The sequence below is a fragment of the Halichondria panicea genome, chromosome 1, assembly GCF_963675165.1.
Source record: "Halichondria panicea chromosome 1, odHalPani1.1, whole genome shotgun sequence".
NCBI lineage: Eukaryota > Metazoa > Porifera > Demospongiae > Suberitida > Halichondriidae > Halichondria > Halichondria panicea.
In genome coordinates, this window is record NC_087377.1 from 12,449,611 (window position 1) to 12,586,184 (window position 136,574).

Below are 136,574 nucleotides of genomic sequence, written 5' to 3' on the forward strand. Positions count from 1 at the left end.
GGGTACAAAATTAGTAAAACTGCCTCAATTTACATCACACAACACATTCACAACCCTTGGATCCACCACATTTATACCACATGCACATGTACAAAGTACCTTATCAAACACATCTTTGTACATGATCAGTACACCTAATCTACATAACATCAACATACCTTTATCCCATACCCCACTACACCCTCAATCACATAGCATATCCACACATATCACACACCCTCACTCTTCTCCCACAGCTCTCCCGGCTTGTGATAGTGTGAGTCCATACATCCTCCCCTCCTCATTTTGGGGGCCAATGAACCACACCGGTACATCTGCTGGTCTGGGTTGTCATGAATACGATGCACCACGCCAAATACAGCCGGTCCATGATCAATATCAGAGGAGCTGAGGAATGGGGAGGAAGAACAGTAATTGAATTGCTTCTAATCCCAAAACGTATACTGCATGACTATAATTATACACATACTCAAAATCACCAGCCTCAGGAGTTCCTTTGCCATGCAGTTGATCCTATCTTACATAGTCTGCCAGCTCCTCTAGGTTAATTAATTGGTCTTCCAGAGTAATTAACTCTTCATCATCCATTAATAGTCAATCAAGCAAGCAAGCAACTGCAATGAGACAAAACAGAGGATAAAGATCCACTACACAATAAACATCAAGTGAGACAGGGATTTAGCTCTGATAAAGGGTCATGCAATCTATAACCATTATTTGATGGACATAAATGATAAAGGGTCATGCAATGTACATAACATTACTGGTTGGCTGGTCTCTGGGAGGAACTCCCTCATAACCACGGAGGCTGACATACACAAAAAAATGGTAGTGGGCTCATGTAAAGTGTATCTAGAAAGTGAAAGCACTAAGAGAATGCAGTGATGTCATTGTAATGATGTAATAAAACGTCTCATGTTTCACATGGAGACTAGGTATCACTGGTCAACTATGGACATGGTTCAAACACACTAATATATCGACAACACTTCATGGCAATTGGTAGAAGAGCTTCCTCCCCTCTACGAGTTTTGCATGTATCTGGCGTTCCTCAAGTTAAGGAAGCATCTTGGGGCCTATATATGCTTTTCTTAGTCTATATCAATGATCTACCAGAAAAATTAACTTTGAAACTTGTGCAGATGATGCCAAACTAGTTGCCCCCAATAACGTCTTGCAGTGATCATACAATTATACTATTTTCGTTTATCTATGGTCCGTCCAACGAAGGGAAACCAAGTTTATCCTAGGAGGCTACACCAGAACAACAGACTACAAAACTCGCCTCACTAAACTCAATATGCTCCATGGTTTGAGCTCCAAGACATTAGTGAAGTGTCTTAAATATACCCGCCAGATAATGTAGAGCTGAGTACACATCTATGTACTCACCTCCAATCTAGCTCGTAGCTGGTCAAGACCAATTGCTCCTCTCCGAGATGATCAGTCAGCTCCTTCCATGTTGAGCAACTCTTCATCCATTGGTAAATCACTCCCATTAAGCATCCAGCATTGTCATTGCAACACGTATCTTCAATCTATAGTGGTCCAGGAGAAAATGAGATTAAAGTGGGTAGTATGATTAAATTAACTAATAACGTATTTATTACTAGCACTTATACTTTGCAAGTATAAAACTTAAGGTGTGACAAAACAATGGTTAATCACATCAGCACAATGTAACAGGATTGCAAAATAAAACCACAGCCAGCTAGGTTCATAATACAGTCAAAGGTTTCTTACTGGGTATGTGTAGTGTAAATTGTTTTCGCGTTAGAATAATGAGCACGTCTTTTCTCCACATACAAAAACAAACAAGTAACAATCTTGACAACATCAACAAATATATAGTAAATTATCAGTACAGGCACTAATCATGTGCAGTGCTGTTAGTCAGGAGACTCTATGATGAGGAATTGGTCAGTTTAGAGGATACACCACTCTTTGACCAGCCAAGTCCATGAGCTACTGAAGGCACACGTAATGAAACCACTCAAAGTAGGCAATGAAATAGCAAATCTAAGATCCACTCACCACTTTTGGTACAGACTTTAAGAGTGGACAAGTAATAACAAAAAACAGATGGTAAAGATCTGCTAGAGACGATAAACATTAACAATGACGACGCATGTCCAGCCTCCTCTGTATTTCAGTGAAGCACTGGTGTCTAAGAAATTTCAAACCATACACTAGCTAGCTATCAATCACTAAAGCAACTGGAGAGCTACTTTCATATCTTGCCTCAATTTACACATTCACAAGCTGTACTCAACACTTAGACACTTGGATCCTTGTGTATACCACATGCACATCTACAAAAGTAAGTGACCCCTTATCACACACATGATCAGTACACCTAATCTACAACATCAACATACCTTTATCCCATACCCCACTACACCCTCAATCACATAGCATATCCACACACACCACACACCCTCATCTAGTAGAGCCTTGCAGTTCTCTTCTCACTCTTGCAGCTACCAATAGCTAGCGTTCTAGTGCAGAGCTAACTACTTAGTAGAGTGGCAACACTCCATGGACAAGTTTTGCTACACACTCTTCTGAAAAGGCTGCAATGGCATTCCAAGCAAAAGTAGGCATAACTCGAGAACGAAGCATTATATTGCAATCCACTAATTAAAATCCAAGTAAACATGACTAGAAGCCTATAGAAACTCATACTTACAGTTCATTGATCCTTGAGCAGCTATATAGCAGTCTACACACACAAACACACTACCATATACCTCGCTTGCACATGCGCACCGATGCATAATTATTATACTCCGCCTCAATTTACATGACACAACACATTCACAAGCTGTACTCAACAATTGGACACTGTGTTACCCATATCAAACACATCTTTGTACATGATCAGTACACCTAATCTACACAACATCAACATACCTTTATCCCATACCCCACTACACCCTCAATCACATAGCATACCCACACATATCACACACCCTCACCCCTCACTCTTCTCCCACGGCTCTCCTGGCTTGTGATGGTGTGAGTCCATACATCCTCCCCTCAGGATCAATACCAGAGGATCTAAGGAAGGAGCAGTAGAATATACTTCATCTGATTTGCTTCTTACGACGCAACATCAAAGAATATTACACAATCTTTCAAACAACTGTTCAGGTAGTAACATGGTCAAAAGAGCTTTAAGTGCTCAATGTACAACAATATTGATTGCTAAGCAGCAGCTCACAAGGTTAGAGAAAGAGATAGAGAAACTTTGAGTGCTGTCAGGAGTGCATGAATATTCATGCACTCCTAGACTGGTACAGTGCAACAACCAAAGAGAGTAGAACTTTTGATTTTTTACGTTTTTGTGAATATCTTCTAAACTAAATGTGATTGGAACAATTTGAGTGCAGGTACTGAAAGTTCAACTCTTGGCGCTTCCATTGGACCACCACCTGTTACATCATAATACATCATCACTCCAAGATGGCTGCTGCAATATGTGTACATTGAAAATATGTTAGGCATGAAACTATCTTATATGTTTGAGTTAAGATCTGAAATTTGTTATGCAAGTACTTCATTACCTTGCGCATCTTTTGAGCTCTTACAGAAGTGCAGGCTACTAGTAAGTTCTGAGATATACAAAGTTTTGTAAATTTCTCTTTGTATTATCACTAAATTAACATGGCAATTCTTCATAATTATATAATACTGATTATGCTCTCTCTCTTTTGCACTCTGTACTACTATAAATTATATGCATAAAGGCCGTTCTCAAATTGTAGCCTCCTCTGCCAGCAAAATGAGAGCCGCGACTCCTAATCAAGCATATACGGTATAGATAGAGTCAAGTGGCCATTATTTGATGTTACTTGTGCATCTATGGGTTCTATGTTGGCTTTAGAGGTATAAATGTGGGAATAATAAAATAATAATAGGTTTTAATTAACTAATTAGCATGCATAATAGGCTACCAACCCCTACCGATATGAGAATACACACCCTTGTATGTTAACAAGTGAACATGTACATACTTAAGACAATATTGACTTCGAAGCTGATTATAGGTAAAGAATGTTAACTAAATACATATAAAGTAAGCCGTCTTACAATCTGGACAAGGGTGTCCACATTTAAACATCACACATAATTACATTGCTTAAACTAGTGATTCTTACCACAGGCAAATATAGGTCAACAGCCATGAGCAGGTAATGTGTTCAAGGGAACTTAATGCACAATGCATTATTGCTTCTTAGACTACATTACATCATCTGTAATTGATCTGATTGGCTAAAAACAGTAGATTACATGGAAGCATAATCTACTGGAAGAACTTATTCTACAGGAAATGGGCGCATATTCTACAGGAAATGGACGCATATTCTACAGGAAATGGACGCATATTCTACAGGAAGTGACAATAATTTGCAGGAAGTTCTCAAAAGTTGAAATGAAATTTTTAGTGAAAGTGACAAGAAGATGACAAAAACATTATAAAAAACACAGAATGCAATAGTTTGTTCAGTCAATATCCATTCTTTCCATGTCCACTGTTGCTTTGTATTGCTTTTTCCAGTTGGGCATGGGCAAGGGGGCCAGGAAGCATCAAAAACACTTTAGCAGTTGCTTGACACTTTCTATTGAGGTTCCATGCCGGTCCAGTCTGCTCTATACCCCCTCCACTCCACCACAGTGCTTCATTCTTCTTGTAGTGTTGCAGAGTCAGTTCTAGCATAGTTCTATGTTCTTTTTACTTGTCTGTTCTTTCCAGTATCTTCAGGAAGCGTTTCACAAGCTTTACTAAGTTTTACTGTAGTTTTTCGTTGTTTTGAAGCCGTCTTCTTGTCTTTTTCTGTCAACTGGTGTCTCTCACAGCTCGTCCAGCTCGTCCAGCTCGCACAAATTCAATTTCTGTTGCTACGCACCAAACCTGGCTTTTTATAACCACGCCTCGCGCATGCGCAATGAAGTCCAAGTTAGATAGACCACACCCACTCGTAGAATATGCGTCTTAGTAACCGCCTTGGTTACGGTTAGATTCCCTCGGCTTTGCGCCTCGGGCTAACCGCAACCGCGGAGGTTACATAGACGCATATTCTACTCTTAGGTGTAGTCTATCCTATACATAGTGACGTGCATGGTAGTACCACTGACCAATCCAAGTGATGTACCAACTACTGTACAAACATATTCCTGTAATAACCATCCCAGAAAATGGACAAGAACTGTTACAAAGAATTAACATTTCAGTGCACTAGCCACATGCGTGTGTGAACATACAGTATCTATCTATGTACTATACCGGTAGTATGTGCACAAAATAATTAGCTGTTAGGGGTTATAATAGTACAAAGTATTATATAATCCAATAATGATGCATTAAGGGAACATTACAGTACGCCATGAAGCTACCCAAGCTGTTTAAAGTCCGAGTACAAATTTCCATTCAGATACACAAAGGATATTTATGATCTGATGATGTCAAGTTTTGCTATGGAAACACCAATCAGTGAGTAGCTCCTTGCTACAAGGATTCCTAGGTGAATTCCAGACACACCCAAACATTCAACAATAAATCCAGAGAACACTTCCTATAGAGCTATAATAAAACATATTCACCTCAATGACATGTGCGTGGTGGCGTATACCCGCTATATAGAGTACAACATGCAATCTTAGTCTTGATGATGCACTGCTTGCATGCCTTCATAGCTATACGAACACATTCCAAGCTCAATAATAAATTAGTCTAGCTAACCAAGAAATAATAATATTATGGGTACAGTATTATGGGTACAGGGTATTTTCCTAGGCCTACAGTTTGAGGTATTGTAACAGAACAGTTAATTGAGTAAGCTTATTAAAACACAGACTGTGACAGTCTCACAATGGGCGTATCGCTTAAAAAGGGCGTGGAGGTGCTGTAGAGACACTAGCTTCAGTAAATATAATTATGGCTGCAGACTATATTCCACAACCATACAATTGTAATAGTACACGTGCATGTACGTAATTACAGGGGGGCATGCTTTGTGAGAGAGTTTGTGCCAATCAACGCACGGTTTAGGACAGTGTCTTTGATTGTCCTGGGATGTCGTCTGTTATATGGCGGGAGATCGAGAGGGGAAGGGGCTCTGTTTTACTTGTGCACAGTATTTGTTTGGTTCATGTTCAACTCCACAGGGAAACGACCTGTGAGTGTGTGTGTGTGTGTGTGTGTGTGAAGAGGGGGTGAGTGTTGGGTCATAAAACACTGTACATGGTGATCCAAATCACTAAGCCCAAAATAATACTCCAAAAAAGATCGTACTATACCTGTTCAATCAATGTCTCTGGCAGCCTCACAGTCTCAGCCAGCTCCCTTCACTTGTGCTTCATTGACCTGATCTGCATCAAGACCTGGTAGGAGCTTTTCCACATCAGCCAGGCTGAGGCTGTGTGTGTGTGTGTGTGTGTGTGTGTGTGTGTGTGAAAGTGAAAGTGAAACCAAAACCAGTGAGTTGGACAAACATAAACTGGACAAACATATAGCACTCACTATAGTGCAAACTACAAACTAGAACACTGAAGTGCAAACCTTTGTGTTAATTTGAGGTTTAGTGAGTCTATACAGCCTCTAGGCCAACGTGCAGGTTTGAACTTTTTAGCTTCTTTCGCCTTCATTCGACAACAAAGTTTTAACATCAAAATCTGCCAAATTTAAACTACTACCTTGTTGTGTTGAGGCTATCCATGGTACAAATGCAGTGCTATCACATCCAGGTGAGTAGACTCAGAATACACATACAGACTGACAGACAGACAGACAGACAGACAGACTAACCGACTACTATAACCCGCGTCACGCCTCGGGTTAACAATCCTTTATTTAGATTCAGGGCAGCACTACAAGCCTCCTGTCACTAGAAGAAGCAATAAATGCTATGCACACTTTTAGTTAAGCCATGAATAATCCTACAGTCTCTATAGAGTGACTCCACATAACAAGGTACCAGTATGGCTCAATTACCCACAGCCTTAAAAGGTAATGGTAAAATCGGAAGACATACAGCTGACAGCTTATCAAAGAACACTTTGTGTTTTCCCACTGTCTCCTAATCAGCGGTTCAACATAACCAAATTGGTATTCTCACTAACTTCAGTAAACAGATAAAATATGACCTTGGTGAAAGAGCTAATTCTAATTATATTCAACTTAATCGGACAGCAAAAAAATGCAGTGCCACAATTCAAGCAATATACATACCATGTAATATTGTTGACTGCATATTCAGATAATCACGGTCGAGTTCCTTTGACAGTTGCTTGCTCTTCTACTGAGATGAGTATGATCGGCCAGTTTCCTCCAGGTTGGTCGTCCAGAGCAACTCTTCATCAAGCATCTAGCACTGAATGTCTATTGCAATATGAATCCTCAATCTAGAATATAATATACTTGCGAGCAGCGTAATTACTTTGCCAGTGGAAACAAAATGCAGTGCAAGCTTACAATGTTCTGAGCAGCTGTGATTACATCGTTAACTATCGTGAAAGTTAGATTGTGCAATTCCCTGGCAGTTATCCTACAAAGTGGTAAATTTAAAGCACAACTCTATTACACCGGTTGGACCCATGCAACTTCCTGTATAGCTCTGTTGTTGAATCACATGTCAATTTGCCGAAAATTTTGTGTATACAGTATACAATTATGAATATACACGACTGTACATAAGTCTACTATTTCCTAAGTATGCATGTGCATAACACTAACTCATCCTATATATACCGCGTACAGCGTGAATTTTTGCTGTTTTCGTGGGTTAGCAATCCTACACAAAAATTAATTCCATGAAAATTGTTTCTTTCATCTGCAAAGATTGAAGGCGTGGCCAGGGAGTGCTTCCGGTAAGCAGTAGGGGTGCGGCGATTATGCGAGCATAATTTTGGGAATAATAGGTAGCTTAGAGAATTAAGAATTATGCGGGAATAAACGGTAGGTGGGTACGTGGGAATAATTATGCCACGTGGCTAGCATTCTAAATGAAGCACAATTACCATTGTTATTGTACTCTGGCAGGACAAACTATGATACAGCTAGCTACTAGTATATATATGGAATCTGAAGAAAATCAAGAGATAGCACATCCAGTAATATCTCTAGTGCCTATCCCAACACAAGTTACACTGAAACCAGTTCTATTTCCAAGTAGATTGAGTTATATCGATACTGGCACTTCGTTCGGTGATCAGCAAGACAAGGCTCTTTAGGACTATGTAAAGACTTCACCCATGTTGCAATTTAATAAAATATGATTTTTATTGTGATTTTAATGAAGAATACTAAATTTAGTTTTTTGGGGCTCAAACACTGACAAAATTTCGCGCTATAATTATACGGTTGTCACAAAAAAGGTTATGTGTAGTGTTAAGGCTGTTCAAGTTCCAGTTCTCCCAGTTCAAGAGTTTTACTCCCCACACCAACAACAAACCGTGCAGAGTATTCTTCCATCTTGATAACAACATCATTTGAAGGAGGCGATGAAGAAATATCTGAATTACAAAGGTAACCAGGGTCTGCAAAGTAAGAAATGTAGTTGAATTTTTTGAGTTACTGACTCAAGACAAGCAGACTTACTGTATTTGGAAGAAATCTTCTTAGCCATAGCTCCAAAGAACTGCCTCGTCTGTACATGTACATCATTATCAGAAGACTCTGATATATTCTCCAAAGCTATGACAAGTTTGGCCACTGCACTGTTCTTGTTCTTCGGATGCTGATTAAAATGATATTCAACAAGATGCTTAAGATTTGCCTCTTCGTTTTGTTTTAAGTTGAGTTTTTTTTCAAGTCCAAGAAAATTTAAAAGAATTTTCCAATAGCACGACAGAGGAGTAAGAAGTAGCAGCAGATCGTCTTGAACTTCATCTGACTTAAGCTCTACATACGAGGAAGAAACAGCAAATCTTTTATTATAAGTGCAAGCACCAATTAATTATATGCCATTAATACATTAATACATGCAGTTCAAGTTTGTTCACGTTTATATCTCCTAATCCCATCGCAGCACAAGAATTCTGTACTATACAATGGTTCTGGTGTGGTACTCTAGTTTTGCATTGCTGTTAGATAATCCTCAGTACCTGTATACGTGCATATATTGATCTCTAGTCGCTATGTATGTACAGTATGGCTACAGCAGCATTAAATAGAAACTTAGGTAGTTGAACTATCAAGTAGCTAAGGTAGGTGAACTATCAAGTAGCTAAGGTGAACTACTATAGTAGCTCTCAGGGCCACCGTAATTCTGTGTTCAAATGACTGGTTTTTGAGCCCCAAGCAGTTGCAAACATCCAAAAAGGTCATAAAAGCAGTCTTTACTACGCAGAGCCAGGTCAATCAAATCCCCCAGTATGGCATGGGGCAAAAATGTCAGGTCAAATTCCCCCATACGTCCCGGGGGGGGGGGGGGGGGGGTAGTTGGGCAACACATTGATAGGTGCATTACTGCATGTTTTTGTGATGTCACTATGAAAATACTTGTGGTATGTATTTCCTGTATTGATACTGGAGGTCTTAGGGCAGCTGGGACATTATTTACAAATTCACTAAAATTCGATAAAATTAGTACCCGTTTATCGTAACATTATGTACTTACAATTAAATACTATACACTCACCTTTAGAATCCACACTAGAGCGAGACTGTAACTTTGTTGAGATTTCTAGGTCCTAGAATTATATATATATATGTATTATGTATAAATTATAGTGATTAATTATATATACATCGATCATTTTGAATTCCAAGCCATCTTATCCCAGCCAAATTATACCCACCCAAATGTATTAGCATGTACGGTTTAATGAAGAGTTACAATCACTCAATCACTCCAGATATAATGAAAGCACCGCAGGTGCTGATGCCTCGGTGGAGATGCTAAAGCTACATAACATAAAGCTACTATACACGTGATAAACAATTTAATTTTGCTGCATGCAAAAACTCACAGAGTGGGTAATGATCGACTATGATTGTTGTTAAAAAATGATCGATGCCAAAAGTTAAAGTCTAAAATTAATGGCTGCATTAGCAGAGCCTTGCAGCTCTCTTCTCACTCTTGCAGCTACCAATAGCTAGCGTTCTAGTGCAGAGCTAACTACTAAGTAGAGTAGCAACACTCGGTAAACAAGTTTGGCTACGTGCTCTTCTGAAAAGGCTGCAATGGCATTCCAAGTAAGCAAAACTAGGCATAACTTGAGAACGAAGCATTATTTTGCAAATCCACGAATTAAAATCCAAGTAAACATGACTAGAAGCCTATAGAAACTCTTACTTGCACTTGATTCATCCTTGAGCAGCTGTAGCAGTCTACATGCACACACACACAAACACACTACCATATACCTCGCTTGCGCATGCGCACCGAGGCATAATTATTATATATAGACTGTAATACCTTTTATACGCACTAGCTCTTACACAAATGCACATACCTCAGGACCAGCGTTTGAAGATTGAATTTCTCGGTTTTTCCTCGACCTTGGTCCATCTGAACAGTTATACGTACAACAATGACGATAAATTTATTATAAAATCTACTCTTTACCTTTAGGATTCGGTATAGATTGTTGTGATATAATAACATCAGTGCTACCAGCATCATCAACAACGTGTTGAGGCGTTGAGAAGCAGCTTTTAATATCATCATTGGTTTCCTCTTCTTCTGCTTCTTCTAAATAGTATGATATAATTATGGTGCGCACGACGCACACATATATACACACACATGCAGTCAGCTTTACCGTTAGAATCTGGATTGTCTGTCGGGATTTCTTTGTCCTAGAAACATTTATATGCATCATATAGACATACTTAAATTCCAAGCAATTTAGCATAGCCGAATAGTATAATAAATTTTTTCAAGCAGCAATATCATAAAGCTGACCCTATAGAGGTATAGTGACCATGCACACATGTACGTGCATATTCTGTTAGGGACATATTTTGAAAGTTGTGATCTCACTAGCTGTTTAGCACATAATTATGCTGGATGGTATTAAGTTGTTGGTTATTAATTTAAGGTTTGTAAATAACTTGCGTAGTTTTCCAAAAACACACGCGAAAAGTAATCTAAGGTATATAATTATGTGGAGAAACACCCAAGACTATAATTATACCACAATACATAATAGCTCTCACACAAATTTAAGTGACATAATTATGCAACATACCTCTAAAGAAGCTGAAGTCGTCACGCCTACAAGTATACCATAAAGCAGATTAATGTTACAGCAATGAAAATTATACACATCGCTCCTTACTTGTAGGTAGTTGCGTAGCAACTTCCACTCTGTCAGGCATATTGCTCTGTTCTGCCTTTTTCTTGCATATTTTAGCCAATATTAGTCCCACTACTAATGGTGGTATGAGCAACAAGAAATACAAGTTGCCTGGGGTATTCAGTTTAGTAGTATCATCGGCTGCATGAAGAAAATGGTTATATAATAAGGTTATATAAAGATCAACCACCATTTAGGGAACACATAATTCAGTTACACTCACAAATATTAGCTATACAGTCAGAAGTAAGCATCGGAACCCAGTGAGAAGACAAATGTGTGTGATTAGTCTCGATGTTAGTATCCAGCTGTAGTTTACAAAAAGGTCTCGAACATCCAGGACATATAAACCCATCAATGCACTTGGAGGTCACAGTTGAATTCGTAGCAACGTTTCTGCTATTCAGAAGTGGGTCACACTCATCCGAGAACACGGTAATATTGAAGCTAATCGGATCAGAAAATTCACTATAACACGTAAAAGAGCCAGCAAATACCATGGAAACAGGAAAAAAACAGGAAATTTCAGTACCGTAAACGCCTGGCTCAATATACAGAACATCGCTATGGCAGTGCTTATCAAAGCCATTCACACGGAGTACTTTGAAGCCAGATGAGTTAGAAAACTGGCAGGCAACCTTCACAGTAGATATCTCGTTGAGGAGGCGGCATGTGTGGCTGACTGTTCAGGATCAAGAGGATCACATTAATTTGCAGTTAATGTCACAAACAGAAATTGTATGTGCAGCTATATATAGCTAGATCATGCAGACACATTTACTTATAATTTAACTTATCTTTATAGCAATCTGACACACACGATATAGTAGTTAGTTACAAATCTACAGTTGAGACTTACATGATATCTCACTGTTGTTTGAACTACCACCACCCTCGCAGTACAGATCTCCTAAAACTGGAAGGGCCAGCCACGCTAAAAGCAGAAATTTCATTTTTCAGTCTGGCCAATATCTTTTGTTCTCGACTAAACAAAAGAGACAACTGTACGGTGGCCCTGAAGGTCACTCACAAGTTGTGTTCTCAACTTGGTGTTCTACAGTTGAGCTTCGCTAGTTGAGCTTCGCTCTCACCAGAGGGCCTGGTAAACACTGTTTGCGCGTGGGTGGATTCAATAGTAAATTTGTTAGTAAAACTCTTTGTAATTTATCAATTAACCTTTTGTACTATTTTTTTTTTTTTTTTTTTTAAAAAAAAAAAAAAAAAAAAAAAATAGTAAATTTGTTAGTAAAACTCTTTGTAATTTATCAATTAACCTTTTGTACTATGGTCACCCACGTGGTTGATTAAACTATTTAGAGAGAAATCGCCATCACAACTCTAGGCTCATACGAGGAGCACTGATCTTACTGAGATGGCATCAAACAAGTGTCTGGAAGCAAGTAGATTTGCCAGAGCCGGTCGGTACTGACAGAAAAACGCCTACCACTCTACCACAGTACAAAAGAAGACAAAATCTGACTTTTCAACACTGGAGAGAGCTTGAGCAAGAACAGAAGTAGAAGCCATCACAACAAAACTAGTCACTAGTCTAGGTCGTAAATGTTGTAAGTAGCTGTGTTATTTTATTAAAACTGCTGTGATTTGTGCAATGACATCATTGTAAAATATACAATATACTGACTAATTTACTAAGATATCTCGATCCGGCAACTGACGCATGCGCAGACAATGTATAGGTCTTTCTCAATTGAGAGCGGCCTGGAATCGAGGCTATAAACAGACTAAACAAGGAAGTTGTCTAGTCAGCAATCACATTGACTTCTAACTGTCAAGAAATAATTTGAGATGACAGTTCTTCTGATATGCTTTCTGGCTGGCTCCTCCAGCACTGGTAAGACTGACTAGATTCCTTATAAGCTTACATTGCTGCATGCTTTGTAAAGCCCAATATTCAGTGAGTGTGGAGAAACCATGTCCAATGGAAACAGTCACTTTCACTTGTATCCTTTCCTCCTTGAGTCTCAATGTACCACTAATGCAGCCAGATTGCAGTTGATAACACTACTTTAACATCTACTCTGTCTAGAACAGCAGAGAATGGAATCACTGTGTCCTGTATGGGGTTTGTGCCTGTAAGCACTATAGGGTCTTCAACAGTTCAATTGATTGGTGAGTTGCAATTAGTATCTTGTCTATTGTCTGTATATACACTAAGTTACATAGATCCACCAGGACCACCATCCACCATAAGACACTCCACTCCGAGTAGCTTAGCCAATGAAGTCAGTGTATCTGTACAATGGGACCCTCCTACTGAGACTGGTGGTAGAGATGACCTCACCTACACAGTGACCATCTCACCTCCGGCCCAGCTCTCTGCTACTGTCCTCACATCTACCTCTGTCACTGTGACTGCTCAATACAATGTGGACTACACTGTCAGTGTTGTGGCTACCAACTGTGCTGGGAGCAGTACAACTGTTGTGTACAACTTTAGGATTGGTGCGTCGACATCGTTTAAACAGCACATGCACTACACTGACTCCCTCTTGTGCAGGTGGCTGTCCTGTGTTGACTAACCCCCATAAATGGAGCATTTGGACCAACCACCAGCAGATTATCAGGATCCACGGTAACTATCCAGTGTGACGCTGGATATGTATCTGCTGTTACAATGGTGATATGTGAGGGTACACTGATGTGGAGTACACACCCTGAGGCTATTGAGTATACATCACTAACCACACCTACTCCCACAACTCGTGAGTTAAGTTCTTGATTGTAGGAATTAAATACAAAATATCTATGTTAATCATTACACAACTCCTCCAATAAACTGCACAGCTTCACTATCCCCACCACCACGGAATGGCACCATCACTATTCCCGGCACACAAGTTACCCTCCATTGTGACGATGAACTGTTCCCTGAGGGAATAATGGCTGCTACCTGTCTAGCTACAGGAAAGTGGGACGAGGAGATTGTCTGCAGAGGCAAGCGTATTCGAATACACTTGTAATCATGTTCTCTCTTGAACCACCTACAGCTGCTCCTTGTAATTGTGCCAGCCTATCTGATGGGAGTCGATTTGATGCAGCTGTCTCCATCAGCGTTGTTGTCACGGCAGTTGCGTTCACAATCATTGGATTGTTGATGGGACTCTTGATCATGTATTTGCTCATACATAAGAAGGCAGTGTACTCCCCAGCAGCTAAAGGACAAGCTAACGTAGGACCCACTCCACCAGCTGGTCCTGTTTATGAGGAGGTGTCACCCAAAGAGGAGATTGAACTGAATACTAACCAGGCATATGGACCAGTAGGAGTGTGAAACATGCGTTAATGTGCATGCTCATGACGATTTTAACAACTGTAAACAGCAACATCTGTTCATTAAAAGCCACTACATCTTTTGAAAAAGCTATATTAAACGAGTGGTGCGCTGTGCTATAATGCCTCTCGCCATGTTTAGCTTCGCTAAAAAAGTAGAGTGTTATAATAATAAGCAAACTAATACTTCTTCTTTATAATAGTTAGACAGTGTCTAAAATCATATAATACGATTGTATTAGTTTGCTTTGTATACTGTTATGTTATTACTATGCCTCGGTGAAGCAAGGTATACGGTAGTGTGCATGTGTGTGTGTGTGTCTTGTGTAGACTGCTACAGCTGCTTAAGGATAAATGGAGTGCAAGTAAGAGTCTATAGGCTTCTGGTAACATTTTCTTGGATTTTGATTCGTGGATTTTCGTTCTCAAGTTATGCCTGGTTTTGCTTACTGGGAATGCCATTGCAGCCTTTTCAGAAGAGTGCGTAGCAAAACTTGTCCGTGGAGTGTTGCTACTCTACTTAGTAGTTAGCTCTGCGCTAGAACGCTAGCTATTGGTAGCTGCAAGAGTAAGAAGAGAGCTGCAATTAAGGCTCTACATGCAGCAGCCATTAATTTAGACTTTGTACTTTTGACATTTTTTCTAGCAACAATCATGATTTCCCACTCCCTGAGTTTCCCTGTGTATAGCCAGATGCAAAAATGTTTATCATGATAATCATATCATGTGTGTACGTATTAGCAATATTAGCTACCCTATTATAAACGGGTACTAATTATATTTTTAGCGAATTTTAGCGAATTTGTAATTAACGCTAAATTAAGTACACGCTAATAATAAAACGCAATTAAAAAATTATGAACTCATTAACTTTTTTTTTTCTAATGTACTTTTATATTATAATGTAATGTACTTTTGAGAGTACGCTATAAGCAAGCTAGCCCTTTTTTCATCTGTATCTGACTCCAAACTTTCCATTCAACCTTAAAACTCATACTTGTATATCTTTTGAGATATATTGTGGTAATGAATTTGCTACAAATCCGCCAAAATTAGTACCCTAAAAACAGAGAAAAATCTGAAAATGCTAAAATTACTACCCGTCTATAATAGTAACATTAAGGTATAGTAGCTATTAAGGTAGTAGCTTTATATTGACACAGCATCAGCACCCGCGGTACTGTTGTAATTGTTGACAATGAACTACACTGTCATTATAGAAGAAGGAAACAGAAGTCTATGTGATGGCTTGGTGAACTAGAGCACTGAAGTGCTAACCCTCGGCTACTGACATGAATCTATACAAACCTGAGGAGTGTTACACAATACATGCATAATTATTATGTATATTATGTATAAGCATAAAAGCTGGCTAGTAAGCAGCAAGTAACAGGAGCAATAAAATTAAAGGCATGCTGAAACTTTTGAGAACTGCGTTTTAGTGGTGCATGAGACTTGCACTGTGGACTAGGATCATATCAAAGTCAACACAAAGAAGCCTGGAGTCTTAGAAGTTCTGGGGCTAAAGAACAAACTATTCTAGCTTTCTACTTTAGGGACCCTGTTCCATTGCTCCTGGTAAAAGATCACTTCAGCTGAAAATACGCACTCAATTAAAGGCTGTTCATAATTAATACATGTACACGTGAAAGTGACATCAGGGCTGCATCCAGGATTTTGGGTCAGGGGGGCATATAAAAAGACGCAAAGTCAGTGCATGCCAAACTAGGAGGGTCCGGGGGCATGCTCTCCGTAAAAAATTTGATATTTGGGAGCTTATAGATCACTTCTGGCGCAATTTCAGCTCATAATTACGTAGCTATCATAAAAATTATAGTACATATATACAGAATATTCCAGATATCATCATTACATGATTGTTGTAAATTATAGTGTTAGGTGCGCAGAATAGCTGTTTAAAACTAAACTGACTACCCACCTCAGCTTATATATTATGTCTGTGTCTGGTCCGGCCTATTCCGATTAGCGAGGGTCTACTGTATTAACTTAAAAACAGCCTGTGCGCCTCCCCATGCACTCTCTATATGCAGTAAACGATATTACCACCTCTGAGGTACTTCTCACACGTAGATCATACAAACTAATTTCTAATATAGGGCTATAATTATGCATACATGTATATACAAAGGAATCCTGAATGACACAATATACGACTTACATGCAGTCATCCTATAGGCTCTGAGTTGGTAGCCTAAGTCATGCATAGCTACGTAGATATTATTCAAAGACTGACATTGGATTGTGTTGTTTTATTCTCCCTCTGAGGATCATTCTTCCCAGCAGTTGACAGAGTGAGGTGAGACAGTCCACTCTAGCAGACTGCATCAGGCATTGTCACTGCTCTGTGAGGGGGGGGGGGGAGTACAAGTATAAATAACTGGAGTACATTATCAATGTTGAAAATTAATTGAAGCAAAGTACACAAACAGAAAGCGTTTTGGAACAAACTTGTATCGATATTGTAAAAAAATGGCTTCTACATGCAGTCATAATAACTCACCAGTCCATAAAATATGGGGAGTTCAGGAACAGCTCGAGGTGTCTCTTGAACACTCCAGCAACTTGGCAAACACTGGCAACTGTGGACACAGAGAGAGAGAAGTGTTAGGGCAACATTGAATACATGCACTCAAGATACCGTAGTCACAGTACAACACAAAATATTTTGTAATGGTCTATGGAATCCACTTTGAAAGTTTCTTACAGTGTCAGCTTTTGAGGACATTAGTCTGTTTCAGTGAAGCACCTGTGTCTAAGAAATGTCAACCCATACACTATCACTAAAGCAACTGGAGAGCTACTTTCATGTCATCACCCACACTTGGATTAATTGGTCAGTGTGCATGAAAGATACAGGAAGTAGTCACGTTACTCTCCGTATATATCTGATGCACAGTATGCCTACGTTCGATACTCTCTCTCTCTATATATACTTTAATTGCCTCAATTTACATCACACAACACATTCACAAGCTGTACTCAACACTTGGACACTTGGATCCTTGTGTGTCACTAGTGACCACCACATTTATACCACATGCACATCTACGAAAGTATACACACATCTATGTACTGCCCTTTGCAGCTCACTTGGAAGTTTAGGGCAAATAGTAAATTTCAAAAAACCACTTGAGATAAGTGTAACAGTTTACATAAGTAAACCACAATACTATAGAGCAAGGGACCAAGTTTAAATTTTGGCAGATCTTTATGTTTTGTTGTTGTAGTTTTTCACGCTATTTGTTGTAGCTCACGTCAACTCACTTGAAGTTTTGGCAAATAGTATTACTGTAAAATGCAAAAAACCACTTGAGGTAAGTGTAACAGTTTACAGCTAAACCACAACTTGGCCAGATCTCTATCTATATAAGTACTAAGTTTGGGCTGTAGGAGTAGCTTGATTACGACATAAACTGCCTGTTCGTCTAATTGTTGACTGAGAAACAGCCTGCTGCTGAACCATGCAGTCTCCAATTCTCTGCCACAATGACATATGTAGTACGCCACTTAACTCCTCTTGATAAGGATTAGTTGTTCATGGTTACCCAACTAGTAGTTTATGCTGAATACTGTACTAGATCTATATGTTATAGTTGTGACACATGCACGAGTGCCACATGGGATATATTGGTGACTTAGGCCCGAGGGCCGCAGGCCTCGAGGGCCAAGGCACTATACTGAGCCAATATATCCAATGTGCGCACGAGTGAGCTGTGTAACAACTGCATTCCTTGTTGCATTCCTTTCGTGTACACATCACTCCTTTTATAGGACAACTACTAGTTTGCAACTACTTGTGGTCGGCTGTGGAATGCCCCCTACTGTCCATCATCATTACTTCGGCCCTATAGAAACCATAACCGAGGTCCTCTTTCATGCTAATGCAATCAGGCAATAGCCTGCCTTGAACACTCTAAGTAAACGTCCCGAACTACCCGACCTGACCAGTACTCACCTTGCCGTGGACCAGGCAGGCCACCCTGAAATCCAACTACAAGTTTTTTAACTGCATGCAACAACTTTAATATCCGTCATACCCAAGACCCAAATGACCTTCCTTCTACAATCACAGCTCCCTGAGGAACTCCTATGCTCAGAGGAAGTGGTGCTTTTCGATCGACCTTTACCCAATGGTGACTGAGAGACTGATAACTGGCTGACTGACTGACTAACCTAGAGAAAACTGTGCTAACTGAGGACTGCACTAAGGCTGAAGACTGAAAACTAAAGACTAAAGACTGACTATGTAAACAATTCTTCCTGTGCAATTGGGAAAATCCGATACCGAGACACAGGACGAAACCGAACCATCCATGCACCGATACGTATGTCTGGTCGTATTCGAAATCCGCCAGATCTTTATAGCGTCTAAACCTAGAATGTAAGGACTAAAACTCTGAACTCTGAACTATAATTATTATGTATTATTGTTATGACCTGTATGGCATGCATTATGTCATGTTCCTTTGTTTAGAATGTACGCCGCTCGTTATTTTGAGATATACCCCACTTGGAGTCTGTATCATAGCAACTGGGTGGGGTTTAACTACCATAAACTCCTCATTCCTCATAAACTACCTTGCCTTGATGAGGTCAAACTGATTTTATACCAGCCAAAGAGAAGCTATAATTATATAGACACTTGTTGGCAATGGCAGAACGGGCTCGCAGGAAGGTTGAAGAAAGGCTGGGGCTCACTGCTTGGACATGCGTAGAGCTAGAAGCTTACCACAACTGGCTACAAGCTATACGCACAAGCTTTTCGTTAGTTTTTGAGACTGTTAGCTAGTTGTATCAAGGTGAGGTACTTTAGGTAGCAAGCATTTTTCATTCCAGTAGGTATGATTATAACACTTACCGTCCACTTAGCTACATTCGAATTTATGGCAACGTAAACCAATCCTTGGCCTCGTGGCTTCGCTCTCATCCTCGAAGGTTTACTGCTATAAATTCTGATGTAATGGTATAACTTGCCACATTCTCTTTTAAAGTAGAGCTATAAATATATAAAGCTATTACAAGCATGCAAGTTCGCATTTCCCATAACCAAACTACTATAGCTATATATACAGTAACACATTGCCATCACTGGAAGCACTGACAACGCTGGACTGGTAACACTGCATGCGTGCATGCCATCACAGTGGAATACTACCCAAAAACTGCTATCACAGGTAATACTGGGAAACACTGAACACAATAACACTGATAAGCGATGCTTTCAGTATGATTTATATTTTAACTTTGTATATAGAAATTCTCATGCAGGTTAGACTATAGATTTAGAATCTAGCCATGCAATTAGCAATTTGAGAACGGCGTCACAATTACAGATCTAGATCTATAAACTCATAATTATCTTTATAAGCAAATGAGCTCCTGACTATAGTTATAGACTGTATACAGCCTGGATCTATAATGAATGTACTCATAATGCAGCTGAAAGTGAATTTACTGTTGATATTCTGCACCAGTGCATACGGAGAGTTGGCGAGTAAGCTCAAATAAAGTATTAAGGACAAATACATGCACGCAAAAATCTAAACTATAATTATATGTAATATAGATTGTATACTATAACTGATTAATGCACACAATAGAAATTGAGGCTCCATTTGTCTACAATGCCTACTTAAACCAGCCGGATAATGGAGTGTTTGTATGTTTGGTAAGAAATGGTGGATCAGCTCGCTGGATAGTAGATGGACAGCAGGCAGACAGTGTTCCAATACTATCCAGAGAAATTACTGTTACGTATGATCTGAATCAAGTGCCTGGGTACATTACAGCAACCATTACAATTCCTGCTACTGTTGTTAATTCAAATGGTGTCACCTGCAAATGCAGACGATACACATCTATTGGCTTTGTTGAAGCCTATGAAACAGCTAAGTTTTATGTTCAAGGTAAATCAGATATATATTCCCGTGCATGATATAGATATTGGTATATAGCTACTAGCTAATACTTCATGAGCTATTCCTCCTATAATATATCACAGGAATTCTCCAGATGTCATCAAACTACACAGTAGCACGTTACAATAAATCTCATAACAGAGTGTCTTGGACAGAACCCTTTTCACTAAATATTACTGCTGTCCAGCAAGATATCTTTGGTTACACAATTTGTACTGACGGTCTGACAGCAATTGAGCAACTACAGTGTATGAACACAACAACAGCAGAGATTATTCTTCCCAAGTACTGTGTTGACGTCAATTACTTAACAGTTGGTGCCTGGAATATTGTGGGAGAAAGTAACACAGTTTTATTTGCAGTTGAGCGTGAGACCACAGGTGAAAATACTTCACTCTCAGGTAAGTATAAACAGTGCAATGTTTTACACACGCCTGCATGACATGTAAGTTTCACACAATCTACATTCAGAAGCGATTGCTGAAATATCGTTCAGCGGCAACGAAACTGAAATCAACATAATCTTTAATGACTCTGAGGTAAACATATAAATCCTTCATGCATGGTGTCCATAAGATCTCCAAAAAAATATTTTACAGCTTGAATTGTGTCTTTGTGTATTTCAAGTCACCATTTTTCAACTTACAAGCAACTCAATTGTCTTCAAAGGATTTATATATAGTATCTATGAATACTTGACGATAGTGTGTAACCTTCCACACAACGAGACGTTTTTGGCCAATGTTAGCTGTTCTGATAATAAAATTGAGCACTCAAACATTCCTTTTAGTAAGTTTTCAGATGATGTTGTGCTGCCATAACATAATGACATAATTATAAAAAAAATACTATTTTCAGGTACATACGATATTCAAAACGTAGAAATCATTGTGAGAGGAAATAATGTCACTGTCACTTGCTGGTTTGCTAGAGGGACAACTGCTCGTGGCTTTAAGATTGACATTCTGGGCGTTGAAAATCGTTTAGTGATTTCTATGTTTGTCAGCATAAATGAAACTTGTGTAAAAGGTTGTTCATACAGTGTAGATGTGGAGGTTGGTAATTTCACCACTACTGTTTATAATTGGGAACAAGATGGTGGTATACGCAGAGTGTACAGTAGAGAGATTGTTATCATAACCCTCAAGTCCAACTCAACAACAGAGAGTACAGTTATTAGAAACATTACTGACTTGGACCCCATTACAACAGTACACTGGGGTAATTATACTGTAACTTCAACCATAATCGGTGCAGGTGTTATTGGAGGTTGTTCTGGTGGAGCAGTTTGCTGCATTATATTCATTACTGTAACATTAGCAGTGTTGTTCAAGAAAAGAAGGAGAAAATCAAAGAAAAGTGAGTAGATTTCCCAAGATAATTACTTTAATAAGCCATTGCACCATTGCACCACATATACAGCGTTCGAAGTCAGCAACTGTGAAGCATACTCTATTGTATTGAATATGAGAAAAAATGAAGCGTATAATGAAATTTGTATTGCCAACCATTCACAAATAATTGCTACGGAGCCACATCTGTATGATGTCATAGAAAATGCTCAAGGATCACCTACACTACCTACAGAACCTTTGTATGCAGAAATACGTGTATAGGTAGACAGTTTTATACTGAGAATTTGAATGCATGCACTATAGCTTGTTGACATTTACTTTATTCACTCATGGCTGCATGACTAACGATAATAGTAGAATACTGAATTTTGTTGAATGCTAAACAAGCTTGTTTTCATATAACTGTAGGATGGTAACCTGATGTATAGGGACAATACAAAGACAGCTGGCATCGTGTCATGTGCTTGAAAGCTTGTCACGTACGTGTACACATAAGCCGTTTAAAGATAACTATATATAGCATTCCTATTGTTAAATTTCGATGCTGATGCATTATGGCATAACAATTGGTGTAACAATTAATCCCATATGCATGCAGGACAATGATGAGCTATAAACTAATACCCACAGTGTACACAATTTAATGCAGTAGAGCTAGCAATTAAGATGCACTAGCTGCTTCATAATTATATAGCTACAAGTTAGGTACACAGTGAGAGTCGCGACTAACAAACAATAGATCATGTTGGCATTTAATTTATCATAATTATGCCTATAATTATATCAAACTCTGGTGACACAAGGGTGCTTGATGCATCTGATAATTGTATGGAGTCCATGCAGTACTCTTTTTGATCCATCCCAACATACAGATACAAACAACTTTTCGTTGGCTTATAATTATGTAGACTCTCGCTATTCCAGCTCTCTGAAGTACGGCCACCTCGATACATCGGTCATTTGGTTTGGCACGGATTGCTAGCTTGATCTTTACTGCACAAAACTTGACCTGAAATGCTATTCTGTATACTGGCCAGTACTGGCTGCCTCAAACTTTGATGGTTTTTTACGTTTATTACGGCCGGATATGATATTTTGGGTATGGTTTGGCAGATAATATTGAATTTACACATAGAAAGCAAAATGAGAGCAAAATGATCTGACAGAACTGCAAAATTAGTTATTAGATTCGAGGTAAGGACCGCTTTTTAGCCGCAGCTATATTCTGAAATGCGGCCATCTCGCCAAGGGTGGCCAGATTTAATAAGAGTTTACTGTACATGAAAACTTTGTAAGCTATATGGACAACAAACGTAATACATATAATTATACAGTCGTAGCGGTAATATCCACGGGTGGCACTCAGCTTACAGTTCAGAAGGGCATGAGGGAGGCAGTGCTTTTAGTAGTCCGTGGCTGTCCCCTTTTCAACGTAGGTGAGAGAGAGAGGTGGGAGGGGGCGAGGCTTCGTCATACTAGCTTGTACGTGGTCTTCAGTACAGCATTCATATTCAACTCTACTGGCAGTGTGAGTGAGTGGATGGAGAGATTGGTTATTGGAATGTTCTATATACCCATTATTTCTTTGTGCCACATCCGTAGTGTACTATATATACTTCATGCTTTTGTCGCGTTGCATTAGTGACCTTAGAGTACAGTGTATACACACATGCAGCCATTGTGCTTGTGATATAGTCCCTATATTGTGTTCAGCATGTGAACTATTATTGCCTGCAAATACGAGGTATTGTACCATATACAGAAAGCTTGTGTCAGCAGTGGACAGGTGCACACTAGCCATTGTTCTCAAACTATAAATCACGTGCAGCTATTGTACTGTGGTTTCTTTGTTTTGAACTGGCTTAGCGGTTTTTTCTGAATTTTGGCGTTTCAGGCGCGTCACAGCGATGATGTTATGGAACATTTGATTTGGCGATCTTCAGTAAAATCGACCAAATTGCCAGATTTTCCAGTTATACTGTAGCTATTTTGAATATTGGCTGCAAAAAATTATTACTAATAACTGATTATTATAGCTATAGCCCAAAATGGACATGCAAATAAACAATAGCCATAATTATCAGCAGTATTGCCTAATAATATTGTTGATGTGTACAGTTAGATACACACTTACCTCTACTTGAACATCAATTGACATTGGCTACTGTGAAAGTAGAAGATCAAAGTGTGCAAGATGACAGCAACATGTACAGTAAGTTTATACTCTGAGTCACGACAATTAATAATTGCTGGATCTATAGTATGCATGAAGCTAATAAGAAACTAGACTATTTTGTCTATATTAAAGCTATATATAATTATACAGCAGATCTATCATAGAGAAGTTGATACTGGATTATGTATTAGTTTTATTGCCCAGCACGAGTAAAACATGCCATATATTGCACTGGAGCAGCATAAATGCAGGCCCTCGGGCATTATGTCATCCAGTGCAATATATGGCATGTTGCACGAGGGCGCCTTCAATAACTAACTTGTTGCCCAATGACGTCAAACTCTTCTGATTGGTTAAGTTTTTTCCCTATAAATTGTCATGTGTTTTTGAGTGAATTTTAGTGGATTCATGAATTCCATAATAGGTTTTGTTCCCACAACTAATGAAAAGGTACACCCCGCCAACCCATGTAGTGGGAAATGTTATTAATATTATTCACATGCAGCTCCCCGCTGGGACTCTTAATTAGTCCTGTGCTGAGCTCCATTCCTAGCTAGTGTGTGCATCTAGTGTATGTCACCAAGAGCTTGGAAGCTTTCAAAGGCAGTTTTTTTTGATAGCCTCGAGACCAGGCCGTTCGTTGTCTGAAAGAACGCCTGGTCAAGTTCCAATGTAGAACTTGTCTAATTGTTCCAGGAATTTTTTGGACCGATAATTGCCCGCAACAACCATATACTTATCCGTGAATATCATTACGATGTATGCAGCTAGCTAGTATTGTTGTGTTTACAGTTTCCGATAATCATGTTCACAACCTACTCAAGCCTAACCACTCACTGACTCAGGTAGACGAGTTCTACATTGGAACTTGACCAGGCGTTCTTTCAGACAACGAACGGCCTGGTCTCGAGGCTAGTTTTTTAAGTGTTGTATTATCGTTTCGGCTCTATATCTAGTGGCTTTGTGTACGTTCTACAAGGAGAGGCTGTGACTACAGTACAACATATTTAAAGCTGGGCATTGTATGTAGGTAAAATCAAAGCCACTTGGCTTTAGGTTGGTAAGTAATAATTATTCATTTTTGCCTTAATTAGTAGTAAGCTGGTTTTGAAGCAGCCCATGCATTTAGAAGTCATATCAAGGATTAAAATTAATGTATAGGTATACATGTCTCTTTGTATTCATTGATAGTTAGTTCATTGTATCGGCACAGTAATTTACGACAGAACTTTGCTACATTTCCCTATCATGTTTGTGACTGTACTGGAAGTACTCAACGGTACAGCCAGAACTCCTCTCAAGAATTTACTGTCGAAGCTGCTTTTTGCTGCTTGGAGGGTCTCACTAACTATTGCTACTACCTTGCTGTGACTGTTCCATAGCCATTGGTTAATACATGGAGCTCAGTAGCCAGTTTATAGCAGTACTAGCTAGAAGTATGGGACAGAGGAAATAAAAGAAAATGTTGACCGAAACACGGATCGTCAATGCTATTTACATTGCGTTTCCCACCCTAATAGATATATATATAAGAAGGGAGAGGGATGGGAAACGACTATGGTTTAGGCTAGCATCTATACACTTCAAGCAGCAAATTTTATCAATGTACTTCATTGTTTTAGGTGGTGGTATTATTTGTTGCTACAGTTACAGGACTAGTGCTTGGTATAGGTATGTACAATTAATTATCATAGTTGTCCTTAATTTACTTGTTACGTATGATGTTTTTTATAGGTCAGGTGGTTGAAATTGCTTCAGATTTAGACGCAGCCGGTCGTAACTTTTCCTGCACTGGTGAAGTTGTCACATACACTTGTAGCGCTCAAGGAACCACCCTGTTTGTACAGTTTCCACCATTACTAAATCAGCAAGCATTCATTAGCAGTGATCCTGTTCCTGATGTTCAGACATTCCCTACTGCTCTGAATGTTATTCTGACCCTGACAAGTGGAATGCCCAATTTTACTTCAAACCTGCAAATCAGAGTGTCAAGTGATCTGCAGCAGATGAATTTTTCCTGTTCTACGGACATTTCTGGCCCTCAGAACGATTTTGTACTAACACTAATTCATGAAGGTAAGTTGTCATGCCGTATATATAGCGGGTAACTTTCGTTGGTGAAAATTTCGTATGAGTGAAATATTTCGTATAGGCTAAATATTTGTACAGCTCAGAATAGTGACATAGAACCTACGAAAATGTCCACCATACGAAAATATCCCGCTATAATTATATGATTATCCTTTTATATACAGCACAAATCGAGCCACCTTCCACTGTGACATTCTCTGGAGACACGACAGTATCATGGACCCCACCTTTGAACCCCCAGTTTGACATTGATTATTATATTGTGAGAATTTACGTGGATGGAGTGCTGTACACAACTAGGAGCTCTCGTGATAATGGTCTGGACGTTACGTTGCCTTCTGGAGAAATCACTGCTGATGTTCGTACTGTTAGCACTTGTGGTAGCATTAGCGCTGCACAACAGTCAGTGGGATCAATCTCAGGAGGATGTGCAAATGAATCAGTCTCTGCTGCAGGTTTGTTTGCTTCTGAAAAAAAATTATGTTTATGCCCAGCTCACAAAATTGTACGTAATAGTTAGCGCTGAATCAATGCACTCATTTCTTGTACGATAAAATCTATGCTCTCTCTGTAGCATTTTATGCCGGCTGGATTTTTTGGTTTTTACACTAATTGTTGTTTTCATCATCAAATATACGAACATTTCCACCATACGAAAATAACCTGCTATAATTATATATACAGTATATCCTTTCATGTACAGCAAAAATTGAACCACTGTGACATTTTCCGGAGACATGACAGTATCATGGATCCCTCCTTTGAATCCCCAGTTTGACATTAATTATTATATTGTGAGAATGTACGTGGATGGAGTGTTGTACACGACTAGGAGCTCTCGTGATAATGGTCTGGACGTTAAGTTACCATCTGGAGAAATCACTGCTGATGTTCGTACTGTTAGCACTTGTGGCAGCATTAGCGCTGCACAAAAGTCAGTGGGATCAATCTCAGGAGGATGTGTAAATGAATCAGTCTCTGCTGCAGGTTTTGTTTGCTTCTAAAAAAAAATTATGTCTATGCCCAGCTCACAAACTTGTACGTAATAGTTAGCGCTGAATCAATGCACTTATTTCTTGTACGATAAAATCTATGCTCTCTCTGTAGCATTTTATGCCGGCTGGTTTTTACACTAATTAAATTTTTTGTTTTCATCATCAAAAATACAAACATTTCCACCATACGAAAATAACCTGCTATAATTATATATACAGTATATCCTTTCATGTACAGCAAAAATTGAACCACCTCTCACTATGACATTTTCCGGAGACACGACAGTATCATGGATCCCTCCTTTGAATCCCCAGTTTGACATTAATTATTATATTGTGAGAATTTACGTGGATGGAGTGTTGTACACAACTAGGAGCTCTCGTGACAATGGTCTGGACGTTAAGTTACCATCTGGAGAAATCACTGCTGATGTTCGTACTGTTAGCACTTGTGGCAGCATTAGCGCTGCACAACAGTCAGTGGGATCAGTCTCAGGAGGATGTGCAAATGGATCAGTCTCTGTTGCAGGTTTGTTTGCTTTTGATATATCTATGCCTAGCTCACAAAATTGTACGTAATAGTTAGCACTGAATCAATGCACTCATTTCTTGTACGATAAGAGTATAAAAAATTATGCTCTCTCTGTAGCTGGCTTTTTGGTTAGCACACTAATTGTTGTTTTCATCACCATCGCTGTTATCGTATAGCACTGGCTAATGATCAATTGGAAGACAAAAAAGGTATCGGTCCTAATGGATTTGTAAATGGAGTTTGTTTTGGGGTGATAGTTTTTAGGTTGCTGTGTTTTTCTCACTGTAGATTTGAGATTTGAGATTTGAGGAGACTCTAAAATACAGTGTGTGTGTGTGTGTACATTTTAGTTAACATGTATACATTATATACGTACTACAATTTGTATTTATTTATTAAAATTGGTCGTTTAGTGTCTATAATTATGATACTGTCGTTTAAACTAGAGTAATTAATAATTTAACGTATCATTGATTCGGGGTAGGAGCACCAGAAGAGGTACGCCATAACCTTCTTGTTTTGCGTTCTTGACCTTTGCACCGTACTTTTTCATACTAGGAAGGTTGGTCACACTGCATGACCAGGTGAGTACAGCTAAGCTTATTATTAGTGAAACATCAAACAGGACCTCAGAGAAAGGGGACACTTAATTAATATGGACAAATGTTTCCGTCTCAAAATGTCCTGTGCAAAGTATAAAATCTCTAAGGATAACCTCGATCTGTAGATCTGCCATAAATATTATTACCTCATGACTGGGCAGTGTGGGTAGATGTGGTTGCCTGTCCTCTGGGGGTGGGGGGTGGACCAGAAATTCCCTCGTAGCCTCCTAGGAGAGATCAAGGAGTTAAGTAAAGAGTGGACAAAATTTAATGTCTCAATGCTTGATACAGTGACTCTATAATAAACAGATTGTTGCATGATTGAAGGTTATTTGCATGGGCTGGTCAACCTGCATGGCTGTATGAAAGTGTGTGAGTTAGCATGCATGTGGGATAACAGAGAGACACTGTTTTACTGTTTGCACCTTCGTTGAAGCAAAAAAATGCGTTCAGTCCTCCAAGTTGTCACTTACATGACTGTATGTGCTACAACTAAGAGCTATTTTATGTGACGTCAATCACGTGAAAAATGCCCAAACAACCATATATTAGGGTACAAAATGTCCGATGGTCACGAAGGTGTAGCTGTTCGAAGCGCTCTGGGAACGATGAAGATAATCGAATCCATGCAGCAATCAGAGGCAGAAGTGATCACCAAAATAATCCATGTAATTTATGCAAAAGAAAAAAAGTGAGTTTCTGGAAGCTATTTCAAGAGAAGGTGTCACTGATACGAACTTGGCTCAACACTGTTTGCGAATGAAAACACAACCTTGCATGGCCAGCGGTATATTCCTCGAGGTCATGAGAAGGGCAGACAAGAAGGAAAACTGCTATTTTAATTAAGGTATAGGAGATATAGCCAAAAAAAAGCTTCTTGTCTAGTAAAGAAGCTGCACAATGAACACTACTAGATTTTAAAGATCATGAATGTTATATACTTGTTGATCGATGAACGTATAGTGAGTGCATGCATGTGTATCAAATGCATGTGGATAGGATACTGTATTCGTTCTATTTTTGAGAGACTATAATAATAATAATTATGACGAAAAAAATTTTAAAGTACATGTGTATAATTATGGTAGCGAAATAATTATTCAGAGTGGTGCTGTAATTATAGAACCAACACGGTATAGGCAATAAAAGGATCACCTCAGAGAAATTGTATGCATGTATTAGTTATTGCCCAGCCAGAGTGCAACATGCCATATACATTGCACTGGATGACATAATGCTCCAGTTCAATATATGGCATGTTGCACGAGGGCGCCTGCAATAACTAACGTGTTACTCAATGACGTTAAACTCGTCTGACTGGTCTAATAAAAGACATGTGTTTTGAAGGAATTTAGTGTATTCATTAGTTTTGCTGAATTCCATAGTACATTTTTAGGTTTTCTTCCCACTAATAGGGCTGAAAGTAGTAGCCTATAAAAGGGACCAAATGAGTTATTGGGTGGGATTGTGGGGCATAAGTCCCAAATGGAGAAATCTACTGCATTTACACACAGTGCAAGTGCATATAATGCAGTGCAATATTTTTACGGTAGCCATGGGAGTGGTGCAACATGCCATATACTGAGCACTGGATTGCTTTGATCTGGGCAACAAAGCCAATTGCCGCAGTATATACACTGGCATTTCGTAGTTGGAAAAAGAAAATTTCCGCATTTAGTTAGAGTTTCTATAATTATAGGCTTCTATAGTCATGTTTACTTGGATTTCAATTCGTGGATTTGCAAAATAATGCTTCGTTCTCGAGTAATGCCTAGTTTTGCTTACTTGGAATGCCGTTGCAGCCTTTTCAGAAGAGCACGTAGCCAAACTTGTTTACCGAGTGTTGCTACTCTACTTAGTAGTTAGCTCTACTATTGCACTAGAACGCTAGCTATTGGTAGCTGCAAGAGTGAGAAGAGAGCTGCAAGGCTCTGCTGATGCAGCCATTAATTTTAGACTTGGTTATCGATCGTTTTTAACAACAATCTGGTGGATCATTACCTACTCTTAGAGTTTGCATGCAAAAAATGTTCATCATAATGTCAGAGTGTATATAGTAGCTTTATGTTATGTAGCTTTGGCATCTCTACCGAGGCATCAGCATGCATGCACCTGCGGTGCTTTCATTGTATACATGCTGTGTACAAGATAGCTGGCTGCTTGCATGCATGTGATGAGATAGCTGCATGCAGCACATTATTGAACTGTATACCTCTAAGATGGCCGATTAGTAGGCGGCTGTGCTAAGTCGTGATGAAATGCCTCTTAGTGTAACAATCTCAGAGGTACGTACGGCCGATCAACGATAATTATGATAAGTAAAAGACTGCCTTGGCACCACAAAAATACGCCTTTTTCATAAAATTAATGGCAAAAAATTGCCGCTTTTTATTTTTAGGATGACCGAGGTGACACTTAACTTATAGTGGCGGCGTAATTAGATACATCAACCTACGACAGCTTGTTTTTACGTAAGTTTTATATGCAATATCTATATACTCACCACAGTGCCTAGCCTCGATCCCAGGCCGAGTTTTCGCTTTTATAACGGTTAGGCAACAACTGGGCCTGGTACTAGTTGTCTGCGCATGTGTCAAATTTTCATTGTATATTTGTGGTCGGCAAAAATATTTAATAAATCAATAATGGAAATTTGTACACAGAAAATGCACAGAGTGAGTACACAAAAGATGCACATAGGGAGCTGCTTCACAAAGGCCTGGGGAGTTGCCAGTTGTGCTGCAGCACAATTACAGTGACCCAGGGCAACTTCAGGATGATTGAATGCCTTCAAATTACGTTTCAAAAAGATTTAGCAGGCTGCTGGACTTCTCTGATTCTAGGCCCCAACTCGTAACTCATTGCTTGAGAAAACGTAGATTCTCTTGATGTCTCTGAGCTACCCAGCAACGCTCGAATGAGCAGGTCATACTCCAGTCCTGTGTCTGTGAGTATAGGACAATATTAAAAGAAACCAAAGACGGTTAAACCCTTACCTCAAACTGTCCAGTCTCGTCCGTTAGTATAGCCAAGAGGAGCACTGTTGGGATAGCTGGATATTAGCCATTGCTCCTGTACAGAGAAGTAGACATTTTAAATACGTGTAGATCTATACATATTAAATTTCTCGGTTATAGTGTCATTGTCGACGAGCTGATGATGGCAGCACCAAGTTCTCTAGCTCACACTCTTCACTTGATCCACCATATTAATGATGAAACTATAGTCTACCTACATTCTTGCCAAACATGAACAAGACTTGATAGCATAGCCGGCCATAGGGCCCACACAAAAATATCTGACCTTAACAAGCTTGACAAAGCTTTATACCTCTTCCCTTGTTGTTCAGTCTTCAGAATAAGCTTCAGAGAAGAGAGAAGCTTCAGCTAAGAGCCATTCCAATCGATTCCAATAATGATAAAACGGGAACTGACTTCTAGTACACGATAGTACACGAATATAAATGTCACGAAAGTGAACGAGAATATCCATTTGTCAGAATCTGACAAACGATTGACGCATGCGCAGACAACTAGTACCAGGCCCAGTTGTTCGCCTAACCGTTATAAAAGCGAAAACTCGGCCTGGGATCGAGGCTACACAGTGCCAGACATATGTAATCTATCTCAGAACCTTCCTTTTTCTTGCATGTGTCACAGCCATGCAGCCATAGTCCAGTGTATTACCAAGAGTTCATGGTATACTGTATACTCTGCACTTTGTCTGCATAGTCTATGCAGACAATGAAAGTGCAGAGTATATACAGTACCATGAACTGTTTTGCCATAGACTAAAAACATTTTAGTAGCTTTATGTTATGTAGCTTTACGCTTTATTGCCCTGGTGAGGTTCGTTCATGGTTGAACTGTTGCCTTGTTTAGTATGCACTTTTTTGTAACTACTTTTACAACACTCTCTAGTTTTAAGACATAATTTATAGAGATTGTTGGATTATATAAATGTCTGGTTTAGCGCTCTAGTTCTGGACTGTCTATAATAGTAGTCGACTAGATATTGAATGTGTCTAGACTATAAATTATGTTGTTATAATGATCTTTAACAGGGGCGTAGCTTAATGGTTTCCTAGTTGCCCAGAAACCCCCTTGCTTGCTGAAAAATGGGTGGGGCTGATCATGTGCTGAAGTTAATATTGACCACAAGTAGATTAATATCCAGTCTGTATTTATTGTGCCTATTAGTTACCTTCTGCAATCCAAGATAAGAGACCAAGATCATCCCAGTTCCTCTACTACTGCTCAGAGTCAGACTCCAGACTGTATTTTACAGTGTATACTGCTAATGGCTGGAGACTAGCAAGAGTATGGATTGATATCTAGCCTGGATTTATTTCAATGCCTATTATTAATACTAGTTTAGCTTCTGCAATCCAAGATAAGAGACCTGATTGTTAGCCCAGTTCCTCTACTGCATGCTCAGTCTCACCACAATCTGATTCTCAGCTACCAACCTCAGAGCTCATGCTCACTGTCAATGCCAATGGTACTGATCCTGGTAGTACATTTGTACTTACAACTATAAAGTTTAGGAGATGAGGCCGAGGAAAACTGAAGTTATCAAAAAATGCAGCCATAAGGGGTGTAACCGGCATAATTAAGGGGCGTGGCACTGGAAGTGGGCGTGACCTAAAAATGTTCGCGGCGCTATCGCGCCGCCTTATTCCTTCAGAAACCCCTTTAGTAAATGTCTAGCTACGCCCTGAATCTTTATCATTGTTCTAGTTTAATCTGCACAGTTTAGCATTATTTATTAGATGCAGCAATTGCAATGCAGCTACAAACAGTTATTATTTACAGCACCCAGTTGTTCGTACTGGCTGCAGGTGAGTGTTGCATGTGTGCATGTGGCATATAGCTATATAAAACTTGATTTAGCTATACATTTATATTTTTGCAGCCACTCTGACATCCACTCCCACTGTGTCCTGTCCTGGTGACACTGTCACCTTTACCTGCACTCTACCTGGTAGTCTCATACGATGGAAAGTCACTCCTCCAACGGTTCAAGGAGCTTCGTTTAGATTGACTTTAATATTCACCGGCAGTGTAAATGTCGCTGTGACTGAGGGTAATCCAGCATTCCGTGGTGTTCTCACTGATTCCAGTGGAGGAATGCTCACTGCCACTCTAACCTCACTGTCTGAGGCCTCAACTGTGGAGGGATTTATGGTGGAGTGTGAGGGAGCAAGCTCACAAGAGGGTCCCCTCACTATCACTATGGCTGGTGAGTGGCTGGTGGAGTGCATACATGCCATGTACACGTGCATTCTCAGTTTATCAATACACTCATGCACAGATTCACCCTCCCCTCCACTTAATCCAAGGGTGTCCTCCTCAGCCCAAAACCAACTCAGCTCCTCTATTATCACTCTGGAGTGGGACCCTCCCTCCTCTACTGGTGGTGTGTCTGTCAGCTATGTCCTCATCATCTCCCTAAAACCTCTCTCCAAGTCACCAGTCACCGTGGAGACCACCTCAGCACAGATAACTGTCTCCTACAACACTCCCTACAATGTGACAATCAGAGCTGTCAACTGTGCTGGAATGAGTGACGATGATGTGATGATGATGATTCTTCCTATTGGTTAGTTTCTATTAGCTGATCTCTTAGTGTATAATATTGTTTGCTACAGTTACCTGCCCCTCCAACCCAACACCTGCAAATAGAGTGACCATCAATGGTGCTCCACCACTGCCTGCACTAGTAGGATCAACACTGAGCTTCACTTGCAATGGAGAGACAGTACCAGCAACCTGTGAGAATGATGGGCGGTGGTTACCTGATCCTACCAGTTACCTCTGTCCCTCGGGTAAAATTATTGGTGAATCACTGTCATGATTGTTACTATATAGCCCCTCCTCTCAGATGTCACCTGTGGCTTTCCTGTCGCACCTTCCAGAGGCAGTGTGGACGTTAAGGGTCGGACATTGCCCTTTTCGATAGACTCAGTGGTAAACTTATATTGTGACAAAGGACTATTCCCAGCTGGTGATATGTCCAGTACGTGTGAAAATGTGGGTGGAGTAGGAACTTGGAAGCCGGACACGAACATCACATGCAGAGATATGCCTGGTGAGAATGCCATTGGCTAAACTTGTTGCGTGTATTATTAACATCTAATTTACGTTTCACCGCAGTCAACTGCTCTCTACCCAAAAAGCCATCCAACGGAACAATAGTGAACTATGAGAGTTTGAATGAGACAGTATCGGAGGGAACAGTGCTGACTTACCAGTGTGACAATGGACTCTCACTGACTGGACCCAACACCATCACTTGCACTAATGCTGGTGTCTGGAGTACTGAGCCTGAGGCAATCGTGTGTGTACTTGAATGTGAGTAGCGCTTTGTTAACGGTTGATTTCCTTGTTTACCTTCTCCATGCATAGATGATATTTCCGCCACCTTATCCACTGGTGCTGCTATCGTTATAAGTGTGATCATCACTTTCATTGTGACTCTAGTCACTGGATTCCTCACTGGACTCTTAGTGATGCACCTTTGCTCCCGTAAGAAGGCAGCTGAAGGACAAGCTAACGTAGGACCCACTGTACCAGCTGGTCCTGTTTATGAGGAGGTGTCACCCAAAATGGAAATTAAACTGAACAGTAACCAAGCATATGAACGGTCAACCAGTGTATACGTAGGACTGTGAAAGTTTAGCATTAATCCAGTGTCTGCATAATAATTTATAGCTTATCAGTTGTACGCGATGTATATGTGTTATAGAGCCAAGGTTTTATACATCAACTTATGTTTATTCATCGCGTCTGTTGTTTGTAATATTAACACTTGAGAACTGAATGTAAACAATTAGCACAAATCAATGTGTACATCTCTGTGCATCAACGATCATGATTTGTGTCAGCAATTAACATAATTCTATGCAATATTTTTTATCGTTATTGTTCTGTTAAAATTTGTATTATAGTTTGTATAATTCAGCACATGCAGCAAATTAAATACTGAAAAAGCATGATTTGTTGTATTTGTTAATTGTCTCCATGCACACGACACTTGCTTATAAATCTTGATTGCAGCAAGGATAGAACACACACATGCACAGAGCACAGTACAGAACCTTTTTCTACTGATACAAAGCTAAGTAACTTCTAGGTAGATTGTTCTGTTACAGTTCCAGTGGATACTCCACCCTTAGATTGAAGATTCATCTGCATGGGAATTGAATATCCGTACGTTCCAGTTAATTGTCTATATGACAAGTTACTCTTTCTGGTTTTGTGATTCTTCTGGCTGAGCTGGAGATGAGGGTATGTCTATCTCATCGGCATATCTTCTTCAGTTTGCGGCGAAGACGAGACTTGGAATATGATCCGCATGCATGTCTCCTGACTTAGTCGTTCGTCTTTCTATAATTTATAGTCTCACTTCGTAAGTTAGATTTCCTTGTTTCGATACAATCACTCCAGGCGTCCATGCATGTGACCGTGAACTTCTCTCTACAGGTACTATAGGAATACAAGTATGAAGAAGCGCTTTATTATACCAGTCCTATTATTATATCAGGGGGCATATGATTCAGTATAATTATACAGATGGTCCCAGAGCCACTTTGTAGACTTCAATGTAAAATATCACGTGAATCGCTTCCATTTCCAATCCTTCTTTCTCTTCTATCTATACTGGTAGTGTATATATAGATCTATAATTTTATGCATGACCACCACATTACCACCATAATTATTATTATTTATCTACCACACATGCCATTAAGATTATTATGTTACCTTTTGTTACCTTTATCCCATACCCCACTGCACCATAAACTTCTAGTATACACGTACATCACACACCATATTTAAGTTGCAAAATTAATGTTCATCAGTTACAATCTTTACTTTTGACATGCAGGAAAACTCCAGATTGGAACTTTAGAACAACTCTATACACGGTAAACACAACAAGCACAACGTTATAATGTAATACCCACACACAATAAACCCACTGTCTCATGACTGGAGAAAAAGTATCATAGCAATAGGTAAAGATGTTACAATTTGCTTTTGGCACTTTACTTGTCTATGTCCTGTTAAAATAATGATGGTGAACTTGTTAGTGATCAACTTCAAGTATCTTCTGTTAGTAGTATTGATTAGCTCTCAGATGGGAGGTATGAATAACAAGCTAGGTGTATTTTGATGTTTGAATGAACCTGTTCCATTTCAACACAGAGGCCTCTCAGACTCTAGTGTCCAATACGAGTGTGGTGTGTCCTGGAGAGAGTATCCACTCTCATCAACCTCAGTGAAGTATCTGTACTGGATGGTAGCAATGTCACCTGTTCTATTTTCGATTCAAATGGTACTGATGTTGAACTACAGACAATAATGGTTGCTGGTGAGTAGCTGTTATTATCTTTATTATCAATCTAGCACTGCTTATGTTTACACACAGGTAATTCAACCTCTCCATTAAACCCAAGAATATCCTCCTCTCTAAATCAACCCAGCTCATCCATTGTCATTCTGGACTGGGACACTCCCTCCTATACTGGTGGTGTGTCCGCCAGGTATGTCCTCATCATCACCCCAACACCTCTCTCTGGGTCACCAGTCACCGTGGAGACCACCTCAGTACAGATAACCATCTCCTACAACACACCCTACAATGTGACCATCAGAGCTGTCAACTGTGTTGGAATGAGTGAAACTAGAATTGTGAATCTGGGTAAGTTAATAAGAATTTATACATTGTTTATATTCCTTCTCTGTAATACAGTGGTGTGCTCCACACCGTCTATACTTCTGCTGGTGTGACCATCACCAACACACCTCCTGTCACTATTGGTGGATCCATGCTCATTTTCACTTGTAGTGGAGACAATGAAGTGAGAACCTCAACCTGTGGCAGTAGCGGGTGGTCTCCTGACCCTGGGACCTTTGACTGTGGCATCCCACAGCCAGTTACAGGTATCACACATGCATGGGCAATTAACTCTCTAAAAGGAATGTTGATCTCATGCATTAGATCCCCAAGTCAGCTGTGGTTCTCCTGCTGCACTGTCTAGAGGTAGTGTGGATATCAGTGGTGGGACATCACCCTTCTCACTGGGTTCACTGGTTAGCTATCGTTGTGACAAGGGACTATTCCCCCCTGATGTGAGGACCAGCACATGCACTGATGTGGGGGGTAGGGGAGAGTGGGTGGACAATCCTGGGAGCTTGAGGTGTAGGGAGAGGCCAGGTAAAACGTAGCTGTTTAGAGGCAATTTTTTGATTTCCTTCGAAAAAGTTCATTCTATAGACGTGCAATTGTATTAGTTTACGTACACCGCCTTTGTTCCACATTTCTAAGTATTCAATGGCAGGCTATTGAGTGCTCGTAATACAAACATATCATTTTCTGACCGTCCATATAGTCAACTGCTCTCTTCCTGCTGAGCCCTGCAACGGTGCTATAGTGGACTATGAGAGATTGAACAACACAGTGTTGGAGGGAACAGTGCTGACTTACCAGTGTGACAATGGACTCTCACTGACTGGACTCAACACCATCACTTGCACTAATACTAGAGTCTGGAGCACTGAGCCTGAAACAATCATGTGTGTGCCTAGGACTGAAGGTCAGTAATTGTTTGCTATTCCAAAAATACATGCAGTCATACTATCCCCTCTCACAGTTTCTACTGTCGCTATCAGTGTGGTCATCACTTTCATTGTCACTCTAGTCATTGGATTCCTCACTGGACTCCTAGTGATGCATGTTTTCTCTCGTAAGAAGGCAGTATACTTCCCGGCAACTGCATGAAGGACAAGCTAACGTAGGACCCACTGCACTAGTTGGTCCTGTTTATGAGGAGGTACCAGTATCACCCAAAGAGGAGATTGAACTCAACACAAACCAGGCGTATGGACCGTTAGGACTGTAAAACTCATTCACTATAATATTCAATAGCATTATTCAACAAGTTAATTGTGATCATTCTGCCATTTCATAGGCCTATATAATTATAGACTCGCTATAGTTCGTATATATAACCTGGAGATTGTCTCAATTGCATTCCCTATAATTATAATACATCAGAGGAGGTTATTTTTTGCTGTAAAACTTGCCATTGTTATAACGTGGTGATCAAACTCGACAGTTATTATAATTATGGTTCAGTGTGTGGTAGTATGTGCATTACACCCTAACTTTCAGCTATTGTTTTCCTTGCAACTTTCATTATTCAGCATCAGATATAAATGTATATGTATATGTAATATGAGAACAATGTAGCACTGCATCTGTTCACACATATTTAAACTGATGTACACATGTATGCTAATTTGCTTTGTACAATAATAAGAGAATATTAATTATACAACTGTCCACAAATGTACCTGGAACTGCCCTTGAGCTTGAGACAGTGTGCACTGTTCTGTCCAACTTGCCCAGATTCCTGCAGCAAATATAAATCACAGTACATAAAGAAAAACTCAGTGCTAATGCCTCTCACCATTTGCTTCACTCAAGGTATTAAGAGGGTTATATAATTATATATGTTATTATTGTTGTTTGCAATTGCTGTTGTTGGCTGTTGTGGAGGTGTTGTTGGCGGTCTGTTTGCATGGGGGTACTGATTGTTGTAATGCTCATAGTTTTTTGTTATTATCACCAAGAACTTGAAAAGTGGAGCTTATAGAAGGATGTTTACGATTGTACAAAATCAATTGTTATTAATTTTGTTTAAGACAAATGAGACAATGGAGATTTTGTAATGACTAATTTGCTCTAGAGGCCACATTGCGTTGCAGTCGAATCAGGCATATAGAGAAATCAAATATATGCAGAGTATAGCTTGCTACTTGATCTTGATTGTGAACCGTTTGTTTACTTATCAATAATGGTCATGATTGCATTCATCTTTATTGTTAACAGAACAGTATCCTTTATGATCACAACAGCTGGCTAAACAAACACTAACAGGTTACTCAGCCTGCAGCTATTTACTGAAGTCAGCAATTTAGCAAATGTTTCATTAACGATCTTTACTTTTGGAAAACTTCTTCAGGACAACTCTACAGATATAGCAGATATAGGGCTCTGGATATAGGGTATGGTAAACACAAGGTTAATATTAGATCTCTTTTTTCGTACCCACACTGACACAATAAATTACCCACTGTCTCATGACTGGAGAAGTATGATCTAGTAAAGATGTCACATTTTGCTTTTATATTTGCCCTGTTAAATAATGGTGAACTTGTTGATCAAGCATCTTCTGTTAGCAGTGATGATTGGCTCTCAGATAGGAGGTATGAATGCAAAACAAGATATATTGTGTTTCATGTGTGATTGAAGCTGTTCTACTACAGAGGCCTCATTAGCGTCCAACACGAGTGTGGCGTGTCCTGCATGGAGATGCAGTTCTGCTCACATGCTCTAAGCCTGCCCTGCATTGATATGGCAAGTGGATCCTCCAGCGATGTCTGGGTTGATGTCAGTTCAAAGTACATTCTTTATTGGTTCTCAAGTTGGTCGAAGGAGGGACACATTAGGATCAGGAGTGATCATGCTTGAGGCTGTTCTTGTAAGCAATGATGGTGGAACTCTGACGTCCACCCTAATCAACCTCAGTGAAGTGTCTGTACTGGAAGGAACCAATAATTTTATTACCTGTACTATACATTTATATAGATCTAGTTGTGTATAAAATTATGGTTGACTTCTTCAACATTCTGATGTGGTTTTTCTGACTTCCTCAATAGAGGGTGTGTTAATTCAATCATAGGTGATCAATAAACTTAATTGTTGTTGTTGTACCAGCTAGTTATATATATATATATAGCTCCTGTAATGCAAGTACAGGCAGTTATTATCAGCATCCAGCTGTTTAGTCTTGCTGCAGGTAAGTTATATACATAGATCATCATCTATGTGTTCACTGGAACACACAATTTGTTTCAGCCACACTGATATCCACTCCCCCTGTGGCCTGTCCTGATGACACTGTCACCTTCACCTGCACTCTGCCTGGTAGTCTCATACGATGGACAGTGACTCCTCCACAAGGCCAAATGTTCCTTGTCACTTTGAGTACCAGTAACACTGAGGACACACAAGGTAATCCAGCATTCCGTGGTGTTCTCACTGACTCCAGTGGAGGAATGCTCACTGCCACTCTCACCTCACTGTCTGAGGCCTCCATTGTAGAAGGAACTATGGTGTTGTGTGAGGGAGCAAGCTCACAAGAGGGTCCTCTTACTATCACTGTGGCTGGTGAATGGATGATGGAATGTATGTAGAGTTATATCTATAGTCAATACACCTACAGATCCACCCAGCCCTCCACTGAACCCAAGAGTGTCCTCCACTCAAAACCAACCCAGCTCCTCCATTATCACTCTGGAGTGGGACCCTCCCTCCTCTACTGGTGGTGTGTCCGTCATGTATGTCCTCACCATCTCCACAACACCTCTCTCCGAGTCACCAGTCACCGTGGAGACAACCTCTGCACAGATCACTGTCCTATATAACATTCCTTACAATGTAACCATCAGAGCTGTCAACTGTGCTGGAATGAGTCAAGAAAGTCTAATTGTGGATCTTAGTAAGCCATTCCATGGTCGTAATTATTATAACACATGTATGTATATTGTACTCTTTCTTAGTTTTGTGCCCCACACCGTCTACTGCTGCTGGTGTGACCATGACCAACACACCTCCTGTCACTATTGGTGGATCCATACTCACCTTCACTTGCGGTGGACCCAATGAAGTGATAACCTCAACCTGTGGCAATAACGGGTGGTCTCCTGACCCTGGGACCTTCGACTGTGGCACCCCAGTTACAGGTATCATATACACGGGCAATTAACTCTCCAAAAGGAATGTTGATCTCATGCATTAGATCCCCCATCAGTCACCTGTGGCTCTCCAGCTGCACCGTCTAGAGCCAGTGTGGACATCAGTGGAGGGACACCACCCTTCTCACTGGGTTCAGAGGTCACCTTCCACTGTGATGAGGGACTGTTCCCCCCTAATTTGAGGACCAGCACATGCACTGATGTGGGGGGTAGGGGAGAGTGGGTGGAGAATCCCGGGAGCTTGGTGTGCAGGGAGAGGCCAGGTGAAATGTAGTTGTTTAGAAGCTTGATTTTGCCGTCAAAAAAAGTTTATGTGACTGCATGATATGTGTACAATTGTACCGCCTTTGTTCCACATTTCTTAGTATTCTGCAATTATGGCAGGTCATTGGGTGCTCATGTTGAGCTGATGAGATACAAAGATGTATATTCACAGTTATTTTCTGACCGTCCCTATATAATTATAGCCAACTGCACTGTACCTGCTGAGCCGTGCAACAGTGCTATAGTGGACTATGAGAGGTTGAACGAGACAGTGTCGGAGGGAACAGTGCTGACTTACCAGTGTGACAATGGATTCTCACTGACTAGACCCAACACCATCACTTGTACTAATGCTAGAGTCTGGAGCACTGAGCCTGAGGCAATCATGTGTGTAGGTCAGTAATTGTTTGCTATCCCAAAATTAATACAGTCATATCTCACAGTTTCTACTGTCGCTCCCTTGTTCTCCACTTCTGCAACTGTCGCTATCAGTGTGGTCATCACTTTCATTGTCACTCTAGTCATTGGATTCCTCACTGGACTGCTAGTGATGTATCTTTTCTTTCGAAAGAAAGCAGTGTACTTCCCAGCAACTGAAGGACAAACTAACACAGCGTCCACTGCACCAGCTGGTCCTGTTTATGAGGAGGTGTCACCCAAAGAGGAGATTGAACTCAACACAAACCAGGCGTATGGACCATTAGGACTGTGAAACTTTGTGCACTCTTTATGAATAGCATTCAACAAGTTACATTGCAATAATTATCGTTCTGTTGGTATTTTGTTTGTTATAGACATAGACTCAGTGTTTTTGATAGCATATAATTATAACCAGGAGCCCATATTAAATAAGAATTCTAGATCGATCTCTTATTTATATGGGCTCCTAGTATAACTTATACACAATTATATATGTAAAACCTATGTATTAGTTAATGTACAGTTATAATTATAGAGGGGTTTATAACAGTAAACCTTCCGACCACGAGGGCGTAGCCCAAGTTATAGATCTATGTGGTTTTTCTCTCAATCAGAAAATTGAGTTCACGTGTTTTTTCTTCACGAACCAAGTGATCGATCAAGCTCAGCATGCGGTTATTAATTATGCTTCGATGTGCGGTAATAATATTATGTGCATTATACCCTAGCTTTCAGTATACCGTATAGCGCGAAATTTTCGAGGGGCTTAATTTTCGTGGATTTCGTGGGTTAGCAATCCTACACGAAAATTAAGTCCACGAAAATCGTTCTTTACCTGCTATAACGTGCAAGATTTAAAGGCGTGGCTTCCGGTAAGCAGTCATTCCGCGAACATTGTGCAACGAAATGGCTTTTAGAGGCCAATCCACGAAATATAAGTGCCTCGAAAATTTCGCGCTATACGGTAATTATAAATTGTTATTTGCAACTTTCATAAAATAATAATGGCATTGTTTATATTCAGCATCGGATATGTATAATTGAGAACAATGCAAACAATAGCTGCATCTGTTCACATATTTAAACTGATGAACAAAGAGTAAACGTACACATAATTATATTGCTTCAAATGTAAGAAAAACAACAAGCTATATAATTGTACATTGTATACTGTTCTGTCAGACTTGTCCAGATTCCTGCAGCAAATATGGAACATCAGCATATAAAGATCTGGCATGAAGTTAGGATATTAATTAAGCAATAATAATGCCATTACGGGGTGGGATTATGGAGGTAGAAAGGAGGAGAGAGTGGCTGAAGGGATCGAATGTACATAGGTAAAGCCGTCCTAAGCCTAATTAAGCTTAATGAGCAGGGCTTTGAGTTACACGATTGTAATGTTCATATATATAGTAAACGATAGACATTACGCAAAGACTCACATTGGATTAGTTGTTCTATTCTCCCTCTAAGGATCATTCTCCCCAGCAGCTGATAGAGACAGTCCACTCCAGCAGACTGTACCAGGGCATTGCCACTGCTCTGTGAGGGGCGGGGGGGTACACGTAAATAACTGTATGTAGATCTACATAATCAATATTGAAATAGCTAGGAAACAAGGACACAAAGTGTTTCTATGCTATTGAAAGTAATGGCTCCTACACAGTCCTAACAACTCACCAGTCCATATAGAAGATGCAGCTCTAAACACTCCCTCACCCAGCGACTTGGGCAGGCAACTGTGGACAGAGAAAGGGAGAGAAAAACATTGAACATACTCGAAAAGAAGTGAGAGAAAGAATTTCAAGCTGGAGAAGGAAACTGAAGGGGGAGGGGGGAGGGGTATTAATATAATTATTATACTCTGGCCTAAACTTACATCACACAACACATTCACAAGCTGTACTCAACACTTGGATCCTTGTGTATCACTAGTGACCACCGGGTACACTAACACATGCAACTCTACAAAAGTACTATCACACACATCTTTTGTAAATGATCAGTACACCTGTAATCTACATAACATCAACATACCTTTATCCCATACCTCATTACACCCTCAATCACACAGCATATCCACACACATCACACACCCTCACTCTTCTCCACGGCTCTCTGTGATAGTGTGAGTCCACACATCCTCCTCTCCTCATGCTGGGGACCAGTGAACCACACGAGTACTGTAACATCTGCTGGTCTGTGTGAGCTGGGTTGTCCATGGATACAATGAATCTCCCTAAATACAGCCGTTCCAGGATCAATACCAGAGGAGTTGAGGTAGGGAGAGGATGAACAATAAAATGATTCATCTTTGCATCTTAAAACACAATCATCTACTATATTACGTTAAACACAATCTTTCAGACAGCTATTGAGGAAGCTTTAAGCACTCAATGCATGTACAACAATATTGATTGCCTAGCAGCAGCTTACAATTAAGGTTAGAGAAAGAGATGGAGAAACTTTGAGTGAAGTACAAAGTGGAGATAAGACAAGGAATGTAGTGGTCACCCACAACTTGGTATCTGTTACAGAACACAAAGGATTCAAAAGGTGATACACTCCATACTAGTAACTAGCTACCGTATAGCGGGTAAGTTTCGTGGGGTAAAAAATTCGTTCAACTCGAGAAAAGGTGGTTTCCGTGAATAAAAATTTCGTTTAGTATTGTGGCTGCACGGCATTCCTACGTTCCAATAAGCCGCACCTACGTTAAAATTTCGTGGAGGTCAGCCTGCCCACAAAAATAACGAATATTTTACCCCACGAAAATTATCCGCTATACGGTATAACAGGATTGCAAAATACAACCGCAGCCAGTTAGGTCCCTTAATACAGTACAGCTATCTTCAAAGGTTTTTAATGTTTCTTAAAGGGGCTTTCATACTTGTAGTGTTGTTTTCACACGATCAGCTGGTGTACCTCAAATTAAAGCCGTGTGTAGTTAGCTAGCTGCAACATACAATCAAGCTTAGCTTTTGCTCGCTTTTATTCGACAACAAAGCTTTAACATAAAATCACCAGTCGTCCCACGTAGGGTTTCAGACAATCCTTCACCTCTGTGTGTGTGTGTGTGTGTGTGTGTGTGTGTGTGTGTGTGTGTGTGTGTGTGTGTGTGTGTGTGTGCGTGCGTGATAACTTTGGATTCTAAGCACACCGTCCATGAGGCACTCAAAGTAATCGCACACCCAATCAAAAAATACACTTTAATGGCCAAAGACTTTTCCCTGCATGCAAAAATCCCATCACCCACTCACCACTTTGTGGATGTACTGCTCAACCAGCTGCACTACCCTGGTCTGTGTGACCACCCTCCAGGTCTCCTGAGAGTAGAGCCTTACACCCTCAGCCACATATTACCTGAGAGGAAGGGAGAGATAGTGAAATACAGTGGAACAATGAACAAATAACCTTCAAAGAAAAGGGACACTGTAATAATAAGGAAAATGCTTTCGTGTCGTAAATATCAATAAACAATAGACGTACGAAATCAGTCAACCAATATGCACATTTTGTACTTTGTAGTGTTGTTTTCACACGATCAGCTGGTGTAACTCAAATTAAAAGCCATGTGTAGTTAGCTAGCTGCAACATACAATCAAATATAAGGTGAGTAGATTTGGTTATAATATAATAATAGGTGCCTTACATGTGTAATAAATATATAGGTGTCGTACTAAGAGAGAGGATGAACAATATGAGAAGGCTATTTATTATGCTAACATAATTATTATGGAAAAAATATATAGGTTCTATAATAACAGGTCTATATATAAGTTGCATTTAGCGTGTACACTGTATGGTGATGTCGGTATGTACACTGTAGTGATGTCGGTGTGTACGATGTTGGTGTATATACACTGTATAGTGATGTTGGTGTGTACACTGTATAGTGATGTTAGTGGGTACACTGTATGGTGATGTTAGTGTGTACACTGTATATGGTGATGTTAGTGTGTACACTGTGTGGTGATGTTGGTGTGTGTACACTGTGTGGTGATGTTAGTGGGTACACTGTATGGTGATGTTAGTGTGTACACTGTATGGTGATGTTAGTGTGTACACTGTATGGTGATGTTAGTGTGTACACTGTATATGGTGATGTTAGTGTGTACACTGTATGGTGATGTTAGTGTGTACACTGTATGGTGATGTTAGTGTGTGTACACTGTATGGTGATGTTTGGTGTGTGTACACTGTATATGGTGATGTTAGTGTGTACACTGTATATGGTGATGTTAGTGTGTACACTGTATGGTGATGTTAGTGTGTGTACACTGTATATGGTGATGTTAGTGTGTACACTGTATATGGTGATGTTAGTGTGTACATGCACTGTATGGTGATGTTTGGTGTGTGTACACTGTATGGTGATGTTTGGTGTGTGTACACTGTATGGTGATGTTTGGTGTGTGTACACTGTATGGTGATGTTTGGTGTGTGTACACTGTATGGTGATGTTTGGTGTGTGTACACTGTATGGTGATGTTTGGTGTGTGTACACTGTATGGTGATGTTTGGTGTGTGTACACTGTATGGTGATGTTTGGTGTGTGTATACTGTATTTGTGATGTTTGGTGTGTGTACACTGTATGGTGATGTTGGTGTGCGTACACAACGAGGTGTTTAAGCAAACTAGATACTTTCATGGACTGTTTTAACTGCTTGAGACAGTGGTTGAGGTTGAAATTTGTAGGCGATCTTCAAAGGCGATAAAAAACACTGATATAATCTTATATAGATTCACAGTCATTCCCCATAATGATGTTATAATTAAGTCAAAAAGTTATTGTATCTGTTTTTACAGCTGTGTGCGTGCAATGAAGCTCAAAGCACGGGATAAATGCTCTATGAGCATCTTGTTATGATTATATTGTCTACGAAAACTGGAAGCGTAATTAAAAGAAGCTATGAATAAATTATCATAAAGGAAGTAAACAAGGCGGTTGTGTAGTAACAATCACATTGAAACCTTATCACTGTCAAGAAATAATTAGAGATGACACTAATAGAGATAGAGCTCATTAGAGTTCTTCTGATTTGCTTTCTGGCTGGCTTCAGCACTGGTAAGACTGACTATTCAATTTCCTTACATTGCTGCATGTCGATTATAGATTTCCTTACATTGCTGCATGTTTCATAAAGCACAATATTCAGTGAGTGTGGAGAGACCATGTCCAATGGAAACAGTCACTTTCACCTGCACTGCTGCTGGAGATTCCTTGGTATGGGTACTGTCAGATGTAACTCACACAATCACTATCCGCTCCACCTCTGGTCTCAATGTACCCAATGTTGTATCAGGTTACACTGTGACACTGATTGCATTCAACGACACTACATTAACATCTACTCTGTCAAGAACAGCAGAGAATGGGATCACTGTGTCTTTAACAACTATAGGATCTTCAACGATCCTATTGGTGGGTGAGTTATTGCAGTTAGTGTCTCGTCTATTGTCTGTATACAATAAGTTACATAGATCCACCAGGACCCCTGTCCACCATCAGACACTCCATTCTGAGTAGCTCAGCCTTTGGAGTTAGTGTATCTGTACAGTGGGACTCTCCTATTGAGACTGGTGGTAGAGATGACCTCACCTACATAGTGACCATATCACCTCTGGCCCAGCTCTCTGCTACTGTCCTCACATCCACCTCTGCCACTGTGACTGCTCAATACAATGTGGACTACACTGTCAGTGTTGTGGCTACCAACTGTGCTGGAAACAGTACAACTGCTGACTACAACTTCAGAGTAGGTGAGTATATATATTTTTTGCACACAGTATCAATTGATCCTCTTAGGCAGCTGTCCTGTGCTGACCAACCCCATAAATGTAGCCTTTGGACCAACCACCAGCAGATTACCAGGATCAACAGTAATCATCCAGTGTGATGCTGGGTATGTGTCTGCTGTTACAATGGTGACATGTGAGGGCAGTACACTGATGTGGAGTCCAGACCCTGACACTATTGAGTGTACATTACTAACCACACCTACTCTCACAACTCGTGAGTTAAGCTCTTGGCTGTATATAGTTATATAGATATTAATTCTATTACACAGCTCCTCCAATAAACTGCACGGCTCCACTATCCCCACCACTTGAACCACCTACAGCTGCTCCATGTAATTGTGATTGTAATTGCGCCAGCCTATCTGATGGCAGTCGATTTGATGCAGCTGTCTCCATCAGTGTGGTTGTCACGGCAATTGTATTCACGATAATAGGATTATTTGTGGGACTCTTGATAATGAATTTGTTCGTGCATAAAAAGAATGTGTACTCCCCGTCACCTAAAGAGCAAGCTAATGTAGGACCCACTGCACCAGCTGGTCCTGTTTATGAGGAGGTGTCACCTAAAGAGGAGATTGAACTGAACACTAACCAGGCGTACGGACCAGTGAGACTGTGAAACTTATGGTAATTTTCATCAACAGTTAATGTACATGTAAACAATTAATATATAGCACTACATCCGTTCAACTATACTTAAGTAAGCAATAACGTTGTTCATTAAAAAGCCACTAAACATGTTTTGTATGAAGTTATATAACTAGAGCACTAAAGTGCAAACCCTCGGCTGGTGACATGATTATAAAGAAACCAAATAAAAAGTATGCAGTGCATGTAGTGATGTACCATAATAATAGCGGGTAATTTTCGGGGGGCAAAATACTCGTGGTTCAGCAATATTGAGACTTTTCGTGGGTAATATTTTCGTGGTTGCTGCTTGGATTGTAGGTAAAGGTAGGCGAGGTCGCTTCATTCGTGGGTAAAATATTCGTGGTCAGACCTCCAACCACGAAAACCACAAATATTTTGCCCCACGAAAATTACCCGCTATACGGTATGACTGGGCTGTCTAGCACAGCAACTCAGGAGACTGGAGGCTTCTATAGAAACCGTGATAAAAGCAAGCATAAAGTAAAAGCTGTGAACGCTATGTCAAACCACCTTCAAAGACAATCTCAACTAAAACAGCCAATATGTAGTCTATAGCTAACGTCTTATATGCATACACGTACAAAGGAATCCTGAATGACACTATCTATGATTTTACAGTTGTCTTATAGGCTTTGAGTTGTTGGCCTAAGTCATGTAGCTACGTATATAGATATTATTTAAAGACTCACATTGGATTGTGTTCTATTCTCCCTCTAAGGATCATTCTCCCCAGCAGCTGACAGAGTGAGATGAGACAGTCCACTCCAGCAGACTGCACCACCAGGCATTGTCACTGCTCTGTGAGGGGGGGGGGGTACTTGTAATAAATGGAGTATGTAGATCTCATTATTTATTGAATAGCTTAAATGTAGGAAACAAGGACAGAGCAACATTGAACACACTCAAATAAGTTAGATACATGCATGTATAGTCACAGTACAATTACACAAATACAAGAAAATGTTATGTGTGGAATATACTTCGAAACTTTCTTACAGTACGTGCCAGCTTTTGAGGAAATTTAGGTGATTTAGCTGGCTAAGAAATTTCAACCCACACTATCGATAGTACAACATACATCACTAAAGTAAATTTATAGACTTAGAGAGCATAATTATATGGTCACCAGAGGACATCCGACATGTGTGCACAAATAATTACAAGTGCTAGTGTATTTTTTGGATGACGCAATGACATCAATGCACTGAACTTATAGTGATTCGTGCACGCATGTCGGACCTTCTCTGGGGTCATACTGAATGACACAATGAGTATCCATTTATCACCCATCTCACCAGTTTGAGCAGTGTCTCCAGGAGGTTGGTGTGTTGAGGGTAGTGTCTGTGTTGTAGTGTCTCAGCACAGAGGGGGAGGAGGGAGGACACTCGGTCATCACACCCACTTACACCACTCAGCTCTCCAAACAGGACAATGAAACTGGAGGGGGTGTACAAGATTAAAACTGCTATTACGTATAATTATTACACTCTGCAGTGCCATTAACCCTTTCCCGGCTTTAATTAAAAAAACAAAATACAGAATAAATACATATTTTTCTTTAAAAATACATATCTCATGAACAATGCATTGAAATCACTTGCAACTATTTCCTACAGGTAGCCCAGATCCTGGGGGTACCATGACATCATCATCGTTACCTAGCAACTGACCACCCCCCACTAATTAACGATTTTTTACACATTTCACAATTATGAACATAAAGAATATTGTATGAAGGCATGAAGTAACTAAAAACACTAAGTAAGTGTTCTCAATGTTCTCACGGTGACATGGTTCAATCAGGATCAGCAGAAACTTCTCTGCGAGGTCGTATCGGCAGACGCTCTTTTCCCGGGAAATGTTTTCTTCACCTACACACAGGTTTACAAGTTCAATGGTGGCTCATGATGTCCACTTGTGTACTAACTAGACTAAGCATACCATACTGAAGCTATCCAGACTACATATGATACTCCATATATAGTTACTTACAAGGTCCAGGACTTTGGTTCATGCTCAGGAGCTTCTTCCTCCGGCTCTTCAGGCTCTATGTTTATAGCTTGACCTCTGAGAAGTAGTTTCCTCTCTTGGTATGATCCCAGTCACTGTCCTCTTACTCAACAAGGCCATAAGTATCATTATTCTCACTGTCTAGCTGCCCTAGAACCTCGCTGAGGTTGTACTACAAAGATCTTGTAGCCATTATCAAACGGTCACTTTTCCTTTGACAGTACTGCACAAAGTGTACCTCAAGGCAAGATATTAAAGATACCATGTGAAAGAGCAGCCCAATGCGCATGTGCTGGTACCTACAGCGTGCGCATAGCTCCAACACAGCGCCCACAACAATTTTTTGAAAATTATCACTACCGCTGCCGTCATATGACGGCTAAAGCCGGGAAAGGGTTAATGCCTCTATTTACATCGAACAACAACATTCATAAGCTCACTTGAGGATTCTCTTGTGACACATTTATCTGCCACAACATCTACAAAAACACGTAGTTTACCCTTATCACAAACACCTTGCAATTTGTACATGTACATAATTATAAGCTAGCATACCTTTATCCCATACCCCACTACACCATAAAGCTCCACACATCGTCATGGAAACACTACACTCACCAGTCGTCTCTCGTACGGTTTCAGACAATCCTTGTTCACCTGTGTGTGTGTGTGTGTGTGTGTGTGTGTGTGTGTGTGTGTGTGTGTGTGTGTGTATGTGGGTGGGTGGGTGTGTGGGGTTGAATTGTTGAGCTGTAATGTGTAAACATAATTACGTGTGCTACTGAACACATGATACCAGACTTTAGGGGATATAGGTTACACAGGCACCATTATCACATGACCACCCACCCACCTTAGTGCCCAGCTCTGCAGTACAGATGCAGGCTGCCTCTCTCACTGCATGGTTGGCCGCCTGGCTCTGGGAGATGTGGAACTCCACCTGCACAAACACAAATCAACATCACAACAAGATCGAGACTGTTGCAATAACATACTACGATGCATAGCATTGTTCTACTTAATAACTATAATTATATTGAAAATTGTGAGCTAACCTACTACTAATTAAACGATTGCACTTGTCAGAATCGATTAAAATACAGCTATTTGACTCGCCAAAAAGTGTCGTTTTAACTAAACACACCTTCCATGGAAACAATCTACCATACAGCCGGTCACACATTCGTAGTTGAGCAATATTTAGTCAGTTTGTGGGATGCATTTTTGTGGCTCTGAGATATGTAAGCCTACCTGCACAGACACATCACCTTAACAATCAAGATACCGTATAATTATGCTCGATCAGAGGCCGCTCTTGTATAGTAGCCTCCCTTGCTAGCAAAATGTAACATTTAGTAGCCGCTCTCAAATAGTAGCCTCAGTGAACTTTGACTCTAGCATTTCTGCACGTGGTAGCCAAAAAATTATTGATACTAGCAGCTAGCTATATGTACGTAGCTACTAGGTACAGGTAGCAGCTTGTTAGTGCTTCACAAAGACTTTCTCATGGCAGAGTTCAAGTTTATGCAGTTGAAAAGAACTTTTGATGACAAACTAAGGTTGTTGAATTAATAAACGCTGCTCTTAAATAAACAGTGGCCTCTCTCGAATTGTAGCCTCGACTCCTCTTCCAGCAAAATGAAACATTTAGTAGCCGCGGCTCCTGATCAAGTATAATTATAATCATGGTACCTTAACTTAGCTATTGCAATAATGATAGAGATCTCAACTAACCAATTTGTGCTGCTGGATTTGGCTAGCTCGTCCACATTTGTGTTCCAATCACCCACTCACCACTTTGTGGATGTTCTGCTCTACCAGCTGCACTCCCCTGGTCTGTGTGACCACCCTCCAGGTCTTCTGAATGTAGAGCCTCACACCCTCAGCCACATAGTACCTGATCAGGGGAGGGAGAGATAGTGAAATACACTGGAACAATAAACAAAGAACCTTTAGAGAAAAGGGACACTGGTAATAACAAGGACAGTGCTTCCGTCCCTACTTAAACTATATAACCTCCGAACAAAAGGAAAACCTCTCTATCAAAGTGCCGTAAATATCAATAAACATAATAAACAAATAGACAATACGTAAAATAATGGTAAGCATCAATCAACCAATATGCACATTTTGTACTAGGGTGGGTAGATTTGGTAAAGGCTTCAGAATGGATAAGCAACAATCACACTGCATGAGCCCAAACAGACGGTAAAGACCTACTATACAATAAATATTAAGGGAGACAACAATTAATGGTCGTAGCTCTGATAACTGTGGTGCGTATGTGTGTGTGGGGGTGGGGGGGGGGGTTAGTACTAACTCAGTCAATAGATGCAAACGGAATAGCAAACTTAAAAATGAATACAAGAATGATTTATGCATGCAGGTAAATCTTTCTGGGCATCTACGTATACTCTACTGTGGTTGCTTACGTAGATGTACGTATGTATGTTAGAATGAATAGCTTGTATACAGTCCCACTTTATACTCATTACCACTATATAGATCTACCACATGCCAATATCTAATTAATGTACTGACTGCATAGCCTCACAGATAATCAGGAGTTCCTTTGCCAGTTGCTCCTCTCCGATCTTACTATGGTCTGCCAACTCCCTCCAGGTTGGTCTTCCAGAGCAACTCTTCGTCATCCATTAGCCAATCATTTCAGCCAAGCAGCTGAAAGGGTAAAGATCCACTATACAATAAACATCAAGTGAGACAAGTGTACTAGCTCTGATAAAGGATCATACAATGATCTACAACCATTATTTGATGGACATATACCGTATAGCGCGAAATTTTCGAGGCACTTATATTTCGTGGATTAGCCTCTAAAAGCTATTTCGTTGCACAATGTTCGCGGAATGACTGCTTACCGGAAGCCACGCCTTTAAATCTTGCACGTTATAGCAGGTAAAGAACGATGATCGTGGACTTAATTTTCGTGTAGGATTGCTAACCCACGAAATCCACGAAAATTAAGCCCCTCGAAAATTTCGCGCTATACGGTATATATAATTACTGATATTATTTATCTAATTCAAGATGCTGTATTTCTGAGCACAATTGCACAGCATGCTTCGAAAACCATGAGAAAAAAATACCAAAAAAATATAAATTTTAATAAGGCATGTAAGGCCACCCACCGGAGTACTTGTTTGGTTGTGTATTATTCATGTCTACAAAAACAGGAAGTGTAATTATGCCTCGAGGCGTAGCCGCACGAGGGATACGGTAAAGCTGACTGTGCATGTGTGTGTGTCTGTGTGTGTGTGTATTCCAGCAGTAACTGCTCAACGGTTGCAATGCGACGAAAACTAACAGCTTCTATAGGCTTCTAGCCACGTTCTCTTGGATTTTGATTCGTGGATTAGCAAACTAAAGCTTCTTTCTCTAGTTATGGCTAGTTTGACTCACATTGAAGGCTGTTGCAGTCTCTTCAGAATCTTTCATAGCATCATCTGTTCGCACAAACTTTCTATTCAACATATGAGTTAGCCTTGAACTAAAGCGCTAGCTTTTTGTTAGCTACAAGACTCAAAAAATATCTGTTAAAGCAGCTAGCTAGCAGTAGCCATTTGTGAAAATTGATCTCTTTGGACACACCCTTTAATTATTGCTGTGGATGTAATGCGCATGCGCGCTCATTCCCCATGTGTGAGAAAATAATATCCAAGATCCATATCCAGATCCTCCTGGCAGAATCATCTTTGTCTTGAGGGCTAGGGCCTGGTAAGCCATAAAACACTACCATATAACAATATTAATATAGATAACAATATGCATGTACAGGTCTTTTCTTCTTAGATATTATATACACTGAACTACAGATCCTGGAAGAATCAATTTTCTTCTTTCTTGAGGTCCTGGTAAGCCACATAATACAACAATAGATGCATGTAAATAAGTGTTTTCTTCTCAGTGACTTTATATAGATAAGCTAACTTTAGATAACATTCTAATACTTTTGAGCGAAAGCAAAAACATGGCGAGAGGCATTAGCACAGCGCCAGCTTGAACACTAGTTAAAAGAAGCTATGATATCATAGATAATAGAGACTATGATAAATAAAGGAAGTGAACAAAGAGAAGTTGTCTAGTCAGCAATCACATTGAAATGCAACCTTCTAACTGTCAAGAAATAATTCAAGATGTCACTAATAGAGCTCATTGGAGTTCTTCTGATTTGCTTTCTGGCTGGCTTCAGCACTGGTAAGAACTGAGTATTCAATTATAGATTTCCTTACATTGCTGCATTTTTCGTAAAGCCCAATATTCAGTGAGTGTGGAGAGACCATGTCCAATGGAAACAGTCACTTTCACCTGCACTGCTAATGGAGATTTCTTAAGATGGGAATCGTCAGATGTTTCTTTCATCACTATTCGCTCCACCTCTGGTCTCAATGTAGCCAATGTTGTATCAGGTTACACCGTGACACTAATTGCATTCAACGACACTACGTTAACGTCTACTCTGTCAAGAACAGCAGAGAATGGGATCACTGTGTCCTGCGTGGGCCCACTGCCTACTCTAACCACTATAGGATCTTCGACAATCCAATTGGTTGGTGAGTTGCAGTTAGTGTCTCGTCTATTGTCTGCATACACTAAGTTACATAGATCCACCAGGACCACCTTCCACTATCAGACACTCCATTCTGAGCAGCTCATCCAATGAAGTCAGTGTATCTGTACAGTGGGACCCTCCTACTGAGACTGGTGGTAGAGAAGACCTCACCTACACAGTGACTGTCTCACCTCTGGCCCAGCTCTCTGCTACTGTCCTCACATCCACCTCTGTCACTGTGACTGCTCAATACAATATGGACTACACTGTCAGTGTTATGGCTACCAACTGTGCTGGGAACAGTACAACTGCTGACTACAACTTCAGAGTAGGTGAGTATATATATTTTTTGCACAGTATCAATTGATCCTCTTAGGCGGTTGTCCTGTGCTGACCAACCCCATAAATGTAGCCTTTGGACCAACCACCAGCAGATTACCAGGATCAACAGTAACCATCCAGTGTGATGCTGGGTATGTGTCTGCTGTTACAATGGTGACATGTGAGGGTACACTGATGTGGAGTCCAGACCCTGAGGCTATTGAGTGTACATCACTAACCACACCCACTCCCACAACTCGTAAGTTTAAGCTCTTGGTTGTATATATAGTAATGGATATTCTTATACAATTCTATTACACAGCCCCTCCAATAAACTGCACGGCTTCACTATCCCCACCACTTGAACCAACTACAGCTGCTCCATGTAATTGTAATTGTAATTGCGCCAGCCTATCTGAAGGGAGTCGATTTGATGCAGCTGTCTCCATCAGCGTAGTTGTCACGGCAATTGTGTTCACAATAATAGGATTATTTGTGGGACTCTTGATAATGTATTTGTTCATGCATAAGAAGAATGTGTACTCCCCGTCAGCTAAAGAGCAAGCTAACGTAGGACCCACTGCACCAGCTGGTCCTGTTTATGAGGAGGTGTCACCCAAAGAGGAGATTGAACTGAATACTAACCAAGCGTACGGACCTGTAGGACTGTAAAAACTCTCATCAACAGTGTAGATATAATATACATGTAAACAATTAATATAGCACTATACATCCGTTTATCAACAACTTAAGAACAATGTAAACAATAACATTGTTCATTAAAAAGCCACTACCGTACTTATTTGATTTAAAGCACCCCTCCAAATATGCATCACCCAATTTTCTGACCTCTAAAAGTATTGACTGCTGCGTTGTTATGTCGCGTCCTAAATAGAGGTCAAACAATAGCCTCGATTCCAGGCTGCAAGAAACAATGTAATTTAAGAGGCCCTCCAAATATGCGACACCAGGACTTTAACATAATTTTCAACCTCCAAAAGAAACGACCTCTGGCTGTTTAGTTGTGAACGCTGTGTCAAACCGTCAACTTTTGTTTGGAAAAAACTCCTCCTAATCTCATTATTAGGCTTCCTCCGATTTAGCAACATGTAAAATTAACTGATATTAAATAGCCTCTCCAACTTTCTATAATTATATATGCAGCACATGCGTGATTACCACCTCTGAGCACTTCTCACACGTAGATCATACTGTATAAGGTGTCAACTTTCGAAGACATTTCTCGGTTTCAGCGAAGCATAACAAATTTCAACCCACACACTATCCACTAAAGTAACTGGAGAGCTACTTCATATCTTAATCATCTCACTAGTTTCAGCAGTGACTCCAGGAGGTTGAGGTGTTGAGGGTAGTGTCTGTGTTGTAGTGTCTCAGCACAGAGGGGGAGGAGGGAGGACACTCAGTTACCACATCCACTCACACCACTCAGCTCTCCAAACAGGACAATGAAACTGGAGGGGGGGGGTACAAGATTAGATTTGGTTAAAACTGCTATTCCGCATACCTCTGCAATTAATTCCTCTATTTACTACACAACACCTTCATAAGCTCACTTGAGGATTCTCTTGTATACACATTTTATCTACCACAACATCTACAAAAGCACGTACTCAGGTTAATTGGTTAAGGCCGTTTCACAAATACAGGCCATAAATGAGGGTGCATTGCTGTCTATTCATTGTCATTGTGTAATGGTTTCATTGTGTACCTTTTTATTCGGGATTCATATTAGATACGTAAAATGGATCAGGATGATAACACCATTGCCATGGTTACTGCCTTGTTGTGTACATTAACTTGCTATTTACTTAAACCAAAGAACGCTGTCTCCAATAATCACCTTCATGGTTCAATCTTAGTATCAAAAGAAAGCTCTTACTACAGTGCAATAGAAACCAAGTGGATATTTAGGGCTGCTACCACGTATTTTGTACAATAGCATACAAATCATAAATTTTCACACTTTTTGAGCATTTTTCAATAAAGTTGCTATAATCAGAGCTAAAATGAGCTCACACCAAATATCCACTTTGTTTCTAGTAAACCTCACTAAAAGCTTTCTTTTGATATCAATATTGCCTTCTACAACTTGGTATTGGAGGCAGCATTTTCAAAATAATTGTTAAGGTAAGTCATATTTGGTCACAGTTAACGCACATATCAAGATAGTAACCATGGTAATAATGTTATCAGATAAAAGGTATTCCTGTTTACAATACATTTTGTGAAAAATAATGTGTAATTGACAACATTTTTTTACAAAAAATGGTAGTTCTTTATAGTACACTTTTTCTTCAATTTCAATAAAAAACGGCCTTAACCTACCTGAGTACCCTTATCACAAATACCTTCGTCAAGCTAGCATACCTTTATCCCATACCCCACTATACCATAAAGCTCTACACATCGTCATGGAAACACTACAACAGTACACTCACCAGTCGTCTCTCGTACGATTTCAGACACTCCTTGTTCACCTGTGTGTGTGTGTGCGCGTGCATGCGTGATAAGGATCTCAACTAACAATTTGTGCTGCAGAAATATCATGGATTTGGCTAGCTTGTCCATATTTGTTTTCCAAGCACGAAAACTCACCACTTTGTGGATGTGCTGCTCTACCAGCTGCACTCCCCTGGTCTGTGTGACCACCCTCCAGGTCTCCTGAGGGGGAGGGAGAGATAGTGAAATACAATGGAACAATAACGAAGGACCCTACAAATTTCCTATGCAAAATAATTCCGAGCGAAGCAAGGCTCTAATCAGATTCATTTTGGTGGTGGTAGCTAGCTAGTGGACACATTCATTAGAACTATAGTGGCTTAATTTGGTTGCTGCAGACGTACGGTTAATTGACTTCAAAGTTAATTGGACTAGTTACAATCTGCAAGGACAATTAACCTCTCAATCCCATAGACACCAACAAAACAGTGTCTAACTCAATGGGTGACTCATTTAGATAAAACGCGTGTGCAAGCTCTCTTTTTGTGTTTAGAAACCGTGACTATGATGAAAGTAAGCATAAAGAAAAAGGTGTGTCAAACCTTGGAAGAAACTCCACACATTCACACTCTTAGCAGTGGCGTAGCCAGGGGGTGGAAAAGGAGGCTAATGCCCCCCTTTCTGGATCTCTACTACTTAGCTCAGATTAGTGTATCTGATTATCTAGCTGAGCACGTACCCCTTTTCTTCTGAATCTTGCTGCTGTTAGCTAGTAGCCCACCACCACTGACGATCTTGCACCTCTGATAGCTTGGATGGCCGAGCGTAGGAGGGAGAAGGGTAAGCGACACCTTACCCAGCATAGGGTGAAGGTGGCGGCGGTGGGTGTTAATTTTTTAACTGCAATAATACTTCATGTAAAGGTTAAAGGGTGGGATACAAAGCATAACAGGAAAAATAATTACTATGCGGAGCGGAGCTGAGTTCAGTTGAATTTGAATCCTGGCATAGCCAGGTCCATAGTATATAGTCTCGCACCAGCCCCGATTAAAAATTGGGTCTGGAGAACTTCCTATCAACGAGTTGTGCAAGGCTTTAAGTGGGTGATAGTAAATAGTGGTCACAAATATCATGTTGATGATGACCACAGTGTGGTTGCAATAATGTGAAAACCACAGTTCTGCACATAAATTATGTAATTGAGAGTCCTCGGTTCTCAGTGCTCAAATCAGGATGGATCTACATATGCAAGAAGGAGAGAGGCTATTAACACTAATTGGCTACTGAAACTTTCTTATATAATTGAAATATAGTGCATGATTTTACTACAAAACATTTGGCGCCCATTAAAAATTATGATTGGTAAGACTTTGGCTTGGTAAGACCATAGATAGAGTAGAGAGGGATTGGAAACGGAAGTGATTCACGTGATGTTTTACAATGAAGTCTACGTAGTGGCTCTGGGACCATCCGTGTATCTCCTCATAACTCCCGCAAAAGCCCGGGAAACTTATTGTGTCAAGCATACATCTCAGAGCTACCCCCATTACTGAATCACATGCCCCCTGATAGTAGGTATCAATTGGAAACAAAGAAAATATTATCTCGATTGTCGTGAAGTAGCTAGAGGTACACAGAGCGCTTTTTCATGCTTGTGTTCCTATAGTGCCTTTGATATAGCTAAGGCGTTGTAACTAAATAGTGTCCTGTGTCCCAAATGGCCTCAAGTATTAGAGAAAGTTAATGTTTAGCAGCAGAACTGCTCGTGGACTTTTTTACAGAGAGCAACACAATTCTAATAAATTATTCATGTTTAGCCCTCGCGTTAAAAAGTAAGCCTCGATTAAAACCGCGGAGATACACAGATGGTACTTCGAGGGTACTTCCGTTTCCAATCCCTCTTTACTCTATCTATGGTAAGACCTAACCCTATAACCACTAAAAATCATGTGGTCAATTAAAATGTTTTTTCCAATTACTGAATTCTGTATTGTGGTACCGTAGTTTATGTAATTAATTACAGCGCCAGTCTAATTGTTGGCCATAATTATACTACCATAATAATTATGTTTTATCATAGATAGAACTATCTATGGGTTTCAGTCTCACAAAAATAATTATGGCACTGTAATTACATCATATCTCTGTCAGAAGGAACCCCAACCCCGCTGAGTCGGCACTTTAATCGCATTCCTGAGCATTCTTGAGTGTTTATCTTTCTTGTATAATACGTCTCCTGGTCTAGTCTATGAATCATCTGAGTAGTTCATTGCCAGACTACCTCGATTCCAGGCTGCGAAGAGAAAGGCTTTCTCTTCGCGGCATGGAATTGAGGCTATTGCTACACTGCACCGTACCTAGCTTCGATCCCAGGCCGCTCTTCCTCGAAGAGGCCTTGTGAAGGAGTCTACACCGTGCAATGGCTACTTGCAGGAGACTGGGAACCACTTGACCTTAGCTAAGGTGGATTTATCCAAACTTCTCTTGCAGACTGCTTCAAGTCTAGTTTTTGTGTCTGTAAGTTTAAAACATATTTTGCAGGGGTCAAATATTTGCCAATTTTAGAGATATAATCAAAAGTCTTGCTCTTGTACTAGCCTCGATATCGTGTGCGGCTTGTTCTCGAGGTCACCGCACAGCTTGGCTTTGATATTATTATCTCTGCTTCTGAGCAAAATTGGCGAAAATAAAATTTGACCCACCCCTGAAAAATAGCCATAAATCCTCATTCACACCTCTAGTTTTCTCGGCATGTAGTCCAGTGGAGGCATGGCCCGGCAAGGAGGCCTCAGTTGTAGTGAAGAGATTGTCTGCATGCTAGTTGGGCGGAGTCCAACCCTCTACGTAGTTGGTAGTTGGGCGTGGCTCGACCGTCCCCTCCCGTCAGGGGACGCTCTATATAGCGCTTCTTATGTCAAGTTAGATGGGCGTGCCCGTCCCCAGCCATAAAATGGGGGGACGGGTTTCAGTCCTTGTTCTGCCATGCAGCACCAATCAGATTGCAGACTGCTTACGTAATACATTTCAGCACCAATCAGATTGTATACATGTAGTTCTTACGTAATGCATTCCTTGGCTTAGATAAATAGAACTTTTTATTTGGGCAGGAAATGCTGCATCCACAGTGTGGGTTTTAATGCAGGTCCTGTATACTATATAGACATGAACAAAAGACAAGAAAGTAGAAAAATAATGGCTTAGTTGCAGTTGCATGGAGAACAGTTTGTGTATATACTGTTCTTGAATGCTGGTACTGTTTTTGTTTTCTTGAGTTCTTGAGGAAGCGCATTGTACTTGAGAGCTCCTTGAAAACTCGGTGGATGGTCTTGGAAGGTGGAGGTTATCTTGTCCACGAGTTGTTACTTGTGCTTGTCTGCTACTGTGTTCAGAGTTCTTTGTGAATAGTTCTTGCAAGTACTTAGGTGCAGTTTTAATGATGCTGCGGTGGACTTGTACCAGCATAAGCTCTTCTCGACGCTGTTCTAGAGTAGTCCATCGCTACGCAGCGGTGAACTTGGAATGACCCTCATGCCATAATTCTGGATGCTCTCAACTTGATCTTTGAGCTTGCTGCTTGCTTGCTTCCCAGCTCCTCCCCTTCTCTGCAGCAAGCTGAGCTCTGTGGTTAGAGGCGCGGTTAATATTAACTCATAGTTAGTACGGGAACATCAGAAGGAATGCTGATAAGGCTGAAACCCGTCCCCCCCTTTTTATGGCTGGGGACGGGCACGCCCATCTAGATTAAAGTATAGTACAAGTCAAGTCTGAGTGTATTTATACAAAATACCTTCAAGTTACAGTGTAACTTCGCAAGAGGAGATCTCATGGCTGTTAAGATATGGCATTCTTTTGTCTTCAAAATATTGGTGTATGCTGGTAAGCTAATCTAGTCTCTCTAGACAGTGAATTAATAAGTATTCCACTCTCACAGTTATAATACAATGGTTGGTTGCAGGTATACGCTTGGTGCTTGGTGGTCTGACTCGTGACTACACTGAAACCCCCTGTGCTGGTGATATGATCTCCCTCACTTGTACAGTGCCTGGGGCTTTACTGGAATGGGACGTGCCTGAACCAACGAGGGACATACAACTTGATGCTGGATCTGTAGTCCCATTCCAACGAAATCAGTACACAATTAACACAGCTGTGTTGACGTTGAATTCCACCAGTTCAATGTTCTCCTCCAGTTTGAGTTTCCCTGCAACGGACGGGATCACTATTGGTTGTTTTCCTCTAACAGAGCCAATGATGAGGAACGAACTCACCATACTGACAGCAAGTAAGGTTCTGGGTTCTGTAGAGACATTATGACAGGACTATGAACCTTTTCTCTACAGCTGCTCCTTTACAACCGAATGGATTCAGTAACTCAATTTTGAGTACTTTAGCAAACAAAGTTAATGTTTCTGTTCGTTGGGATCCTCCTAATGGCAGAAATGATATCACCTACACAGTGACTATCTCACCTCCGGCCCAGCTCTCTGCAACTGTCACCTCTGTCACTGTGACTGCTCAGTATAATGTGGACTACACTGTCAGTGTTGTGGCTACCAATTGTGCTGGGAACAGTACGGCAGCTGAGTACAACTTTAGGATTGGTGAGTTTTATTTTTGACACACAGTGTCAACTCCTCCTCAGGCAATTACTGTCCTGTGTTGACCAACCCCATGAATGGAGTGTTTGGACCAACCACCAACAGTTTGCCAGGATCCACGATAACCATCCAGTGTGATGCTGGGTATGTGTCTACTGTTACAATGGTGACATGTGAGGGTACACTCATGTGGAGTCCAGACCCTGAGGCTATTGAGTGTACATCACTAACCACACATACTCCCACAACTCGTGAGTTAAGCTTGTGGCTGTGTATGGATATATTAATTTTATTTTGTGTTAATTTTTCACACAGTCCCCCCTCAAATGAATTGCACAGCTTCACTACCCCCACCACGAAATGGCACCATCAGTGGTCATTCAGTACCAGCTATTCCTGGTACACGAGTGGCCTTTCAGTGTGACGATGGACTGTTCCCTGAGGGAATAATGACTGTCACCTGTCTAGCTACAGGAGAGTGGGACAGGAACACGGGGGAAATTGTCTGCAGAGGCAAGCGTATTTATTACTTGCATACACTTGTAATCATAATTATTCTCTCCTGAACCAACTACAGCTGCTCTTTGTAATTGCGCCAGCCTATCTGATAGGAGTCAATTTGATGCAGCTGTCTCCATCAGTGTGGTTGTCACGGCAGCTCTATTCACAGTCATTGGATTGTTGATGGGACTCTTGATAATGTATTTGCTCATGCGTAAGAAGGCAGCGTACTCCCCGTCAGCTGAAGGTCAAGCTAATGTAGGACACACTGTACCAGCTGGTCCTGTTTATGAGGAGGTGTCACCCAAAGAGGAGATTGAACTGAACACTAACCAGGCGTATGGACCATTAGGACAGTGAAACTTCTGTTAATGTGCATGCATGCTCATGCACAATTTTGACCACTTAAGAACAAATGTATACAGCAAAATTTGTTCATTAAAAGCCACTATATCTTTTATACTACTAAAAACGAAGCTATATTAAACGAGTGGTGCAAGCTGCGCTGTGCTAATGCCTCTCGCCATGTTTTGCTCCGCTTAAAGTGTTATATGTCACATTCAAATACTAATACCTCTTCTATAATTATATAATATGATTATAGAAGAGGTATTAGTTTTCTTTGTATACTGTTAAGTTATTATTATGCTTTGGTGCGTATGCGCAAGCGAGGTATATATACGGTAGTGTGTTTGTGTGTGTGTGTGTGTGTGTGTGTGTGTGTGTACGTAGACTGCTACAGCTGCTCAAGGATGAATCAAGTGCAAGTAAGAGTTTCTATAGGCTTCTAGCAACGTTTTCTTGGATTCTGATTCGTGGATTTGCAAAATAATGCTTCATTCTCGAGTTATACCTAGTTTTGCTTACTTGGAAGGCCATTGAGAAGAGTGCGTAGCAAAAGAGTGTTACTACTCTACTTAGTAGTTAGCGCTGCACTAAAATGCTAGCTATTGGTAGCTGTAACAGTGATAAGAGAGCTGCAAGGCTATTAATTTTAGACTTTGTATTTTTGGCACCATCCTCAATCATGATCGATCATTTCCCACTCCCTGAGCTTCCCTGTGTAGCAGCCATATGTAAAAATGTTCATCATGGTAATCATATCTGTGTATCATAGGGTCACCACCAGAGGACGTTTGACATACATGCATGAATAATTACAAGTGCTAGTGTATATTTGGCATGGACGTTATCAAGCAAGGACATCAATGCACTGAACTTATATAGTGATTCGTGCACACATGTCGATTACATAATGAGTATCCATTTATCAGCCATCTCACCAGTTTGAGCAGTGTCTCCAGGAGGTTGATGTGTTGAGGGTAGTGTCTGTGTTGTAGTGTCTCAGCACAGAGGGGGAGGAGGGAGAACACTCTGTCACCACACCCACTCACACTGCTTAGCTCTCCAAGCAGGAGATTGAAACTGGAGGGGGTGTACAAGACTAGAAAACTGCTATTACGTATAACTCTACAATTAGTGCCTCTATTTACATAACACAACACATAAGCTCATTTGAGGGATCTCTTGTGTACACTGGCTCACCCTTATCACAAACACCTTGTACATAAGCTAGCATACCTTTATCCCATACCCCATAAAGCTATAAAGCTCCATACATCGTCACGGAAACACTACAACAGTATGCTCACCAATCGTCCCACATATGGTTTCAGACAATCCTTGTTCACCTGTGTGTGTGTGTGTGTGTGTGTGTGCGTGCGTGCGTGCGTGCGTGTGTGTGTGCTTCTACGATTGCAATTAGGCCTCTATACGACTTTCAGGCAAACGTAGGGGGTGGGCGGTTATTTGATATGGGAAGTTCGACAGTTAACTACGGTACTAGAATTGTTCCATTTAAAAACTATGAAAATTGAAAATTATGAGCTAACCTACTACTAATTAAATGATTGTACTTTCAAGAATCGATCCTAAAATACAACATTTGACCCGCCTAAGAGTTGAGAGCTATTTGACAAAACTGTGGAACTAGGTAAGTTTCCCTCAACATGCTGAACAATGCTGCACAATGTAATTGCACAGCTATTGTATAATAATTATTGTACCAGGTGTCATACAGTACACAGGGGAGCATCTGTACAATGTAATTGCACATTAACTAAACACACCGTCCATGGAAACACTCTACCGTATAGCCGGTAATTTACGGGGTTCAAAACATTCGTAGCTGAGCAATATTAACAATTCGTGGGATGCATTTTTGTGGCTCTGGGATATGTAAGTCTACCTGCACAGACTCATCAATATCATGCACAACAAGATACCTTAATTCAGTTATTATAGAGCTAATTTAATAAATTTTTGCTGCAGAAATACATCGTCCACATTTGTGTTCTAATCAACCACTCACCACTTTATCGATGTGCTGCTCTATCAGCTGCACTCCCCTGGTCTGTGTGACCACCCTCCAGGTCTCCTGAGAGTAGAGCCTCACACCCACAGCCACATAGTACCTGAGGGGATCGAGAGATAGTGAAATACAGTGGAATAATGAACAAAGACCTTCAGAGAAAAGTAACAATGTAACAGTGCGAATTTCCTACACAAAGTATAATTCTGAGCGAAGCAAGGCTCTAATCAGAGAATTGGCGGTGGTGGTCGAAGATGACAGCGCGGACACATTCATTAGAACTATGGCTTAGTTTTAGTTGCTGTAAACTGTAACAGTTAATTGACTTCAAAGTTGGAGGAGGTGCTAGTGATTGTACTTTGTACTAAAGACATCAGCTCAATCAATTCTACAGCTCAGCTGGAGCTACAAAATGGATCTTAAATTGACGATTCAGGACATTTACAACACACAACCTTCTGACGCACATCAACATTAGTGTATGTGATGAATACAGGTAGTGAGGTAGCACTACAGTGTATCCCTATAGATACAATCTGCAGGATAATCTCCACGTATCAAGTGGTGAACAACCTACTGTACACAGGTAAGACCAAGAGGAAGAGTATGCAACACCAATAGTCTGTACACAGGAGGCAAACTCACTATTGCATGTAACCACAGTCACTTGAGATACAACAATAACAATAACAATGCTGATAAGGAAGAGCAATGAATAAAATTAGTGGTAATCATCACTAACGTTTATTCATCTATTCATGCAAATTAATTTTAAGATTTTACAGTTTATACAACAGCATGTGGTTGTGACGTAGGTTAGACAGAATGCTTACTACGGTTAGTGAAGTTGCGTACTCTTCCTAATGAACTTTTAGTAAGACATTATAGTCGTTTTTACGCACAATTAAGTTTGCGAGACTATGATAATGCAAATGAGTTCTTGTTGTGCTATTATAGAGCAGCATCAATATTCGGGCCAATCAATTATCTCGTACAGAGAGCAGATTGAGAAGTTGTCTTCCACTGACAATACTCGTTGTAAGGGCTAAACAACAAATATAATCCACTACAAGCCTTCCCTTAATTGTCAGAAAAGAGCTGCATATAAAGCTTAATCCGAAACGATATAAAAGTTTAATTAAACTGCGTTGTCCTATAAATTATTATATCAATAGAACTGTTAGCTTAAGAGGAACAGCTACAGCTGCAAGGCCGGGCAGACAATGTGCCACCAGGTGGCAGTATAGATTTGCATTAATTAGGAGGGTGTGTGGCAATCAAAAATCGTTTTGCGCACAAGGAAATTTGGGATTTCCGTAGCAGCAATTTTTATCAATTATGAACTTACAAAGTGGTAAATATAAAGTCCCCGTTCCGTTTACGTAGTACGTGCATAATACACTGATACAGCGCAAATTAAACGCTAAAAAGGACGCTCAAGATAAGAGCTTTTTTCTGTTGTTAAAATTACTTTGGTCACCCATGCAGCTATAGTTATCATGCAATTTTGCAGCTTGCTAGCTTTGTATTATAGCTACATGTAAGATAGCTATAGCAATTATGCTAAGATTAAAATATTGCAGTGAATGGTGCGTTATATTTCTTTGTTAGATCTATGTAGAACTATAGGCTTATAGCTAAGCAAAATTTAGTTGGATATTATGTTACTAGAGGATTGTCGCTTTGTATTTAAAAACACAGCACACCGCATTTGTAAAGTACAATGGTATATAGCAACGATACAGTAAAATCCGCTTTTAATACAGTACTTATCAAAATGGAAACACTTTAAACGTACTACGCAAACGGAATGGGATATTGACCGATGTATACGTATATAGACAGATAACTAAGTCAGATAAGTATGGTATACTATTGCAATTGTTTTTTTGGGCGAAGCCACTATACCTAAAACATTGTGGCAATACAGCAGCATAATAATACATGCCTCCAATTGTGTCAATACTTTACAGTGGTCTGGTCATACAAGGGTGTCCAGTATAATGCTCTCTCCAACACGTGTCACTTTCAACATCATCCTGCAATACGGTTTTTCACATAAATTCTTACAACAATAATTAATTATATAGTACCTTCAAAAAAGTACGACCACCATTTTGAAAGAACTTTAGACGTGAGAGGGAATCAGGCGTATTTTTTGCGAATGGCGTGCTTTCCCTCTAGGCAGTTGGCGTCTCACAACTATAATGTATATACATGTGAAAAGCAGTAGATCTAGTATGTACAATAATTATAAATCAACATAGCATCAAGTATGTACAGCATATAGCTAAGTAACTAGTCTAGCTACGATACTCGAGGTGACTAGGATTGTCTCTTTGTTTGTTTTTTTGCAAAATGTATACTTGCAACGTGCAACGGTAAATTGCAACGCTTTTAATACAGTGTAAACGTACTGGCGTACTACATAAACGGAACTTATATTGACCGCTTACAATAATAGTGCAACATACGCTATGATAAGTACAGTCGAAACGGCAGTGGTTCTTAGTCAGACATGCATGCAATGAAACTAAGTTTTATGTGTTAACGAATAGCTATAGCGCTCCGGACATTCACCGGGACCAGAGTAGTCTCACAGTAAAGAAGCCAGAACTCAAGTGTGGCTGTATAGTGCGCATTTGATGTATCAAGCTTTAAAATGAAACTGTATTTAGCTAGCTTCAATGCATGTGTACAAGGTTTAATTTATACTTTTTAGCTTTTACCCAACTAAGCTTTTTACCATTTGAAAATCTGTCAAAACAAATCACTTTTTTTGCTGAGGCTATCTATCCTAGCTAGCTGTTAACGCAGTGCCATGGCATCTAAGTGAAAATACACACACAAACAAACACACTTACTATACCGTCTTTCTTCTAATTACAGCGCTGCTGAAGATTTTCAGTGGCGCACAAATAGAACAAGAAAACCATAATTCCAGTTTGGCACTTATAATATTATTTAGAGTGGTGCTTAGCAACGTAGAGTACTATAGTATAGCTGTTTCCACGAAGCTATCAGATCAGTTGTACATGTAGCCTCGAATTAAGGATGCGTTATTTCTAATTATGTAAGCGCTAGCAACTTGGCGCTTAATTGGATAATTTATTTTGTGAATTTGGCCCTTTAATTAGAGTGGCACTGTAATTATGCCTCGCGGTGCACATACGCAAGCGAGGTATACGGTAGTGTGTTTGTGTGTGTGCATGTGTGTGTGTGTGTAGACTATTTCAGCTGCTCAAGGATCAATGAAGTGCAAGTAAGAGTTTCTATAGGCTTCTAGTCATGTTTTCTTGGCTTGCTATTTGTGGATTTGCAAAATAAAGCTTCGTTCTCGAGTTATGCCTAGTTTTGCTTACTTGGAATGCCATTGCAGCCTTTTCAGAAGAGTCTGTAGCAAAACTCGTTCACCGAGTGTTGCTACTCTACTTAGTAGTTAGTTCTGCACTAGAACGCTAGCTGCAACCAAGAGTGAGAAGAGAGCTGCAAGGCTCTGCTGACTTGCAGCCATTAATTTTAGCTTTAGGCATCAATCGTTTTTAACAACAATCATGTGTCGATCACTACCCACTATTTGAGTTTCCCTGGGATTGCATGCGCAGCAAAAATAATATAAAAGCTAGCTATTAGTAGTTTTATGTTATGTAGCTTTGGCACCTCCACCGAGGCATCAGCACCCGCGGTGCTTTCATTAGAAGAAGTAAATAACTCACTTATTGTGCTATGAAACTTGGGCAATATAGGCTTCAATTGGTCTCCACTTTGTTGAGCCCCATTCAACCTTTTACTTGCTTGTCCTTCCTGCATAATTATTATATTGTAGAGTTATTATACAGGGTGTCATACAGGATTTTAAAGTATAGAGGGGGGAAATATAAGGCATTCTTTTAAAAAAAGTCAACTGCATGTTATTTCAATACCCTGGTTAGTAGCTATGGATACTCAGTCATACAACATTACTAATACCTGAATGCAAATTTTAGGGGGGGGTTGGAGCCAGGGGGGATACTCCCCCTGTGTACTGTATGACACCCTGGTACAATTGGTACAATAATTATTATACAATAGCTGTGCAATTACATTGTACAGATGCTCCCCTGTGTACTGTATGACACCTGGTACAATACAATATAGCTGTGCAGTTACATTGTACAGATGCTCCCTTGTGTACTGTACGACACCTGGTACAATACAATAGTTGTGCAATTAGATGCTCCCTTGTGTACTGTACGACACCTGGTACAATACAATAGCTGTGCAATTACATTGTACAGATGCTTCCTTGTGTACTGTATGAAACCCTGGTACAATAATTATTATACAATAGCTGTGCTTTTGGTTGATATCTCATTTAAGCGCATACTCAATTTAGCATTAATTACAAATTCGCTAAAATTTGCTAATTAGTACCCGTACTATATAATATACTATTATAAACGGGTACTAATTTTAGCAAATTTTAGCGAATTTGTAATTAATGCTAAATTGAGTATACGCTTAAAAGACAAATTATAATATACTTTTGTATGGTGTACTTTTGAGAGATGATAATAAGCAAGCTCTCTTTTTCATCTGTATCTGACTCCAAACTTTCCATTCAGCCTTAAAACTCATGTAACTTGCATGTACATCTTGTGCTGATGAATTTGCTACAAATCCGCCAAAATCAGTACCCTTAAAACAGTTGATACATGAGACATCAACCAAAATGATTGACCCTTATAATTATATAGTTGATGTGGTGGGTAGGTGAGTAGAGCATTGCGTAGTAAATACTGATGTGTGCAACTGCTTGAGGCTCCAAAAACCCTCGTGTTGATAGGGGGGTAATAGAGGGATTTGAAAACAGAATCCTCCTCAAGTCCCCCATGTTAACCCGACCCCTCCTAGAGTAGTGAGGCGACAGATAGGTGCATTAACTTCACACTCATTACCACTGACTATAGATCTACCACATGCCAATATCAATTGTACTGACTGCATACTCACCAGCATCACAGGAGTTTCTTTGCTAGTTGCTCCTTTCCAATCTTACTGAGATGGTCCTCCAGCTCTCTCCATATATATCGGTCGTAGAACAACTCTTCATTCACTCACTTCTTCAATTTTGTCAACAGTTGAGATAAACCAGGGTACTAGGTAAAGGGTCATATCTACAATCATGAGATAACTATATGAAGGAGGGTCACAGTAGAAAAAAGACCATTACATTAGCTTGCAGAGCATCTACTTTTCTTACATGAATCAAGTGTGTCACCATCACTCCAGCAAGATATCAGGCTGACAATTATATTATAGAGGTCCTAATGTATCGAGGGTGATAACATACAGTCATGAGAGTTTATGGGAGTTGTCTTGTTACTAGCTATCACATGCACTATACTCACATGCAGTTACAGCTTATACAGCTGGGATATAATTAATACACAGACACACACACACATGCACAGTCAGCTTTACTGTATTCCTCTGTGGCTACGCCCCGAGGCATAATATATAATATTATAGGCATGATCTGCCACCTATTAGTCACTATTAACACTCTCATTTTGCTCATTTTGCGCACCCATGTATAATAGTCAAAGAAAGTGAGATAGAATATATAGTGGATTTTAATTGTTACGAAATCTGGACAAGGTATCCACAAAACCAGCATTATAATTATACTTGCAGTTTTGTGGCAGCAGTGCGACTTCCAGAGATTGAATACTTGATTTGGTAAAGAGTGTTAACCAAACATATGAAAAACAAACATTGTTCATTAGCTTTTAGACATCAATTTTTTACCAAACACAATTAATCTCTACATGCACTGGTCTCTAGATTTATAGCGTTATACCTACAACCAATTATTTATTATTAGAAAGGAGGAACGAGTTACTCCCCACTCATGACCAATGAAAAAGTGCCTATGCTGACAGCCAGAGGTTAACACCCGTTAGCTTATTATTAGAATGTGCTGGATCTGAACAATTTACCCGGTTAATTTTCTCTTTCCGTTCTAATACTTGAAAATAAAAATCGGCCTGGGAACGAGGCTACCACAAACAGACCAGCTGATGTTCAATTTACAAATGCCGCAGCAATCCATATACACATGATTATACAAGTTGTGTATACATGCAACTGTATTATGTCATTGTGTATATACATTAATTTTTTGTTGTTATTATTATGTGTATGTGTGTGCACTTGACTAATGTGTACATTGTTTACTTAGTTAATTTGTACTATAGCTATGGTTTCTGTTATAGGTATGTTAAGTAGGTTAATTACTTCCTGTGGAACAGAGCCTCCTTTTGTGTTAACAATAGATTCTTTGTTGTAAAGAGGCCCTGTGTGTCTCTCTTGTTTTTGGTGCATGTATGATCTCTGTTTTGTCAGTTGTTACTTTTGTCTATCTTGTTTAATGTTAAATCCTTGTCAAATCTTGAGCTGACTCCGCCGCTTAGCTAGTTCTAGCACTCAACTCTGCCAACATTTTTTACGTACAGCTGAAAGTTAGAGCTATAATTATATAGCTGACTATTTAAGAATACATAGCCTAAACATGATCATACTTGAAAAATAATTTGTATAAATGCTTGTATTATACCTGTTTCAAATAATTATATAGAGATACATGCATAATTATAGAGAATTAAAGCACCAATGAATTCATTATGATACTATAGCTCTGCGCGTGCATGCAGGGTGATGACCTAATGTAGGAGGGAACAATACAAAGACAATTGGCATGATGACTTGATGCAAAGTGTTGTCATGTGTGCTAAAAGTTGTCAGTATAAGCCGTTAAAATACAATCAAAGGCTATATATATAGCATTCCTATTATGATTGATACATTATGGTAACAATGTAAGAATCATCCAAAGGACAATGGAGCTCTATATATAACTAACCTCATAGATACCCACAGTGTATACACCATGTCATATACCGTATAGCGCGACAGTGTCAACAGAATTAACATGTATAGGTCCAGCCACAGTGATGAGGGTGGATGGTAGAGTGGCTGAATTAATTGGCAAACATTTCGTACAAAGGTGACAATTACATTATTTCGTAAACATCATGACAATTAAGGCGCCATGGACTCTAAACTTAGCGCCAACTAATTTTCTTGGTTCTAATTGGGCGCCAAATGAAGCCATCAAATCTATATTTATCTTGCAATTTCAAAGTGGCTGTCACACAAAATGAGGCTCCAGTTGAGACTCATACATTTTTCTCCATGTAAAATTAATCTTTTATGGCGCCTAAATAATTTAAGCAGAAAATCAAGTGTGTTTGAGTAATGTTGAACCAACGGAACTTCCCTATTACATAGGGAGTTACTCACAAGTAGTGAATACACTTAAGGTGTTTACTGTTGACGCTATTGGTGCTGTTATTGCTCAGGAGTGCATGTTATGATATGAATTTTCGCAAGATAAGGTAATCCCAATCACTACTTATAATAACTAGCACAATAAACGAGTATTACAATTAATACTAGCTATAGCTATAGTGGCCTAGTTATACTATGCACACACAGTATTAAATATAACACATTATGCATTATATATAATTATGCTATGAGTGTTTATAGCAACTAGGAAGCAACAGATATACATGTAGGCCTCCTTCAACAGGCCTCTTCATGAAGTGCAGTAGGCGTGAGAACGAGGCTAAGCCTAACATGCATGAATATTTCAAGGCAGGAAAAACTGACATGCATTTGCCTCAATATAGTATAGAGATACATAATTATATAGGAAACTGAGATGACCCAATATTAATAGTAAAATAACAACAGTACTTGGCATCATGTATAAAGTGTGTGGGTTAAAATTAATTATCATGTACTCAAAAGCTTTGTCACCTATGTGTAAAATTAGGGGCTATAAATTTCTATCAATGCAGATCTATTGATTCTATTACAGGTACGTTATAAAAGCCACCCAAGCTTCCCCCAATGCCTAAAAGCCTAAGCACAAATTAAATTAGGCTGGGGTAAGGTGAATTCCAGCTAGACACACCCAACAGTGTCAATTGGAATCAACTAGCTGTACATGTTATGATTTGGACTGTACAATGCCACCCACTATAATTAATCATTGTCCTATAATTACACCATCTTGTATACATCTACAAAAGAACCTTATTACACACACTTTTGCAAACCTAACCAGCACATGTACACCTTTTAATTCTCATACCCATGCATGCACTCCAAAAAAATAACGAGTGCTGCAATTAATTAAGCTGCATTGTGCTAATGCCTCTCGCCATGTTTTGCTTTTGCTCAAAAAGAATAATCTTCAAGGATAGAAGCAACTTGTTATTTAAATGGCCTGTAGCCAAACAGTGGGAGCAACCATCAACCTCTATATATACCACACACATCACACACCCTCACCACTCATTCTTCTCACACGGCTCTCCTGGCTTGTGATAGTGTGAGTCCATACATCATCCCCTCCTCATTTTGGGGGTCAGTGAACCACATGCATGAGTATACATCTGCTGGTCTGTGTGGGCCGGGTCGTCATGGATACAATACAGCACCACCCAACATAATTCTATAACTACAGCAAGATATCACATAATCATATATAGGTGATGAAGTCCTAATTACATATATAGGAGATCTATATGGAGCTAGTTTGCTCTCATGAACGAAACTGTTATATGTTTCTGGTTTGCTTAATTTGTAACCAAAACATGCAGTGTTGTTATAGAAATGTGTTATGTAAATAAACGTTCACTTTCACTTTCAAGAATATACTCAATGGATGCACTTACAGCTGTTTGCATAGACCTTGCAAAAATAATCAGCTCACTGCATTACCACAAAACCACAAAATCATCATACAATGTTGCTATGCAAACAACATGCAGTCCTGAGCAATGATGGGTTCTAGAAGTTGTATATCGGGTACTTTTTGAGTAGACCCTTGAAAAGTACCTGCTATAAGGTGGTATCAAGAGTAATGCTTTTATCTACTCTTGGTGTTATGGAAACTCACGTAATTATGGTGAGGTTTGAAGAAGTTTCAGGCTGAAGAAAGTGTTAGTACGAAGTACCTTAAACACTAACAGATCACAAAATATTGTTTGGTGTTTATCTAGTAGAAAAATATGTTCGGACTTGATAGTCAAAACCGGTATACCGCAGTGAGCAAGTTAGTAGGTTCCGTACAGCACAAGTCTCAGCGTAAGGCGTTGGTAAACCATTCTCTACTTAAATCCTCCCGGTTCTATGAGTCTCCATAGTCTATTTAGAAGACATGCACCATTGGTCACTTTTATTTAGTCATGTGAATGTGAATGTACCCAATACTATTTGTTTGCATAGCAACATTGTATGGTGGTTTTGTGGTAAGCAGTGAGTATTTTGCAAGGTCTATGCAAACAGCTGTATTAGTGTTTACAGCCAGATCAGAATAACCCAACTAACATAAACAGAGAATCCCGTAGGAAATTTTCGCTATTTGGCTCCAGAGCCCTCAGCAGAAATGTTCGTGGGTTCTAATATTCACGTTTCAATGTCAGGAAACCACACCCACCAATACCTTTGCATGTGAAATTACCAGTGTGTGAGAGTTTGTCCCGGTTTTAATTTTCGCGTTACTACTCTGCCCTCGAAAAACTCGAAATGTTGCACCCCACAAAAATTTCCCGCTATACAGTATTTCAAATGAGGTATACGTAAAAAGGGTTGACTAGGTGACTTATGTTGGTGCACGTAATTTATATAGAAATATAATTATAACATCTATACAGCTGTTGCTAGCATCCCATGATTTAAATTCAGCAACCAGGAAAATAAACTGATAACAGGAAAATTAACTGAGTCGTATATAGAGATACATAATTGTGTATAATTATGCTATATACGTACAGCACCAACGCAGTAGCTAAAAATGGACACTATTATATGTATATAGAGTCCATATGGATAATGACCTGATGTATAGGGAACAATAGACAGTTGGCATCGTTTAAAACATGTGAAGTGTCATGTGCTTGAAAGCCTTGTTATGTGCGTGATACAAATATGTCGTATATATAGAATCCATTGATGCATTATACGGCAACATCATATACAAGTACGCCATAAAAGCCAGGATGTTCAATGACATGCTGTGATATAATTTATATGACGTCAAGCTAGAAACACCATCAGTGAGTGTAGACCGCATAATCACAGGGGCTCAGACACACCCAATAATAAGAGGTATATAGTGCATGATCTATACACAAATACGTAAGGTGCATGCAAGTTAACAAAGGAAACTTCCTATAGAGCTACAAAACTTCATTATACATTTTTGTGTTAAATATGACATGCAATCTAGAGGATGCAATATTTCCTGGATAAGCCATTAAAAATTCATGGATAAAAGTAATAATATTTGAGACAACACCAAATGAATACCTAACTTGAATGATAAACTTTTTTAACATGTAAGCTGCATGAAAATTAAGTAATTGTGACTAAACTACGGGGATAAACAAACACAGAATAAAATTGAAGTCATGTGTTGAGTTGATTCTTGTGCTAAAAGAATTGTTGTATTCTGTACCACACACCTAGTGCTTGGCGTATTGCTTCATGGGGTGTGGAAGTGCCGGGGGTTCGTTGTTAGGGGCTGGTTTAGGGGGGCGGGGTGGAACCATCTCACCAGTTCTGCATGGGGAAGAGAGAAATAATGTATAGCACGAAGTTAAGAGTAGATAAGAGTGATTAGTAGTTATAGTAGTGTAGTATACAGAAGAACCTCGATTATTCGGACACCTTGGTTCCAAAGGAAGACCAGATAACTGAAAATGCCGGATAATCGAATTGATAAACCCACTTAATTGATAAAAATTGATAGTGCATGTGGGCGTCTGCGCATGCGCAGAAGATAAACATGCCTGCCTGAGTCTATGGTAACAGCTGTTAATTGTGCATGTACAGTAAGGGACACGCACATTTTCCATTGCCATGCAATCGAGGTTCTGGATAATCAGTTGAGATTCTATACTCTAATATTTGAACATTGTGTCATCACTGATAGTAATTTGTTATTGCAGACATGCTGATTGCGTAGTTTCACACACAGGTCACTGAGGTCAGTGCTATAGGTCAACAACTCTAATAAACTCATAGAATAATGACGTAGACGTAGAGTTCGGCAAATTCATAGAGCAGTGTATAGTCCAGTTGCTCATTACCCCAACCTAGAGATACCACCACCTTTTAATTCGTTGGCTTATTAATTTTACTTATGACAACTTTAGTTGTGTGCTAAGGAATAAACTAGCTTTCCATACAATTGTAGTGGTAAACATTAAATACAGTTATTACGAATTCGAATTAAGAATTACGAGTCTGTGCCAGTAACTTGCACGAGTGCTGCCTGCAGAATCATTCAACTTACGATTTAGGAGGGCGTGAGGGTGTGAGTGTATTTAGTAGTCCCGGACTGTCATCTGTCACTGTGGGGGATTTAGAGGGGAGGAGTGGGGTTTTGTCGTACTTATACGAAGTATTTGGTGTTGCCAAGCAAGAGTTCAACTCCACAGGGAGACAACCTGTGTGTATGTGTGGAGCAAAGAATGTGTCATTGGAATGATTCTCGCCATTTTAGTAGCGTAAAAACACAACTATGTAGTGCATGTACAGGCACTTAAGCTCTCTAAAATTCAGCAGAATACAACTACTTCTTGTACAATAATATAAAAATAGTGGGTTTGGCCATTTGGCAAATCAAGGCGGGGTCACCAAAATTAAAAATCACCAGTTTTACTTTCGTACTCAGCCCCAGTACATTGCACAAGATCAGCATGATAATTATGATTGTCAAATCAAATAGTTCAATAGCCTCATTGAAGTACATTGTGCTGATGATAGTCCCTACATTGTTCAGCATGTGAACTATAATTATTGTCTACAAATACTATAAGTGAGGTAACATACGTACTACACAGAAAGCTTGTGTGTCAGCAAATTATGAATTACATAGTGGACACTGTCAGGTAGGTGTACACTATTATAGCATGGCATGGTTTCCTTAAGGAATACAATAAGGAAGCATAGTACATGAACATGCATGTACATGTACGTTACAACACATACATACCCAATTAGAGTTCATTAGGTGTCTGATCTAGGCACAAATACTCAGCATAATTATAACTGCAACCACTTGAGATACAAGACTCTAACAATAACAGCAACTGATAATACGAGGAAAGGCCATGAATAACATCAGTGATAATCATCTAATATTTATTCATTGCAAAGTTCCTAAGGTCTGTGTTAGTTGTAAACATGTTTTTGGTCAGAAACTTAGCAAAATAGCATGAGAGGGAGGTTCTCATTTCCATGATTCAATTATTGATGATGTCATAAAATACAAATTTCCTGTTTGACGTCATTAAATAATGGCTGACACCAGCAATATAATGGTAATTTTAAGCTGGCACTAAATGAGTATGCGGGAGGCTCACCAGAAACACGTTTGTAACTAACACAGACCTTAGGAACTTTGCAATAAACAAAATTTAAGATTTAACAGTTTATACAACAGCATGTATTGTGGTTGTGACCTATGCTGGACAGACCACCTACTACGTTTTAAGTGGAGTTGCGTTCCTAATGAACTCTTGATATATACGTAGAGCACAAGGGGCTTAATTTTCGCTGTATAGTGAATCAGAATGTGTAATGTGGTGGCTTAGAAGACAATACAATACCGTATAGCGGGTATATTTCGAGGGTATAACATTTTCGCGGTGTTCGCGGATTGAGCATGTACCGCGAAAATTTATATTGAATAGTAGGCGTGTTTAGTATTATTGACCACACCTATTGACAATGAAAAAGGAATCAAGAGACAAGGACGCCGGTATAGCCAGCTAGCTTACTCTACGTCTACTGTATCCCCTGACTATGGCCTGCACAGCAAACGTTCTGCTAGAGGTGGAGGACATACATTGACTTGTAGTGCCTCACCGATTCTATTATTTTATACAGGCTAGGCCTGGATTCGAGGCTAACGGTGTGAGGTACAGCTGCATGTTGATGTGCGCATGTGCCAAAAGGCTGGAATTCAGACCACGAAAATAAAATCCGTGAAATCCTTCCATCCGCGATAATTTATACCCCTCGAAATATACTCGCTATACGGTATATACATATCACCTATATACACACAGCAACTTGTGATAAGTGGGAAAAATGTACGAGTGCAACACTGATCGACGTTTTGTAAAAACATTGTACATGAGGTTTAAGTGAAATAAAAAGGCAAGTTAAGGATGCATCTTAGGCTGTTATAAAACAAAACTACGTATGTGACAATATCAATCTTGCTTAAGATAGCATTGGAGTCTCAAATATTAAATTCAAGAAAAAGCAGGCAGTGTATGCACCGACTGTACTCACTAGTCCCGTGAATAGTCATGAGATCCTTTGACAGTTGCTCTTCTCCGATCTTACTGAGATGATCAGCCAGCTCCCTCCAGGTTATTGGTTGTTCAGAGCAACTCCATTGGTTAATCACCTCCGTTAAACAGCCAGCACTGTCATTGCAACATGACTCCTCAATCTAAGTTGAGATTAAGGAAACAAGTTACTTCCATTTTGCCAGTAGAAAACAATGGTAAATCAGGAAATTTACTTTACACTGAAAGAACATGTAGCTCATACCATCAACCTATTAACAAGAGTACATAAGGAGAGAAGAGTGTGTCGAACTACCGATACTTCTACACAAAAATTGTGCACAAAGTAACATGACTTCGCACGTGATGAAGTATTGTAAACTTACTAGTAATCTCTTCTTAGTAGATGTTAACCGTGACGTTTTAGGGGTGTGGTAAATTAAAAAATTATATGTTAGCTAGCTAGTCGTTCGCGTTTAGCAATCAGAGCTACTCACTGCACACCGATAAAATCATCTAAATAGAGACAATTTAATCCTCTTCACTTGCACTCTTCACTCACTATTAACAAATTCTGTGCGTTGCGTAATTATGTGCAAACGTCATCAATTGCGAGTTGCTCACGTGCAATTGACCGGATGTCACGTTACTTTGTGGACAGTTTTTGTGTAGAGGTATTGGTAGTTCAACACTCTCCTCCTTATGTACTCTTGCTATATATCCATCTGTATACTCCTGCTCACACTTGCAATTGATAAGTAACATACCTCTTGATGGAATTATGTACCTGTTCAATCATTGTCTCCGGCAGCCTCACACTCTCAGCAAGCTCCCTCCACTTGTGCTTCATTGACCGGATCTGCACCAAGGCCTGGTCAATGTCCAGGAGCTTGTCCACATCTGCCGGGGCTGAGGATGTTTGTTGGTGAGAGTGCACTGTATATATAGTGGGTAACGAATTATTTATCCCAAGGAAATTACCCGCTATACAGTATATACAAACACCGTAAAGTTGTTTCCAAGACTGGACAACCAAACAAGCTAATGCATGCATGCATTGCATGCTTATATATAAACCACTAAAGTCTCCCCACTGTCCTATTGAAGTTATAATTACCGTATAAATTATAGCAGGTTATTTTTATATGGTGAAAATGTTTGTATATTTCGTATTGTAAAGAGCATCATACAAAAATTAAAACTCCGAAATTATTCTACTGCAAATAGATTCAATGTCACTATCCTGAGCTGTACGAAAATTGAAGTCGTTTGTATGAAAATTTGCAACGAAAATTACCCGCTATACAGTATGTTCTAATCAGGTGATGAACTGACAAATATAGAGTCAAATTACCATAACTCAAAACAACCAGGAACAGATAATTCTACATATATACAAAACACTTCTTGTTAATCACAATAATGGGAAAATATAAGCCTATACTGAAAGGAGAAGACTATCTTGTATACAACTATCAATACCATTGACAATGATTATTCAAAGCAATGACTAATCCACACAAACAGGCTCACCTGTTGGGCTGGCTGGGAGGGTGGCTGCCTTGGCTGATTGTTTCTTAGTGGCATCAATATCCACAGTGGCGTAGGTCACCTGATGTTGGTTTGCTGTGGTAGTACTAGTTGTGTTGTTTTTCTGGCTGGAGCTAAGGACAGCATAGACGACTGGCTCCAATGTGGCCTGTGGTGTCAAGAAACAAACAGAGTAAAGAATTACATTTCACACTATGGTGCGGTTATATAACCAAAGCAAACACCCTATAAAGTCACAATAATCTCACTATAATGACTGCACACGTACACTCACCACAATACCGAGCTGTCCATAGGAAGGTAGTCTCTGAGCGCTCTGCAGAAAATGGAGTATATTTATACTCCATTTATACTCCATACTTATAGGTTACTATCTATACCTTTTCACTGTTGACGGTAACCTCATCGTAGGTTAATGAAGCAGGGTTCTATGATAAAAGTACAGACTAAACTCACAATGTGTCAATACACCGAATTATGAGTGATTATGTTGTAATCTTCTTCGTCTGCTGCTGGAGGCTGGTACTACATTAAATATTTTGTACAAGTACTTTCTTAGGCATGCATTGTGTTAATATTATAATTATAGTAAAAACAATGGATCATAATACAATACACCAGACAACTAAAACCTACATTAATTATATCATCCATTTCCGTACTATTATTTGATTTGAGTGTACTTTCTGTGAAAAAAGCGGTATTATAATTATAATAAATTATTTTTTTGTGGATTATTTCAACTCACCTTTTCCCATTCTTCTGAAAACCACTAACAAAACTATTGCCCCTAAAATGATGAGTAACATGACTACTATACCACCAACAACACCTCCAGCTATAGCAGCAACGTTCCCACGTGTTACTGCCACACCTATATAATTATAATAGGTCATTATAATTATATATGTGCATGTATATAGGTATGACATACAAAACTTATAGTATGCAAGCATGTAGTAGCTTACTGCATGATTCATTTCTGCAGATAATCTCTCCTGTGTTCTTGTCCCGCTCTCCATCTATACCATACAAGTGGCAGTCATTATCCCCTCAGGGTTGAATGCTGTCAACTATATACCAATCTTAAAGTTGTAGTCAGCGGTTGTACTATTTCCAGCACAGTTGGTAGCCACAACACTGACAGTGTAGTCCACATTGTATTGAGCAGTCACAGTGACAGAGGTGGATGTGAGGACAGTAGCAGAGAGCGGGGCCGAAGGTAATATGGTCACTGTGTAGGTGAGGTTATCTCTACCAACAGTCTCAGTAGGAGCGTCCCAACCAATAGTCACACTGACTCCATTGGCTGAGCTGCTCGAAGTGAAGTGTCTTATGGTGGAAAGTGGCCCTGGTGGATCTATAATTATATTATGTATATAAGTGTAACTGTTTACATATAGCTTATATAAATAGGACGAGACACTTACTAATCAATTGGATCATTGAAGATCCTATAGTGGTTAGAGTAGGCTGTGGGTCCACACAAGACACAGTGATCCCATTCTCTGCTGTTCTTGACAGAGTAGATGTTAATGTAGTATCATTGAATGCAATCAGTGTCACAGTGTAACCAGAATGCATTAGCAGCATACTGATATTGGAGGTGGAGCGAACAGTGATGCGAGAAACATCTGATGGCTCCCATCTCAAAGAATTTCCAGGAGCAGTGCAGGTGAAAGTGACTAATTCTGTTGGACATGGTCTCTCATCACTCACTGAATATTGTGCTGTAAAGAAAATAGGCAAGATTTACCTGCATAATCATCACAATTCCGAAAAGTAAATATAGTTTGATACCATGTCCAGTGACAGCACTCTTAGAAGCAAAATATAATATGACCACAAGGTCGCAGTATGGCCAATGTATCATTTCAGTTAGCTATTATAGGACAATGCATGAGCTAGCTGCTATACAAGGTGTTGAGTCTACAGAACACACATCGCATGTTTATATACTGCGTCCTTGAGTGCATGCATGGGGATTATTTATGCTTGCATGAGATGATGTAATGTTTCTATAGTATAAATTAGCCACTGAAAGTAAGATATCAATAGACTAAGTATAGCTATAGGGAGGCTTGTTAATACTATAATTATATATCTGCATGACTTAAGAGTGTATTTGCTTGTTTATAAACCAATAGATGGATAGATCTAATTTTGAGCAAGCTAGATTTATGTGATTCTAGTTACATGCATGCTATATCTATATATATCTATTCACAAAAAAAATTTGAAAGCCTTTTATAGGGCCGGCTATATAGGCATAGATACTATATACTTGAAGTTGAAAGATCGGATCAAGCATGACGCCAATGTCAATGGTAAAAAATACTCATTAAGATCAAGACATGTTGTAACTTTCTGTGTTCAGGCAGTATCGGTGCTCTTAGAAGTATGCCTGATTATAAATGTGTCTGGTCTGAGGATGACCTTTACGTCATCTCTGCAATCAACAAACAGAACCTACTCTTGTCCTGAGGAGATTGTTACCTATGTCTGCAGTGGAAATGGAAGTGAAATGGATCTATATGCCCCACCACACGTTTCTTCGACCTTTCCTTTGACGTATGACATTAACGACACTCCAGGGTTAAAACTTGGTGGCTCAGGCCCTATTGTAACGAGTCTTACTTCGACTAATCCTCTCGAAGCAAACTTGTTGGTGCAAAATTCTTCATTGCCAGAGTTTTCTGTTCATTGTATTGTTCGTGCACATTCATCTTCAAAAAAAGATGAAATCCGGTACATGCCTTCAGGTATATACTGATGGAATCAGCACTTTAATTAATAAAGACTCGCAATCCACTTTATTGCCCGAGAGGGAGTGTAGTGGGAACATGCATTGATTTGTACTATCAGGCAACGGTCATTATAATAATCTCTTACTGCAGGTTTTCCTTTAGATGTGATTTCTCCGGTGATATTTTACGAATTTAACACTGCTGGTGTGAGAGTTACTTGGATGAATAATGATGGACTCTATGATCCTAGTCACTACACAGTCCAGTTAATTGCAAATAATAATCTAACTGAATCCACCGTTATTTTTGCAGAAAGCAATAGATTAGTAGCAGTATTTGCTGCGTCTTTCAGTGCCACTGTGAATGTCTATGCAAGGATAACCGTGACGTCCAAGTGTAACCAGACATCTGATGGAGTTTTCACTGACACCATTCCAATATCTAGTGCCACTGATACCTTTCCGACAACTAGTGCCACTGACATCATTATGATAACTAGTGCAAGTTAGTTGCTAAAACTACAATAATTTATGGGTAACTGATTTTTCTGTCATACGTTTTGTTACATTTTTCAAAGCTGCAGGCATATTAACTCCTAAAGTAGCTGTTTAGTCATAATTATAGTGACCACTGTTAGTATACTACTTCATTTATTCATGCAGGTATAACAACAGAGTACGTGTTCTGGTTACTTCTTTCAACTGCAACATTCGTCCTATATAGCAATATAGTATATATAGTGTAGGTGTATGTCTCCGCTTCAAAAACTACAGCCTTATATATGTATGCTTTTATTTTCATGCAGCTATATTTTTCATAGATCTAATGTATAGCTATAAACATTACGACCCTTATTTTGTGGTACATATAATCCTGCATTCTGTGTCTGTTAGTGAGTGTGGAGAAATAGTTTCCAACTGCATCACTGCTGAAGATTCCTTGTGAGGGAGCCTGCTGCTATCAATTTGATATTGAATTCTGTGGTAGATTGAAAGATTGTCATGAGGGGTCAGTACCACGTACCTCCAGCTCTTTTTATTTAATACACATCAATTGAAGATTTCTATACATACAAACAATATTGTTCTACATATACAGTGCATGTTGTAGGAAGGGGGGGGGCTTTAGGGGCTGGAGCCCCCCCATCTTTCTAGGCTATTATAAACAGTTATGACTTATCAAGCTGCACTATAATATTATGTCTAGATAGCCGTACTTTTTCCCATAAAAAAACAACTAAGAGCCCCCCCATTGAGGAATTGGTTTCTATGCCACTGATATACATCTATATAGGTGACCGTGGGCAGTCCAATATCCTTGTGTGTGTGTGTGTGTGTGCACAACCATTGACCCACGCCCATCTTCTAAGCCAAGTGTTCATTGGGGGTCGGCGATCAAATCAAGCTAAGTTGGTGGGTTGGGCCATAGGTTGGGCCAGCTGACCCCAAATTCAAACTAAAGTGATGACCCTTTTCCCCACGGTTGCGAACGACCTGTAAAGGGTTATAGGTACAAACCTAATACTACACCATTAGGCAGAGCTTTATATCACACTTATAAGTCACCACCCATGTATATCTTCCTTGTATATAGGTGTGGTATCCTATACATAACATATCTGGACCTACAACTGCCAACCCAACACATCATTAGATAGCCATAACATATATACCTGGGAACTATACATGCATAATTATATAACATATATACCTGGGAACTATACATGCATAATTATATAACATATATACCTGGGAACTATACATGCATAATTATATAACATATATACCTGGGAACTATACATGCATAATTATATAACATATATACCTGGGAACTATACATGCATAATTATATACAATTGCCCTTGGGTATACAAATCCGATACACCATTAGATAGCCATAATTATACTTGTATACGAGAACACCACAAATGCAGATATTGATTGGAATATTATTAAAGCCAGGCCTTGCCTGAAATTAGCAGTAGCTACTATACTTGTGTGGGGATAGACCCCTATTGACCGAGTCTGCTAGCCATTCAGTGGTAGTACACTGTAGTATTTGGTGGTTTTCTGTTGCTGTTCATACACACCAGGTATAAGGAATACATACTGCAGGTGGACATAGACTCAGCTTTGTGGTTTAGTGGCTTGTCATTGGATAGCCTCCTTCACCGGCCTTCATAGAAAAGAAGGCCTGCTATCGACTGCTTGCGCATGCGCCAAATTATTGGATATATTTTCCCGTAAAATGTCCTGTAATACTGGATTCATCAGAGAAAATATCCTAAAAGTCATACACAGAGCTATATAGCTAGCTAGCTAGAGACAGAGCTGTGTAGGTTAGTAGACTTTCACCAAAGTTAGTGTTAAATAGGCGTGGCCTGTCCATATATATGCTCTTGTCAGCTTTCACTCCGTTCAGACGATTGCCATCCACACTGTTCAGGCTGTGAGTCTTTTGTTAGCATAGCAGGCTATGGGTAGCTATCAGAGAATGCTATCTGATGGGCTAGAACCTTCAATCGAACTACTTTCTTCAATCCACTTCCTTTTGTTGTGATGTCATAGTTTTACTGAGCATATACGATGTTATCCAAAGCCCCCAGATACCGGGGGGATATTAGCGCATGCGCAAACAGTCGATACCAGGCCCACTTCCCTATAAGTGAAGTGGGAAGTGCGGCCTGGGATCGAGGCTAGTCATTGGAGTACTCATTTCAACATTCAACTTTGAATGATCTTCAACATACTTGTATACTGCAGGTGGACATGGTGGCCATGCATATGGACTTGAAGTTTACCAGCAGTTCAATTATGTGTACACACCTGCACCAGTGTAACATCCAATACACACTGTTAAGATACCCACCATACTGCAGGTGGCTTGTTTAACAAACCACATTTATACAACAATAACTATAGCCAACACTCTTGATCTCTACAGTCCACTATGGAGGCACACATTCTGGAGGAATTTCAATAACATTAAAGAAAGGCCACAGGAGAGGTGTCACGCCCCATTAATTTTCACATAGCTAATTAACTAAAGGTCAGAGTGGATTTCAAACAGCAAGTTTGCGGCTAACAAATCCTTAGGGAATTAAAAGCTACAGTTTCCAACATCTAGATATGCCCCTGACTAGTTGCCGTCCAAACAGGTATATACTTGATCAATGGTCTCATTCTTGTGTACACTAAGTGGCCGGTTCAAAGGTCGTGCGCGTATACAATGTTGAGTGCTAGAACAAATTATGCTAATGAAGTCTGGTTACAAGAAGAATAGCCACTTTGTTAAAAGTAGAGGGTAGTTTTGAGGGGTATGATGACCAATGGAGGCTAACCATGTATGATAAGATAATTATCATAACTGGGGGATTCTGGGCTAGCTATCTGAGTAATCTCGGATTTGTTAAAATCTTGTTTTGTGGGTGCACGGGTTTTTTCAATAACACAAAATTATATCTGTAATTATTGTTATATTAGACAATGCCACAGGTGCCAACTGTCCCGGAACACACACTCAGTACAGTACATAATTATGCTCTCAGTACTTACTGTTGAACACACTCAAGTACAAAATTTAGTGCTTCGAAAATAACCCGCTATTAGTATATATGGTATAGTTTAGTTACATGTAGATGATAGAGTAAGTCACAGTACACACAAATACAAGTATATTGCCAAGCAGAAGCTTACAAGGTTAGACAAAGAAAATTGAGTTCTGTGTACACTGTAAAAGTGAAGTACTATGAGATGGAGATAAGACAGGAATGTAGTGGTCACTCACAACTTTCCTGTTACCTAGAACACAAAGGATTCTGAATAGATGCTCAAGATATTACCTATTTTTTATGCTCAAGTAAACAGCCTACAAATTGCGTATTATTCTTTTCAAATCGCCTATTACTATTATTATTATTGTGATTACATGTCTGCATTATTTTAGTCCAGCCCACACATCACAAAAATCAATAAAGGTCAAAGTGAAGTAAAATACTGGCCTTACAGACTACTGCAGACTTTTCACACAACTCAAGGGGATGCACATTTACTACTCTACTTCACAGCATTTAACTCCTTCTATATAATTATACTCATTTATGTTTGATGCTCTGATGCTCTTGATTCTCGAGGTCAACAAGCTGCTTTCGGCAATTTTGAGCCTATAATATGCAGCAGCATGCATGGACAGTAAATACTGGCCCTCAGCTCCCTATACATACAAGTTTTAGCTCATATCATTTTGCCACAGTAAATCAAGCAACAAGTTAGCTGAGCAATCACTTCAGTCAGACAGAAAGTTGCATTTTGCAGGCCATGGCAATTCCAATTACTTATGATTGCTTTTGTTGGCTTGTTACTGACAATCATAACAGAAGCCAACCAAAATACTATATTTACTACATTGTGGTTGCAGTGCTCTTGCAGTATAACCTGCAAAGGTATGGAAAACCACTGTACCGGCACTGCTATTCCTTTGATCTCAGAGGTCAAAAGCAACAAGTATACATACAGGCATCAAGTAGAATATAAAAATAGGTGAGTAGTTGTACTTAAATGTATCTCAAATTGGAACATTTCTAAGAAATTGTGCTGATACCATCGTATAGGTGAATGAATAAGCTACAACATTATTCAAAAATATTTCCCCAAAACTTGTTGTAGTGGGAAATCATTTTAGGTGAAAATGGGGATGATCGTAAAAAAAGGTGTGTAACATCAATTATCTCCGAAACTAAAGTATTTCGGGACAAATTTTTATTATCAAAAGTTAGATAATTTATTCAAGCTTACTCGGTGTAATTTTTGGACCTTAGCCGTGAGATTTTCTTCAAATCTCTCCCTAACCGAAACGGCACTAGCAATTTTGAGCACTGCGGAGGATGTGTAGATAATCGAACCTTTCATAAGATAGCCAAACTATCTATACTATCTATAGATGTTATACAAAGTTCCAAACCTTAGCCGGAAACCTTTAGTCTTTTCTCTCCCTAACCATTTCCCACTATAACACTGTTTTATTAATCACCACAAACCCACAACCTTATGTTGTCATGGAAACATTTTTTGGATATGTTGTAGCTTATTCATTCACCTACACAATGATATTAGCAGCCCTTCTTAGAAATGTTCCTATCATAATTATATCATAAAATATTTACATTTAAGTACAACTACTCACACATTTGTGGCATTCCACTGGATGCACTGTACACACAAAGTGAGTGTTTTTGAATAAAACATGCACTAAACAGTTACCAGTTTTTCTTACCTGCACTTAGCCTCTTTCAGAGCCCTTCTCTTTCACAGGCCTTCCATTGAAAAAAGTGCGGCCTGGGATTGAGGCTAACCTGCACTCTTCTGGGAAACAGTTACCACAGGAGGCTAAATGAGAATATGAATTGATTTACATGTTGGTAGACAACAGTCACCGTCTCTCACTAGCCAGCTATCGTTATGCCAACAGTAGTCGTCTCACGTAAGGTATCAACAATCCTTGTTCACCTGTGTGTGTGTGTGTGTGGGGGGGAGGGGGAGGGGGAGGTTGGATTGCTGGGGTATAATGCTACTAAATGATTGTACTATCAGTTAATACAGCTATTTGACCCGCCAAAGATTTTGGTTCTAAAACACACCGTCCATAGAAACACTCTACTGTATAGCAGGTACTTAATTTACAAGGGTCAAAACATTCGTGGTTAAGCGAGTGGTCAAAGATGGCGGCTGACACATTCATTAGAACTAGTGTCTTAATTTGGTTACTGCAAACTGTAAACTTCAAAGTTTAGAGGACATGTTAGTGATTGTACTAAGGACACTTCAGCTCAATTTTTTTTAATGTTCTGGTCATAAGCTATACATAATGGATCTTAAATCGACGATTCATGACATTTAGATCATTACCTAGAATTATTACACATCACCCTCTGACACACCTCAACATTATTCAATATATAATTATGATGAGCGAATACGCATAGCGAAGTTGCACTGGAGTTACAATCTGCAAGACAACCTCTCTACCATATATATAGTGGTGAAAACCCTCTTGTAATGAAAGCACCGCGGGTGCTGATGCCTCGGTGGAGGTGCCAAAGCTACCTTTTATACACACATTATAATTATCACGATGAACATTTTCTGACATGCAGAATCCAGAATCACGGGTAATGATCAACCATAATTGTTGTTAAAAAAAGATTGATGCCAAAAGTTCAAGTCTAAAATTAATGGCTGCAAGTCAGCAGAGTCTTGCAGCTCTCTTTTCACTCTTGCAGCTATATACCAATAGCTATAGCGTTCTAGTGCAGAGCTAACTACTAAGTAGAGTAGCAACACTTAGTGAACAAGTTTTACTACGGACTCTTCTGAAAAGGCTGCAATGGCATTCCAAGTAAGCAAAACTAGGCATAACTCGAGAACGAAACATTATTTTACAAATGCACGAATTACAATCCAAGTAAGCATGACTAGAAGCCTATAGAAACTCTTACCTGCACTTTATTGATCCTTGAGCAGCTAGCTGTAGCAGTCTACACACACACACACACAAACACACTACCGTATACCTCGCTTGCGCATGCGCACCGAGGCATAAAAATCAATAAACATAATAAGCAATAAAGTAGGATCGAGTCGCCTAATGGCCTAATGGCCTAATGGTCAACCAATAAACACAACACTGCATTATATTTATCCCTAGTTACAATCTGCAAGGACAACCTCCCTGTAAAGAATAAACAAAAAAGGCAATGAAGTACAAAGGAGTTGCAAATGGTAAGCATCAGTCAACCAACAAACACATTCTAGTACTAGGGTGGGTAGATTTGGTAAAGACTCAAGAATGGATAAGCAACAATCACACTGAACCGCCAAAACAGACTATACAAGTGAGACAACAATTAAAGGTTGTAGCTCGCGTTAGGTGGGTGTGTGTGGGGGGTTAGTATTAACTCGATCAGTCAATAGAAAGAACTTAAAATGAAACCAAGGATGGATGATTCATTTATGCAGATCTAGATGAACTACTGCAGTTGCTTATATAGATGTACGTACATGTATGATAGAATGACTAGCCTGTATACAGTCCCACTTTATACTCAGAATACCACCACTACTGTTAGTCTCATGAATCAGCCGCCCTTCTTTTAGGAAGGCCGTCTGTGCACTCTTTACATGAACTCATGGGTCACGGTGGAATTCCAACAATACATGACCAATGAGATTGCTCACAAGTATTAGGTGACTTGAATAATTAGGTGACTTGAATAGATGGCTAATCAGCCAGGTTCTTCAGTAAACAGGTAAAAACATAGCAAAATGTGACCTTGGTGAAAAATCTAAATTAAATAACCATATAATTATATATTATACGGACAGAGGTACCACAATTCAAGCAATATACCATACAATATTGTTGACTGCATATTCGTGTATCGCAGATAATCACGTCCGAGTTCCTTTGACAGCTGCTCTTCTACGATCTTACTAAGATAATCGGCCTGTTTCCTCCAGATTGGTCATCCAGAGAAACTCTTCATCCCATTAGTCCAATCACTTCTGTCAAGCACCTAGCACTGAATGTCCATTGCAATATGAATCCTCTAGAACAAGATATTTGAGAGCACCATAATTACTTTGCCAGTGGAAACAAAATGCAGTGCAAGCTTATATGTTCTGAGCAGCTGTGATTGCATTCATGCTTGCATCATTGATTATTGTGACACTTAGATCCCTGGCAGTTATCCTACAAGGCGGTCAGAGTACAAAATCATAGTGCTTCCAGAGCCAATCCAGTTTCAAGTGTCAGCTCAGCAAAACTTCAAAGGATAATCACATTCATGACACTCTCCAATCTACCACACAATCCAATATCAACATTGATCAATATTGACAAGTTGATAGCATGCTCCTTTGTTGTTGTAATATTTACAACAATTTGACTGGTAAAGGGATACTGCCATAGGGGATATGGTTACACAGGCACAACTATCACATGACCACCCACCCACCTTAGTGCCCAGCTCTGCAGTACAGATGCAGGCTGCCTCACTGCATGGTTGGACGCCTGGCTCTGGGAGATGTAGAAGTCAACCTGGTTTGGATTACTGAGCTCTGTATATATTTTTATATGTGTGCTACTGAAGACCCCCAAAAGTAGTATTTTCCTACACAAACGTGGCTCTCAATTTAGTTATTATAGATTTGGCTAGCTCGCCTAATGTTTTGTTCTAAACACAGAAACTCACCACTTTGTGGATGTGCTGCTCGACCAACTGCACTCCCCTGGTCTGTGTGACCACCCTCCAGGTCTCCTGAGAGTAGAGCCTCACACCTTCAGCCACATAGTACCTGAGGGGGAGGGAAAGATAGTGAAATACAGTGGAACAATGAACAAAGAACCTTCCGAGAAAAGGGACACTGTAATAATAAGAACAGTACTAGTGCTTCCGTCCCCGAAATTTCCTACTCAAAGTATATCAAATGATAAACCTCTCTATCGTATCAAGTGCCGTAAACATCAGTAAACATAATATACACAGTACGAAAAATTTGTAAATGGTAAACATCAGTCAACCAATAAACACATTCTGTACTAGGGTGGGTGGATTTGGTAAAGACTTCAGAATGGATAAGCAACAATCACACTGAGCCCAAACAGACGGTTAAAGACCCACTATACAATAAACGTTAAGTGAGACAACAATTTTGGTTGTAGCTTGCGTGGGTGGGTGTGTGTGGGGGGGTTAGTGTTAACTCGATCAGTCAATAGATGCAATAGTTAAAATGAAACCAAGGATGGATGATTCATATATGCAGATCTAGATGAACTACTGCAGTTGCTTATATAGATGTACGTACATGTATGTTAGAATGACTAGTCAGTCTGTATACAGTCCCACTTTATACTCAGAATACCACCACTACTCTTAGTCTCATGAATCAGCCGCCCTTCTTTTGGGAAGGCCGTCTGTGCACTCTTTACATAAACTCATGGGCAACGGTGGAATTCTAACAATACATGACCGATGAGATTGCTCATAAGTATTAGGTGACTTGAATAGATGGCAGCAAATAATGAAACTTTACATGCAGTTGAGCGGCAAGCATGCAGTGATGTGGCTAAGCAGAGATAGCGGATGTGGTTACATTAGCTTGTATAGTGACGTAATTCATTCCACTGTGCTCTAACTTCACGTAAAGAGTGCTCAGAAGTTCCTCCCTGAGAAGTGCGGCATGAGACTATACTTAACTTGTACTTGCACTAGTCTATGATCTACCACATGCCAATATATATCTAATGCACTGACTGCAGCCTCACAGATAGTTAGGAGTTCCTTTGCCAGTTGCTCTTCTGAGATCTCACTGTGATAGTCTCCCAGCTCCCTCCACAGGTTGGTCGTCCAGAGCAACTCTTCATCATCCCACTGGCACTATACTTGTACTACTCTGCACTTCAGTCAAGCAGCTGAGAAAAACAGCGGGTAAAGATCCACTACACAATAAACATCAAATAAACAAGGCTATTAAGTTCTAGCCTCGAGACCAGCATTTGATGGACATAACTTTATGATGATTATTTTTTATCCTAAAGCTATGCAGTGGAACATGGGAATTACAGGGTCTTTGTAGTAAAATACTAGTTTAGGTATTACCTTATAGCAAAGGCAGAGATCTTATGCAGCACGAGGTAGTGAGCTGAGAGTACATGCGCATATAAGATGGGAGAGGTCTCTTGATGTAATGATAATAGGCAGGGCAGCATATGGGAGATACATTGATTAACCTTATTGTTTAACATCATAATTTATAATAAAAGAATAATAAGCTGTTAATTAATTAAAGAAATAGCATGCACATGATAGGTAATATCTCGAGCATAATCTACCAACCCCTATATACCGATACACTCTTGTATGTTAACGAGTGAACATGTACATACTTAAGACAATAATTATTGACTTTGAAGCTGATTAGGTAAAGAGTGTTAACTAAAGATCTTACAATCTGGACAAGGGTGTCCACATTTATACATCACACACAATTACATTGCTAAACTAGTGATCCTTACAGGCAAATAATGGTCAAATATGCAGCCACATGAGCAGGTAACGTATATTGGAATTGGTTACAGCCTGAAACATTTAGTACGGGACATCTGCTCCTGAATTACAATCATAATTAAGCACAAAAGAAGTTAGCAGCCAGTGATGGGAGCTATTACTAGGAACTAAATCAATTTCTCCTGTAAATGCCTTATACACGGGAGTATACGCGTCCTCAAAGGCCAATAAATACACTTAAAGTGTTTACACAGCCAGAGGCTTACAACACCTGAATGATGCCAAGTATGCCATGCATGAGCCACACGTGCTGTCCAAAGTCCGAGTACAAGATTTCAATTCAGATACACAAAAAATATTCATGATTTGATGATGTCAAGTTTTGCTATGGAAACACCAATCAGTGAGTAGGCCGTAATCACAGGGACTCCCCAGTGAATTCCAGACACACCCAATAATAAGAGGAAGTGACATAGGCAGACAGGAAATGACAGGCCAATAAAGCTACTATAATGGATTCCTAGGTGAATTCCAGACACACCCAAACATTCAACAATAAATCCAGAGAGCACTTCCTATATATAGAGCTATAAACATATTCACCTATTGTGCGTGGTGGCGTATACCCGCCATATAGAGTACAACATGCAATCTTAGTCTTGATGATGCATCGCTTGCATGCCTTCATAGCTATACAAAAACAAACACATTCCAAGCTCAATAATCTATAGCTAACCGAAGAAATAGTATGGGTACAGGGTATTTTCCTATAGGCCTCGAGTTTGAGGTATTGTAACAGAAAACAGTTAATTGTTATTAAAACACAGACTGGACAGTGAATGGGATCGGTGTCAAAAGTGGTTGAAATGAGCTATGTTGACTCCTCAGCATTATTATGTCTATCTACACCAGCAAACACTATTTCATAACTACAAAATAATGTTCTTTGATAAGCAGTGATCGAAAAATTCTTGGTAAAAGTGATTTCATTGAGACAAAAGCAAATGAAATAGACAAATCCTATTTGAGTAATTTATTCTTGACATGTTAAACATGTAAGCTGAAATAAAAGTGAGTTCATGTATTTCCACAGACCTAGTGCTTGGCATATCGCTTAAAAAGGGCGTGGAGGTGCCGTTGTTAGGGGCTGGCTGGAACCATCGCACCAGGTCTGCATGGGAGTGTTTTATTAGATGTGGATGTAATTATTATGACAAAATTACAATGCAACTTGCACATTACATGTACACCAGGTAGATGGGCATACATGTGGACCCATTATACTACAACACTATATACACCACCAACCTATTATTAGCTTCAGTAAATATAATTATGGCTGCAGACTATATTCCACAACAATACAATTGTAATAGCACGTGCATGTATAATTACCCATGCTTTGTGAGAGTTTGTGACACTCAACGTACGGTTTAGGACAGTGTCTTTGATTGTCCTGGGATGTCATCTGTTACGGTGGGAGATCAAGAGGGGAAGGGGCTCTGTTGTACTTGTGCACGATCTTTGTTTGGTTTATGTTCAACTCCACAGGGAGACGACCTGTTGAGTGTGTAAAGAGAGGGTGAGTGTTGGGTCATACAACACTGCATGTACAATGTTTATACTGGTGAAATTCGCTCCAAATTACTAAGCCCAAAAGCTGAATAATACTCCAGAAAACTTTGTACTGTACCTGTTCAATCAATGTCTCTGACAGCCTCACAGTCTCAGCCAGCTCCCTCCACTTGTGCTTCATTGACCTGATCTGCACCAAGGCCTGGTCAATGTCCAGGAGCTTGTCCACATCAGGCGGGGCTGGGGCTGAGGCTGTGTGTGTGTGTGTGTGTGTGTGTGTGTGTGTGTGAGAGAGAGAGAGAGTGAGAGTGTGTGTGTGTGTGTGTGTGGGGGGGGGGGGGGTTGTCAATAGATGCAGAGAATAACAACTTATTATAAAGCAAAGGAATATTCATGATGCATATGAACTACTGTGATTGCTTAGATGTTGATGTACAATGTAAAAATAAATAGCTGAAAAACAGCTAGTGTGCGACTTAACAGTTGCACTATAATCTAATCCTCAAAGCTATCTATCTTGCTGGCTATAAAAAGTAAAGATCCACTACACAATAAACATCAACTGAGACAATGAGACTGGTGGTCTGCATGAGCACAATTACACAGCATAAAAATAGGCGGCAAAACCATGAGAAACAAAATCAAAAATAGGAATTTTTTAGCAAAGCCACTATGCATGTGTTGTCTGGTTTTGTGTATCAGCAAATATTATTCATACAACAGCAGGAAGTGTAATTATGAGGTAAAAACAGGTTGTCTAGTCAGCAATCACATTGAAATGCAACCTTCTGAGATGACACTAATAGAGATACTAAAGCTCATAGTTCTTCTGCTTTGCTTTCTGGCTGGCTTCAGCACTGGTAAGACTGAATATTCAATAACAGATTTCCTTACATTGCTGTATGTTTCGTAAAGCACAATATTCAGTGAGTGTGGAGAGACCATGTCCAATGGAAACAGTCACTTTCACCTGCACAGCTCCTGGAGATACCTTGAGATGGGAGCTATCAGATGTTTCTCGCATCACTATTCGCTCCACCTCTGGTCTCAATGTACCACTAATGCCTCAACCAGGTTACACTGTGACATTGATTGCATTTGATGACACTACATTAACATCTACTCTGTCAAGAACAGCAGAGAATGGGATCACTGTGTCCTGTGTGGGTACTGTGTCTACCCTGACCACTATAGGATCTTCAACGATTCATTTGGTTGGTGAGTTGGAGTTAGTGTCTCGTCTATTGTGTCTGCATATACTATAAGTTACATAGATCTACCAGGACCACCGTCCACAATAAGGCATTCCATTTCAAGCAGCTCAGCCAATGAAGTCAGTGTATCTGTACAGTGGGACCCTCCTACTGAGACTGGTGGTAGAGATGACCTCACCAACACAGTGACCATCTCACCTCCGGCCCAGCTCTCTGCTACTGTTCTCACATCCACCTCTGTCACTGTGACTGCTCAATACAATGTGGACTACACTGTCAGTGTTGTGGCTACCAACTGTGCTGGGAACAGTACGGCAGCTGAGTACAACTTTAGGATTGGTGAGTTTTATTATTAAAATTTTTTTACAGTGTCAACTCCAGCCCTCTCACTTCCTCTCAGGCAACTGTCCTGTGTTGACCAACCCCATGAATGGAGCCTTTGGACCTGTCTCAAGCAGATTACCAGGATCCACAGTAACCTTCCAGTGTGACGCTGGATATGTATCTGCTGTTACGATGGTGACATGTGAGGGTACACTGATGTGGAGTCCAGACCCTGAGGCTATTGAGTGTATTTCACTAACCACACCTACTCCCACAACTCGTGAGTTTAAGCTCTTGGCTGTATAATTATAGACAACGTTTATTCTATGTTAATTCTCACATCACAGCTCCAGTGAGCTGCACAGCTCCACTATCCTCACCACGGAATGGCACCATCAGTAATCATTCAGTACCAGCTATTCCTGGTACACAAGTGACCTTCCAGTGTGACGATGCACTGTTCCCTGAGGGGACAATGACTGCCACCTGTCTAGCTACAGGAGAGTGGGACAAAAACCCAGGAGAGATTGTCTGCAGATATGAGTGTAGTAAGTGACTTCATTAATTATGTGCATCCTCCATCTCGCATACTCAGTTTCGTGTGTCCTGCCTGCCCCTCCACTCAATGGAACATTACTTAACACCAACTCTCAGAACACTAACCTAGTCGAGGGCTCAGTCATTACCTTCCAATGTGATCCTGGGTTCTCACCGGTGGGTGCAGTGATTGTCACTTGTAACAACTCTGGTCTCTGGGATCCTGACCTGGCTCTATTGGATTGTGTTTGTACGTACACATGAGTATATAGTAATAAACCAGCTGGTACAACGATATATAATTATAGCTCAAGGTTCCAATTACTGTTTAGATATTTACGGTATTTGAGGCGATAGAGAGGTTTATCTTTTGTTTGGAGGTTATATATTAGTGAGTAGGAAAGTTCAGGGACGGAAGTCGATCGATCATGGTGTCGAGGCCAGAAAAAAACACTGACTTCTGAGCAACATTGACAAAGATAAACAATTTTGCTATCCTGAAAATTAATTTCATTGCTCTCTAGTATATTATTTGCTGCTATAATTATAGGTTTGATTCCATGCTCATACATCATAGTTATTATACTTGACATAATTTGCAGTGCTCTGGTAAGCATGTGCAACTGCCTATATACAGGCTTCTGGATCAGCTATGGTGCTCTAGTTGTTATCACAATATTAATTTTATTGCCAATCCTTCACAGCTCCGACTGCTGCCACTCTATCAAGTGGTGTAACTCTTGCCATCGGTGTTACTACTACTTTCGTTGCCTCTACTCTCCTTGGATTTCTCGCTGGACTCCTGGTGATGTACTCGTTCATGCGTAAGAAGGCAGTGTACTTCACAAGAAAAACAACATTATCTGCTGTAGAACCCACTAAACCAGTTGGTCCTGTTTACGAGGAGGTGTCACCCAAAGAGGAGATTGAACTGAACACAAACCAGGCGTATGGACCATTAGGACTGTGAAATTTCATGCTACTAATTTTATACTAACTATTATTACGCATATGTTTTTTAGCCTGCTATAGATTGACTAACCATTAATTATAAACAGTAATTATGAACAATAGCAATTATATTAATTTTGCCATAATTATTATGGCTTGTTATAAAATACATTCCATGTACGTCAAGTCAACATGTCTCATGAATCAGCCGCACCTCTCACAGAGGAACGTCAGAGTAAAATTCTCTAAGTAATATCATGACAATGGAATGTATTACAATGTACACTGTATAAGCTGACAAAACCATAAAACCATGATTATTATAACAGTGCCACATCCGCTATCTGTTTAGCCACAACATTTGCTTACTGCTCAATCGCACGTAACGTTTCATTACTTGCTGCCACCTATTCAAGTCACATGATACTTGTGAGCAATCTCATTGGTCGAGTGCTCAGACAGTCTCGTTTAGGAAGGGCGACTGATTCATGAGACAAACGTTGCCATTTTTATCCCCATAATAATGTAATAAGTATGGCTTCTTAGCCTTTAAAATTCATTACAATTATTTTGGTGATCTGGTTCATAGATTTCTGCCATGATTCAGGACTGTACTACCGTATACCCCTTATGATATGGTCTTTCAGGTGACATGTTTAAATGGGGTGGGCACTCAAGGTTAAAGGGTCAAAGCTCATTGCTGTAACCTTTAATTACTCAAAAATGGCGTCTATAGTTACTATTGTCCGCCTTTTATAACTTAATTTCGTGATGGGATCAAAAGATATGGACATTGCAATATAAAAGTGAACTGCAGTTATTGACACGACTGTGGGTCATTCCATAGGAATTGTCTATAGCTAAAGGGTGACCTTTCAGAATTCTCTAAAGCATCACGTATAGATAGAGCTAATAATTAACTTATGATCAGAGTGTTTCCAGAGTGTATTCTTGTAGCTTATGTAACAACTAGGGTTTCACAATGTTGTGTGGCCTCTATTAATCAGATTATGGGATAACGCTAAAAGTTGGTTAAAAATTTGGTTTGAAACAACTACTAACTAACTAAATGAAAGGTACTGTATAGCGGGTAATTTTTGTTGGTGTAAATTTTCATACAAACTACCCATTTGTATTCGTACAGGTCAGGATGGTAACGTTGAACATAAAAATTATTATGAATAATTTCGCAGTTTTAATTTTTGTAACCACTGATACAAGCATTTTCACCATACGTGTTGGCATGTGTACTGGCGTGATTGTTCATGATTTATCCTGTTCTATCCTGTTCTATCCTGTTTTATCCTGATGTACTATTTATCATGTGTCATACCATACATTTATGCTTTTGTGTAATTCACAGTTTTTCTTTGTGGTTGTTTATTCTCACATTGATCATGCATCCTTGTTTCTGGATCATTCTAGAATTATTCTCGATCACCCCCCTGGGACCTGACTAGTTGTCCATCCATTACCTTTTTAGTCGTTGGTTTTTGAGTTGCAGTCTTTGTATAGTTTGCTGGTACTATTCCCTTATTGTGAATTTACTATATGAAAGAAAAATGTTTATTGGCAGTCAATCTCAACAATAGTAATAGTCTAATCTGTATGGTTGCAAGAAGAATCCAACATTTATGGTCCTTCGAACCGGATACGCAGAGAATCAAGCTGTATCACTGGTTCTTCGTTGCAATCTTCTCTATTGACTTCGACGACTCGACCAGCTGCAACCCACTGCACAAGGGTGCTCGTCTGTCTAACTGCACAAAGGTGCATCGATTTGTTTTGATTTGTTCGATTTGTTCGACTAACACAAAGGTGTAATCCACTACACAAAGGTGTTCATCTATCGACTGCACAAGGGTGCATTGATTTGTTCGACTAGCACACAGGTGCAAATCCACTGCACAAAGGTGCTCATTTGTCTAGCTGCACAAAGGTGCACTACGTTGATACGAACAGTGATACAAACTCATTCTCAGACTCCAGCCTTTCACTGCAATGGCTGACTTACCAACCCTTCGACGAAGAAGAGGAGTAACAAAATCGTCCATAACTAAGCTTGGAAACAAGACCAATGATTTGGAGGCAGCAGAACACGATCATATTGTTGTGAGCCATGCTGCACAACTTTTGAAAAGGCTAGAGACCTACGATGCTGACTACAGAAGTCATCACATGGCCATTATCGATGCCTTGGAAAGTGACGAAGCTACAGTACCTGAACAAGAAGAACTGGACCGTCACAATGAAGATGTAACTGACTTGACTATTAGGCTACAAGTGCTGTCAGCGGCACCAATCTCGACTGTCACTGATGGACGTACTTTCGCTCTACGCCAGTTGGCACAACTGCAGGCAAAACTCACTGCCATAGGAGACCATATCTCTACACTCGCTGCCGACCCAAATGACGTACCGTTGGTGCACCTCTACCAAGAACAACTCATGGAATTCAAGCGAGAACTATTTGACATTCGCAACAACGTGATATCGATCACCGTGGACGACTCTGACCCCCTAAATGATACTATCAAGAGGCAGGAGAAATTGATATTCGACATGTCTGTCACCGTGAAGAGGCTTCTCTACAGCCCTAGTACAGAAGCTCTCGTCCCTACCACACCAGAAACTCCGACTCGTGGAGTCAATCTTCCCAAAATTGAAATAGCTACATTCAATGGTGACCTGCTCAGTTGGCAAACATTCTGGGAACAGTTTGATGTGTCCATACACAGCCGCAGGGACGTTAGCAATGCTGAGAAACTGGCCTATCTTTGCCATTCCCTGAAGGATGGATCTGCAAAAGCAGTCATAGAAGGATTGTCGCAATCGGATGATCAGTACTTGGAAGCAATTGCATTGCTCAAGGCGAGATACGACCGACCAAGGCTAATTCATCAAACCCACGTCCAGAAGATATGTGAAGCCCCAAGTCTTAAAGATGGTTCTGGCAAAGAATTGAGACGTCTTCACGATACCGTTCAACAACACCTGCGTGCCCTCAAGGCGATGGACCAAGATCCCTCTGGAGCCTTCATCACATCCATGATGGAACTAAAGCTCGATCAAACTACCATGTTTGAATGGCAAAAGACTAGCCAAGCCACAAAAAGCGTACCTCATTACCAGGCTATATTGGAATTTCTCAACCTCCGTGCCCAAGCTGCAGAGACCTGCTCTACCCAAGAAAGAAAACATGTTCGAAATGACTCAAGAAAACCACCCAGATTGATTCCATCTCATATCGGACATGTGTCTGAGGTGAATGCTACTGTTTGCGTCGTGTGCAAGACTGAGAAACATCCTCTATACACTTGCCCCAAGTTCAAGAACCTACCCCATGACAAAATGCTGCTAACTATCCGTTCCAACAACTTATGCCTGAACTGCTTTAGAACAGGACACATGGCGAGAAACTGCACAAGTATTCATCGGTGTAAAAGGTGTCAAAAAACTCATCATACTTTGTTGCACACTGATGCTAAACCTCCTGATGCTAAACCTCCTGACTCACAGTTAACCACCAAGGACCCTCCAACGATCGAGCAATCTCTCACAGCCAGCGTTGTATCTACTAATGTTGGACAGGTTGGATCGGGCTCACATACGCTTTTAATGACCTGCCAAGTGTTAATCCATGCTCCCAATGGTTCTCAGATCAGAGCACTTGGTCTACTGGACACTGGTTCGTCAACCTCGTTTGTGTCGCAACGATTGGTGCAATCTCTCAACTTACAAAGATCATCGAAGAATCTTGAGATCACTGGAATAGCGGGAATATCTCACAACTCCCCACTGCACTCAGTCTCCACTTTCTATATCTCACCGACCGATTCACCAAATGAAAAGATGCCAGTCACTGCGATAGTGGTCCCAAGGGTCACCTGTGACTTACCAGTGCAACCCACTCCATTTGATTCGAAATGGGAGCACCTATCCGATTTGAACCTCTCTGACCCAGACTTTGGCCAACCTGGAAGAATTGACATACTTCTTGGAGTTGATATTTACACTGAGGTGTTACTGCAGGGCCGGCGGAAGGGACCAACTGGATCAATATCCCCTGTGGCATTTGAAACGGCATTCGGCTGGGTACTTGCTGGAAAGACAGGAAAACTCTCCACCACTCCTGACAAGATCACTAATTACCATGTATCTGTTACCTCTGGCGATGACATCCTGAGAAAGTTCTGGGAAATAGAAGAAAGCACCAAAACTGGATCAAACTTCTCCCCACAAGAACGCACTGTTGTTCACCATTTTGAAAGAAACCACTCTCGTAGAGAAACTGGTCGATTTATTGTCCCACTTCCCAAGGATCCACATGCCAAATCGATTGGAGAATCCAGAGCACAAGCCGTCCGCAGATTTCTATCCCTAGAAAGGACCTTACGCTCCAAGGAACAATTCTCACAATTTGCTGCTGTCATGGAAGAATATATGGACCTGAATCATGCTGAAATTGTTCCAGTTGCTGATTTACAGAAACAAAATGAAGATGTGTTTTATTTGCCAATGCATGCTGTTCACAAGGAGCACAGTACGACTACGAAGATCAGGGCTGTATTTGACGCGTCAGCCAAGTCTACCATCGGCGTCTCACTGAACGACACACTGTTGGTCGGACCCACCGTACACCCTCCACTGATAGATGTTCTATTACAATTTCGACTACACAAGATTGCGATCACAGCTGACGTGAGCAAGATGTACAGGGCTGTTGAACTGACTCAACCCGATCGGGATCTCCACAGATTTGTGTGGTGCAGCAAGCCCGACAACACTCTAGTCGATTACAGAATGACTAGAATTACATTTGGTGTCTCTGCTTCTGCTTTTGCAGCAAACATGTCAGTCAAACAAAATGCTATTGATCATGCTACTGAGTTTCCACAAGCTGCAAACGTACTTCATTCTACGTCGATGACCGTCTAACAGGTGCTAACTCGATTGAAGAAGCAGTTGAGCTCCAACGACAACTACATGGTCTTTTTGCAAAGGGAGAATTCTTACTCAGGAAATGGAATTCTAACAACACCACTGTGTTACAAAACATATCTCCCGAGCTCAGAGACAGTCAACCACTACAACTGCTACCCACCAATGATGAATACACCAAGACTCTAGGGATTGAGTGGAGCGCAAAGAAGGATCATTTTCGACTCACTGTTGCCAAACCACCTCCACTTGAAACACTGACCAAACGAGCCCTAGTATCAGACATCGCCAAGACATTTGATGTGCTTGGGTGGTTCTCACCTGCCACCATCAAGGTGAAGATTCTGCTGCAGAAGGTATGGGAGGAGAGAATAGATTGGGACAATCCAGTTCCAATGCATATCAAAGATATCTGGTCGAAATGGCGGACCGAATTGCCCGAACTATCTCACAAGCTCATTCCCCGTTGCCACTTCGACACAGACACAGAAATTGTATCCACCCAGCTCCATGGTTTTTCAGATGCTGTATCTTCGTCTCACAGATACTTCTGGTCTCCATCAAATCTCTCTGGTAATGTCCAAGACAAAGGTAGCGCCGATCAAGCGTCTCTCAATTCCAAGGCTCGAACTTTGTGGTGCACATCTACTTTCTCAATTGCTACACCACGTCAAACGAGTACTCTGCATATACCATTGTCTAACATACATGCCTGGACAGACAGCGGCTGGACGGCAGTCCTAAGCGTTTTAAGAATTATGTGGGCAACAGGATCTCAGCCATCCTTGATTTGATGCCACCAGACAAATGTAAACACGTTAATGGACTCCAGAATCCTGCTGACTGTGCATCCAGGGGCCTCTACCCCTCTGAATTGCTAGATCACCCTCTCTGGTGGAGCGGTCCTGACTGGCTCAAGCAAGACCAAACCAATTGGCCAACACAAGTCGAACTTACTCCCAACAACCATGATGATGAACGAACAGAGATTTCATTAGTGGTCATACAAACATTCCCCCAACCTGTGATTCCAGTCAATCGGTTTTCAAAACTCAACCAACTCAAGCGTGTCACCTGTTGGATCATTCGCTTTATCAAAAATAGCAGATTCAAGGATCATTCCAAGAGAATTCTTACACCTCTGACCATGTCAGAGCTCCAAGAAGCAGAAAACTAGATTATCCAAGCGGCTCATTTCAAGACAGAAATTGAGCACATACTCAGCAAGCAACCACTATCTAAGTCGAATTCACTCCTCATACTGAACCCAATTGTTGATAATTACAATCTGCTACGTGTTGGTGGGCGAAGGCAATTATCTGCAACCCCATACCACTCGAAACACCCTTTGATTCTTCATGCAAAACACAAATTGACCCATTTTATCATACACTTGGAACATCTTCGACTGTTACACGCTGGTCCAACGCTCCTCATTGCTTCTCTAAATAGACGTTACCATATTGTTGGTGGATCAAAGACTGTCCGATCTATTGTCAGAAAGTGTGTGGTCTGTAGGAAATTATCTGCCAAGCCTCATCCATAGATGCTTGGCCAGTTGCCAATTGAAAGAGTCACTCCTGGTTCAGTTTTTGAGAAGGTGGGTATTGACTATGCTGGCCCAGTATCTATAAAGTATGGCCACGTGAGGAAACCAACCATAGTCAAAGCATACATTTGTGTATTTGTGTCTTTTTCAGTGAAAGCAGTACATTTGGAACTAGTAACCGACCTAACTTCAGATGCCTTCATTGCCTGTCTTAGAAGGTTCATAGCCAGACGTGATTTGCCCAATTTGATATGGAGCGACAATGGAACCAATTTTGTCGGAGCCTGCCGACAACTGCGAGAACTCAGTGAGTACCTCAAGACAAAGGCAGTACAAGATTCCGTCTCTAAGTTTCTCACATCACAGAACGTTGAATCGAAATTCATACCGCAACACGCACCTCATTTTGGAGGATTGTGGGAGGCTGCTGTGAAGAGCACTAAAACACACTTGCGTAAGATCCTCGGTGAAGTCAAGCTCACTTATGAAGAAATGTCCACCGTTCTATCTCAGATTGAAGCCTGTCTCAATAGTAGACCTCTTGTGCCACTGAATAATGAAGATGATGGTATTGAGGCACTTACACCTGGACACTTTCTCATTGGCCGACCACTCAAAGCTCTCCCGGACGCATCACTAATTATGACTCAAAAGATGTCCCAACTGAAACGATGGCACCTATGCCAATCATTGTTATGCCATTTCTGGCAGAGATGGTCCAGGGAATATCTAGTTCACATGGGAAGATTCCACAAGTGGAAACACCCCACCAGAAATCTCCACATTGGCGATATGGTCGTTATCAAAGAAGATTCCCCTCTACTCAACGAATGGCCACTGGCTAGAGTGATTGAAGTTCACCCCGGACACGATGGTTTAGTTCGTGTGGCAACCATCAAGACTTCAAATGGTGTATACAAACGCCCGATTAACAAGCTCGCACTCCTACTATCAAGTGAAGAACAACAACATTGAAGATGAACTTATATGCAAGGAAATGTTTTGAAACTATACTTTAAGACCATTCGGTCTTGGCCGGCGGTATGTTGGCATGTGTACTGGCATGATTGTTCATGATTTATCCTGTTCTATCCTGTTTTATCCTGATGTACTATTTATCATGTGTCATACCATACATTTACGCTATTGTGTAATTCACAGTTTTTCTTTGTGGTTGTTTATTCTCACATTGATCATGCATCCTTGTTTCTGGATCATTCTAGAATTATTCTCATCACCCCCCTGGGACCTGACTCCTATAAATAGTTGTCCATCCATTACCTTTTTAGTTGTTGGTTTTTGAGTTGCTGTCTTTGTATAGTTTGCTGGTACTATTCCCTTATTGTGAATTTACTAGATCTATATGAAGTATAAAAATGTTTATTGGCAGTCAATCTCAACAATAGTAATAGTCTAGTCTGTATGGTTGCAAGAAGAATCCAACAGGACCATTAGTAATTTCATCAACAGTTAATTAATGTAGTGTACATAGCACTATACATCCGTTCATTATCAACAACCTAGCTAAGAACAATGTAAACAATAACATTGTTCATTAAAAAGCCACTATACGTATCAAAATAAGTAATTCAAAGAAACTATAATAATAATAATATGCAGTTCAATATAATTATGTACCTGCAGCCAATGAAATGATAATAGCATGTGGCATAAAGTTAAAGCAATTAGGCAGCTGTATATAATAGTATCTACGCGTACGATGGGGTTTTAGAAGCCTTAGAATCGTAAAGGCACTGCTGTATATAGTATCCTTAGTGCAGTATAAGGGTGGCACAACAAGTGCCTGGGGTGTTTTAAATCCCGTAGACACCAACAAAAGTGTGTCTAACTCATTTAGATACTAGAGTATGTGCGTGCGCAATCTCTCTACATGGCTTCTATAGAAACCGTGATAAAAGCAAGCATAAGTAAAAGCTGTAAACGCTATGTCAAACATTCAAAGAAACTCCCCACACAATCTTAACATGCACAAAAAACCAGCCCCTCCCACTCTCTATATATATAGTACACGATTACCACCTAATAATATAGTAGTATGGTGATGTCGGTGTGTACACTGTATGGTGATGTTGGTGTGTACACTGTATGGTGATGTCGGTGTGTACACTGTATGGTGATGTTGGTGTGTACACTGTATGGTGATGTTGATGGTGATGTTGGTGTGTGTGTGCACTGTATATGGTGGTGATGTTGGTGTGTGTATACTGTATGGTATGTATGGTATGTATACTGTATGGTGATGTTAGTGTGTACACTGTATGATGATGTTGGTGTGTACGTACTGTATGGTGGTGATGTTGGTGTGTGTACACTGTATGGTGATATTGGTGTGTGTACACTGTACAGTGATGTTGGTGTGTGTACACAAACATGAGCTGTTTAAGCAAACTAGACACTTTCATGGATTGCTTTAACTGCTAATGAGACGATGTTTGAAAAATAACAGGTTAAAACTTGTAGGCGATCTTCGAAGGCGACAAAAAACACTATTTTCTAATCAATATAATTGTTGCTTTATAGATTCACGATCATTCCTTACAATGATGTTATAATGAAGTCATTAAAATTACGGTAAAAAGTTATTGTATCCATTTTGCCGCTATGCGCATATGCGTGCAATGAAGCTCAACGCACAGGGTGAATGCTCTATCAGAATCTTGTTATGATTACATTTTCTACGAAAACTGGAAGTGTAGTTAAAAGAAGCTATGAATAACTTATCATAAAGGAAGTAAACAAGGCAGTTGTGTAGTAGCAATCACATTGAAACCTTATCACTGTCAAGAAATAATTTGAGATGACACTAATAGAGATAATAAAGCTCATTGGAGTTCTCCTGATTTGCTTTCTGGCTGGCTTCAGCACTGGTAAGACTGACTATTCAATTATAGATTTCCTTACATTGACACTGCATGTTTCATAAAGCACAATATTCAGTGAGTGTGGAGAGACCATGTCCAATGGAAACAGTCATTTTCACCTGCACTGCTCCTGGAGATTCCTTGAGATGGGTACCATCAGATGTTTCTGCTCCAATCACTATCCTCTCTACTGCTGATCTCAATGTGCCACAAGAAACGCAGCCAGGTTACACTTTGACACTGATTGCATTCAGTAGCACTACATTAACATCTACTCTGTCAAGAATAGCAGAGAATGGGATCACAGTGTCCTGTGTGGGGTTTGATCCTACTTTAAATACTATAGGATCTGCAACAATCCAATTAGTTGGTGAGTTGCAGTTAGTGTCTCGTCTATTGTCTGTATACAATAAGTTACATAGATCCACCAGGACCCCTGTCCACCATCAGACACTCCACTCTGAGCAGCTCAGCCAATGCAGTCAATGTATCTGTACAGTGGAACCCTCCTACTGAGACTGGTGGTAGAGATGACCTCACCTACACAGTGACCATCTCACCTCCGGCCCAGCTCTCCGCTATTGTCCTCACATCCACCTCTGTCACTGTGACTGCTCAATACAATGTGGACTACACTGTCAGTGTTGTGGCTACCAACTGTGCTGGGAACAGTACAGCAGCTGCCTACAATTTTAGAATCGGTTAGTCGAGTCGGACGTATATATAGTCTTTAAACAGCATACTATTAAAAAACACTGACTCCCTCTTGTGCAGGTGGCTGTCCTGTGTTGAATGGAGCGTTTGGACCAACCACCAGCAGATTGCCAGGATCTACAGTAACCATCCAGTGTGACGCTGGGTATGTGTCTGCTGTTACAATGGTGACATGTGAGGATACACTGATGTGGAGTCCAGACCCCGATATTGAGTGTACATTGCAAACCACACCTTCTCCTATACCGTGTAAGTTTTGTTTGCATGTGCATGTAGATGAAATTTAATTTTTGATCTTCTATAGTCCCTCCGATGAACTGCACAGCTCCACTATCCCTACCAAGGAATGGCACCATCAGTGATCATTCCATACCAGCTATTCCCGGTACACAAGTGACCTTCCAGTGTGACAATGGACTATTCCCTGAGGCCATAATGAATGTCACTTGTCTAGCTACAGGAGAGTGGGACAAGATCCCAGGGGAGATCGTCTGCAGAAATGAGTCTAGTAAGTTTCCTGATTTATGGTTTAGTGTACTCAATTTATTGAGCTCAAAGTCGAATTACTAAAAATTCAAATGAGCGTATAAATATTTCATTTTTACATCAATCATATTCCTTGTACTCAGTTTCGTGTGTCCTGCCTGCCCCTCCACTCAATGGAGCTTTACTCAACACCACATCTCAGAATACTAACCTAATGGAGGGCTCAGTTATTACCTTCCAATGTGATCCTGGGTTCTCACTGGTGGGTGCAACGACTGCCACTTGTAACAACTCTGGTCTCTGGGATCCTGACCTGGCTCTGTTGGAGTGTTGTACGTACGCATATGAGTAGTCATAAACTAGCTGGTACAACGATATACCGTAAATGCGCGAAAATTTCAAGGCATGCACTTACAAATATACCAGAAACACTCCCAGGCCACGCCTTCAATCTTTGCACGTTATAGCAAATAAATTAGCAAAAATTAAGCCCCTTGAAAATTTGGCACTGTACTGTATAGCTCAAAGTACATTTATATACAGTATAGACTCTTGCTATTCTGGCTCTCTGAAGTACGGTCACCTCGATATACCGGCCAGTTAGTTTGGCACAGATTGCACAAAACTCACCCTGAAACGCTGCCACTCGTTATATTCCGTATACTGGCTGCCCCTCACTAGGTTTTAATGTACGTTTATTACGGCCGGATATGATGTTTTGGGTGTGGTTTGGCAGATAAAATTGGATTACACTTAAATATAAGAGCAGAATGATTCACTATCTTCATTATCCTCGAGACAGACCCGCAAAATTAGTCATTAGATTCGAGGTAAGGTTGTTTTTAAGCCACAGCTATATTCTGAAATACAGCCACCTCGCTATTCCGGCCAATCTGCACTGTCCCAAGGGTGACCGGATTAACGAGAGTCTACTGCATAGCATTTACGATTTTTGATATTTACGGCACTTAATATTAAATTGATATGATAGAGAGGTTAATCTTTTGTTCGGAGGTTATATTAGTGAGTAGTAAACTTCAGAGACGGAAAAAAAACACTGACTTCTCAGAAAAATTGACGAAAATTAAATTTGACTCTTGAAAATTAACATGTTCATACAAAACTGACATAAATACCTCATACAACACAGTACTCTGATTGTGATAATTGCCTATAATTATCAATTAGTGCTCTATTTGTTGTCCTAAGAATTATTGCCAATCCTTCACAGCTCTGACTGCTACCACCCTATCAACTGTTGTAACTGTTGCCATCGGTGTTACTACTACTTTCATTGTGTCTACTCTATTTCTCGCTGGACTCCTAGTGATGTACTTGTTTATGCGTAAGAAGGCAGTGTACTTCACAAGAAAAATAGTATTATCTGTTGTAGAACCCACTAAACCAGTTGGTCCTGTTTATGAGGAGGTGTCACCCAAAAAGGATATTGAACTGAACACTAACCAGGCGTACGGACCAGTAGGACCACCCAAAGAGGATATTGAACTACATACTAACCAGGCGTATGGACCATTAGGACTGTGAAACTTTGTGCTACTAACATTTATATCTAGCCAGTAAGTATTACAATGTACCATATCATTATCAGGGTTTCATACAAAAGGCCGCGGGGGGGGGCGCCCTGGGATTTCCCACCCCCATGCAGCCAACCCCCCCCCGAAAATTAATGATGTCATAAATAAAATCCTCAAAAATCCGGAGAAAATGATAGACTGAAAAAGACCTGTCAGTAGAATAGACTACTGCGCATATACGCGCTCTATTGCTGAATGAGCAAACTATAGGCCGTCGTGTTCTCGAGGCCAATAATATATCCATAGAGCACGAGCGTAAAAACGGTGCATTAACTGGTTTGTAGTTTGCAGCTTCTTGCAGCTACTAATACATGCAGCTATCGCTCTAGTATACAGAGCTAACTACAGTGGCACCCTTCTATAACGGACACCTTTGGGGAACAATATTTGGGCCTTTATACAGAGGTGGCCTTTGTTGAGAGGTTATTTTGTACACAAACTGTTCATTTGGGACCTGGAGCAACTGGCCTTTATTCGGAGGTGGTTGTTAACAGAGGTTCCACCGTACTAAGTAAAATAGCAGCCTTCTAAGAACAGATTTTACTATTCCTGATTCTGAAGAGACTGCAATGGCCTTCAATGTAGTAGCTAGTAAGCAAAACTAGCCTTTACTCGAGAACAAAAGCCTTTGTTTGCAAGATAGCATTGCTAGAAGCTTATATAGAATCACTTAGCTGTACTTGCATGAGCATTGCAGCAGTTGTATCTATTATAAAACTCTATGGCTTAAATGAATTATTTTGACCACCAACCGTGCTCTAACCCAGCCTACCCCAGCCGTGCTCTAACTACCAAACCGTTCCAAAAATGCCAACCACAGAATAATAGAGCACGGTCTTGGTTACTACAGTTGTAGATCCTAGCATACTTTTTCGTTTGATCTATGTGCAAAACTACAATGGTGCAGCAGTTTTATAATTTTGTGACTTCTGTCTGCCCTCGAAAAAGTGAAATTTTGCACCTCATGAAAATTTCCCACTGTACGGTATTGAGCTGAGCCAAAAATTTACAATCTTGACAGCACACCTCAAAATAATTATCAGCACAGTCTATAGTCTGTACAGTGTCTCACCATATAAGCCTTGGTGACGCTGGTGAGAGCAGCAGCTGCCCCTTGTCTAACTGAGGGTATGCTGTCCTCAAGGTTAGCAAAATGAGAACAGTTCATCCATGCCATGCAGCCACAATCTGAGGAGAGTGGGGGAACACCAACAGCCAGTCAGTCAGTACTAGCTCTATAATGAAGTACAGTACAATTGATCGGAGCACAAAATTAAACAATTTTATGCCCTCAACTAAAAGTTCCTGTTACGTTTGCGTTGCACGTTTTTATGGAGCCAGAAAAACGCAAACTGAACGGTAGCGTATTATTCATAAATGCAGCGTAATTACGTATAATTATTGTTCTATGGAGAAATCGCTGAGGTAGCAATATTATTCTGTATGTAGCTAGCTAGTAACTTTACTAGTGTGTGTCCAGGGGCACATGGGTACATAAAAAGCAACGGGGAGACTGCAGAATTAACTCAATATATGCAAGGCTGGAAGAAGATGAGAAAGTTGGCAGTAAGGAATCTGCTCAATGTCCTACTCAAACTATAATTATAACCTCCGAACAAAAGGAAAATCTCTCTATCATATCCGTAAATATCAATAAACATAATGGTAGTACAAAGGGTTTGAAAATGGTAAGCATCAGTCAACCAATAAACATAATCTGTACTAGGGTGGGTAGATTTGGTAAAGACTTCAGAATGGATAAGCAACTATCACTCTGATCCAAAACAAACGATAAAGGCCCACTACACTAAAAACATTAAGTGAGTTAACATTAATTTTAGTGAGACAAAAATTAGCGACCACGTATAATCGATCACTGCTACCAGCGTTGTTAAGGACAACTACACACTCTTTTGCCTATCAAAATGTAGCTCTTTCTTAGCTCTATTTATGCTGGGAGTTTGATCAGCTGACTAACTGTCGTCATGTTATAAGCGATAGTAGAGTGACTACCGAATTTCATTGAAGTCACTCAGTCACTACTCTATAATGAAATACCAGAGCTCAATGAAATACAATACATACAAACAAAGGGAATGAGTGTCGTAGTGTTTCTTATCGGGAATTAGAAGTTACTCTCACCGTTCGTCCCATGTATACAGTCTCTGACAATCCTTGTTCACCTTATATATGTGTGTCATGTTGTGTGTGCATGTGTGTGTGGGGGGGGGGGGGAGGGGGGTTGCTGAGCTGTAATGTGTAGACATGCATGCATGCATGAGCACTACTAAAAAAACAAGCACGACATGAGACCTAAAAAAAGAGGGTTTAGAGGATGTGCAAGCCACTTGATCTAGAGCACTGCATGCATGGCTCTGGGAGAGTAGATACATGTATTACGTAATTATTGTGAAGATTGTGAGCAGGTATATTTCGAGGGTATAAGCTTTTGCGGAATGACCGGTTTTCGCGGATTTAATGTCCGTGGAATAGCAGCCTTTTACAGCATGCATGCATGCGATATTAAATTCGTGGGCATATATAAATGTTTGCTTAATCAGCGAGAGAATAATTATACCCTTGATTAGTCTTATGTTCTATAATCTGTCTATATGCGAAAACAGGAAGTGTATTAATATGAATATAAAGGAAGTAAACAATTGCAAAGGAGGTTGTCTAGTCAGCATCACATTAACCTTCTCACTGTCAATAGAGATGACACTAATAGAGATAATAAAGCTCATTAGAGTTCTTCTGATTTGCTTTCTGGCTGGCTTTAGCACTGGTAAGACTGGCTATTCAATTATTGATTTCCTTACATTGACACTGCATGTTTCATAAAGCCCAATATTCAGTGAGTGTGGATAGACCATGTCCAATGGAAACAGTCACTTTTACCTGCACTGCTAATGGAGATATCTTGATATGGGACCTGCCTGGAAATCGTATCACTGTTCTCACCACCTCTGATCCACTAGTAATGCAGTCAGGCTACACTGTGACACTGATTGCATTTGATAACGATACATTAACTTCTACTCTATCAAGAACAGCAGAGAATGGGATCACTGTGTCCTGTTCCGAGATTGTGTCTACTCTAACCACTATAGGATCTTCAACAATCCGTTTGGTTGGTGAGGTCTTGTCCATTGTCCATTGTCTGTATGTGTAAAAAATGTATATATAGATCCACCAGGACCACCTTCTGCTGTAAGACATTTTATTTTGAGCAGCTCAGTCAATGAAGTCAGTGTATCTGTACAGTGGAACCCTCCTACTGAGACTGGTGGTAGAGATGACCCCACTTACACAGTGACCATCTCACCTCCGGCCCAGCTCTTTGCAACTGTCCTCACATCCACCTCTGTCACTGTGACTGCTCAATACAATGTGGACTACACTGTCAGTGTTGTGGCTACCAACTGTGCTGGGAACAGTACAACTGCTGACTACAACTTTAGGATCGGTGAGTCGACATCGTTAAAACAGCAACTATATATATATACTGACTCCCTCTTGTGCAGGTGGCTGTCCTGCATTGACCAACCTCACGAATGGAGCATTTGGACCAGTCTTCAGCAGATTGCCTGGATCAACAGTAACCATCCAGTGTGATGCTGGGTATGTGTCTGTTGTTGCGATGGTGACATGTGAGGGTACACTGATGTGGAGTCCAGACCCTGAGGCTATTGAGTGTACATCACTAATCACACCTACTCCCACAACTCGTTAGTTAAGCTTTTGGTATACATTAATTCTATTACACATGCAGCCCCTCCAATAAACTGCACGGCTCCACTATCCCCACCACTTGAACCACCTACAGCTGCTCCTTGTAATTGTAATTGTGCCAGCCTATCTGATGGGAGTCGATTTGATGCAGCTGTCTCCATCAGTGTGGTTGTCACAGCAATTGTATTCATGATAATAGGATTATTTGTGGGACTCTTGATAATGTATTTGTTCATGCATAAGAAGAATGTGTACTCCCCGTCACCTAAAGAGCGAGCTAACGTAGGACCCACTGTACCAGCTGGTCCTGTTTATGAGGAGGTGTCACCCAAAGAGGAGATTGAACTAAATACTAACCAGGCGTATGGACCAGTAGGACTGTGAAATTTCTGGTCATTTTCATCAACAGTTAATGTACATGCATGTAAACAATTAACACAATTAATATAGCACGTACTGCAACTGTTCATTATCAACAACTTAAGAACAATGTAAACAGAGTTGTTGGCATAAGTCATGTAGCTACGTAGCTGTTTCATTTTTCCTGGTCTGAAAGGATTGCTTCAGCTGAAAATACGCACCTCGATTAAAGGCCATGTGTATATTCATACATGTACATGTGAAAGTGTCTTGTTAACAATAAATTATTCATAATCGATTAATGACATCTGTTAATCCGGAAATTTCATACATTTGGATGGAGTCTGGTCCCGCTCAATTCCGATTAGCGAGGGTCTACTGTAATAATTTAAAAACAGCCTGTGCGCCTCTCCATGCACTCTCTATAATTATGCAGTAAACGATATTATATTGCCACCTCTAAAGCATTTAGATATAATAATATTAGGTGCCTTACATGTGTAATAAATATATAGGTGTCGTACTAAGAGAGAGAATGAACAATATAAGAAGGCTAGGCTTGACAGACTATTTTATTTTATTTTAAGAGGAATATTTGGGTTCTATAATAACAGGTCTATAAGATGCATAATTTAAGTGTGTACACTGTATGGTGATGATAGTGTGTGTACACAACAAGCTGTTTAAACAAACTAGACACTTTCATGGACTGCTTTAACTGCTATTGAGACAGTGGTTGAAAAATAAACTTGGAAGTGTATAAAAGAAGCTATAATTATGAATAAATTATCATAAAGGAAGTAAACAATTAATCACATTGAAACCTTCTCATTGTCAAGAAATAATTAGAGATGACACTAATAGAGATAAAGCTCATCAGAGTTCTTCTGATTTGCTTTCTGGCTGGTTTCAGCACTGGTAAGACAGACTATTCAATTATAGATTTCCTTACATTGCTGCATGTTTCATAAAGCCCAACATTCAGTGAGTGTGGAGAGACCATGTCCAATGGAAACAGTCACTTTCACCTGCACTGCTCCTGGAGATTCCATGAGATGGGTACCATCAGATGCAACTCCTATCACTATCATCTCTTCTCCCTCTGGTCTCAATGTACCCAATGTTGTATCAGGTTACACCATAACACTGGTTGCATTCAATGACACTACATTAACATCTACTCTGTCAAGAACAGCAGAGAATGGGATCACTGTGTCCTGTGTGGACCCACTGCCTACTCTAACTACTATAGGATCTTCAACGATCCGATTGGTTGGTGAGTTGCAGTTAGCTATAGTGTATCGTCCATTGTCTGACTAAGTTACATAGATCCACCAGGACCACCTTCCACCATCAGACACTCCATTCTAAGCAGCTCATCCAATGAAGCTAGTGTATCTGTACAGTGGGACCCTCCTACTGAAACTGGTGGTAGAGATGACCTCACCTACACAGTGACCATCTCACTTCTGGCTCAGCTCTCTACTACTGTCCTCACATCCACCTCTCTACTACTGTCCTCACATCCACCTCTGTCACTGTGACTGCTCAATACAATGTGTACTACACTGTCAGTGTTGTGGCTACCAACTGTGTTGGGAACAGTACAACAGCTGAGTACAACTTTAGGATCGGTGAGTCGACATTGTCTTTAAACAGCACACTTCACTGACCCCCTCTAGTGCAGGCAACTGTCCTGTGTTGACCGACCCCATGAATGGAGTGTTTGGACCAACCACCAACAGTTTGCCAGGATCTACAGTAACCATCCAGTGTGACACTGGGTATATGTCTGCTGTTACGATGGTGACATGTGAGGGTACACTGATGTGGAGTCCAGACCCTGAGGCTATTGAGTGTACATCACTAATTATAACCACACCTACTCCTACAACTCGTGAGTTTAAGCTCTTGACTATATATTTACCTCGTGTGTGCATGCGCAGCGCACAGCAGAGGATAGAGTGATTGGTGTGTGTGTGTCGGTTTGTGTATGTGTGTATACACAACAATGAGCTGTTTGAGCGAACTAGACACTTTCATGGACTGCTTTAACTGCTCTACTTATATGCAGTTTAACTTGTAGGTAATCTTCGAAGATGACAAACTAATCAATCTAATCGTTGCTTTATAGATTCATTATCATATTATATTCCCCTAATGATAAAGTTGTTACGGTAAAAATTATTATATCTGTTTTGCTGCTGTGCGATGAAGCTCAACGCACGGGGTGAATGCTCTACTGAGCATCTTGTTAAATACTTCCAACAGTATGTTATTATTTACACAGCTGCTCCTCCAATAAACTGCAAGGCTCCACTATCCCCACCAAGGAATGGCACCATCAGTGATCATTCAGTACCAGCTTTTTCCGGTACACAAGTGAAATTCTAGTGTGATGTTGGACTGTTCCCTGAGGGCATAATGACTTCCACCTGTCTAGCTACAGGAAAGTGGGACAAAAACCCAGTGGAGACAGTCTGCAGAGGCAAGTGTATTCATTACTTAAGTAATCATGCTTTTATATACCTTGAACCACTTATACAGCTGTTTCTTACAATTGCGCCAGCCTAGATGGGAGTCGATTTGATGCAGCTGTCTCCATCAGCGTGGTTGTCACGGCAGTTCTATTCACCGTCATTGGATTGTTGATGGGACTTTTGATAATGTATTTGTTCATTCATAAAAAGAATGTGTACTCCCCGTCAGCTAAAGAACGAGCTAACGTAAGACCCACTACACCAGCTGGTCCTGTTTATGAGGAGGTGTCACCCAAAGAGGAGATTGAACTGAATACTAACCAGGCGTATGGACCAGTAGGACTGTGAAACTTCTGGTACTTTCATCAATAGATGCATGTACATGTAACAATTACCATAATTTATATAGCTAGCACGTACTGCAGCTGTTCATTATCAACAACTTAGAACAATGTAAACAGAGTTGTTGGCATAAGTCATGCAGCTACGTATATATCAAAGACTCACGTTGGATCGTGTTGTTCTATTCTCCCTCTGAAGATCATTCTCCCCAGCGGCTGATGGAGGAAGGTGAGACAGTCCACTCCAGCAGACTGTATACCAGGCATTGTCACTGCTCTGTGAGGGTGGAGGGGAGTACTTGTAATAAGTGGAGTATGCAGATCTCATTATCTTGAAATAGCTTTAAATGTAGAAAACAAGGACAGAGAAACATTGAACACTCAAAGAAGTTAGATACATGTAGTCATGCACAGTATAATTACACAAAATTAATGAAAATGCTCTGTGGAATCTACTTCGAACGTTTCTTATACAGTGTCAGGAAACTTAGGTGATCTAGCTGGCTAAGAAATTTCAACCCAACCTATCGATAGTACAACATACATCACAACAGTAACTTTATAGACTTAGAGAGCATCCGAGATCCAGAGGACGTCCGACATGTGTGCACAAATAATTAAAAGTGCTAGTGTATTTTTTGGATTACGCAATATGGCATCAATACACAGAACTTATATAATTATACTGATTCGTGCACGCATGTCGGACCTCCTCTGGGGTCATACTGAATGACATAAAGAGTATCCTTTTATCAACCATCTCACCAGTTTGAGCAGTATCTCCAGGAGGTTTATGTGTTGAGGGTAGTATCTATGTCTGTGTTGTAGTGTCTCAGCACAGAGGGGGAGGAGGGAGGACACTCGGTCACCACACCCACTCACACCACTCAGCTCTCCAAATAGGAGAATGAAACTGGAGGGGGGGTACAAGATTAGATTTAGTTAAAACTGCTATTACGTATAAATATTATACTTTGCAGTGCCTCTATTTACATCACAACACACAACACATTCATAAGCTCACTTGAGGATTCTCTTGTGTACACTGGCCCACATTTATCTACCACAACATCTACAAAAACACACACCCTTAAGGTATTCAATAGCATCTGGTTTTCACTCTGTTCTTTTGATTGTAGATCTATATGTTTTCTTTCACTTTGTTCTTTTCATTGTATAATCAGGCTCAGCATGCAGTCAGCACTAATCAACCACAAAATTCATTTAAGAAATATGATTCTTAATACCAATCATTCTTGTGTGGTATAGCTATATAAACTGGAATGGATCCATCTAACAGTATACTGTTTTGTTTTCAAGGGATGTATTTAATTTTCAGTCTCAGTCTCTAGTAAGTTCAGAATCTACTGAGTAATGTATGCTATATAGATCTATGCAGATATGGTGTGTTTAGCTATTGAACAAAGAGGGAAATTAGGCAAGTTTTTTATCACACATGCCGTTATGGTTTATTTTTGCAGCCATTCAGTTGACATCCAGCAGTGGTGATGGTGCGGTATGTCCAAATGACCCTGTTGTCTTCACCTGCTCCGTTAGTGGAACTGTTCTACAATGGATAGCTGATCCTCCACCTGGCTATATCGTATCTGGGTAGGTGACACAACTTTTATTCTCTATTTCTGGTACTCTACTGCCTGCTGGAGTTGAAGGATTCATGTTTCAAGCTGCTGTAACGAATACAAGTAATGGTACTCTTACCTCCACTCTCACTACCATCACTGAGGTGTCCATGCTGAATGGCAGTGTTGTCACATGTTCCAGCGGTGGAACAATGGAGTCACGATCAATCACAGTGGCCGGTCAGTGAGCTAAACATATAACACTGTATATATTATTGCATTTCAAACACAGAGCCTCCATTGTCTCCATCAACTCCAATATTGGCTTCACAACATAATGTAGTCAGTTCCTCTATTATCACTCTGGACTGGGACTCCCCCTCTTCTACTGGTGGTGTGTCTGTCACTCAACTATGTCCTCATTATCTCCCCAAACCTTTCTCCGGGTCACCAGTCACCGTGGAGACCACCTCAGCACAGATAACTGTCTCCTACAACACACTCTACAATGTGACCATCAGAGCTGTTAATTGTGTTGGAATGAGTGATGCCTCAATGTTGGTTACTATACCGTCCATAGGTTAGTATAAGTGCTAAATTAATGTTAGTTTACTTCTATTTTCATGCAGTTGCCTGTCCCTCTTCCCTCTCTGCTGCTAGTGGGGTGGTAAACATCCAGATACCCCGTGTATACTACTGTGCATGGGCTCCACACTTACCTTCACTTGTTCTGAAGATAATCAGATGAGAACCTCCATCTGTGGCAGTGATGGAAGGTGGAATCCTGACCCAAAGGAGTTTTTGTGTCCAACAATGTGATATATTTTTTGATTGTTCTCTTACAGAACCCCCAGTGACCTGTCCAGTTCACGGAGCTCCCTCTATGGGTAGTGTGAACACTAGTGGTCAGTCTTAATTACACAAAGGGGTGACAGGAGGTCACATATCAGTGCAATGATGAACTGTTCCCCATAGGTATTCTGATTGCCACTTGCGCAAGAGACGAACAAAATGTAGTGTGGGAGCCTACCCCCAGTACGGTGGTGTGCAGGACAGTTCCAGACCAGTATTTCATTGTTGCTGCAATTCTTGGATTCCTCACTGGACTCCTAGTGATGCACCTTTGCTCTCATAAGAAGGCAGTGTATACTTCCCAGCAGCTGAAGGACAAGCTAACACTAGGACCCACTACACCAGCTGTTCCTGTTTATGAAGATGTGTCACCCAAAGAGGAGATTAAACTGAACACTAACCAGGCGTACAGACCAGTAGGACTGTGAAACTGGCATTCAATTAATAGACATGCATGGACTACGTATACTATAGACACATTTTTAATTATACTTTTGTATGGTTAACTTATTATAAAATGTATATATTTGGCTGTAAAACCTATTGTCACATTCTGATGTGGTTTTTCTGACTTCCTCATGATCAATAGAAAGAGGTGTGTTTCATCATAATGGTAATCAATATTAAGGTATCTATACCATGTACCAGCTATAATAATATATATAGGTCCTGCAATGCAAGTACAGGCAGTTATTATCAGCATCCAGCTGTTTTATCTTGCTGCAGGTAAGTTACATAGATCATCTATACTAGCATGTGTTCACTGGAACACATAATTTTTTTAGCCACACTGATATCCACCCCCCCTGTGGCTTGTCCTGATGACACTGTCACCTTCACCTGCTCTCTGCCTAGTGATGTTGATGGGGCCATTCTCTGGACAGTAACTCCACCGCCAGGGTTGAATACAGTCAGTGTAAATGGAGTAGTGAATAACATTGGTAGAACATTAACGCTTGGTACTGATGAGATGTTCATGTTCCGAGCTGCTTACTCTGGACTGGATGGAGGCATGGTCACATCCACTCTCACCACCCTCTCTATGGTGACAGTGCTGGCTGGAGCTATGGTACAGTGTGAAGACTTGGGAGGAGCAGGAGGAGGTCTAATACCCATCCGTGTGGCTGGTATAAGTCTATATAATGATGTTGGTCTGAGCATTTTAATAACAATAATTGAACAGATATCCCCTCTCCTCCACTGAACCCAGTACTGTTCTTCAATCAAAACCAACCCAGCTCTTCCATTATCACTCTGGACTGGGACTCCCCCTCCTCTACTAGTGGTGTGTCTATCAGCTATGTCCTCACCATCTCTCCAACACCCCTCTCCGGGTCACCAGTCACCGTGGAGACCACCTCGACAGAGATCACTGTCTCCTACAACACACCCTACAATGTGACCATCAGAGCTGTCAACTGTGCTGGAATGAGCAATGCCTCAATATTGGCGATACTCTCAATAGGTTACTTACAAATCTCAATAGGTTACTTACAATTTGTTTGATGTAAATGAATCACACTTAATTCTCTCCCTATGTGCATGCAGTTACCTGTTCCTCTTCCCCCTCTACTGCCAGTGGAGTCGTGAATGATCAAATACCCAGTGTGCCTACTGTCGGCTCAAAACTAAACTTTGGTTGCTCTGGAGAAAATCAGATGAGAACCTCTACCTGTGGTAGTGATGGACGATGGAATCCTGACCCTGAGGATTTCATGTGTCCAATAGTGGGTGAGTTGATGTGCGCTATACACATGCAGCTGTCGCTTACAACTTTATGTTTATAACATCACCGTATAGAACCTCCAGTGACATGTCCAGTTCCCGGGGTCCCCTCCATGGGTAGTGTGAGCACTGTTGGTCAATCTTACACAGAGGGGTCACAGGTCACATATCAGTGCAATGAGGGACTGTTCCCCATGGGTGTCCTGACTTCCACTTGCGCAAGAAACGGACAAAATGTAGTGTGGGAGCCTGACCCCAGTACGGTGGTGTGTAGGACAGTTCCAGGTAATTTAATTCAGTTTCTTCTGTTTATTAACTTTTGTGGGTCAACACAGTCAACTGCACTCTTCCTACCGAGCCATCCAACGGTGCTATAGTGGACTATGAGAGGTTGAACGAGACAGTGTTGGAGGGAACAGTGCTGACTTACCAGTGTGACAATGGACTCTCACTGACTGGACCCAACAACATCACTTGCACTAATGCTGGAGTCTGGAGCACTGAGCCTAAGGCAATCATGTGTGTATCACCAACTGAAGGTGAAGGCCATCATGTGTGTACTTGAATGTGAGTTATAGTTCGTAATCCCATAATACCTCGATTTCACAGGTCCTACTGCCACCTCCCTATCCATTGGTGCAGTTGTTGCTATCAGCGTAATTATTACTTTCTTTGTGGCTGCCATTCTTGGATTCCTCACTGGACTCCTAGTGATGCATCTTTCCTCTCGTAAGAAGGCAGTATACTCTCTAGCACCTGAAGGACAAGCTAACGTAGGACCCACACCACCAGCTGGTCCGGTTTATGAGGAGGTGTCACCTAAAGAAGAGATGGAACTGTACACTAACCAGGCGTATGGACCAGTAGGACTGTGAACCGTGCATTTTGTATTCCACCCAATGTACATTGTCAGAATACATGTATAATATCTATAGCTATAACTATATACCTGTAAGTTTGAGACCATATAGATTACGTATTAATAGCACAAATACTTCTGTTCATTAAAACCATCACATGTTTTGTATATCAACAAAATAAGCAACAATTATTACAAACTTGTCCTAAAGGAAATGCATCACAGCATATACACAAATATTGGTACTGAAACAGCATAATTATCATGAAGTTAGGATAAGATGTGACTGTATATACAGTTAAACCTCCAGGTTTCAGTATTATAGTCATCTACACGTAGATATGCTTTATGAGTCAAGTTTTAACCACATCACCAATACACCTCCTGTCATAATTCGTGGATCCATGCTCACCATCAGTCACTTGCCATGGAGACAGGAATGAAGAACCTCGGCAGTAGCGAGCGGGTGATCCTATATATCACTGGGACTTTTGATTCACTGCTACATGATCATCTCTAGGTGGCAGTGCTGCTACCTTTGGAGGTGTTGCTGGAGGTGTTGTTGGCGGTCTGTGTGTGCATGGTGGTACTGCACTATTATTGTAGAGCTCTGCATAGTTTCACCAAGAAAAGAGTTTATAGGTACATTTCGTGGTGTTCTCTGACTCCAGTCAACCTTTCATTTGTCATTATGACAAGTGAGGCAATGATCTGTCAAAAGTGATTGAGATTGTGTAATGACTATCTTGTCTTAGAGGCCACACTGAGTTGGAGTCGAATCAGGTTTAAAAGAATCAAAACGGGTATCGGCATATAATTATATTATGTATAATTATGCGGAGTAGCTATAGCTACTTAATTGCACTGAATTGTTTGTTTGCATTCATCTCTATTGTCAATAGTTTGCTTTCAAAAGAATGTATCCCTTATGATCACAGCAGCTGGCTAAACAAACACCAACAGATTACATTCTCCTCAGCCCATAAAGTAAGCAATTTAGCATATATTTCATTAACGATCTTTACTTTGACATGGTCAGAGCTATAAAACCACTGTCCTGGTAGGTCCCATCTACATGGTAGATCTAGGTCCCATCTGCATGGAGAGGTATCAGACTAGATCTATTATAATTATCAAGAGTTTGTATGTCACATTTTGCTTTTGCTAATTATTTGCCCTGTTAAATATTGTGAACTTTTTGGTGAGCATCTTCTGTTTATAGTAGTGATGGTTGCATGTCTCTCAGGTAGGAGGTATGAATGCATGACAAGATTGTACTTGTGTGATTGAACCTGTTCCCTTTGCATTGATATTGAGAGTTTAATAGTAGAGATCCTCAGCATAGTCTGGGTTAATGTCAGTACAAAGTACAATCCGCGGCTTCCGGTTCTGAAGTTGGTAGAAGGGACACATTTAATTGGACCTGGAGTGATCATGTTTGAGGCTGATGGTGGAATTAACTCTGACGTCCACTCTCATCAACTTCAGTGAGATGAAGTCAGTGTCTGTACGTACTACATGCATGCATAATTATATAATAGCAATGTTACCTGTACGGCTGTACTGCTACCAATTATTACAGTTGCATGCAATACAGCAGACAATCTCTGTTGCTGGTGAGTATATTAACACACAGATTTTTGTTGCACATGCTGCTGATTGCATGTATAGGTAATTCAACCTCTCCATTAAACCCAAGAATATCATATCCCCCACTCAAAACCAGCTCAGCTCCCTCCTCTACTGGTGGTGTGTCTGTTGTCATTTCTCCAACACCTCTCTCCGGATCACTATAGTCACCGTGGAGACCACCTCGGCACAGTTCAATATCTCCAACATTCCCTGTTGGACATGACCATCAGACATGACCATCAGAGCAGTTAACTGTGCAATAGCCGTGACAACATGCATGATGATGATCCGTTCTATTGATCTATTCTGACCTCACCACTTACGTCTGAATCTCAAGTATAAGGTTCAATCACTGTCACTGTAATTACTAGTAATTACTAGTCCCCTCGTCTCAGATCTCACCTGTGGCTCTCCTGCTGCATCGTCTAGAGGTAGTGTGGACGTCCGTGTTGGGACACCACCCTTCTCACTGGGTTCACAGGTCACCTACCACTGTGACAAGGGACTGTTCTTCCCTGATGTAAGGACCAGCACATGCACTGATGTGGGGGTAGGGGAGAGTGGGTGGAGAATCTTGAGAGCTTGGGTGTGCAGGGAGAGGCCAGGTGAATGTATATTATAGCTGTGTTGAGTCAGTGCATTTTGCAAATGTATATGCATTAATTTATGAAGTACACCTTTTGACAGCATACACAATTACCGTCGCATGCATTATCAATAATGTTTGAGTGCAAACATGTACACAATTGAATCACTGCTTTGACTGTCAATAATAGTCAACTTTCTGCTTCTTCTTGCTGAGCACTGCAATGGTTGAACGAGACAGTGTTGGAGGGAACAGTGCTGACTTACCAGTGTGACAATGGACTCTCACTGACTGGACCCAACGCCATCACTTGCACTAATGCTGGAGTCTGGACTTCAAACTAATTATACACACACCATTGCCTCAGGAGGTAATTAGTTTGAACTATAGTAATAAGTCAATACTAGAGGAACATCTGATACAACATTGCCCAATCTCAACAAGGCAGTGGGGATTTATGCGTGCACGCTCAACTGTCTCTGCACTAATACAAGTTGTGGATGATTGGAGCAAAGCTATTGACAACAAAAGTGAGGTTGCTGTTGTTTTTCTGGACATACGTAAGGCATTTGATACAGTACCACATTTACCACTACTTCAAATAAACAGCTACCTCTTAAAGTGGCTTAAAAGTTACCTATTGAAGAGAAAGCAATTTGTAGTTGTGAATAGGCAAGCGTCTACCACTCTCCATGCTATGTCAGGTGTGCCTCAAGGATCAGTCTTAGGCCCATTGCTCTTTATCATGTACATTAATAATGTCTCTGATGTAGTCTCAAGCGACACCCATCTAAATATGTTTGCAGATGACATGGCTATTTATAGAGTCATTAAATCCATTAAAGACTACGATACACTTCAGGAATATAGAGTCATTAAATCCATTAAAGACTACGATACAAATCAGGAATACATAAACAGTGTTGCTGCTTTCATGTCTGGCAAACACCTTCATTTCAACGCATCAAAATGTAAAGTGATGTTAATATCAAACAAGAGAAGTAGGTCCATCGAGCCACCCACATTTACAGTTAATGGCTTTTCCCTGGAGCGTGTGGAGACATTCAAGTATCTAGGAATCCAATTTTCATCGGATCTTTCTTGGCATTCCCACACTAAGGCACTTTGTAAGAAATCGAGAAAACTTGTTGGACTGCTACACAGCAACTCATTCTCCCCCTACTGTTATGCTGAAACTATACAAATCTTTCATTAGACCAAATCTAGAGTATGCTTCAATTGTTTGGAACCCACACTTGAAATGCATTATCAAGGATTTGGAAAAAGTCCAGAAGTTTGCAATGAAGGTTTGCCTAAAGCAGTGGGACTATACTCTATCAGCTATTTGAAACAAGCAGCATGCAGAATAGCTGCAATAATTGATTGCTGCTCCAGGCTGCTCTAAGCCACACCCACTTCGTGAGCTAGTTTATTCGTTATTCGAGCTCTGATAGCTAGCTACACTGAGTCTGATTGGGCAACTACCATTATAATTATGGAGATATTTGCTCAAACCACTTAGACAACAACTCAGTTAGATGCCCTTCCCTTTATGTGCTCCTGCTTAAGCGAAAGTAAATCATGGCGAAAGCATTAGCCCAGCGCAGTTTGTAACACTCGTTGTTCTGGCATTAATTTTGTTTATACTTGTGTACGTTGACTTCAATAACATGACTTGTGGTTTTTCTGACTTCCTCAATAGAGGGTGTGTTCAATCATAGGTGATTGTTGTTGATGTATCTAGCTAGCTCCTGCAATGCAAGTACAGACAGTTCTTATTATCAGCATCCAGCTGTTTTCTTTTGCTGCAGGTAAGTTATAATACATATACATACATGCATGTTCACTGGAACACACATTTTTACAGCCACTCTGACATCCACCTCCACTGTGGCTTGTCCTGATGACACGGTCACCTTCACCTGCATTCTGCCTGGTAGCTTCATACAATGGAGGGCCATGCAAGGCCAAGTATCTTTGTTCAGCATATCGTTGGATACTAGCAACACTGATGAGACACGTGGTAATCCAGCATTCCGAGGTGTTCTTACTGACTCCAGTGGACCTCTCACTGCCACTCTCACCTCACTGTCTGAGGCCTCCATTGTAGAGGGTACTATGGTGGAGTGTGTGGGAGAGAACTCACGAGAGGGTCCTCTCACTATCACTGTGGCTGGTGAGTTCTTTGTTTGGAACATAACATTGTGGAACAAGTATCACTGATACACCCATAGATCCACCCTCTCCTCCACTCAACCCACGAGTATCCTCCACTTTAAATCAACCCAGTTCCTCTAATATCTCTCTGAATTGGGACCCTCCTTCCTCTACTGGTGGTGTGTCCGTCATGTATGTCCTCACCATCTCCCCAACACCTCTCTCCGAGTCACCAGTCACCGTGGAGACAACCTCTGCACAGATCACTGTCCTATATAACATTCCTTACAATGTAACCACCAGAGCTGTCAACTGTGCTGGAATGAGTCAAGAAGTCTAATTGTGGATCTTAGTAAGCCATTCCATGGTCGTAATTATTATAACACATGCATGTATATATTGTACTCTTTCTCAGTTTTGTGCCCCACACCGTCTACTGCTGCTGGTGTGACCATCACCAACACACCTCCTGTCACTATTGGTGGATCCATGCTCACCTTCACTTGCGGTGGACCCAATGAAGTGATAACCTCAACCTGTGGCAGTAGTGGGTGGTCTCCTGACCCTGGGACCTTCGACTGTGGCACCCCAGTTACAGGTATCATACATGGGAAACTAACTCTCTAAAAGGAATGTTGATCTCATGCATTAGATCGATCCCCCATCAGTCACCTGTGGCTCTCCAACTGCACCATCCAGAGGCAGTGTGGACATCAGTGGAGGGACACCACCCTTCTCACTGGGTTCAGAGGTCACCTTCCACTGTAATGAGGGACTGTTCCTCCCTAATGTGAGGACCAGCACATGCACTGATGTGGGGGTAGGGGAGAGTGGGTGGAGAATCCCGGGAGCTTGGTGTGCAGGGAGAGGCCAGGTGAAATGTAGCTGTTTAGAAGCTTGATTTTTCTGTCAAAAAAGTTGTTTATGTGACTGCATGCATGTGTACAATTGTACTGCCTTTGTTCCACATGTCATTTCTTAGTATTCTGCAATGGCAGGTCATTAATGGGTGCTCATGTTGAGCTGATGAGATACAAAGATGTATACTCACAGTTATTTTCTGACCGTCCCTATATATATAGTCAACTGCACTGTACCTGCTGAGCCGTGCAATGGTGCTATATTGGACTATGAGAGGTTGAATGAGACAGTGTTGGAGGGAACAGTGCTGACTTACCAGTGTGACAATGGATTCTCACTGACTGGACCCAACACCATCACTTGCACTAATGCTGGAGTCTGGAGTACTAAGCCTGAGGCAATCGTGTGTGTACTTATGACTGAAGGTGATGAGCTTTGTAATATTGTATACTATCTACTATCTCATTTCACAGTTTCTACTATCGCTCCCTTGTTCTCCACTTCTGCAACTGTCGCTATCAGTGTGGTCATCACTTTAATTGTCACTCTAGTCATTGGATTCCTCACTGGACTCCTAGTGATGCATCTTTTCTCTCGTAAGAAGGCAGTGTACTTCCCGGCAACTGAAGGACAAGCTAACGCAGCGTCCACTACACCAGTTGGTCCTGTTTATGAGGAAATGTCACCCAAAGAGGACATTGAACTCAACACAAACCAGGCGTACGGACCATTAGGACTGTGACAGTTGTTCACTCTTAATTTTAATACAATAGCATTCAATAATGCGATCATTCTGGCATTTCGTTTGTTTATAGACCTATGCATAGACTCGCTATAGTTTAATATACATTTGTAGATAGTGTTAATTAATGCCTATAATTCTAATACTAATCATAATTATATAGATTGTCTCATGCAATGACATCTATATATCCCTATATGATTAATATACAGGTTATAATTATTTTTTGCTGTAAAACCTTATAATGTGGTTTTTCTGACTTCCTCAATCAGACTGAAATAGAATAAAGTGGTGTGTTTCTTTATGCCTATGAACCAAGTGATCAAACTCGACAGTTATTATAACTACGCCTTATTTACTGATTCAGTCCGTATCCTAGGTGATGTCCAGTAATTATATTATATAATTACTTCCCCCAGGCACTATTCTTATAATCTACTTCCTCAGCAGATTTGAATTGATATGATGCATCTTGACAAAATTTGGTACATTGCACACAATAAAATTTAAAAATGTTGTGTAAGCTTAGCGCTTGACAGTATTGAACTGAACTAGCTGAAGCCTGTAATCAAATTCTTGCTCTGTGCTTTCTCAGTAGTCAAGGCTGTGGCTCAGAAGTAGACAATTACAAGTAGACTGTGGTGTTGTTGACAATAACAGACTAGTTCAGAGCTACAGTACAGGTAGCTAGCTAGCTAGCTAGCTACCTGTACAAACCTCACAGCTGCATTTAGTGGTGGGCGGGTCTGGTCAAAGTTTATGCATGGCTTCCAGCTAGCTGAACCTAGCTAGCTCTCATGTAGCTCCACAGTAGTACTGCTAGTTCTATGCCTGTAACTGTTCTAACTGCATAATTCTGAGGCTGTGAGAGCAAGTTTTACTGTCTCCACTGATGTTCAAATGACTGTTTTGCTGTTTTTGCAGTAAATAAATCAGTTGTTGACTGGTTGCCTAGTAATTATGGTTTATAAACAACCTCAGCCTCGGGCTGCGCCCTCGGCATTGGTTGTTTATAAGCCATAATTACTAGTCAACCAGTCAATAACTATAACTCGGTGTGCGGTAGTATGTGCATAACACCCTAGCTTTCAGCTATTGTTTTCCTTGCAACTTTCATTATTATTCATTGAGACAATGTAAACAATACATGTAGCACTGCATCTGTTCGCATAAACTGATGAACAAATAACAACAATTAATTATACAACTGCATGTTACTGTTCTGTCAGACTTGTCCATCCTGCAGCAAAAATAAATCACAGTACAATAAGTATTTGTAAGAAAAACAATTAATATTATTAACGTGTGGTGCAAGCTGCGCTGTGCTAATGCCTAGCTCTCGCCATGTTTTGCTTCACTCAAAAAGTATTAGAGGGTACACATATATAAGAGGTAGACTCGGGGGAGTGGCTGAAGTGACTAAATTTAAATGTACATGCATAGGTAAAGTCATCCTAAGCCTAAGCTTAATGAGCAGAGAATTGAGTTTATGTGTTCATAGAAAGTTTTATGCAGTAAACTGCAAAGACTCACGTTTGATTGTGTTGTTCTCTTCTCCCTCCGAGGATCATAAAACTTAGTGTCCTAATTGATATTGAATAGCTCAGCAACATTATTATCCAATCTACCACAGAAACCAATATCAACATTGACAAGTTGACAGCACGTTCCCGAGCTTCTAAAGCTGCTATTGCTAGATCTAGCTAGGTACATCAACGCTCGCACCACAACATGGTTGAATTTTGGATTAAGATGGCCTTGATACTTCAAAGCCTGTACAAAACGGCAAGTGCAAGTAAGAATACAGTATTAAATTAATTAAATGCATGCATAATTATGCAGATTCTGCTTTGATGTCTAGCGCTGGTGATGGCTTGGCCTGCCCCACTATCTCAGTGGTATTCACCTGCTCTGTTAATAGAAGAAGTTCACTTTTGTGGGAAGTGGATCCTCCACCTGGCGTGGTTACTGCGCAGTTGACACAAGTGGTGTCTTCTGCTTCTACTGAGCTATTACAAATAGGGGTAGAAGGTTTCATGTTTCAAGCAGCTAGAACTGAATTCAGTAGTAATAGCCTCACCTCTACCCTCACCACAGTCACGGAGGTGTCCTTGCTGAACGGCACCGTTGTGCGTTGTATTGGAGAAGCAACAGAATCCCTAACAATCATCGTTGCAGGTGAGACATATAGCCTCATAATCAGTATATACAATGATTCTCAGTCTTACAGAGCCACCTACTTCTCCATCTGCTCCAACGGTAATTTCACAACAAAACCAACCCAGTTCCTCTATTATCACTCTGGACTAGGACTCCCCCTCCTCTACTGGTGGTGTGTCTGTCAGGTATGTCCTCACCATCTCTCCAACACCTCTCTCTGGGTCACCAGTCACCGTGGAGACCACCTCAGCACAGATCACTGTTTCCTACAACACTCCCTACACATGTGACAATCAGAGCTGTCAACTGTGCTGGCTCTAGTACTGATGTGATGGTGATGATTCCTTTTATTGGTTAGATATTACACGTATACTAGAATCACTGTTGGTTAGATATTACACGTACTAGCTTCACTGTAATTTAATCTGCTGCAGTTACCTGCCCCTCCAACCCAACACCTGCCGATCGAGTGACCATTAATAGTGCTCCACCACTGCCTGCACTAGTAGGATCAACTCTTAGCTTCACTTGCAATGGACAGATGGTACCAGCAACCTGTGAGAGTAATGGACGATGGTCACCTGACCCCACCACATACGTTTGTCTCTCAGGTAGGTATATTCACTGTCATGACTGTATACTATAGTCTTTTCTCAGATCTCACCTGTGGCTCTCCTGCTGCACCATCCAATGGCAGTGTGGACGTCAGTGGTAGGACACCACCCTTCTCACTGGGTTCAGAGGTCACCTATCACTGTGACGATGGACTGTTCCCCCTTGATGTGAGGACAGAGTGGGGAGAGTGGGTGGAGAATCCTGGGAGCTTGGTGTGCAGGGAGAGGCCAGGTGAAATGTAGTTGGGCAAATATTTAGGCTTCCCAAACCACACTGGTAAGTGTGATAACAGATAAGCCTCTAGAGTGGGTGGCGTTGGGTTTTTTTAGAGTTTCACAAAAGCATCCTTGAAGCATGTAAATAAGTTGGCTTGGCCTTGGTTTAGAGGCATAACTAAAAGTTATTTCTGCAATGTAAAATTGTATTATGTATGTACACCGCCTTTGTTCCACACTTCTTAATTACATGTATTCAATGGCAGGTTATTGGATGCTCGTGTTGAGCTGATTGAGATACAAACATGTACTCATAGTCATTTTTTCTGACCGTCCCTATAGTCAACTGCACCCTTCCTACTGAGCCTTGCAATGGTGCTATAGTTGAGTATGAGAGGTTGAACGAGACAGTGTTGGAGGGAACAGTGCTGACCTACCAGTGTGACAATGGATTCTCACTGACTGGACCCAACACCATCACTTGCACTAATGCTGGAGTCTGGAGCACTGAGCCTGAGGCAATCATGTGTGTAGGTCAGTAATTGTTTGCTATCCCAAAATTAATACAGTCATATCTCACAGTTTCTACTGTCGCTCCCTTGTTCTCCACTTCTGCAACTGTCGCTATCAGTGTGGTCATCACTTTCATTGTCACTCTAGTCGTTGGATTCCTCACTGGACTGCTAGTGATGTATCTTTTCTTTCGTAAGAAAGCAGTGTACTTCCCCAGCAACTGAAGGACAAACTAACGCAGCGTCCACTGCACCAGCTGGTCCTGTTTATGAGAAGGTGTCACCCAAAGAGGAGATTGAACTCAACACAAACCAGGCGTATGGACCATTAGGACTGTGAAACTCGTTCACTCTTTATAAATAGCATTCAACAACTTATAATTATAGAGGTTGTAAACCTCCCAACCACGAGGGCGTAGCCCAAGTTATAGATCTATGTGGTTTTTCTCTCAATCAGAAAATTGAGTACACGTGTTTTTTCTTCATGAACCAAGTGATCAATCAAGCTCAGCATGCAGTTATTAATTATGCCTCGATGTGCGGTAATAATAATTTATTATACCCTAGCTTTCAGTATAATTATAAATTGTTATTTGCAACTTTCATAAAATAATAATGGCATTGTTTATATTCAGCATCGGATATGTATAATTGAGAACAATGCAAACAATAGCTGCATCTGTTCACATAATTATTTAAACTGATGAACAAAGAGTAAACGTACACATAATTATATTGCTTCAAATGTAAGAAAAACAACAAGCTATATAATTGTACATTGTATACTGTTCTTTCAGACTTGTCAAGATTCCTGCAGCAAAATATGGAACATCAGGACATAAAGATCTGGCATGAAGTTAGGATATTAATTAAGCAATAATAATGCCGAAGTAGAAAGGAGGAGAGAGTGGCTGAAGGGATCGAATGTACATAGGTAAAGTCGTCCTAAGCCTAATTAAGCTTAATAAGCAGGACTTTGATTGTAATGTAGTAAACGATAGACATTACGCAAAGACTCACATTGGATTATGTTGTTTTATTCTCCCTCTGAGGATCATTCTCCCCAGCAGCTGACAGAAGAGTGAAGTGAGACAGTCCACTCCAGCAAACTGCACCAGGCATTGTCACTGCTCTGTGAGGGGGGGGGGGGGTGCATGTAAATAACTGTATGTAGATCTACATCATCAATATTGAAATAGCTAGGAAACAAGGACACAAAGTGTTTCTATACCATTGAAAGTAATGGCTCCTACACAGTCCTAACAACTCACCAGTCAGTCCATAGAAGATGCAGCTCGAGGTGTCTCTTAAACACTCCCTCACCCAGCGACTTGGGCAGGCAACTGTGGACAGAGAAAGGGAGAGAAAAACATTAAACACACTCGAAAAGAAGTGAGAGAGAGAATTTCAAGTTGAGAAGGGAACTGAAGGGGGGGGGGGGGGGGGGGTACAATACTTATACTCTGGCCTCAATTTACATCACACACAAGCTGTACTCAACACTGAATACTTAGATTACGGTGGCCCTGAGCGCTACTAGTATAGTTCACCTTAGCTACTTAATAGTTCAACTACCTTAGCTACTTCGAAGTTGACCCGGCTTTGAACTGTATGTTAATTCTGTAGCCATGCTCGACTACATAGCGACCCACTACATACTGATATACAGGTACTGAGGACTATCTGCAGCCGGTCAGTTCTACCCTATTGGTAACAGCAATGCAATTAAGACAAGAGTACCACACCATGCAGAACCCCATTGTTAAGTACAGAATTTTGACAATTGTGCGTTGGTAAGTAGATGATGGAGATATAGGCCAGAACACGCATGCTTCACACCTTCAGCACACCACTTGAAGTCATACTCAAAGCCATGTAGCTATAGTTATGATCACCAAGCATAGTTTAAAGGTCACCAACTACACCAACTTCGAAAGGTTAAGTAGCTAAGGTAGTTGAACTATCAAGTAGCTAAGGTGAACTACTAGTAGCACTCAGTGCCCCCATACTTGGATCCTTGCGCGTCACTATAGTGACCACCATCACATGTACCACATGCACATCTACAAAAGACCCTTATCACACACATCTTTGTACATGATCAGTACACCTAATCTACACAACATCATCATACCTTTATCCCATACCCCACTACACCCTCAATCACATAGCATATCCACACACATCACACACCCTCACCCTTCTCCACGGCTCTCCTGATTTGTAATAGTGTGAGTCCACACATCATCCAGTACAACTGCTGAGTACAGCTTTAGGATCGGTGAGTACGTAATGGCTTGAAATTATGCTGTGCACAACTTCCCTCTCATGCAGGTGGCTGTCCTGTGTTGACTAACCCCATGAATGGAGCCTTTGGACCAGTCTTCAGCAGATTATCAGGATCCACAGTAACCATCCAGTGTGACGCTGGATATATATCTGCTATTGCTATGGTGACATGTGATGATGCACTGATGTGGAGTCCAGACTCTGAGGCTATTGAGTGTACATTACTACCCACACTCCCTCCCACAACTCGTGAGTTGAGTTCTTGGTTTTTACAAAACTTATTATGTTTTCACCTCATAGCTCCAATGAACTGCACAGTTCCACTATCCTCACCACGGAATGGCACCATCAGTGATCATTCAGTACCAGCTATTCCTGGTACTTATGTGACCTTCCAGTGTGACGCTGGACTGTTCCCTGGGGGGATAATGACTGCCACCTGTCTAGCTACGGGAGAGTGGGACAGGATCCCGGGGGAGATCGTCTGCAGAAATGATTCCAGTAAGTGACTTCATTATTCATGAACATCCTCCATTTTGTGTATACCCAGTTTCGTGTGTCCTGCCTGCCCATCCACTCAATGGAGCTTTACTCAACACCACGTCTCAGAACACTAACTTGACTGAAGGTTCAGTCTTTACCTTCCAATGTGATCCTGGGTTCTCACCGGTGGGTGCAGTGACTGTCACTTGTAACAACTCTGGTCTCTGGGATCCTGACCCAGCTCTATTGGAGTGTTGTACGTAGATCTACGCATATGAGTAGTCATAAACTAGCTGGTACAACGATATACGTACCGTAAATGCGCAAAAATTTCAAGGCATGCACTTACAAATGTACCAGAAACACTCCCAGGCCACGCCTTTAATCTTTGCACGTTATAGCAGATAAATTAGCAAAATTAAGCCCCTCGAAAATTTGGCACTGTACTATATAGCTCAAGGTACATTTGTATACAGTAGACTCTCGCTATTCTGGCTCTCTGAAGTATGGCCACCCCGATATATACCTGCATGCCATTTGGTTTGGCACAGATTGCACAAAACTCACCCTGAAATGCGGCCACTCGCTATATTCCGTGTACTGGCTGCCCCTCACTAGGTTTCAATGTACGTTTATTACGGCCGGATACGATGTTTTGGGTGTGGTTTGGCAGATAAAATTGGATTACACTTAAATATAAGAGCAGAATAATTTATGATATTATCCTATGGATACTGAGGATTATCACGAGTCTGTGCCAGTAACTGCACGAGTGCCTGCAAGGCATGAGTGACAGTTACTAGGCACGGACGAGTGATAATCATCAGTATCCATGGGATAATGCATTTATTGCTTGGCAACCAAAATGCAGGTTGAATCTGCGCATGCGCAACATGCGGTTGCTTTATCAACCAGAAGAATGCGTAGCAACAAAATTGAGTTCTCCCAGTTGAAGACAAGTTAAGAGAAAGAAAACAGCTAGTTAGACAAAGAAATAAGACTCTAGAACACCAAGAGAGCTTGCAGAAGGCTACTTAAAGATTTTGTAGAAAACAGACAAGAAAAAAAGACAAGAAAAACGTTGACAACCAGCAACCCGTTTTGAAAATGGATAGTTCTGAAGGATAAACACCATGTGCTTGCTTTCTATCATGCTCCAGTGTATCAGAAGAGGAAACATGCACCGCTGTAACTGAAGAAAAGTGTGACAACCGTTTTTGAAGCCAAAACGACTTTATACAAGCCTGAATATTATTATGGTGGTGCAGTACACTTCTACATGTGCAATACTCTGCTCAAAGCACCCACTCCCAACACTGATGCCTGTTTGATGCATTACATATGAACACTGACAACCTCCTGACCCTCAGCTTCACTGCAAAAAGAGCACAAAAGTGATACAGAGCATCAGAAAACAAGAAAAGAGACTGATAAACATTGCAATGCATGATTATAAGTGTGTAAACTATGTTTTTCTTGTTCTCTCACTGCTGAAAACGTTTTATTCCAAATAATAATCACTTCCTAGTGTGCAATAAGAAGTGTGCAATAATACTTCCGGGTGTGCAATATGGGAAAATATCTGCACAGTCGGTGATGAGTCGCTTCCTGTGCAATTTGAATGTAAAACGCTGATGTCAGCACTTATTAAAAAGCAATAATATGATATTATCCTATGGATACTGAAGATTATCACGAGTCTGTGCCAGTAACTGCACGAGTGCCTGCAAGGCACGAGTGACAGTTACTAGGCACGGACGAGTGATAATCATCAGTATCCATAGGATAATGCATTTATTGCTTGGCAACCAAAATGCAAGTTGAATCTGCGCATGCGCAACATGCGGTTGCTTTATCAACCAGAAGAATGCGTAGCAACAAAATTGATTTCTCCCAGTTGAAGACGAGTTTAAGAGAAAGAAAACAGCTAGAAAGACAAAGAAATAAGACTCTAGAACACCAAGAGAGCTTGCAGAAGGCTACTTAAAGATTTTGTAGAGAACAGACAAGAAAAAAGACAAGAAAAACGTTGACAACCAGCAACCCGTTTTGAAAATGGATAGTTCTGAAGGATAAACAGCATGTGCTTGCTTTCTATCATGCTCCAGTGTATCAGAAGAGGAAACATGCACCGCTATAACTGAAGAAAAGTGTGACAACCGTTTTTGAAGCCAAAACGACTTTATACAAGCCTGAACAGGCTTATATGGTGGTCCAGTACACTTCTACATGTGCAATACTCCGCTCAAAGCACCCACTTCCAACACTGATGCCTGTTTGATGCGTTAAATATGAACACTGACAACCTCCTGACCCTCAGCTTCACTGCAAAAATAGCACAGAAGTGATACAGAGCATCAGAAAACAAGAAAAGAGACTGATAAACATTGCAATGCATGATTATAAGTGTGTAAACTATGTTTTTTCTTGTTCTCTCACTGCTGAAAACGTTTTATTCCAAATAAGAATCACTTCCTAGTGTGCAATAACAAGTGTGCAATAATACTTCCGGGTGTGCAATATGGAAAAATATCTGCACAGTCGGTGATGAGTCGCTTCCTGTGCAATTTGAATGTAAAACGCTGATGTCAGCACTTATTAAAAAGCAATAATAATTTTTATCTTATTGTGATAAAGAACAGAAAAAAGAAAAAGAAGAGGCTACCTCTCTCTGTATATACTGTAGACAGAGACAGCTAAGTAAAACATCAGCTCTGTAGATTTATTCATTAACTTGAGGCTCGGATCGGATACACACTCAG

General features: G+C 40.5%; 20 protein-coding genes and 7 long non-coding RNA genes across 63 annotated transcripts in view; 19 read left to right on the forward strand and 8 right to left on the reverse strand.

Annotated features, from left to right (window-relative positions):
- Positions 1 to 8,256: 8,256 nt before the first annotated feature.
- Positions 8,257 to 12,445, reverse strand: LOC135348868 (uncharacterized). Of its 2 annotated transcripts, none has more exons than XM_064547242.1 (10): positions 12,164 to 12,445; positions 11,528 to 11,986; positions 11,287 to 11,445; positions 11,197 to 11,222; positions 10,768 to 10,804; positions 10,572 to 10,697; positions 10,459 to 10,514; positions 9,642 to 9,693; positions 8,600 to 8,902; positions 8,257 to 8,538 (listed from the first exon to the last, which is right to left on the reverse strand). In XM_064547242.1, the coding sequence occupies exons 1-10, from the start codon at positions 12,255 to 12,257 to the stop codon at positions 8,390 to 8,392; spliced, it is 1,461 nt and encodes a 486-aa protein (XP_064403312.1). In that variant the 5' UTR covers positions 12,258 to 12,445; the 3' UTR covers positions 8,257 to 8,389. The 2 variants fall into 2 exon arrangements, with proteins under 2 accessions (XP_064403312.1, XP_064403321.1); XM_064547251.1 differs by lacking the exon at positions 12,164 to 12,445 and having other exon boundaries at positions 11,528 to 11,772; positions 11,837 to 11,971.
- A 603-nt stretch (positions 12,446 to 13,048) lies between these two features.
- On the forward strand, positions 13,049 to 14,779 carry LOC135349747 (titin-like). Of its 6 annotated transcripts, none has more exons than XM_064548386.1 (6): positions 13,049 to 13,156; positions 13,209 to 13,434; positions 13,489 to 13,767; positions 13,823 to 14,027; positions 14,110 to 14,259; positions 14,313 to 14,779. In XM_064548386.1, exons 4-6 carry the CDS (start codon positions 13,940 to 13,942, stop codon positions 14,594 to 14,596), a joined length of 522 nt encoding a protein of 173 aa, XP_064404456.1. In that variant the 5' UTR covers positions 13,049 to 13,156; positions 13,209 to 13,434; positions 13,489 to 13,767; positions 13,823 to 13,939; the 3' UTR covers positions 14,597 to 14,779. The 6 variants fall into 6 exon arrangements, with proteins under 6 accessions (XP_064404456.1, XP_064404441.1, XP_064404448.1 ...); XM_064548371.1 differs by having other exon boundaries at positions 13,352 to 13,434; XM_064548378.1 differs by having other exon boundaries at positions 13,357 to 13,434.
- Positions 14,780 to 15,341: 562 nt separating this feature from the next.
- On the reverse strand, positions 15,342 to 24,645 carry LOC135350623 (uncharacterized). 2 transcript variants are annotated; one of them, XR_010399214.1, is made up of 4 exons: positions 24,024 to 24,512; positions 23,261 to 23,409; positions 17,117 to 17,195; positions 15,342 to 16,958 (listed from the first exon to the last, which is right to left on the reverse strand). It is a non-coding gene; the product is annotated as an uncharacterized LOC135350623 (long non-coding RNA). The 2 variants fall into 2 exon arrangements; XR_010399215.1 differs by lacking the exons at positions 15,342 to 16,958; positions 17,117 to 17,195 and having other exon boundaries at positions 21,315 to 23,409; positions 24,024 to 24,645.
- Positions 19,874 to 22,291, forward strand: LOC135348401 (uncharacterized). Of its 2 annotated transcripts, none has more exons than XM_064546590.1 (7): positions 19,874 to 20,110; positions 20,217 to 20,522; positions 20,618 to 20,935; positions 21,006 to 21,073; positions 21,134 to 21,323; positions 21,393 to 21,893; positions 21,957 to 22,291. In XM_064546590.1, exons 1-7 carry the CDS (start codon positions 20,035 to 20,037, stop codon positions 22,148 to 22,150), a joined length of 1,653 nt encoding a protein of 550 aa, XP_064402660.1. In that variant the 5' UTR covers positions 19,874 to 20,034; the 3' UTR covers positions 22,151 to 22,291. The 2 variants fall into 2 exon arrangements, with proteins under 2 accessions (XP_064402660.1, XP_064402670.1); XM_064546600.1 differs by having other exon boundaries at positions 21,792 to 21,893.
- Positions 23,824 to 35,247, forward strand: LOC135348652 (sushi, von Willebrand factor type A, EGF and pentraxin domain-containing protein 1-like). 5 transcript variants are annotated; one of them, XM_064546956.1, is made up of 13 exons: positions 23,829 to 24,101; positions 25,688 to 25,730; positions 25,800 to 26,141; positions 26,321 to 26,611; positions 26,860 to 27,143; positions 27,390 to 27,680; positions 27,801 to 27,892; positions 33,200 to 33,526; positions 33,599 to 33,886; positions 33,936 to 34,112; positions 34,169 to 34,375; positions 34,441 to 34,638; positions 34,693 to 35,247. In XM_064546956.1, exons 8-13 carry the CDS (start codon positions 33,415 to 33,417, stop codon positions 34,956 to 34,958), a joined length of 1,248 nt encoding a protein of 415 aa, XP_064403026.1. In that variant the 5' UTR covers positions 23,829 to 24,101; positions 25,688 to 25,730; positions 25,800 to 26,141; positions 26,321 to 26,611; positions 26,860 to 27,143; positions 27,390 to 27,680; positions 27,801 to 27,892; positions 33,200 to 33,414; the 3' UTR covers positions 34,959 to 35,247. The 5 variants fall into 5 exon arrangements, with proteins under 5 accessions (XP_064403035.1, XP_064403026.1, XP_064403010.1 ...); XM_064546940.1 differs by having other exon boundaries at positions 23,830 to 24,101; positions 25,688 to 25,736; XM_064546965.1 differs by lacking the exon at positions 25,688 to 25,730 and having other exon boundaries at positions 23,824 to 24,101.
- On the reverse strand, positions 30,897 to 31,882 carry LOC135350417 (uncharacterized). Its single transcript, XR_010399146.1, has 2 exons — positions 31,282 to 31,882; positions 30,897 to 31,230 (listed from the first exon to the last, which is right to left on the reverse strand). It is a non-coding gene; the product is annotated as an uncharacterized LOC135350417 (long non-coding RNA).
- A 1,301-nt stretch (positions 35,248 to 36,548) lies between the features above and the next one.
- On the forward strand, positions 36,549 to 38,432 carry LOC135349576 (sushi, von Willebrand factor type A, EGF and pentraxin domain-containing protein 1-like). Its single transcript, XM_064548113.1, has 6 exons — positions 36,549 to 36,661; positions 36,719 to 36,991; positions 37,043 to 37,233; positions 37,292 to 37,507; positions 37,683 to 37,886; positions 37,944 to 38,432. Exons 3-6 carry the CDS (start codon positions 37,119 to 37,121, stop codon positions 38,069 to 38,071), a joined length of 663 nt encoding a protein of 220 aa, XP_064404183.1. The 5' UTR covers positions 36,549 to 36,661; positions 36,719 to 36,991; positions 37,043 to 37,118; the 3' UTR covers positions 38,072 to 38,432.
- Positions 38,433 to 40,037: 1,605 nt separating this feature from the next.
- LOC135348779 (mucin-2-like) lies at positions 40,038 to 42,221 on the forward strand. The gene is made up of 7 exons (XM_064547113.1): positions 40,038 to 40,154; positions 40,214 to 40,525; positions 40,581 to 40,856; positions 40,918 to 41,100; positions 41,157 to 41,375; positions 41,580 to 41,771; positions 41,820 to 42,221. Exons 1-7 carry the CDS (start codon positions 40,103 to 40,105, stop codon positions 42,086 to 42,088), a joined length of 1,503 nt encoding a protein of 500 aa, XP_064403183.1. The 5' UTR covers positions 40,038 to 40,102; the 3' UTR covers positions 42,089 to 42,221.
- Positions 42,222 to 42,785: 564 nt separating this feature from the next.
- On the reverse strand, positions 42,786 to 70,849 carry LOC135350128 (uncharacterized). Of its 19 annotated transcripts, none has more exons than XR_010399092.1 (23): positions 70,324 to 70,766; positions 70,074 to 70,237; positions 69,620 to 69,970; positions 68,798 to 68,885; positions 67,030 to 67,120; positions 65,082 to 65,184; positions 64,363 to 64,401; positions 63,994 to 64,135; positions 57,768 to 57,833; positions 57,611 to 57,649; positions 56,482 to 56,623; positions 52,815 to 52,939; positions 51,995 to 52,157; positions 51,114 to 51,200; positions 50,879 to 50,917; positions 49,546 to 49,687; positions 48,940 to 49,048; positions 45,057 to 45,159; positions 44,821 to 44,858; positions 43,893 to 44,324; positions 43,477 to 43,535; positions 43,239 to 43,338; positions 42,786 to 42,992 (listed from the first exon to the last, which is right to left on the reverse strand). XR_010399092.1 is itself a non-coding variant. In XM_064548875.1 (23 exons), exons 7-11 carry the CDS (start codon positions 64,374 to 64,376, stop codon positions 56,576 to 56,578), a joined length of 309 nt encoding a protein of 102 aa, XP_064404945.1. In that variant the 5' UTR covers positions 64,377 to 64,401; positions 65,082 to 65,184; positions 67,030 to 67,120; positions 68,798 to 68,885; positions 69,620 to 69,970; positions 70,074 to 70,237; positions 70,324 to 70,847; the 3' UTR covers positions 42,786 to 42,992; positions 43,239 to 43,338; positions 43,477 to 43,535; positions 43,893 to 44,858; positions 45,057 to 45,159; positions 48,940 to 49,048; positions 49,546 to 49,687; positions 50,701 to 50,739; positions 50,879 to 50,917; positions 51,114 to 51,200; positions 51,995 to 52,157; positions 52,815 to 52,939; positions 56,482 to 56,575. The 19 variants fall into 19 exon arrangements, 5 of the variants coding, with proteins under 5 accessions (XP_064404945.1, XP_064404953.1, XP_064404928.1 ...); XR_010399095.1 differs by having other exon boundaries at positions 43,893 to 44,035; positions 44,233 to 44,858; positions 70,324 to 70,765; XR_010399083.1 differs by adding an exon at positions 67,175 to 67,283 and having other exon boundaries at positions 43,893 to 44,858; positions 70,324 to 70,763.
- Positions 46,803 to 48,434, forward strand: LOC135349138 (mucin-2-like). The gene is made up of 4 exons (XM_064547633.1): positions 46,803 to 47,226; positions 47,282 to 47,560; positions 47,607 to 47,813; positions 47,869 to 48,434. The coding sequence occupies exons 1-4, from the start codon at positions 46,932 to 46,934 to the stop codon at positions 48,216 to 48,218; spliced, it is 1,131 nt and encodes a 376-aa protein (XP_064403703.1). The 5' UTR covers positions 46,803 to 46,931; the 3' UTR covers positions 48,219 to 48,434.
- LOC135349654 (uncharacterized) lies at positions 55,079 to 55,936 on the forward strand. The gene is made up of 3 exons (XM_064548205.1): positions 55,079 to 55,162; positions 55,207 to 55,410; positions 55,474 to 55,936. The coding sequence occupies exons 1-3, from the start codon at positions 55,087 to 55,089 to the stop codon at positions 55,821 to 55,823; spliced, it is 630 nt and encodes a 209-aa protein (XP_064404275.1). The 5' UTR covers positions 55,079 to 55,086; the 3' UTR covers positions 55,824 to 55,936.
- Positions 61,329 to 63,182, forward strand: LOC135348942 (uncharacterized). The gene is made up of 6 exons (XM_064547362.1): positions 61,329 to 61,487; positions 61,567 to 61,893; positions 61,952 to 62,212; positions 62,254 to 62,460; positions 62,525 to 62,722; positions 62,787 to 63,182. Exons 1-6 carry the CDS (start codon positions 61,436 to 61,438, stop codon positions 63,068 to 63,070), a joined length of 1,329 nt encoding a protein of 442 aa, XP_064403432.1. The 5' UTR covers positions 61,329 to 61,435; the 3' UTR covers positions 63,071 to 63,182.
- Positions 70,850 to 75,460: 4,611 nt separating the features above from the next.
- Positions 75,461 to 88,302, reverse strand: LOC135348343 (uncharacterized). 3 transcript variants are annotated; one of them, XM_064546541.1, is made up of 13 exons: positions 88,072 to 88,302; positions 81,484 to 81,783; positions 81,135 to 81,413; positions 81,022 to 81,075; positions 80,802 to 80,927; positions 80,690 to 80,739; positions 80,434 to 80,481; positions 80,328 to 80,369; positions 80,036 to 80,201; positions 79,290 to 79,438; positions 78,504 to 78,666; positions 76,495 to 76,648; positions 75,461 to 75,758 (listed from the first exon to the last, which is right to left on the reverse strand). In XM_064546541.1, the coding sequence occupies exons 2-13, from the start codon at positions 81,644 to 81,646 to the stop codon at positions 75,662 to 75,664; spliced, it is 1,491 nt and encodes a 496-aa protein (XP_064402611.1). In that variant the 5' UTR covers positions 81,647 to 81,783; positions 88,072 to 88,302; the 3' UTR covers positions 75,461 to 75,661. The 3 variants fall into 3 exon arrangements, with proteins under 3 accessions (XP_064402611.1, XP_064402598.1, XP_064402602.1); XM_064546528.1 differs by lacking the exon at positions 88,072 to 88,302 and adding an exon at positions 81,854 to 81,991; XM_064546532.1 differs by lacking the exons at positions 81,022 to 81,075; positions 88,072 to 88,302 and adding an exon at positions 81,854 to 81,991.
- On the forward strand, positions 82,239 to 83,722 carry LOC135350256 (uncharacterized). Its single transcript, XR_010399097.1, has 4 exons — positions 82,239 to 82,380; positions 82,431 to 82,815; positions 82,951 to 83,304; positions 83,463 to 83,722. It is a non-coding gene; the product is annotated as an uncharacterized LOC135350256 (long non-coding RNA).
- A 5,354-nt stretch (positions 88,303 to 93,656) lies between the features above and the next one.
- On the reverse strand, positions 93,657 to 117,506 carry LOC135350602 (uncharacterized). 3 transcript variants are annotated; one of them, XR_010399209.1, is made up of 7 exons: positions 117,310 to 117,506; positions 116,711 to 116,821; positions 111,774 to 111,814; positions 110,704 to 110,819; positions 94,557 to 94,690; positions 94,294 to 94,423; positions 93,657 to 94,034 (listed from the first exon to the last, which is right to left on the reverse strand). It is a non-coding gene; the product is annotated as an uncharacterized LOC135350602 (long non-coding RNA). The 3 variants fall into 3 exon arrangements; XR_010399207.1 differs by lacking the exons at positions 116,711 to 116,821; positions 117,310 to 117,506 and having other exon boundaries at positions 111,774 to 111,854; XR_010399206.1 differs by lacking the exons at positions 110,704 to 110,819; positions 111,774 to 111,814; positions 116,711 to 116,821; positions 117,310 to 117,506 and having other exon boundaries at positions 94,557 to 94,759.
- LOC135348384 (membrane cofactor protein-like) lies at positions 94,820 to 97,650 on the forward strand. Of its 2 annotated transcripts, none has more exons than XM_064546576.1 (7): positions 94,820 to 95,298; positions 95,354 to 95,656; positions 95,713 to 95,991; positions 96,053 to 96,256; positions 96,324 to 96,521; positions 96,572 to 96,763; positions 97,218 to 97,650. In XM_064546576.1, exons 1-7 carry the CDS (start codon positions 95,067 to 95,069, stop codon positions 97,481 to 97,483), a joined length of 1,674 nt encoding a protein of 557 aa, XP_064402646.1. In that variant the 5' UTR covers positions 94,820 to 95,066; the 3' UTR covers positions 97,484 to 97,650. The 2 variants fall into 2 exon arrangements, with proteins under 2 accessions (XP_064402646.1, XP_064402641.1); XM_064546571.1 differs by having other exon boundaries at positions 95,171 to 95,298; positions 96,324 to 96,524.
- Positions 99,466 to 103,582, forward strand: LOC135342885 (uncharacterized). The gene is made up of 3 exons (XM_064539731.1): positions 99,466 to 102,372; positions 102,468 to 103,039; positions 103,126 to 103,582. Exons 1-3 carry the CDS (start codon positions 99,466 to 99,468, stop codon positions 103,580 to 103,582), a joined length of 3,936 nt encoding a protein of 1,311 aa, XP_064395801.1.
- On the forward strand, positions 103,148 to 105,395 carry LOC135349248 (uncharacterized). Its single transcript, XM_064547760.1, has one exon. It carries the CDS (start codon positions 103,952 to 103,954, stop codon positions 104,927 to 104,929), a length of 978 nt encoding a protein of 325 aa, XP_064403830.1. The 5' UTR covers positions 103,148 to 103,951; the 3' UTR covers positions 104,930 to 105,395.
- LOC135348879 (complement receptor type 1-like) lies at positions 106,896 to 109,736 on the forward strand. Its single transcript, XM_064547262.1, has 6 exons — positions 106,896 to 107,206; positions 107,259 to 107,537; positions 107,611 to 107,799; positions 107,855 to 108,058; positions 108,180 to 108,368; positions 109,268 to 109,736. Exons 1-6 carry the CDS (start codon positions 106,936 to 106,938, stop codon positions 109,579 to 109,581), a joined length of 1,446 nt encoding a protein of 481 aa, XP_064403332.1. The 5' UTR covers positions 106,896 to 106,935; the 3' UTR covers positions 109,582 to 109,736.
- LOC135348905 (uncharacterized) lies at positions 111,899 to 113,980 on the forward strand. Of its 2 annotated transcripts, XM_064547293.1 has the most exons (5): positions 111,899 to 112,416; positions 112,475 to 112,765; positions 112,819 to 113,097; positions 113,156 to 113,359; positions 113,404 to 113,979. In XM_064547293.1, the coding sequence occupies exons 1-5, from the start codon at positions 112,143 to 112,145 to the stop codon at positions 113,745 to 113,747; spliced, it is 1,392 nt and encodes a 463-aa protein (XP_064403363.1). In that variant the 5' UTR covers positions 111,899 to 112,142; the 3' UTR covers positions 113,748 to 113,979. The 2 variants fall into 2 exon arrangements, with proteins under 2 accessions (XP_064403363.1, XP_064403372.1); XM_064547302.1 differs by having other exon boundaries at positions 112,361 to 112,765; positions 113,404 to 113,980.
- A 127-nt stretch (positions 117,507 to 117,633) lies between the features above and the next one.
- Positions 117,634 to 119,247, forward strand: LOC135349740 (uncharacterized). Its single transcript, XM_064548344.1, has 3 exons — positions 117,634 to 118,364; positions 118,417 to 118,704; positions 118,754 to 119,247. Exons 1-3 carry the CDS (start codon positions 118,220 to 118,222, stop codon positions 118,870 to 118,872), a joined length of 552 nt encoding a protein of 183 aa, XP_064404414.1. The 5' UTR covers positions 117,634 to 118,219; the 3' UTR covers positions 118,873 to 119,247.
- A 374-nt stretch (positions 119,248 to 119,621) lies between these two features.
- Positions 119,622 to 121,576, forward strand: LOC135331039 (uncharacterized). The gene is made up of 7 exons (XM_064526100.1): positions 119,622 to 119,702; positions 119,762 to 120,103; positions 120,160 to 120,441; positions 120,525 to 120,707; positions 120,777 to 120,986; positions 121,037 to 121,240; positions 121,311 to 121,576. The coding sequence occupies exons 1-7, from the start codon at positions 119,651 to 119,653 to the stop codon at positions 121,574 to 121,576; spliced, it is 1,539 nt and encodes a 512-aa protein (XP_064382170.1). The 5' UTR covers positions 119,622 to 119,650.
- A 4,209-nt stretch (positions 121,577 to 125,785) lies between these two features.
- On the forward strand, positions 125,786 to 126,527 carry LOC135350886 (uncharacterized). Its single transcript, XR_010399319.1, has 3 exons — positions 125,786 to 125,954; positions 126,013 to 126,287; positions 126,351 to 126,527. It is a non-coding gene; the product is annotated as an uncharacterized LOC135350886 (long non-coding RNA).
- A 402-nt stretch (positions 126,528 to 126,929) lies between these two features.
- Positions 126,930 to 127,664, forward strand: LOC135349800 (uncharacterized). The gene is made up of 2 exons (XM_064548412.1): positions 126,930 to 127,221; positions 127,270 to 127,664. The coding sequence occupies exons 1-2, from the start codon at positions 126,975 to 126,977 to the stop codon at positions 127,536 to 127,538; spliced, it is 516 nt and encodes a 171-aa protein (XP_064404482.1). The 5' UTR covers positions 126,930 to 126,974; the 3' UTR covers positions 127,539 to 127,664.
- A 2,221-nt stretch (positions 127,665 to 129,885) lies between these two features.
- Positions 129,886 to 131,265, forward strand: LOC135331120 (E-selectin-like). The gene is made up of 5 exons (XM_064526215.1): positions 129,886 to 130,051; positions 130,133 to 130,309; positions 130,356 to 130,544; positions 130,871 to 131,062; positions 131,111 to 131,265. Exons 1-5 carry the CDS (start codon positions 129,886 to 129,888, stop codon positions 131,263 to 131,265), a joined length of 879 nt encoding a protein of 292 aa, XP_064382285.1.
- A 271-nt stretch (positions 131,266 to 131,536) lies between these two features.
- Positions 131,537 to 134,457, reverse strand: LOC135350823 (uncharacterized). The gene is made up of 5 exons (XR_010399287.1): positions 134,380 to 134,457; positions 133,240 to 134,078; positions 132,312 to 132,383; positions 132,061 to 132,172; positions 131,537 to 131,851 (listed from the first exon to the last, which is right to left on the reverse strand). It is a non-coding gene; the product is annotated as an uncharacterized LOC135350823 (long non-coding RNA).
- A 1,950-nt stretch (positions 134,458 to 136,407) lies between these two features.
- LOC135350506 (uncharacterized) overlaps positions 136,408 to 136,574 on the reverse strand; it is a 420-nt gene continuing 253 nt past the window's right edge. Inside the window, exon 2 of the long non-coding RNA XR_010399172.1 lies at positions 136,408 to 136,574. This exon is cut by the window's right edge and continues 33 nt beyond it. This is a non-coding gene — a long non-coding RNA (uncharacterized LOC135350506).

Bases quoted from the DNA above. Each gene is read 5' to 3' on its own strand.
- LOC135348868 (XM_064547242.1), bottom strand. From the start codon at position 12,257: ATGAAATTTCTGCTTTTAGCGTGGCTGGCCCTTCCAGTTTTAGGAGAT. The intron at 11,446-11,527 runs GTGAGTGTAACT...TTCTTCATGCAG, and splicing joins TGACTGTATAGCTAATATTT to CCGATGATACTACTAAACTG. The intron at 9,694-10,458 runs GTATGTGCATTT...ATATAATTCTAG, and splicing joins CTTCAAACGCTGGTCCTGAG to GACCTAGAAATCTCAACAAA.
- LOC135349747 (XM_064548356.1), top strand. From the start codon at position 13,128: ATGCTTTCTGGCTGGCTCCTCCAGCACTG. The intron at 13,435-13,488 runs GTGAGTTGCAAT...TAAGTTACATAG, and splicing joins TTCAACAGTTCAATTGATTG to ATCCACCAGGACCACCATCC. The intron at 13,768-13,822 runs GTGCGTCGACAT...CCTCTTGTGCAG, and splicing joins TGTGTACAACTTTAGGATTG to GTGGCTGTCCTGTGTTGACT.
- LOC135348401 (XM_064546590.1), top strand. From the start codon at position 20,035: ATGAATGTACTCATAATGCAGCTGAAAGTGAATTTACTGTTGATATTC. The intron at 20,111-20,216 runs GTAAGCTCAAAT...TGCACACAATAG, and splicing joins TGCATACGGAGAGTTGGCGA to AAATTGAGGCTCCATTTGTC. The intron at 20,523-20,617 runs GTAAATCAGATA...AATATATCACAG, and splicing joins AGCTAAGTTTTATGTTCAAG to GAATTCTCCAGATGTCATCA.
- LOC135348652 (XM_064546933.1), top strand. From the start codon at position 33,071: ATGCAGCTACAAACAGTTATTATTTACAGCACCCAGTTGTTCGTACTG. The intron at 33,126-33,199 runs GTGAGTGTTGCA...ATATTTTTGCAG, and splicing joins GTTGTTCGTACTGGCTGCAG to CCACTCTGACATCCACTCCC. The intron at 34,113-34,168 runs GTAAAATTATTG...CCCTCCTCTCAG, and splicing joins CAGTTACCTCTGTCCCTCGG to ATGTCACCTGTGGCTTTCCT.
- LOC135349576 (XM_064548113.1), top strand. From the start codon at position 37,119: ATGCTCATTTTCACTTGTAGTGGAGACAATGAAGTGAGAACCTCAACC. The intron at 37,234-37,291 runs GTATCACACATG...CTCATGCATTAG, and splicing joins CATCCCACAGCCAGTTACAG to ATCCCCAAGTCAGCTGTGGT. The intron at 37,508-37,682 runs GTAAAACGTAGC...CCGTCCATATAG, and splicing joins GAGGTGTAGGGAGAGGCCAG to TCAACTGCTCTCTTCCTGCT.
- LOC135348779 (XM_064547113.1), top strand. From the start codon at position 40,103: ATGCAAGTACAGGCAGTTATTATCAGCATCCAGCTGTTTAGTCTTGCT. The intron at 40,857-40,917 runs GTAAGCCATTCC...ACTCTTTCTTAG, and splicing joins AAGTCTAATTGTGGATCTTA to TTTTGTGCCCCACACCGTCT. The intron at 41,376-41,579 runs GTGAAATGTAGT...ATATAATTATAG, and splicing joins GGTGTGCAGGGAGAGGCCAG to CCAACTGCACTGTACCTGCT.
- LOC135349138 (XM_064547633.1), top strand. From the start codon at position 46,932: ATGTTTCATAAAGCACAATATTCAGTGAGTGTGGAGAGACCATGTCCA. The intron at 47,227-47,281 runs GTGAGTTATTGC...TAAGTTACATAG, and splicing joins TTCAACGATCCTATTGGTGG to ATCCACCAGGACCCCTGTCC. The intron at 47,561-47,606 runs GTGAGTATATAT...TGATCCTCTTAG, and splicing joins TGACTACAACTTCAGAGTAG to GCAGCTGTCCTGTGCTGACC.
- LOC135349654 (XM_064548205.1), top strand. From the start codon at position 55,087: ATGGACTACACTGTCAGTGTTATGGCTACCAACTGTGCTGGGAACAGT. The intron at 55,163-55,206 runs GTGAGTATATAT...TGATCCTCTTAG, and splicing joins TGACTACAACTTCAGAGTAG to GCGGTTGTCCTGTGCTGACC. The intron at 55,411-55,473 runs GTAAGTTTAAGC...TCTATTACACAG, and splicing joins CACACCCACTCCCACAACTC to CCCCTCCAATAAACTGCACG.
- LOC135348942 (XM_064547362.1), top strand. From the start codon at position 61,436: ATGGCTGTTAAGATATGGCATTCTTTTGTCTTCAAAATATTGGTGTAT. The intron at 61,488-61,566 runs GTAAGCTAATCT...GGTTGGTTGCAG, and splicing joins CAAAATATTGGTGTATGCTG to GTATACGCTTGGTGCTTGGT. The intron at 62,723-62,786 runs GCAAGCGTATTT...AACCAACTACAG, and splicing joins GGGGGAAATTGTCTGCAGAG to CTGCTCTTTGTAATTGCGCC.
- LOC135350128 (XM_064548858.1), bottom strand. The intron at 57,834-63,993 runs GTGAGATGGCTG...CCTCCCCCTCAG, and splicing joins TGGAGACACTGCTCAAACTG to GAGACCTGGAGGGTGGTCAC. The intron at 56,624-57,610 runs GTGAGTGTACTG...CCCCCCCTCCAG, and splicing joins AATCGTACGAGAGACGACTG to TTTCATTGTCCTGTTTGGAG.
- LOC135348343 (XM_064546528.1), bottom strand. From the start codon at position 81,926: ATGATACATTGGCCATACTGCGACCTTGTGGTCATATTATATTTTGCT. The intron at 81,076-81,134 runs GTATATAGTTGA...TGTATGGTATAG, and splicing joins TGACTACAACTTTAAGATTG to ATGGAGAGCGGGACAAGAAC. The intron at 80,482-80,689 runs GTAGGTTTTAGT...CTTTTATCATAG, and splicing joins AAATGGATGATATAATTAAT to AACCCTGCTTCATTAACCTA.
- LOC135348384 (XM_064546576.1), top strand. From the start codon at position 95,067: ATGAGAAACAAAATCAAAAATAGGAATTTTTTAGCAAAGCCACTATGC. The intron at 95,992-96,052 runs GTGAGTTTTATT...ACTTCCTCTCAG, and splicing joins TGAGTACAACTTTAGGATTG to GCAACTGTCCTGTGTTGACC. The intron at 96,522-96,571 runs GTAGTAAGTGAC...TCGCATACTCAG, and splicing joins GATTGTCTGCAGATATGAGT to TTTCGTGTGTCCTGCCTGCC.
- LOC135342885 (XM_064539731.1), top strand. From the start codon at position 99,466: ATGGCTGACTTACCAACCCTTCGACGAAGAAGAGGAGTAACAAAATCG. The intron at 102,373-102,467 runs GTACTTCATTCT...CTTTTTGCAAAG, and splicing joins AGTTTCCACAAGCTGCAAAC to GGAGAATTCTTACTCAGGAA. The intron at 103,040-103,125 runs GTGGTGCACATC...ATGCCTGGACAG, and splicing joins AATTCCAAGGCTCGAACTTT to ACAGCGGCTGGACGGCAGTC.
- LOC135349248 (XM_064547760.1), top strand. From the start codon at position 103,952: ATGCTTGGCCAGTTGCCAATTGAAAGAGTCACTCCTGGTTCAGTTTTT.
- LOC135348879 (XM_064547262.1), top strand. From the start codon at position 106,936: ATGGAAACAGTCATTTTCACCTGCACTGCTCCTGGAGATTCCTTGAGA. The intron at 107,538-107,610 runs GTTAGTCGAGTC...CCTCTTGTGCAG, and splicing joins TGCCTACAATTTTAGAATCG to GTGGCTGTCCTGTGTTGAAT. The intron at 107,800-107,854 runs GTAAGTTTTGTT...GATCTTCTATAG, and splicing joins CACACCTTCTCCTATACCGT to TCCCTCCGATGAACTGCACA.
- LOC135348905 (XM_064547293.1), top strand. From the start codon at position 112,143: ATGCATGCGATATTAAATTCGTGGGCATATATAAATGTTTGCTTAATC. The intron at 112,417-112,474 runs GTAAGACTGGCT...TGTTTCATAAAG, and splicing joins TCTGGCTGGCTTTAGCACTG to CCCAATATTCAGTGAGTGTG. The intron at 113,360-113,403 runs GTTAGTTAAGCT...TTACACATGCAG, and splicing joins CACACCTACTCCCACAACTC to CCCCTCCAATAAACTGCACG.
- LOC135349740 (XM_064548344.1), top strand. From the start codon at position 118,220: ATGTTTCAAGCTGCTGTAACGAATACAAGTAATGGTACTCTTACCTCC. The intron at 118,365-118,416 runs GTCAGTGAGCTA...TTTCAAACACAG, and splicing joins ACGATCAATCACAGTGGCCG to AGCCTCCATTGTCTCCATCA. The intron at 118,705-118,753 runs GTTAGTATAAGT...ATTTTCATGCAG, and splicing joins GGTTACTATACCGTCCATAG to TTGCCTGTCCCTCTTCCCTC.
- LOC135331039 (XM_064526100.1), top strand. From the start codon at position 119,651: ATGCAAGTACAGGCAGTTATTATCAGCATCCAGCTGTTTTATCTTGCT. The intron at 120,708-120,776 runs GTGAGTTGATGT...ATCACCGTATAG, and splicing joins TTTCATGTGTCCAATAGTGG to AACCTCCAGTGACATGTCCA. The intron at 121,241-121,310 runs GTGAAGGCCATC...TCGATTTCACAG, and splicing joins GTGTGTATCACCAACTGAAG to GTCCTACTGCCACCTCCCTA.
- LOC135349800 (XM_064548412.1), top strand. From the start codon at position 126,975: ATGTATACTCACAGTTATTTTCTGACCGTCCCTATATATATAGTCAAC. The intron at 127,222-127,269 runs GTGATGAGCTTT...CTCATTTCACAG, and splicing joins GTGTGTACTTATGACTGAAG to TTTCTACTATCGCTCCCTTG.
- LOC135331120 (XM_064526215.1), top strand. From the start codon at position 129,886: ATGTCCTCACCATCTCTCCAACACCTCTCTCTGGGTCACCAGTCACCG. The intron at 130,545-130,870 runs GTGAAATGTAGT...CCGTCCCTATAG, and splicing joins GGTGTGCAGGGAGAGGCCAG to TCAACTGCACCCTTCCTACT. The intron at 131,063-131,110 runs GTCAGTAATTGT...CATATCTCACAG, and splicing joins TGAGGCAATCATGTGTGTAG to TTTCTACTGTCGCTCCCTTG.